This window comes from Phalacrocorax aristotelis, chromosome 4 (genome assembly GCF_949628215.1).
Source record: "Phalacrocorax aristotelis chromosome 4, bGulAri2.1, whole genome shotgun sequence".
NCBI lineage: Eukaryota > Metazoa > Chordata > Aves > Suliformes > Phalacrocoracidae > Phalacrocorax > Phalacrocorax aristotelis.
In genome coordinates this window covers 64,857,028-65,001,206 of record NC_134279.1, presented here as the reverse complement: position 1 = coordinate 65,001,206, position 144,179 = coordinate 64,857,028, and the positions used below count along the sequence as shown (strand labels likewise).

The window sequence follows — 144,179 nt, the reverse complement described above, 5'->3', positions numbered from 1 at the left end:
GAGGTGCTGGGCTTTTTGGTAAGGCAAGAAATAAAACATCAAAATTACTGAATTAATTGACTAAAGCAGCAACTTCTTCCTATGCCAAATTATCAATTAATTCCTTACTCCTTATTAAAACGTGTTGTGGAGCATATTACAAAAATACCCAACCAAGTAAAAACCATTGAATATTTGTTTAAAACACTTATCGACATGTCTAGTAACCTTTGTTAACATTTCCATGAACAACTGCGTTTTTCATTATTTCTAAATTTATAAATTGCTCTTTGGCCACAGAGTTTATGACTGACAGATGGTGGCTGTGCAATGTATTTTGGAACAAACGCAGCTGACAGACTGTAGGTGGGTAGTATGTATAGCTGGCCAATCTCAGTGTTCTGTCCACATATGAATAGCACAGTGTATAAGTAATTTTTTGTTTGTTTCCTATTATTGAAAAGACAATTAAGCACCCTGAGTGTGAGTCCAGAAATTTATAAAAAGGACCAGTTCTTCAGATGGTGCAAACGGTGTTCACTGGACTGATCAAAGATGGAGCTAATAGAAATCTGTTGGTTTACATCAGCTGAGGGTGTGACCACTAGTGCATATATCAGGAGTCACAGAAAGATATAAAGAAACAACACTGCAATTTGTGAAGGTTTAGAATTTTGTCTTCTCCATACAGAATGAAAAAGCTTCAGTATATTCTATTGGTTTTATCCATCAGCTAGTAAAATGGTATCTCAGACTCTGATTACACTCTGCAAGATACTCTCATAGCATGAATAAATAATCTATTTTATTACAAGGGCACCAGCAGGCCATCAGAAGGGTAAAAGTGTTGTACAGCATTTAAAGCTTTCCTGAAAAAAAAAAAAAATCGGCATGGAGACAAGGTGTTTGGGCATAATAGGTAGGAAAATCCTATTGATAAAATTTTAGAGTTAGGTAAGTTTTGCCTTATGAGATGCTTCAAATGGAGTGATTATAAGCACTGCACATCAGAGCCTACAGTTAGTATTGTGTGTACTACTCTTAGGAGTAGAAAGACTTGCTTAGTGAAGCTATGGGGCAAAATGTTTTCTCCTGCAACAAAAGTAGAGTTAAAAATGGCTCTGATGATTTTATTGCTCAGAACACCCAAAGGGATGCCCCTGAGAGAAATTATTTTTTGGAACTCTTCTGTTCTTTGAAAGGTCAAGTATAAATCTTGCAAGGTCTTAAAAACTTTGTGTCATGTTTAGTTCCAGGATGGTGACATTTCATTTTATTAAGGGAATTGCTTTTAAAAAAGTTTCAATTACTAGAAAACACAGCTTTCAGACTTTTAGCAAGACTTTCCTCTGCTTGTGCTCCTATTTAGTGAAAAAAAAACCACACCAAACATTTGCTAAGGAAATACTGGCAGAGCATCATGAAGAAAGCTGTGTTGCCTCTAGCACTCATGAAAATAATTAGGAGAATGAAGTGGTTTTCTGTCTACCTGCACAAAGCATAAACTTTTTAAATATTGACCCTGTTGCTTGGGGAAACATGAACTTAACAGCTCAAACCAGAGATACTCAGACTAATTATTTCCACATAAAAACTGCAAAGGGAGGTCTGTTACAAAACTTTATTTAATAATCACATTCTATTTTACCTAATTAATGCCTAAGTAGAAGCTCAGGGCCATTTTTGTTTATAGTTATTCATGTATTTTCTTCTTGGGTTGAACTGCTTGTACTGTTGTATTCAAGGATTTCTCAAGGTATACCCAACAGCATACAGGGTATTTAAACTAAGTCAGTCATTTGCTGTCCAAGCAAGTTGTCCAGTTTTAACTCTGCCCAAAATACTGCCAGCATGAACTGCCTTATAAGAAGATGAGCTCAAAATTAAGTCGCTGTTTAACCAGTTTATGTTAAATTTTGATTTTTTGTTTGTTTCTTTAAGAAAAGAAGTATGCAAGCCAGTGTCCTTAACACTCTCAGTTCACATGAGCATTGATGTTACTGGGAATATCTTTCCAAAAGGAAAAAGTTGTTGATCTTTTTTCAAACATACATTAGGGGATAAAAAAGTCCATGAATGCTTTTTCAGATGGCATTAAGCCAGATAGGAAAATAAAGGTCTGGTCCCAAGAAAAGTTGTAGTGTGTTGTCTTCTTCCCCAGTGTAAGTACAAGAACCACACTAACATATTAGCCTGGATGTTTTTCCCATAATGCACCCCATACTTATGGATCAATGCTCTCCAGCAATCCCTGGCTAGATCTCATTTCACTATCAATAGCGATGTCTACTGTTTGAGCTTAATGGCTGCTTGCAGCTACCCTCCTTCCATCACTAGTCAGTTTACAATGGATTACTGGAGTACTACACACAATATCTTGGTAAGGAATGGATTTTCCTAATGGCTAGCAGCAAGAAATATTCTGATCAAGAATGAAATAATATGTATTGACACTTAGGCAGATTTTTTTGAAGTTCCGAGAGTTTAGTAACAAAATCTACAGTTAAGAAAGGTTTGGTAAGACATCATAGTTCTGTTTTATTGCATTCTATTGCATGTTACAAAGGGTTATAATCAGGCTAGAATGAAACTCTCTTTCATGCATTTTCAGAATATACTGCATGTGCTTTGGGGGCATTATGAGTTATGTGCACATAAAGCATGCAGATATAGGAAAGGTGACTCAAAGCCAAGCTAAAATTTATATTAGCAATATGGTGTTTTAAATCTTAAGTTAGCTTGAAAAAAAATGACATATTCAGTTCAGCTTCTGAGCAGGAGCCAAAACCAAAACATTATCTCACATATCCCAACAGAAGGCTTCATTACTCAAAGATGGGTAAAGTTTTAGAGAAAACAGGGACAGAATTTAAAGGGATTCTAATTGATGCAAATTTTAATCCCTAAATACAACCATTAGAAATGTGCTTATTCTCTGATAATTCTCATCCTAATCAAATTCCAGTCTACCTGTCTGTAACAGGGTTTTCTGCCCGATAAGGTCCAATAGCTGTAGGTTTAATCAGCCCCATTCAGCTGCCCCATCTAACCAGTGCATGATTTAAGAGGAAGAGGTAGTCTGCTCCTATAAGAAACTGGGTGAAATAAGGGCTGGCAGACTACGATTTGAAGATGGAACTGAGCCAGTTGTGTTGAATGCACTGATCAAATGAGTTGTAACTTGCTGAAGAGATGGTTTTGGTCTTGACTTCTTACAATGGGTTTCGGTTTTTGGATGCTGAGGGGTCAGGGAAAGGCGGCAGCTATGAAGAGAAACTTTGTGAACAGGTGTTTAAGAAACAGAAGGAAAAGTGTTGTTTGGAAGCTGCAAGCAGGAAAAGGCTGCGAAGGGAAAGTGGTCACCAAGATAATATGCAAGAAAATGAGGCAAATTAATAAGAATAATGGCCAGGCAGGAACTTTCTGGAATGCAGAAGTCATAAAGCCGTTTGTAACATCAGTGTCTTCTGTGTTGGGAAAGTGCTAAAAGCAGCAGATGGAAGGGCAAAGGGCAGGAGAAACATATCTTTTCTAGCAGACAGAGCAGGGCAGGAATCTGAACTGGGAAGATGTCTGAGCACTTCTAAATCAGGACATAGAGAAAATGAAGCAAGGATGGAAGAGAAGGGTAACAAACTTTGTCTTTATTTAAGAATTTCATTTTGAAAGCAGACTATTGGGCAGTGTGACAGAAAATGCTTGACAACAAAGGAGGAAATATTAAAAAAATTTAAGTCAGGAATTGGCATGGAAAATGGGTTCTGAATTTGTAAAGATGCCTTTCATGGGTGCCAACTCATTTAACTACAGAAAGAACTTGAGAGGTGTGTTTTGTAATTAACAGGCATGAGGTGGAATTGGCTACCATAGATGAGAACTGAAGGGAGACCCAAAAATGAAGTGCTATCTGGAACCGGTCTTACTGTGCCAGGTGGGTACATTGATATGTGAATGTTTTTAAATTCTGCCTCTGGTTAGCTGATGTGTGAGATGAACTCTGAGAGACAGAGGCCAAATAAGGGAGCAGCTGAGGGGGCTGAAAACCAGCTGGCGAGGAATGAGGGAAGAAACATGCTTTGTATTACAGGACTCGGCCTGTTTTGAAAAAGACTTTAAGAGGGATGTGTATAATAACTAGATGGATTTTCTGTGGGTTGTGAGGTCTCAAGACTAGATGTTCAGTTAACTGTGCTACTTCACCACTGTGGTGAACTTAAGAGAGAGAAAACCAGGCAGTAAATGGCTTGTGGGTGGTTGGAGGAGGAGGATGAAAATCACTAGGCACATTTTGCATACAATCTGTCTGGAATTCATCATATGCCATGAGGTTCTGAGGTATACTACTGCCGTATGGTGTTCTGACAGACGTGGCTGCCCTACACAATGAAAAAACTGAAAAACACCCCCATTTGAAGCCATTTGTAGTGAACAATGCCTCAGTATGCGTATGTATAACCTGGAGTACTATCTAACAGCAGAAAGGAACGGTTACTGTGATGAAGATTAATGTCAACAATTTATCTTTTTCCTCTGATAATTCATTCCAGATAAAAACTTGTGATTCACTTCTCCTCTGGTACAAATAGATCAAGGCCATCATGTAATTGGCTGAGTTCATAAAGTTCACCACTTACATAAAACAAATTGGCATGATTTCTTCCTTCTTTCTGTCAAACACAAAATGTCCATGAAATATGGTTGAAAGCAATTACATTAATGGAAAAATATGTTTTACAATTGCCTAGTTGTTCTAATTTTGAAGGTAATTCAACATTTCTTAAAAAGTACTGAAGTTTTAAAAGATGAAATAATCCTTGGCAAATATCTCTTGACTTTTGACTCAACCACCTGCAATGACCTCAGCGTTTGAAAGAACCTTTGTGATGCAGCAGCAAAAGATCATGATTGATTCTTTCCTTTGGAGATTTATTGAATGGAAACTTTGGCCTAGAGAATAAGCAGGACACAGCTTGGTTTTGCATTGAGCTTAAACCTGAAATTGCCATGGCAGTTATCCGGTTTATGATGAAGATAGATACGTGAGAATTGCTATCTTTACAGATATGTGAGCATCTCTGTAAAGACGATCATGGATGTATCTGTCTCAATGAATTGGTGTTATTCAAATATTAAATATTTACAGTGATAGCTTATTTTTTCTCCAAATCGGATGCTGTTAGGAAGAGAAGAATTTTGAGCGGGGCATTGAATGAGAAGGCTGTTATAAGAAAGAATGCTTGCCTGATAGTTAATAAAGCTAAAAAGGGGAGAAAAGCCAGGGCTTTGCTGTGACATACATAAATAACGAGAGTGAATGGAAACCACAGGGGAGAAAAGCTACCTGCAAAAGGATAGGTGAGCAGAAACCGGAAGGAGAGGTTGGAAGTAATTACAAGCTCAGTGTTGAAGTTCTTTAAGAACTAATGGGGAAGGGATGCACACCTGCAGAACAGTAAACTACAATGTTGTGACTGTACCTGGGGAGAAGGTGACTGTGTCTAGTGAGGAGGACTCAGGTGGTTTTCCCCTTAAAGACATAACCTTTTTGGACAGTTATGCAAAGAAAGACAACAATCTTATTTGTTTTAACAATGTGTTTCTAAAAAAGTATGTGTTTGGGAAGAGCTTAATAGATGGCAATAGGTGAGCTGAATTGTTTGTGAGATTTCGTTAATAATGCTTCATGTTGAGAAGGGGAGAGGAAATACAAAGGTTTTGGAGCATATGAGCAAGTTATTAAACTTCACTTTTATCCTAAAGAAAAAAAGATTTAAAATATGTGTCTAAAATTAATGGCTTTTCAGAGCCATATCTCTAGCAGAGATCTAATGGTGGTTACACAGCTAGACATTAAAGGAAAGGGCTAGCATTTCACTGAAATATAGAGATGACCACTGGCATTTGAGGAGTGGTAATTATCCTGAGTTCTGCTGGATAAAGCAGCTGTGGAATGAACCTCTGCTAATGAGTATAAGTTACCCATTTTATCTGAATATGTCTTTTATTCAACTCTATCTTTATGCCTTGTTTAGAAGTCTGCCCCTTCCCTGTTACACCCTATATATAGTATTTGATTTGTAGTGCGGTACTTTGGAGTCATCAACGCTATCAGTGAATAAACAGCTAGCATTTGGAGTATGGTTGTTTATTTATTTTGACCAAATGATTTGTGTAAACACCATGTTCATTGTTGCTCTACGAATTCCAGCCCACATTTAAAGGTCAGCTGTCCTATAACTGCCGATCTGCAGACTCAGCCTGGGTTATGGCAATCACACTGTGACTTTTTTTCCCCTCCCTTCTTCCTTACCAGCTGACACAAAAAGGCTGCAATGCAAACTGATCTTATGAATACCTATGCCTGAGGATAACTTGAAAAGTATATCTGAAAAGTGTTTCAACAAAATTGATCATTATAAGAGATGTTACCCTCGATGTGCACTTTTTTGACTATAGAGGCTCCAATGGGAAAAATGGGTGTTTAAAATGTCAAAGAGGAAAATTGGCTGCACAAAGGGAAGAAGTCTGTTGGATACAGAAGTACTACTTTACAAAGTTCCATTCAGAATGAAGTTGAACACTAAAGAATGCAGGGAAGATTATATAGAACAGAAGGATTTGACACTTTAAATTGAATACTCACTAGACAACTTCTAAAGAAAAGTGACTTGACAGACAATTTTTAAAAAGAAGAGCCAATGCTTGCGTAAATAATATGCAGCATATTAGAATATTTTCTTTCCACTAGAAAACAAGTAGTGGTGCAGTTGAAAGAGATAACAGCTGGCATGGGAATCGGTAACATTTTTATAACTTACAAATGCATGAAATTGCAATAAGCATTTAACTAGAGTTCAGCTGGCTAATGGCTCCTCGTATAATGTGTGAATGAATATACCTAAAGGGTCATAAAATCCAGGAAATTGACCAAATACTGAATAGTGAGAGGGAAAATCACATCTATTTTTCAAGGAAACCTGTTTTGTTGTTGTTTCTTAATGTTACAGAAGTTCTGTCATACAGGCTGAGCAGCTTGGGCATGCTACTCCTGCTCCTGGTCCCACCAATTGGCTGAAGTTCACCACAGTCTAAAAAAGACTTCAAGGACAGGGATCCTTGTCCCTTAAATCTTTACAGCTGAATTCCGTTGTTGCATCCAATAAACAAAACGTAAAGATAACATGGTACTGATCATCAGAACAAGCAACAATGAGAATCATTACTAGTGCAACTTCACTACTTGTTTATCCAACTAAGTACAAGCAAAGATTGCTTGTCACTCACTTACTGTAATTAAATGAATGTAACCCATGTGGTATTTTTATAGTTACTGAATGTATCCAGATGTGGACACCTCCGCTTTTCTCGGCAGCCTGTGGGAAGTATTACTTCAATAAGAAGTACTGAAGAGGACTTTATGCTCTTGACAGTTATGTTACTGATCACCCGTTAACTGAAGTCTGTGGAAAGATTTCATTAACTTTATTTTTTGAACCAGCCCTGAGAGTATCCATGCCATCCCTTCACACGTTACTGACCTCTCAAACCAGGACACAAACAAGGCATTTGGACTGCAGGTACCAACATTTCATGAATGGTCATATCTGAAGTAAATGCCTCCAGCGTCACACAACTAAATAGTTAGCTTGATAATCATCTTCTGCTTTTCTTGCAGTTCATCTACATCGTATAGGTGTCCTGAGAACCTGGAAGAAACCTACCCTTATGCTGTACTTTGATGGGTAAAGAGCATGCACCTTATTGGCATACCTAGCAAGTGTCCAAGTCCTTTCTGTGCTTTATTCCTCCCTATTCATTAATATCCTTGCCTTAGACATCTCATTTGGGCTGCGGATTGAGCATTAAAGCTCAGTTCTAAAGTTGACACTGGTGCTTGACTGTAGACACTGCAAAGGCTAACTACTTCTGAGAATTATCCCAAGTGCATTACAGAATCACAGGTTGGAAGGGACCTCAGGGATCATCTAGCCCAACCTTTCTGGGAAGAGCACAGGCTAGACAAGATGGCCCCAGCACCCTGTTCAGCCAAATCTTGAAGGTGTCCAACGTGGCCGAGTCAACCACTTCCCTGGGGAGATTATTCCAAGGGTTGACTGTTCTCACTGTGAAAAATTTTCCTCTCATGTCCAGTCGGAATCTCCCCAAGAGCAACTTGTGTCCATTCCCCCTTGTCCTCTCCATGGGACTCCCTGTAAAAAGGGAGTCTCCATCTTCTTTGTAGCTACCCCATAAGTACTGGTACATGGTGATGAGATCCCCTCTGAGCTTCTTTTTCTCAAGGCTGAACAAACCCAGTTCTCCCAGCCTATCCTCATATGGCAGCTTCCCTGTCCTCTGATCATCTTGGTGGCCCTTCTCTGGACCCCTTCCAGCCTGTCCACATCCTTTTTGTAGAGCGGGGACCAGAACTGTACACAGTACTCCAGGTGTGGCCTGACAAGCGCTGAGTAGAGCGGGATGAAGACTCTTTAATCTCTGCTGGTGATGCCCTTTTTGACGCAACCCAGCATCCTGTTGGCTGCCTTGGCCGCAGCAGCACACTGTTCACTCCTGTTGAGCTTTCTGTCCACCATTAGACAGGAATTGATCATTGTAGAGTGACCAAACGGGAATACTGTGCTAGTACTGTAAATTGAGCAAGAGACTCCTGAATCTGAGTCTCAACTGAAAGAATTTTTTTGTTGATCCAGGGAACCTTCTGCCTTTGGACATATAACTGATGGCTTTATGATGTTTTTCACTTAATCAAAACCTGTCATCGGAGTTTTTTAATCACAAAGGTTAAAAGTTTTTCATATGCCTTCTATCATTATTGCAGGCTCTAACAATGCATGTATTATTGAATATGTGTAGCTTGCAGAATGAAATATGCACCAGAAAGAATATTTGACTTAATTCTTTGTTTATTTCTGAATAAAACAATAAATTGTAGATCTGTTATAGATCGAGTACGGAGGACCCCTGGTTTGGGATCTATGAAAACAAGAAGGTAACCTACCTTTTGGAAAATACACTGAAGATGGGATATAATGTATCACATACCTGAAATGTTATTTTTTATTGCTTTGTGTACCAACATGTTTATTGTATAATCTAGTAAAGCACAGTACTAACTTTCACACAGTAATGCAAATTTTGAAGCAGACTTGAGGGAGAGAATTGTTGAGTGTTAAAGGACAGGCTCTGTAATGTGTCAGCGATGATGAAGACCCATACCACTAAGTTGTGTACATCCACAATAGAGTTGTGGGTTTGGTTACCTTCATTCAGTGGGAGATGTTTCTCTTCTCTCTGCACCTGTAGAGGCTCACCTCACATAGGAAGCTGATGAGATGCATTACCCAGAGTTTCAGAAAAGCTTGATTAGCTTTGGGAACATTGAGAAATGCCTCCTCATACCACCCACTCTAGTTTTGCTCACTGCTGCAGGTTTTTCTTCATGTACTCACAGTTTCATTATTCAGAGCAGTGTATGTTCACTGTTCAAGAGGAGCAAATAGCTGCTTATCAGACCTGTGCCCCCATTTTCAATTGATTCATCAAGGAATGAAAGACACAGAGATTACTGTGGTACTCTAAAAACAGCAGGTATCTACCAATAGGATGGGAAATGCTGGATGACTAGATTCAGGGCTACTTTGGGTACCGGAGCTGCAAAATGGCATTTGGGTGAGAAAACACAGGTTGGAAGAGGCACCAGCATGCCTTGGAAACGCCTCCAGTGGTAGCTGCAGTGTCTTTGCTAAGAGGCCTTTCAATGAAGAGCAAAACGTACAGCCTCCTTTCATGTAATAACCTAACAGATGGCAGATCAAAGACCTCTGTGAAGGGGTAGATGGAGTTCTGGAGGGAAAAGGAAGGTCCCACAGCACAAGAGATGAGGGAATGAACTGGGATAAACCAGGCAAGCAGGCACGTGTCCTTACTGTTAATGGAAATCCAGATTTCAAAGTGAAGTGGAATAGCCAATTTGGTATAATCAACTGACTTTATGTGCTGGGAGGAGATTTTTTCAGGCACAAATGGAAGTTACTTTGGCAGAGCTGGTTGGTTGCTGAGGACCCTTCAACTCTTTTTGTGATAACTGTGTGCTCTGGGTTGTGTTTCCAAACATCGTTTTTACCTCTTTGACTATCTTTAGGTACTATGTTACCATAGACGTCTAATTGAGTGGGGGGAGAGAGAGAGAGGAATGCAAAAGTTTTCTGGGGTGTTACTTATGTTTGACCAAGAAGAAAATAACTTGCTCCTTTGGCAAGTGATTTTTCTGCAGAATTGCAAGATAAATACCAGATGGGTACTTACTTTTTTGGCTCATATTTTTTGTTTTGAAATGTGTTGAAACATTCTTCAGAGAGGGACATGGTGCCATCCAGAATTTCTGTCAGCCTTGCCTCATTGATTTGACTGGATATGTGCCTAGTTCAACATACCTTGGTTAGCTGTAGACTCATCCAGCACAATTTGTGGGTTTAAAAGCTATTTCTTTTTTTTTTTTTTTATTGAGAAAGTAAGGAAGAAAATTAATTTTTAGTGATCCAGGAAGGGCACTGAAAGTTAAGTAAATTAGCTGTTACATAAACTGGAGACTGAAGTGTTGCTTCTTGGTTTTGATGCCATCACTTTTCTGAAGGACGATGAAGATGGAAAAATGGAAAATTGATACATGAGACTCTTGTATGAATCTGAAAAGACCCTTGGGGCTGTTGATACTTGGGTTAACTTAGGCAATTCTGAGCTTCCTGCTATGTCTTTACTACCAGAAATTGTCTGAACCATTCCTGTTGTGTCTTGTTCCAGAAATTTTGATCAGGTGTATAGTATTCTTCCTATGTATTATCACAAATACTCAATATACGCCTCCCTCTGACTATCCAAATCCTAAATTAACACATAAAAATATGTGGGTAAGTGCAACCAAATTAAGCAACTCTGTTTCTGAGGTACAGTGTGTTCCAGGCAAACCTAGTGGGCCAGAAGGGCTGACTTCTGAGGTAATGATGATCACATGAGAATAGACAACTGTAATGCAAAGTCCTTATCAGTGGGCCTTTCTCAAAGTTGTAATAACTGTCCCTTCTCTTGAGTATCACTGCTGACCTTCCCAACACTGGACATGGTAAAGAAATTCTGTGGCTAGGCTCACTGGCATTTTCTTAAGAACTGAGTCAATTAAATGCACAGCTGAGAATACTCAGCTGTCATTTGCTTTATTTTACAGTCCACCGTGATCCCTCATCCAGTTTTTGCTTGTTTGCAGGTCTACTGACCTTCTTCACCTTCTTGTAAATCACTTGCATAGTTTTCTGGGTGTGGAGGAGTGGAGAAGATATTTTGGAGAAAAGTGGGAAAAGAGGTGTAGGAGTAAGAAACTTTCCATGTTGTTTCTGAATCCTTTTCTGTTCATTTAAGATTTCTTGGTATGTTTTGGTCTCTAGCACTGCTTTTTATTTCCGTGCTAATGGAGTTTGGTAATTTAAAAAATAAAATCAATTACAGCTTTGAGAAAGGCCCACTGATAAGGACTTTGCAATACAATCATCCATTCTTATGTAAGTTTCATTATATTAAAAAAAAACAAACCACCTTTCCTCCTTCACTGTAGCCTTTCTAGAAACACTTTAGAAACTGGCTGAAAGTAACAAATTGCTCCTTTTGATGAGCTATTGCTCTTTTAAGTAAAACAGTCTTAATTAAGTAGTGTACAGTCACTGTGCCCCATGTATCTCTCCCTTCCCAGGATAGTCTCAGCACCTTTGTCAATAAGACTTATGAAAATTAAGCATAGTGAAGGAATGATTTTGGTCATTACAGCAACAACAGATTTCTCTGTGCACAAAATCCTCTTCCAGAAAGCTTGCAACAAAAACAGGCAAACAACAACAGACTACTGCTCTACAGTCGGGCAGAAGATGGGCAGAAAAGGTAGACAACTCCAAGCTTCAAGGAGTAACTTAAAAAAATTTGTGGTAACTTCTGATGAATGGAACCTGAAATGTAAGCATGTCTCTGGCTCAGCTCGTCATTGGTTTTGGTAGAAATTTGCCTGCAAGGTTTTAGGAATAGTGTTTGCCTGGTCCTCGACTTTGCCACTTGTCCTTAGAGGGCTGGGAGCTGGGTACTCCAGCAAGAATGTGTTTGTCTCTTTCCCCTTCACATTTTAGCTCAGAACAGGACACCTGATATAACTTCACTTAAACTTTCAGAGATCCCATGTTCCTGAGCTAGAGTCCTGGGAGCAGTAGTTCCTCCAGGGTTTTGCTCCTAGCTTCACTTCCGGAAGCCCGTATGAGACGCTCCCTGTGACTTTCTCACAGATACTGATATTGCAAACAGTTTAACAAATTATACCTATTGTCCACTAATGCATAACTCTTGGTGGTGTTAGGCTCAAATAATAATCAGTTCCTTATGTCTCCTGCATCTTTCTTTTAGGAAGTTACATCTTTTGCTTTGCTTCATTGTATGTCTGTCTATCTATAGAGTATAAAATGATCTTTTAAAATATTTTTATTAATAATTTGATATAGCTGTAATGTGAGAGCACTGTAAATCTTCTTTTGTCCAAAAATATTGGAAAAATAATAGTTTTGCATCAGTTTATAATGACATATTCTGACCTTCTTAAGAGAAAATTATTAGTATTAAACTACTGGGGTTAAAGCAAATGTCAGCATCACAGCAAGTGAAAATTGCTTTTTTTTTGGCTTTTGTTTCTGCTACTTAATGTAAAAGAGAATTGCTGCTGTTATAAGAAAACTGACAAATCCTATTGCAAAACTTGCTTAAAGAATTTTAACGCCATATATCCTCTTATCTACCCTGTTCTCTTCTGGAAGTAGCAAGCTGGGAAATTAATAGGAAGCAGCTAGTGTCAAAACCAGCTTAAGCTGTGTCTCTGCTCTCTGAACCCTGTGTCTCTACCCTTACTGGCTCAAATCAATTACTTTTCCCAGATGACAGTCTCTATTAATGAAGTTTTTCCTCATGTGCAATGTATATGCTGAGCTAATTGCCTTCTAAAGAAGGAAAAATTCTTCTCTACTTCATAATAGCTAAAATAAGAAATTGTGATCCCAGCCTAAGCTGTGTACAGAGAGCTTAGTGAGAACTAAACTGAGGAGGGTAAAAGGGATACTCTTCAAGAACCGTTGTCTTCACTTATGGAAGTGTTTGACAGTGACAGGTATCACAGGAGGCAATTGAAAAAGCAGGGCTGCATAAAGCACTGATTGCAATATCTGTATGAATAAGTGAAGTGTTCCTCATGGGGTCTGCATGGACTCCAGGGGAAGCCTGAACTTTCTATCTGTTCAGAAAGCTCCATGGGGAGAAACCAGCATTGATCTGTGAATGAAGACATGATGCATATGCTTTGTAAGTAAATCACATGAGCCAAAGAAATACCAGATCCCTATCAGACTAATCTAGCTGATGGAAATAACCTGGTGAAGACCCATCTATCTGTTAGTTCTTAAGGGCTGAAAGGAACAAGCTCTGTCTTAATCTAGATGGCAAAAGCAAAAGCTTTACAAGTATAGAGAGAAACTATACCGTAAGGCAGAAATTACTTTAAATGGAATTAACATACTTAATTTCAAACATTCAGTTTGGGCATTTGGATATTTAAGCTTGGGGTACTTAAGCCCCAATCCAAACACAAACACACACTCTCACTCACACACATACTCTCTCTCTCCGACCCCCATATTAAAAAGAATTTGCTATAATCAAGACTTGCATCATCATACCTTAAATACCTATGTCACCGCATACAGCTTTGAGTTGACTTCATGTTATGCAGAAACTGAAACTGAATTGCTCACAGATTAATTAGTAGAAGTAATAAAATTTTCTTAAGTTATCTTCAAGGAACTAAGTTCAGTTTTGGAACTATATTATCAAATACTGCCTTTGTAGAAATGTTAAGAGAGACATGTTAAGCAGCAAGCAGGATTAATACTCATTTCTGCCTGGATGTTATCCATTTATAGCTAGCTTGCTTTAAATAAAATTTCTTGCTGTAGTGTATTCTGCTGGCACATCCACTACAAATTGCAAATAGAGGAGGAATAATGTAGCTTATGGTATCTTTAATAAGCTTTAATGGCTAACAAAAGATAATGTTGTAAAACAATCTCATCACTTTCCAACTGAAACTGATTTTCCCATCCGTGATCTCTAAATAGTATTTGGAATCCATAAAAATGATATAATGTTTAATCAGGTTCCAGTACAGAAATCTCTTGACTCTCCTTGGAGACTTTTTTAAATTACAGCATGTGCTCTGTTAATCAAGCTCCTTGTTGCTAAGAACAGAAATCATTGTCCTCTCAGTAATGGATTTCTGTGCCCATTTAATGCAGGAAGTGACAATGTACACTAATCTTACTATATAGGTAGAGAGCATGTGACTTACTTACTTAATGCTTTTACTATCTAGAGCTCAGATTTTCCACAAGAAATTGACTGTTATTCAGGCTTGTGGAATTCCTGTGAGAGAAATGCAACTAAAGCTGCATATCAACTCGATGGATGTCAAAAGCTCTAAAAGATACCTCAAAACCCTTTTCTCTTTCAGCCATGGTGAAAGTTTCTTTTTTCATATCAAGCTCGTTACATATAATTCAGAGCACCTCTTAAAGTACAGTAACAGTGAATGACATCTAAAAACACTATGAAGAAACTGTTTGAAAGAGCTGCCCAATTTAGACACAACAGAGTGTTCAGTTTTCCTTCTGATATTCCATAAAAGGTATTGAACAGGAAAGACACCTTCCCTAGCCCGGTTAGGACTGGCTGAGAATCACATAGACCCTAAAGCTGTCATTGCTTAATTAACACCAGCTGAAACATCTTTAGGCCCTGCCTCCTTATATCTTATTTCCTTCCCCCCCTCCTTAGAATACAGTGTCTGGCCACCAGCCTGTCAGCTTTGTGTGCTGATTGATTTATATATCCAGCTGGAGAAATGTAATTAAGAATAATGGGGGAAATACTACTTTTAATCTTTAGATGGAAAAAACAATAGAATTTAAACTGTAACAGGATAAAAAAATACTGAATAAAGGTTTTCTAATATTTCTCTTATTAGACCACATTATTAGTAACAATGGCTCATTCCTCTTCTAGGAAAATATAACAGTAGCAGGAAAGTGATGCTTTGTAGTAAGGATGAAGTCCCATTGCTGTCTGACAGCCAAATAACGTGTTTCTCTTCTGTGTAAGTGATTTTAAATTTATGAATTATATCTATGCTCTACCCTTACCGTATTGGTATTAACATCTAGCTGGAAACACCACTTACACAAATACTGGATACATTTCATCCTATATTAATAGATCACCACGTTTCAAAAGCAAATCTTAAGTCACGTTGTATGTGTTTGGAGCTGGGACAACAGTGTCAGCCAGCAGGAGAGAAAATTCTAATAAGTTTTGGAATTAAAACTGAAGCATACAATATAAATTCAGCATTCTATTCAAGAAAACATTAACATTTTATAGGTCTTTGGTCTTGTTCTCCATTTTCTCAATTTAGGCTCCAGGCGGATCAGGATGTTCAATTTATACCAATTACGTGTGATTGTCTTGTGTACTTTGTAATGCTTGGAACAATCAGGGGATGTAATCATCTCTGTTTCTGAAGCAATAATGGGTTTCATTTCAAATGTGTTCGTTATACAGCACGTACTTCAAAAGCCAGATAAATCTGATGACTTTTTTTGTTTACATCCAACTTACACACTAGGACATACCTTGCCTGTTAACACTCCAGTTGTGGATTCTTGGCAAGGTAAAAATCAAAGAAAATTAAAGCTCTGGTAGATTTTCCTTTTTAAACTAGCAGAGATATAATCCAGTCAATAAAAATTACTCCATTTATCTGTGAGAGGATTGTGTTCATCTAACAAAAATCCAACATTAACAATTCTATAAGAATGGGCTATGCACCAGGCTAATGCTGCTTCAATGCCTTCTCTTCAGTTCAACATGTTCCCATATTAACCAACAAAGAGGCCAATATTCTTTAGATAGGATATGTCTTTATTGTTAATCTTGATATAAATTAAGGATTTGTAATTTCCTGCCTTAACACCAGATCTGCTCTTCACTGGAGTTTCCTGAAACTCACTTTTTCTGCTCTGTGATAGGGAAAAGCAGGGGGTGTTTGAGCTGAATTAGGGAGACCAGATTGCTGTTGCTGGTTTCTGTGCTAGTCCTGTTCCCACATGGGGTCTCAGAGCTACCCCAGCTCAATCATATTTCTTAACCTATCTCCCCTTCTTCACGCTCCCTTCCCATGCACACACTTACCCCCACTTACTTTGTAAAAAAAATAAAAGAAAAAAACCACCTCCGCTCTGTCCTTCCTCTCACTAGTAAAGGCTGGTGCATGTGTTGGAAGATACGGACAAACAGGTGGCTAGGTGAGCCCTGTTCCTCCTCTGCACTGCAAAGCTTCTACAGACAGAGCCGATGATATTCACATCCATAAATTCAACACTACAGTGCTTGAACCTGAGCACCTGGCCCTTGTGAAGACTCTAGGGGAAGTGAAAGGCACCTTGAAATAAGATCCAAAACAGCCAGTTTCTAGAGCTTTCAAAACAGGTAACATGAACACAGCGATGGCTGAAATGCCTTCATTGCTCAGAACTGATGTGCTAGCTACAGGTGTCCCGCGGGAGACCTCTGTCCTTAGAAATAATTGCTCCTAAAAATAAGTGGATGCTTGCTTATCTCAAAAAACCTTTCTGGGACTGTATGGAGGCAAGGAAAGGACAGCAGAAGGGAGTGTTTTCTTCTTTTATTATTTCTTAATGTTTCTTAAGTGCTTTGCCTGATTAGGAGGCCCAGGTTAATTTTCCAGGTCTGCATGGGGGAAGCAGACTTTTGTCCTTCTCCTTGAACAGCGCTGGAAATAGCAGGCTTTGAGTGTGAGCCATTCTCCACCTCTCTGATGTCACTGTGCATTCCCACCCTGGCAGAGTGTGTCAGAATGTGCAAGATAAAGCACAGAGACCCTCCTCTTGCTGCTCAGAGCACGCTCATGGAGCACGGCTGAAGACACCAGCGAGGACTGTGTACGCACCTGACCTGTACAGAGGTCCTGGAAACAGTGATGCTAGCAGAACCCTGGCTGGCTCCTTCCTCGACCAGCATTGCAATTACAAATACTTTCTATTGTATTGCCTTCCCTCATGTATTTGCTCCTCTGCTCCGTTGTGCTTGGCTGATCATGGGTTCCTTTTTCATCAGCCATAGAGAGGAAGAAAGCTCTTCTCTCCCTGAGCACGGAAGCTTTCTTTTGCTAAGTGGTGTGGATTTGAACTCCTCAGCCTGAAAGCAGGGGCTGAGCTTCCTTATGCTCTGCTGTTACACAGAACATTGCTGCTTCTATCCCAAATATGTCCACCAATACTGTTTTCTGTGTATAACCTGTCCTCTGTAAATATTATGCATAGTCTGAGAACACACACTATTTGATACCCCAGCACAAAACCACCTACTCTCCGGATTTTAATCAGTCTTAGGTATGGACTGGTACAGCAGCAAGGCACTTAAGGAACTTTCAAGTAGTGCAATTTGTTATTGAATCAGTAGCTGAAGAGGATCAGAGAAGCAGAAGGAGGAGTGACACCTTACGTGTACCAAAACCCTTGGACATTACAAGGATGGACCATGGATTACAGAGTGGGGGGTGCTGATGAACTTAAGAGAGCAGATCAGCCACGTGGCAACCCCTTGACTCCTTAGTAACCTGAGGACTTGCTTTTGTGCAAGGCTTCCCAATAAACAATATCTCCTTTTATCGTGCTCTGAAGAACTCATATATTTTGTTCTCTTCACAAAATATCTGAAATGTCTTTCCCTTTTTTTTCCCCCAATGCATAGCTCCAGGTAGCCTGATTTGAAAATATTTTATTTTAACCTGGATTTTTTTTTCCCATATCAGAGGTATATGACCTTAGGGACACATCCGCCTGTATATGACTATGAAGTATACTCTCCACAGACACAAAGGTGTTCTGATCAGAATTAAATTTAAGAATTATTAATAGTGACTCACACTCTCTCATAATCTCAGAGAAAAGGAAATTGATTGACTTAATGAACACTCAGCATAAGGGCTTATAAGAGCAGGGCCCAGGATAGCAGTCTTCATCAGTTCATTTCCTTTTGGATAGTTACTTAGCAAAAGGTGCATTGAGACTCTGGTTTGTTTTTCAGAGATTAAGTTAATACCTTTGTGCAACTCATCAAGAGGAATTATCAAAGGTCAGTTGGTAGGCTGAAAAAAAAAAAAATCTAAATCTTTTTTCTGAGCAGAGAAATATTCCTGTCTGGCTAATCCATTAGTGGCTTAGATTCTGCCTTTTGTGTTCCACAGCACTTAGTCCAATTTTATTCAGTCTACGTTGCTCTTCTGGCCCCCTGAATCTCTCTAAATATGAAAACAAATGATATTTTTATGTAAAGGATGACTTAGTAATGTAGTCATTCACATTTACCAAAGTTTATAGGTTCATGGTTCATGACATTCTCCTTTCCCCTCTCATTCCCCTCTGTTCCCATAAACCTATTCAATTTTACTTGATTTAAATAATACCTACAATTTCATCTTAGTAATAATCAAGATTCCCAAAGACTAAATTATCCTCGTTGGAAATATTACAAGCAGGTTAACATCAAAATTTAGAACAGTTAAAATTCAAGTGTCCCAAGTTTTGCCTCAGGTGTTGGTGACTGAGTGTCACCAACTTTCTCATACTGCAGATTCAAAGCACCTGCTGCTTCTCTCTGCCTTTCCTTGGTATCAGCTTCAGGTTTCTTTGCCTTTTTTTTTTTTTAATCGATTTCCATTGGCCATTCTCTGTCTCTGTACTGACTGCACTGAAGGATTTGGCAATGGAAGGATACTTCGTACCTCCTGCAGGATTCATGTGTGGTGAGATGAATAGTGCTCTGTCACTGTTCCTCAACTATAACTGTGGCTAGTGAGGCTGGTCTGGTCCTCTCTGATTCCTCTGGACATGGCAGGATTTGTTTATTCCAATGTAAGTCAGGCTGTCAGACAGTTGCTGTGCTAAAATAGATGGCGGTTCTTAAAGGCTACTGAATGACATATGCTAAAGATGACTTCTTCACACATACCAAGAATTTATTGTGTAGGAGTCTGGTGAAAGTAATGAACAGAACGCACACTCATTCCAGATCTTTTTCTGTATTTTTGACATTATATTTTCTGCGTTTTTTCTGAAATTATCAGCTGGAGGCTGCAGACTTAATCATTACTCAGTGGTTCATCATCATGACAAGTCTCTGAATTCAACAAAATTGACTTAAGGAGAAGTGTTGAAGTGAGTTGCACAACAGAACTTGACTTAGAGACTGTCTATCTACAGCCTAAATTATGAGAAAGATATTTCAATACTGAAACATCCTTTTTGTGTAAAAGTGCATCCTGAAAATTTAAACTTGGAGAACTCTGCGTACTGAAATGGAGATTAGGAAAAGACATAAAAAAAGCACACTGATTTAAAGTCAACTTCCATGGAAACAAACCAGGAGAACTCTTGTGATCTGTTTTAGAGGCTCAGTGGAGGAGCGAGAGCACTCACTTGGTGCTGTCTGCGCTCTCTCCAGCGCTGCAGTTTCACATCTGCCAGCCCAGTGGAACATCTGCTTTGCTGTGTCACAGCCCAACTGCTTTGCCCAAAGTGGCAAAATTGTGGCTCCTTTCTCCCTCTCTCCACTTCTTGCCAATACATTAGCTGTGGTCATCTTTCCTCCTTTCCTGTGATTTCATGCGCATTTAAATTAGACAAAGGTGGGTGGTTCAAGTCTCACTGGATTGTGCAGAAGCATTTGCTGGCTTTTCACTCAGCTGATGTGACTTGATGTGTTTACACCACCTTCAACAGCACTTGTCCCCCAGTCAACATGTTGGTCTCACTGGATGTTTGCCAGTTCATAAAAAAACCAGTGTATGATACTACAGAGGTGTTGCTGTAATCCTGAAGATCAAATGGTTCTCTCAGCAGCAAAGCTTAAACATACTTCAGAGGCTTTGTGTCTCAGTGGACGTGTATCAGTCCGATTACAAAATGGAAGCTCTGAAGAGATTTTCAGGTTGTTGGGGCATTTCTAGATTTAGCTGGAGGGATAGTCCTCAGCACCTCAATGCAAAAACTTACCATCTCGTGAGATATTTATCCCTTCTTAAGGGGAGCTGAAACAGCCAAGAGTGTCAAAACATTTTTGGAAAGGAGAAACAGACAATGCAATTGTGTAAGACACGTTGCCCAAGAAACCAAGCTGAAGATACCTTTTGTTTGTTTTCTGTTGCTTTGTTTCAGGTCTGGCTTACCTATCAATGCAATTTCATTCTGAATTGAGGTCAGACTTATGTGAAAGGCTCACAAACATTTTCAGCAAGCCTAGGCTGAAGTCTTCAAATATATAACAATCAGAATTTCAGGAGCTTCTGCTCAAATTCTGTTTTGCTGTGAATGCCTTGCACAGCTCTATTCTCTCCCTTGATAATGCGTGCTGTTTGTTCCGGATATGCTTTTAAGTGTGGTCTGCAATTGTTTGCGTGCCACAAATCTGCTTCTACTGAACTGCAGCACTATTGCCTCAAAGCGTGTCAGCGTGTACTTCTAAAATTCAGTAGGCTTACTGAAACCCTGCCGTCAACCACTACGTCCATGTGGGAGGTTTCAAAGTCATTGTGCATCTGCTCGTTTTTCTTCTGAGTGTTTATCAGTTTGTCATCAGATTTTTTCTAATGGACAATAGTCTATGGATCACCTACCTTGCTGATCCAAGAACTTAAATGTCCTATTTTTAAAGTTATTTAAGAGTCTCACTATATCTAGAAAGTGATCGAGGAAGGTGAATTAAATGGATATAATGGAATATAACTTCTCTATATTTATAAGCCAGAACAAAATAAACTCAAAGATTTTTTATCTCTTATGGATTTGAGTCCTATGAATCAATTTTTTCTGTCCCCCAAGTGCCTACCATAAATAACATACAGTTTATTTTGCCTCTCTCTTTTGCATAAGGAGAATAAAAATAGACTCCAAAACTCACCAAAGCCAGTATCAACATGTCTCAGCCCTTTCCTCTGTCTCACCCCCTGCAGTTGTATGTTGGTGGCAATAATTCCTTTTTTTGATCACCCTGGGAAAGAGCGTAGTTCTAATCCATCCAACCGGCTGTTTATATATACCTAAGTATGAGAGTTAGAGTTATGATCTTTTGTTTATTTGCTTGTGTAAATGTGTATGGAAAAACAAGCAAGCAAAAATTAGTGTCATTGAGTTTAATGCACTGACCTCCTACTCGTCTATGTAAGCGTGATGCAAAAGGAATAATTGCTCGGTTGGCTTATATAATGGTGCAGGCTGCAAAGAGGAGATAATTAGTGCAACCTTAGGGAATTTTTGTCTGGCAAAATGTGTGGGTGTTTTGAATACAACTTGCCTGAGTATAAGACAAACATGTCCAGCAAGCACTTGTGTGTGAAAACCTGAAATTACCAGTGCAAGTCAAGAATGTTTCATACAGACTGAAATAGATGAAGGTAGATACTTATCTGAAAGTAATGTGCCCCAAATGGATCTTGTTCTGCTTTTCTAAAAAGAAGGAACGTTTATGATACAGAAAATTATAAGCGGCGTTTAACAGGGAGAAAGGATGAAGACAGACTTTCTTTACCCCTCTCGAGTGAAAAATTGCTTTGGATGCTTGCATGCGATTTCCCAGATATGAAGGCTCTCAGAACATCCACAGGTTATCTCCCTCACATTACTTCCACACCTCCAGCAAAGAATAGTGCTTCCCCTGATGGTACCTGCTTATTGCAAGTATCGCACTTAGTTAAATGTGTTATGTCTCTTGTCTGGGCTTGTCCTTTAACATGAAAGGGGGCAGGAAAGGGAGAGAGACAGAGACATTTTGCCATATCCTCAACTGAGGTTCAATGGTTCCACTGGTTGCAAATACACTTTTTATGCTTGCTGTGAGCCGGTAACCTCTCTGAACATACTACAGTTGATCCTTTACATGGAACAGTTTTAAAGTGCTTTATTAATTTGAGATAACTCGGAAAATTACCTAGAAATCTTAAAGCTGGTTTTGAAAGTCACCAACTCACTCTTTAATGTGAGTTAGTCTTGAAAAGTGCCTGCCTAACTCAGGTCACTGAAGTTAAAGGGTGAGGCGTTGAATGTGATATTGCTGCAGGGTAGGACACTGGTAATCGGGGCCAAACAGTGCTGTGTTGGCCCTCCTTGGTCTTGCTCGGAGGCAGAAAGTTGCCAACTGAAGCCCAGCATCACGCTGATGTAGCCCCGCTGTGTTGCAGTCCCCAGGTAGCATCTCTGAACAGTATGCCAGCACATATTATCCGATATACCACTGTGGCTGGAACTACCTTGGAAGGCTGACCACTATATCTCATTTCATGATGTGGATGTGCCCCATAAGCTTAACTCCTTGTGTCTCCTTCTTTAAAACGCTACTCCTTGAAGCAGCTGTATTCTGAGTCAAGTTCTAGTTGGCAGTACCCATTTTAAATGTTTACTGGGAACTTATGATCTACTTTTCTCTTTCATATCTTATCGCTTACAATCGCCACTATCATAAAAGTATGTTTTCATTTTGCAACATTGAAAAAAGAGTCTATAAAACCATTCAGTATTGCCATTTTTATTACCCTGTCCCATTTTATGAAAACAGTGCAATTCCAAATCTTTCCATTTATTTTCCAAACTTCTTCATGTTTCAGTAATTAAATGAAGAGAATATATATTTTCAGCTGGCTTTACAAGACAAAGCCAAGATTTTTATAGCAAAATAGTTAAAATCACATTTAGATTTGAGATCAGCCCCAAAATATTCTGCTTAAAGTACCAGTAAGTGTTAGCTCTGTGCATTTAGTCAGGTGCTTCATCATCAGCCTTACAGTGGTTTGAAGGGGTCATGATGATGACTTCCAGCAATACAAACCACATACCAAACTCTAACTTGATATGTTAATTAGTATGCAATTCACTCTTCTTTCTAAGGACACTGTTGGTTAACATTCCAGGGTTTGAAATGAATCTGCCTCTGTTCCTCCCAAGTTTTGAAACAAGGAAAAACTAAAATTGCCTGTAATGCAACTATTTTCTTTAATGGTCCTTGGAAATAAAGAAGTACTAATAACCCAGCTTACAAAAGTAAAGCTGTGGGACAGGAAAAGTAAAGGATCAGTGAGGAAAATATTCAATTCTCTGTTCTGGTGCTGCTTCCAGGGTGCTATTGGGCCATTGCAAGTTGATATGTAGTAGAGTGCTGTGCAACAGAAGCCAGCAGGAGGAAGATCCTTGCGGAACCAGTCAATAACCTCATGCAAGAAGTGTCAAATTTTGTGAGGATCTTCCTGCACAGACCACCAGTGAGCCAGGTCTGCCTCCTGCTGAGGACAGCTTGGGGAGCAAGGTGAGAGCATTGATGTCAAAGAAAAAGAAGGAATATCCTCCTGCTGCTACTCACACTGGTCTTGAGGAGAGAAAACATGATTTTTATGAGGTGGTGATATTAACTCTACAAAAGTACTGCTGAATTTCAGTAGAGGACAGTGGTAGTCAGTCTATTCCAGCAAGCAAGTCCCAGTCTCAGTCTGATGAGAAGGCTTCAGTGACTGCTCTCTACTGGGACAATATTATACTGAATTGGGCACTAGCTGCCTAGGGAGAGGCACCACAGTAACGTGCCCACTGCAACAGATGATAGGGAAAATCTCTGAAGGTGTATCTGGTTCTGTATCGGTCTGCTGAGCCATGTCGTGAAACGGACAGCCTGTTGCCATGTGGCTTACAGAAAACGAAGAGGGGTTTAGAGTCGTAACTTGCCAGTGAACTTGTCTGTGATGAGTTCTAAGAGCTCCTTCCTCAAATAGAATGAGCATGATATTAATTTGTTTGGAGAATTGTCTAAGCATTAGCATAGATGCAAAATGCTCGTTAATTTTTTTTATTATTATTATTGCAGTGCAATGAGGTACAAATTCATATTCAAGGAATTTCATGCTACTTTTTACATTTGTAATGCAAACCATTACCACTCTGACTTCCACAAGACAAAGTAAAGCTACAGCAGCTTTAATGAATGAATCTATCACAGTTTCTTTCAAAACAATTTTTATAATGGTGATAAATCCTAGAATTGCCAATGTTGTTCCTAAGAAAATTAAAATAAACAGGAAATTATAATGAAAACACCAGTTCTGTGAAGAAACCAACAAATTTGAGGCAAAGTTTTGGAAATAGTGAGTTAACTGTTGCTGTTTCACATTAATTCATGTATTCTCTGACTTAGTATTGTGGTTTAGCTTGCTCATTGCCAGATCTTTTCTTGGAGCAATTCGAGACAATCACAGCATGAGATCAAATATTTGTCTTCTTGGGCATGGGTTGGACATGAGAGAAAATTCAGTTTTGCCGAAGTGAATTAAGTTTCTCTCCTTATTGACACTTTTGCTTCGGCAAGATTGGAATTTTGTTAATTGCTTACAGATGAGAGATATAAAAAGATTTTAATTAACAAAGAATCTGGTTTTGGATGGAACTTATGCATTCTCTCATCAAGATTAATCTGAGGCTTTACAGTATTTTTAAGGATTAGTGCTGACTTGGGAGAAGGAACTCCTCTTTATACCACGCTACAGTGGTGGAAAGACAAGCTAAGTAAGTGACTCTGGGGCGAGCAGAGCTCCCCTTGCCACAGAGGTTACCTGCGAGTTACACAAAGAATCACTGACTGTATTTTTTGCAGTAAGGCCGTGGGGGGCAAAATAAAGAACTGTACTTTAGGAAATATTTGCATACTGGCTGCAGATTCCTCTGGCTCAGCCGCCTGCAATATATCACACCTGAAAGGATTTTACACTGCAGTATAGAAAATAAGTACGTTGTCGTATAGCCTTCAGAGCCATCTTCCAGGGAAAAAAAATGGACATTTGCCAATGCAGTAAATTATATTTCTTAAAAAGTAAAAAACAGCAGCAGCAAATAAAACCATGATGACATCTTAAAAAAATTAAAAACACAAGAATGCAAGATGGGATTTTACAGTGTGCATTTTGAGTCAGAAGAAAAAAATCTCTGTGATCTCTGTGAAAGTAATTTATTAGTTCCTAAATCACCTGGGATCTTCTGAAAATATCCATAAGAAATTGTACATTCTTTAATTAACTACCAGGGGATATTTGGAAGATGGTGAAGCTGATACTTTTTATACACCCACCCACAAACACACACAACCCCTGTTTTGACTTGCAACAACTCCTAAGAAATTACCAAAATATCTAGAGCAAGCAGAATTATCCAGAGAATTTGGGTTCAGTTCTGATACCAACATAGGTTTTGTTAGACTGGACCCAATTTTCTGGTCTTTGGTCTTAACCTAAACAAAGCCTGGTTTGGCAAACAAGAAAACCAGCAAACATTTCCTTGATATTGGCGGCTGTTTTAAGTTTTGCTCCTAGCTCTGTGTTTCCTTGCTTATTTTCTGTCTTAAGTTTTGGTGTCTTCTAAGCAGAGCTGAGTAAGCTTTCACCACTACTGTCGGACCTGGGGAACCACGGGAGCCCATCACATGTGCAAGTTTGTCATGATTCACCTAAGAAATGGCTTCAATCTGCATTAGGAGAGGTTTAGATTGGATATCAGGAAAAATTTCTTCGCCGAAAGAGTGGTCAGGCATCGGAACAGGCTGCCCAGAGAGGTGGTGGAGTCACCATCCCTGGAGGTATTTAAAAGACGCGTAGATGTGGCACTTCAGGGCATGGTTTAGGAGGCATGGTGGTGTTGGGCTGACAGTTGGACTTGATGATCCTAGACATCTCTTGCAACCTTCATGATTCTGTGATTCTCTGGGTGTGGTGAACATATACGTAACTTGCATTCATAAGTAAATATTGCAAAATTGCTATGTGATGTTATTCATGTAATGAATATTTGAAACTTTTTTTCATGCTTTAGGCAACTTAATATCCATTGATAATACATTTCTTGTATCTTGTGTTGCGTTAATAGATGAAGAAATTTGGCAGAAAATAAACCCCCTTGCAATCCAGCTGGTCCTCGGATGTCAGAGGGGCTGGGGGCGGCTGGGCTTAGATTCTGAGTGATACCCAATTCAGCACTCTCAGTCCGCGAGGGATTCGCTAACAGTACGATCGCTATTAGTCTAGTCGTGCCCAATAGCGCTTCATGGCCAGATTCACTAATAGTGCAGTTTATTGAAGCAGCAGAAATACAAGTTCTTATTGGTTTGCTAGTGACAAATACACTGTCTGCAAAGCACGTGCAAGCATAAAGTGCTAAAGCACAAAACACAAAACAACAAGCTTGTTCTTTAAATTTCCCTGGGAATCACTCGGTATAACCAAGTGTTTGAGTCTTACCGAATAAGTACCCGTATGGGGGTGAAGAGAGGTTCAGCCCATCGACTGATCCCAGTAGTCTGCGGTGGTATCTTCCCTAATGTCCCTCTCTTGGGGTCATTTTATACTATCTTATGTTTAGGTGATGCCTGAGTGACTCTAGTCATACATACTTTCATTACGGATTGCTGTAGAAATTCCTTACTTCAATTTTAAGGTATAGACTAAGAGAAATTCAGAGCACATGCTCAGTGAGGGGTGGTTGTACCCTGGAGGTGGGTAACTTTGAGATGGAGGTGTGTATTTTAGTATTGTAATGGGGTTGTAATGAGCAAAGCTCACCCCCAGTGCATGATGTCTGGGCATGGTTCCATGGTTCCATCCAGCCCCCATATCTACAGTGATATATGGATGAGTTTGGCAGTGAAGCCTTTGCTTCACTCCCTCCTCCAGTTATCTCCCTTAGATTAGGACACTGAGCTCCCTCGGTGTTCCCAACATCTAAGAGTGCAGGTGGTGTTGCTTAGGGGACAATCACTGAACCAATTTCCAGCATGCCAACCACATTCCACTCTGGAAACCGAACTTTTATAAAATGTGGTTATAACTTTAGCCTCAATAATCTTACCCCAGTAATCATTCCACATCTTGATAGAGAAAGAATTTTATGTGGTAAAAATTGCAATAATTGCTCGACTGCATAGGTTTAGATACAGCATTACTTGGTTTAACTAGGACTTTCATCAACAAATAATCCCATGAAAATTGGCAGGACAACTCAGGACCTACTAGATTACTAAACAGAATTTAAAATTGCCTCTTCTAGTTCATGCAAGATGTATGCATGTAGGTTAAATCCCACTGGTTTCCTGGTATTGTCTATGGAAAGTTTTGATTTCCTGGTGTTTCTTAGTACTTTCATGACCGTTTCTCTACCATTTTACACAGAGTCTTGATGAATGCTACACTTATGTAAAAATGACCATGAAAAGTCCAGAAGACAAAATTTGTTATGGCAAGGATATATGGCAAGGGTTTTGGTATTGGTGCAGCCACATATTTCTCTTCTGAGATTGATAGCTATTTCAGTTCTGTACGCTTTCAGGAGTGTTGGGTTGCACTGAGATGAGCATATTCCTGCCCCTAGCTTTGAAACTATTTCAGAATCTGTAAGCATTATTATGTTATAGTTAATAACAGAAAAGATGTCTTTCACCTTCAAAAGCAATTTACAGCTTATGACACACTGGCACATAAAGTCTTCAGGAGGATCACTATGTGCATTAACTTCTACTGCACCTTACAAATATATCTAGCCATGAGTCAAAATGCTGTGCTGAGTGGACATTAGAGCCTGCTGTTCTTTGATTATACTTGTCATGTAATATAATGTTAGAACAGCTCCCTAATAGAGAAGCAGTGTACCAAACCCAGAAGTTAGACACGCTGTGATTTTTAGTGAAAGCTTTGATTTTTGTTACTATCTGATAATGCAAGAATAGGGTGGGAGAGGTAATTCTGCATTTTGCTTGTATTAACGTTGGAACGAAACTTTAACACTAAGGCCAGCAGTTGCCTGTTTTCCTACAGCTCTAACGTCAGTGTTTTTGTACATGTTTAGGGAATGCTGTTCTTTATTGATTGTGAATCACCTTAATTTATTTAATTCTCTGGCTTAATTCTTAACACATAAGATGCACACACACAAGAGCCAGATGTCACATACCATAAATCAGTTTCCTTAACGCAATGATTATATTGGCCAGGCCTGCGCAAGCAAGGTTGTTTTCTGCATCTGGGTTTCATAACTAGACATTTTAAGTATTTGGAGTTTGTTGTTCACTGACTTCATAGGCGATCAATGAAAGCATCAGAGTAATTTAATAGATTACCTACAAAATAATACTATTTTGTAAAACTTTTTGTAATATTTTGTAATAATTTTTGTAATAATATTTTGTAAATAATTATTGCTTTGGGAATACATGTACATTGTTGCTCTAATAGGATTTCTATAAGAACATAAAAGCAAAGACTTTGGGGTTTTGAGCAGGGAACATTGGTTTTTTCGGAGCCTTTTTTTCCCTTCTGTTGCATCAGGTTCAGAATAGGTGTTCAGGGTTGGTAGTGCAGGATTTTGAAGAGCTAATAGCAATATAAGGATCAGAAAACAATTACATCTTTCTAACGCACATTAGAAAAAGTAAAAACAATAGAAGTATTTAGTTATGAATGCAGCATTACCTGCTAGTTTTCTGCTTTTGCTGTTTCTTATCACAGCTGCACTGTGCTCTTTTACCTGCCACCACTGTAACTGAAGTAGGCTCCCATTTCTGGAGGCAATCTTGAGCGTGCTCTCATTTGGGAACTTCTTCCATTTTAATGTGACTGCAGGCAACTTTGAAAGTCTGCTTGTGGTGGGCTGACACCAGGTGCCCACCAAAACCGCTCTATCACTCCCCTCCTCAGCTGGACAGGGGAGAGAAAGTATAATGAAAGGCTTGTGGGTCAAGATAAGGACAGGGAGAAATCACTGAGCAGTTACCATCATGGGCAAAACAGACTTGACTTGGGGAAATTAGTTTAATTTATTACCAATCAAATCAGAGTAGGGTAATGAGAAATAAAAACTAAATCTTAAAACACCTTCCCCCCACCCCTCCCTTCTTCCCAGGCTCAACTTCACTCCCGATTTCTCTATCTCCTACCCCTGAGCAGCACAGGGGGACGGGGAATAGGGGTTGCGGTCAGCTCGTCACACATTGTCTCTGCCGCTCCTTCCTCCTCAGGGGAGGGCTCCTCACACTCTTCCCCTGCTCCAGCGTGGGGCCCCTCTCACAGGAGACAGTTCTCCATGAACTTCTCCAACATGAGTCCTTCCCCCAGGCTGCAGTTCTTCACAAACTGGTCCAGTGTGGGTCCCTTCCATGGGTTTCACTCCTTCAGGAACAGACTGCTCCAGTGTGGGTCCCCCACGGGGTCACAAATCCTGCCAGCAAACCTGCTCCAGCATGGGCTCCTCTCTCCATGGGGCCACAGGTCCTGCGAGGAGCCTGCTCCAGGGTGGGCTTCCCATGGGGTCACAGCCTTCTTTGGGCATCCACCTGCTCTGGTGTGGGGTCCTCCACGGGCTGCAGGTGGATATCTGCTCCACCGCTAACCTCCATGGGCTGCAGGGGCAGAGCCTGCCTCACCATGGTCTTCACCACGGGCTGCAGGGGAATCTCTGCTCTTTCACCTGGAGCACCTCCTCCCCCTCCTTCTTCACCGACCCTGGTGTCTGCAGAGTTGTTCCTCTCACATAGTCTCGCACCTTTCTCTGGCTGCAGTTGCACATGGTTTTTTTCCCCTCTTCTTAATTATGTTATCACAGAGGCACTGCCACCTTCACTGATGGTCTCGGCCTTGGCCAGTGGCGGGTCCATCTTGGAGCTGGTTGGTATTGGCTCTATCGGACATGTGGGAAGCTTCTAGCAGCTTCTCGCAGAATCCACCCCTGCAGCCCCCCCACTACCAAAACCTTGCCACACAAACCCAATACAGCGCTCCTTACTGAAATCCATGGCAACACTCTCTCTGTGGCTGAAACCATCTATTGTGACGGGCTTGCACCGCCTCCTCACCATTCTGCTCTTACATTATTACTTCACATCATTATTATGCCTCCTCCGTATGTTTGCAATGACATGTGTTTGTGATGAGTTCCTATTCCTTTATTTTGCCCAACACTGGTACAAGTAGCATGTCACTAGCTGCACTACAATATATTTATACTTCTGTTTTAATGATTTTTCTCCTCTATTCCTCCTTCTCAGATCGTCCTGAACTCCATTCAGGCCCTTGAAGTTGTTTCTGCAGTCATAGCCTGTTCGGAGGCGTGGGAGCATTGGGAGGCAGAAACAGCAGCAGGCTGTGGTCAGGCCTATTGGCACTGACCAGCCCTCACAGCTCCAGTTCAGCTAGCCTGGCCTAAAGGTAAAATCTTTCTATAAACTGCCTTTTCTTTCACATTTCTTTCTTCTTTACCATTTCCATTTTCCCTTCATCTATTTTTTTGATGTTCCTTTGCTTCCTGTTGGCTTTCGTATTAATAAGTGGGGCACAGTTCTAGGGAATTTTGTCCCCCCCCATCAAAAAGATTTGGTTGTAAAGCCACTGAAAAAGTACGCTTTATTTAATTCTGAACAAAGGAAATGTCACAAATCTTGTAACTTGAAACACACAACATTAATTTTGTCTTTGAAGTGAAGAAGGGAATATTTGCATGATTAAAAGCTGGGATTTTTTAACAGCAAGGCTGCACACAGAGAACTAAACATTTTCCCAGTACTCTGGGTTGCATGCTTTGCTCTTCAAAAGTAGTATATCTAGAATATCAGCCCTCCTGCCTTCCTGTATGTTTTAGTTGCCCTCCTAGGTCAGACTAGCTGTTGCCATTCAAAGTCCATAGAAATTTGTGGAAAAAGTCAGTGTTGCTGCCTTCTTCCTCGCCGGGGTGTGGGCAGTTCTCTTTCTTTGCATGCAGCCACTGAAGCTCACACTTCTGGAGGAAAGTAGGAGAGTTGAAACAGATGGACTCTGCATCTTACGCTCACAGTGTAAAAACACGGATCGATGATTTTGTTATTAATACCCAATTTCTCTAAGTAGTTTGGTTGATAAGTTCTTTTTACATATGCTTATTGCCCACAGGTCAAATAGTTTCAAATGAAGTCTGTCTTTAACCCCTCCGTGGGCTGAGAGCTGCCAGGGGACATGCTACAGCAACAGCTCTCCAAGGGAGAGCTTTTCCAGGGTGAAAACCAGGCTTGTTACTCGCAACTGTTGTAAGTGTAACTGTTGGTGAGGGCGGTCAGTTGTGCAGGTTAGGTTTTGGAAAGGATTGTGCGTTTTCCTCCTGCTGAATTTTTATGTAGTATGGTATTCTGGCTGAGCAATGACTTACAGTTAGCAGGTAGCTCGGACTGCCAAGGCTGGGTTTGGTCATGGCTAGCGTGAGGGCATTGATTCACTGAGATTCTACGTCTGCGGAAATGAGGAGTTGGGGCCTCATTATCACAAGGCACATGGTAGCAGCAGCTCCCTTCCAAATGCCTGCCTGACAGCACCCCGGCTTTGATTTTGTCTGTACAGAGCATGCAATGGAGATGGCAGAGCACAGGGGACAACATGTAAGGATTAATAGGCATTCACTATAGCTTTGTCACTCTGGACACTTATTCTGTAATAAATTGAAAAACTTGTCTTAATGTAAAAAATACATCCTCACCTCACAATAACCTGGACAGTTTGAAAAGAAAGACTAATTTCCTTAAGGAGGTTTGTATGTGTCTTTTTTTTTTAATAGCGCTATATTAAATAGCCCTTGTACATTGGCAAGTAGGCATAAATTTAGAAACTGTCTTATGCTTTCAGAAATAAAAGGGTCGGGCTTTTTATTTTCTTAAGTGTTCTCCTGTGCATTAAGAACGATGACTTTAGTATTCTCTTGAGACGACAAGGCTAAGGTGATACTTGTCGAGAAGCAGAAACCCTAAGGAAATTAACAAGAATAATGTAGCAGCTCTTCGAAATCTCCAGGCAATCTTTTGCATTTCTGATCCAGACTAATAATGATATCATGCTACCATAGGGCCCATCTCCTTTACATAGGTGAACAGTTGTTGTCTCACAAAAGAAATGCCGTGGCCTTGCAGAAATTTGCTCTATTTTAATTTCAATAATGCCGAATAAAACTTTTAAAAATGCCTTCTGGTTCAATAAGGCCACACTGCAGCAAAAGCACGTATTCCTGGGGGGAAGGGGAAAGGTGTGCAGGGGACTTGGGCTGGGCTTTTTTGGGGTTTTGCTCATTATGGTACACATCCTTAGAAGAAAAATTATTTTGGGAAATGAGAAAATTAGATGGATCCTGTTAGGAGAAGAAAGACACTTGATATATGTGTTGGACAAGCTGAGCTACCAACTTGCTGAGTTAACAGCTGTTACCTGTTATCTTCATGGGAGGGAGGGGAGAAAAAAAAAACCAAACAGCTGCCCATTTAAGTCAAGTATAATCTGTTCAACAGCAGGGAGGAAATAACTTTACTCCAGTCCTAGGACTGTAGTAATTACACTGTTCTAAAACAAGATGTTTTGGGAACAGAGATCACCCCTTGGATAACTTTGGCCATTAATTGCTGTGGTATTTCTAGCATGTAACCTCCCTTGAAGTAATTTTTTAGTGACACTCCTGGGTCTACCTGCCTGTTTTCAGACAAAAGCTTCAAAAATAGGCCGGTAGGGGCTGAATTAGCACCATCAGAGCTCAGCAATCAAACTCCAGCATTATCACCACGTCTAGACACTGGGCACTCTAAGGGCACCTCAGTGCGAGGAGCAGCTTCATCTTTGCCAAAGCGAACACATTTTTGCCTGCTAAGCAGCACTAAGATTTCACTCTCGGACCTTTTGGGATCCACATCAGAAATCTGTTTGGTTTCCTGTCCTGGAAGGCTTTTTGGTTGTTTGCCAGCTTGGGGCTTTTTTGTTGGTTTTGGTTTTGTTTTTGGGGTTTTTTGGGGTTTTTTTTTGCATTGGGTTAAAACTCCTCCACTCTCCTGTGTCAGAAAAATTGGACGGGATTAGGAAATTCTCCTCCGATTCCTCAAGTTTTCCTTTATCCATGAGGTTACTTAGGAGTTCATTACAAAACTAATGAACAAGACATAAGCTGTCTTTAGTGGTTCCTGGATAGAGGCAATATGAGGTGGCAAATGTAACACACCCTGGGAAATTGCCCTGATTTAGCTGCTGTCTTTAATGAATGAAACAGCTGGGCAGCTCAGTGTTGAAAAATTTGATAAGAGCAACTTACATAAAAGACAAAAAAGCCCTCAAAATAGAAAACACTTGTCAAAAAAATGGAAACAACAGGCTTCACTTCTCTGTCGGCCACTGGAGGTGACGGGAAAGCCATTGAGCCATGTACTGGAGAGCAGATCTGATACTAATTACTCCACGTGCAGTTCTCCTTCGTACCTTTGTTTTAGATGGAAAGATGCAGTTCTCTGAAATGTTAACATAAAACTGTTCTAACTCTATACACTTATACATAGGCATTTTTAAAGCTCCTTTGCACTGTCCATAAGGTTCAGAGAAAACTTCAGCTATCGGATAAGCAGATAGCCTTACTGCACAGGACAGGACAATGTAAGTCATTTTCAGGGATGTCTTGATATACGGGTGATGGCTCCCACATCCAGATTATCTTTAATTGGAGAAGTACTGCTCTACTGTGTACGTCACTCCAGCATGTTAACATTTTAGGGCAATTGGCTGCGTTGTTCATTATCCGCAAGTAGAAGGAACAAGGTACTGGTGATTGCCTCCATTTTTGTTTATCAAAGCTTAAGACTATAATGGCCTGAGAATCAGTATTTTTACATCTACAGCCATATTTAGTAAAGATGACATTTTAACTGTCCTTTTCTGTTTCACTTCAAACTCTTTTCCCCTGCAAACACCATCTGCCCTGTAGTTATCAACCTACGATTAAACCCAAGTACAGTTTTCCTTGAAAATGTGTAAGAGTAGTACATCTTCAGCCCGCCCGAGCAGAAGATTAAGCTGCGGTCTGATCCGGTGAAGTGCTTTGGCAGTCTGGATGGGGGCCTGTCACTAGTGGCGCTCCCCAGGGGTCTGTGCTGGGTCCAGCCCTGTTCAATATATTCATCAGTGACCTGGACAAAGGGATAGAGTGTAACCTCAGCAAGTTCGCTGATGATACCGAGCTGGGAGGAGCGGCTGATACACCAGAAGGCTGTGCTGCCATCCAACGAGACCTGGGCAGGCTGGAGAGCTGGGCCGAGGGGAACCTCATGAAATTCAACAAAAGCAAGTGCAAGGCCCTGCACCCGGGGAGGAACAACCCCAGGCACCAGTACAGGCTGGGGGCTGAACTACTGTAAAGCGGCTCTGTTGAGAAGGACCTGGGACTGCTGGTGGACAACAAGCTGACCCTGAGCCAGCAACGTGCCCTTGTGGCCAAGAAGGCCAACGGTATCCTGGGCTGCATAAAAAGGAGTGTGGCCGGCAGGTCGAGGGAGGTTATCCTCCCCCTCTGCTCTGCCCTAGTGAGACCACATTTGGAGTGCTGTGTTCAGTTCTGGGCCCCCAGTTTAAAAAGGACAGGGAACTGCTTAAGCAAGTCCAGCAGAGAGCTACCAAGATGATCAGGGGACTGGAGCGTCTCCCTTAGGAGGAAAGGCTGAGAGACCTGGGTTTGTTCAGCCTGGAGAAGACTGATGGGGGATTTCATCAATAGCTATAAATAGCTAAAGGATGGGTGTCAGGATGATGGGACTGGGCTCTTTTCAGTGGTGCCCAATGACAGGCCAAGGGGCAATGGCCATGAGTTGGAACACAGGAAGTTCCAGCCTAAACACGAGAAGAAACATCTTTCCTGTGCGGGTGCCAGAGCAGTGGAGTCTCCTTCCCTGGAGACATTCCTGTGCCCCCTGCTCTGGGTGTCCCTGCTCAAGCAGGGGGGTTGGACAAAATGATCTCCAGAGGTCCCTTCCAACCCCTGCCATTCTGTGATTCTGTATTACAGCTCCTGTGAGAGACTAGAAGTTGCATGTCTAGTACCTTTAGAGATTAAGCTAGTTAATAATTTTAAGTTAATAAACAGTTTTCAGAAGTCTTCCCTATGAAACAGATTTTTCATCTGTAGTCAGGGATACCACTGCTTCATTTCCTCCTCCATCTCCCCAAATGTCCATAGCCAACCAATCTTGAAACCAGAGAAGGCATAAACCTAATTTAAACTAACACCAAACCCCCATAACACAGCAGGTCCCTCTGGTTTTGAAAGCAGGGGTTAAAAATTCACAGGGTGTCTGTTTACATCAGAAGCTTTCTTCGTTTTGTATGTTAATCTTGAACTATAAAGGCAGGAGCATTTCTCACCAATGTCTATGCTATTAACTTCTCTAAAATCTAGAAACTGTGACCAAAAAAACCAAACAAAACTGATCCTTCAGTTTGCCCAGGGATGTGAAAAAGCAGCAATACAGTCCGTAAGACAACGCGCTTCAGCCAGCAGCAGTGTTAACGCAGAACTGGTCAAACTGGAATGAAGTCACAACGAAAGCCTCCTGAAAAGTAATTGTTTCTTCCCAACACCTGAAGTATTTCTTAATCTACAGAAGTTTAAAATTAGCATTTAAGGTGCTTTGGTAACACGTTACCTATGAGCAAACAGCAATGCAGGGAGCTCCTCATTCAGTACAAGGGGAAATACTTGCACCTGCTTGTCTCAAGCACACATTCAAGCAATGACTGTTTGCACGTGTGAATTTTGTACGCAGACGTTCACCAAAAAAGTCCCTTTTGAAAATTTATCTTTTTGGTTATGAAAGACACTTTCTTCGCAAGATATCTAATCAAAAGTTACCCTTTTTTGTCTACACTTTTTTTAATCCATTCCCTGAGATTACAGTTAATGGCACTGATGCAATGCCTTTCTGCCACCCTACTCGTGCTGGCATCACTTATACGCCCTGAGAGTGTCACAGCTGGTGGAGATACTTCCCTCACCTGTTCCACTATAAATGCCTGGTATAGCTCTCACCACTTGAGAATTGTCAGCCTGGCTGCAAAACTCTGTCATGCATACCTTTCAGTCAACTCCTTTTTCTTACTAACACTTAGCTTTTTTTCCACCCAACCCCTACCCTTGGTATCACCACCAAAACTTTTTTTGCCAAAAAAACAGGCTGTATTTATACCCCCCGTCTTCCAAACCTGTGATGCTTGCTTTTCAAAGTCTGCTTTTGTCACTGTATTAGGAATGGACAAGTACACTGACTTTTACCACAGTGGCGACCAGCACTAACTACCACTATTTCTAATCCCCACCATTTTCTAGTAGAAAGCAAAGTTGGCTCAAAAAAAGGCTGTCCTCTCACCACTTTGTGTTATCTACTCCCCTTCATAGACCTGATTAACGATTGTAGATACTTTCTCATTGTCCCACTTAAACAGGCAAAAATGAGTTTTTAGTGTGGTTTTTTTTCTGTTGGAGTGATTTAGGTGGGTTTTCACACAAAGTTTAACTACAACTCTGAAAATACACTTACTTTACGCTATTATGAATGAGCATAGAAAAAGGATTGAAGATTTTGTTTCCCATTTCCTTATAAGGTACTATATTTCACTTCTTCAGAGTCTAATAACCTGCCTTCCACCTTTTAGTTACATAAATCCTTTCATTCAAGATTCTTCACGAGAAACACAGGAGATGAATGTATTTGTCAGACTATATCTGAGAATAAAGTCTTCAGTTTGTCATCACCTAAGCAAAAGCGCTTGTTCGATTAAAAGCCAATGCAGCTACATACATAGCTGGAAGTGGAGTTAGCGTGTTTATTAGTGTGATGATATAAGAAATATTTTTACATTAAACCCCCTAAGTGTACCAAGGCTATTCATAATTTATTAAGTACTTAGCAAAGAGGTTTTTTAGTCTCATCAAAACTTAAGGCAAACGATAAGCTATGTAGAAGTATTACACACAGAATTAACTTTAAAGGCATTTTAAAGATTGGCTTCAAGAAAGACTAACAGATGTTCAATTCCAAACCAGTGAAAAAGGTGTCAAGTGCTAAAAGCGCAGGGCAAGCAGATTCTAAAGGAAAACTGATCTTACGCTAAACCCCTATCATTATAACTTTTTCAATAATAAGAAATCATCTACGGACTGTTTTGAATTTTTACGTATATTATATGGATATTTTTTAAGAGCTATAATTTCAAAGAAAAAGTAGATGAATTATTCGCATTAGGACATATATTTGTTACTATAAAAATAAGCACAGTATGTGTTCCTGATGAAATAGAATCTAAAAGTATCTGGTTTGGGGCTACAAACTACGTATGAAGGAATGCCAGGGATTACATTGCTGCTAGTTGTGCAACACACAGATTCAGCTCAGAGATGAGCGCTTCTCTTAGCACATGCCCTTACACTTAACTGCCGCAATTCAGTTTTCATTCCACCAGTACTACACCAAGAGAGACAGACCTGAAGCATTTGGAACGGAATAGCATCAAGTCACGAGTTTTGACTTCTAGGTCCCAAATGTATTTTTGGTACCAAGAGGAACAACCCCTACATCAAATACTTACAGCTTCCCCCCCCCCCCCCCCCCCCCCCAAACTACAAAGCAGTGACTTGTCTAAGAAGCTTAAGTATCTTGTCACATATCTTAAAAATGTAAATATTTTACATCATTTATTTAGACATTTGGTCTAACTTTTCTCTCATAATACCCATAAATTTCTTTTTTTATGTGGCTATCCATACGGTAGCTAAGGTCGGTTACAAGCTAAAAGCTACCTCTCTTGAATCCAGTAAATTAAAATAGCAAAGCTGAGTCACACACTTGTCAAAATGTTGCTTTAACAATTCTTGAATGGCAACGACTCACAAGCAGCAAAAACAGCACCCAAATCCTAACAAGACTGTCCTACTGGGGAGGTTTGTACGGTGCCTCCAAGGTTAGTTCAGACTATGAAATCAATTAGCAGAGGGTGTAGTAAACCTGGCAAGTAATAATTAAATATACCTGAATGAGTCCTCACATGATAAATTATTTAACATAATATATGAGTACTGAGGATGTTAGACTTGTATCTGTATTCAGGTAGACTTAACTGTAAAATACCCAGCAGTGACAAGATTGAATTAGGTAACCAAGTAGCCAAGTATATACAATCCAATTTAATTTGTTGCTTAAAACTTGAGTTGTGGTATCAGCACTAGATCACACAGAACCACTTTTTGCTATTTAATACCCATTGGTTTCACCAAAATGGGTATCAGTTACTGGAAACAGGTGAAGCTCCAAGCATTACTGTGCAACTACAACCTCAAATTTGTCACAGCAGCAGGATGACACAAAACACGACCCTGTTTACACTGAGGCGACAACAATCAAAGTATAGAAAACTACACTAATATTTGACAAATAATCTATTCTATATTTCATTTTACATAAAATATATTTTGACCGTAATTTTTGTAATTATACTGCAATTGAATTTAGAGTTTAACTACAGCTTTTATTTTTCAAGATTTACATTACTGTAAAAGATTGCATGTTTTAGCTATTTCTACTGCAGGAATTTACATGCTTTATAGAACTGACTACCTTACTTATCTAGCCCTTCAATTAAAACTTTTTTTAAAAAAACAAACACAGATGCTGTGTAGGATTGGAGATTATTCTGCAAACGGTCACATATAGGGGAGTAGAAGTGAACCTGCAACTCAAAACACACTCTCTTGAGTCAGCTTGTACAGTGACACTGAACTGGAAGACCCTGATTTTGCATACTGATCACACGCTTAACAGATTATCCCATTAGTACCTATCAAAACACCTGCACTATCATCCTTCCACACTATTACACCCAAAATACTTTTCACAGATATGCACTGACGACCTTTGCAAATTAGCACCTATTGTCAGTGAACATTCATAACCTTCTCAACTACAAATGATTAAAACAAATTTTTTAAAAAAATTGATACCATTCAAGTAATTATGAGGGCAAAATAGAGTACTATCCAAAAACATCACCACGTAAACTAAAACTCGGTACAAGTTAAAATAAGCCACAGCCATCTGAAAATATAACTAACTTATTGAGCAAGTACAAGACAATGATTTTGGAATAAACAAGTTGCCTGTATACTAAAAATCTCTTAAATGTAGCTTCTTCATTCCAAACAAATTCTTCGTCTCGTGCAATAATTGAGCTATTTGCATTGTCTATTTCAGGGACGAAATATTTTCTTTAGTGACTGAAACTCCTAATTTTCAGATCCTGAAGTATTGAAATCAAGATGACATTCAGTACAATAATCTTTTTAAAAAAACCCAACAAATAAATGCAACATTGGGCTGCTGGGGAAAATACTATTTATTACACATTTAAATACAAATTTGAAATGTGTTGTGGACACATCTGCAGGGTTACAGGTAAAAAATAAAAGTGTACAAAGTTATGTTCTGCATCTCTCAAGACTGACGCTTCAAAAAAATTTTCACAAAATACCAAAAGTTCATCTTGTAAGAACAGCAAAGATAATGCATACAATCTTTTGCTTGGCAGATTATCACTGTTCCCTCCCTGCATCACGTACCTAGAGTTTGTAAACAGTCTTCAAAAGCGTTAATAGCTTTAAGGAATGTGTAATCACAGTTCATATGGATTTGTCCCGCAACGAATTATAATGCTACACAGTAGTTTCGTGTTTCCACAACCCAGTTCTAATATTACCAGTACTGTCTGCAGTGAGCAAGGGCCCATCCTGTCCACTGCTTTTAAGTGGTCCGTTCTGAATGGCTAAATTTAAGCCGTAAGATTTTTGTTGGTTTTCAAGTTCAACCGCTATTGGTTTCCTTAGAATATCTTTTTTGTTGTTGGTAGTTATTGTTTTTTCAGTATTTCTGCTACCTTTCGGAAGCGTACTGCAGGCATCACTGCTATCCTGTTGGGATTGGTTATACTGACGTTCTCTATATGCCAGATAGGCTCTTCGGCTCCTTGAATGCCCTTCGCTATTGCTTTGTCGACTTTTAGGTAAGCCATTTTGCACGCTTCCTTCCACGCTTGTGGGAACATCGTACGCATATTCCCTCAATACTGCAAGCCTGCTGGCACGATGTCCCTTGCTTCTATTTTTATGATGCCGATTTGGGTGTCCGTTTGTCCGAAACTGTACCTCTAAGGGAGCTACATGCATTTTGATGTCATTATCCACTGAGTGTTCAGTGAGACTGTTATCAAGCTGAGGACCCGTGTTCAATGGCAGAGAAGTAGGGTGGCACTGAGCTGCTGCAGCTTGTAAGTTAGTTAGTTTGCAACCTTGAGAAGAATTTTTTAGGCTTGATGCACTTTTATTTGTGCATGAAGATTCTGCGCTACTGTTGGTGCACTTAGGGGCCTCTCCGTTGGTTCCACTGGAACTGGAGGGCTGCACATTTACTTGCACTGAATACGTACTCCTTCCAGGGCAGCAAGTCGTTATCCAAGCATGCCTGACATCCTCCCTGTTAATGCAGTGGTGCACCATAAGAAAGGCACTGAGGCTTAAACATGTTGCCCCGAAAAAACAGCTGAAGATCAGGTCCATGGGATAATACAGGGAAACAGACAGAGCTCCAAAGATCCACAGAGCGACATACAAAAGCAAAGTAAGGCCCACTCCCAGCAGCTGCGCTTGAAAACTGTGCTCGTTCTCCAAAGCAGATGTAGAAACTAGTGACACTGACAATGAATCTTGATGAGCCAGTTCCCCGTGTTCATTGGTGGCCAGACGCTGCTGTTCCTCAACAGGTTCCTTAAGTTCATATTTACGATCAGGGTGACGCTTTAGTTGTATGAATATGCTGAGAAAATACATACAGTTTATGAAAATTATAAAGCTAGCTGGTCCATAAAATGCTCCTAAGCTAGGTTCCCAAGTCATCCAGCAACTGGAAAAGAAACGAACCAAAGAATCAAAATTAACATCTTCTCACAAGTCACTTATGCTTTATCAGTTCATAATGGTGCTTTGAAATGATCTTGGCTGTGTTATATTTTCTGGAAGAACCAGAATTAATTGCAAAGAGTACTTAGAAAAGCAAACCCATGAAATCTTATGACAAGGCTCTCAGTTTATGGTACTTACTACGGAGCATTAGGTCTGCTGCCATAATTTCGGATGTTTGCTGCCGCTGTTATTCCACAAACTATGATAGGGATCCCTCCGCCAATAAGGTAGAACCTAAAAAGTAAAGCCATTACATTAGTGGGTGCTTAGTGGCAATGGATTTTATTCAGTCACCACAGAGGAAAGGAGAGCTTTCCAGGATTCTGGAAATATGCAGGTTTTTTAAGAAAATAATTGGGGTGAATTGGGTTTGGGCTTATGCAATATCCATTTTTTTTAAGTCTTCCTCACTACAATTCTTCTTTCTCCTGTTGTAAACCACGTCTCTCTCACAGCTGCTCACCTCCCTCTGAGGCACTGAAGGAAGGAATACACAGCTAGAAGGAAGAATCAAAAGCTGGTAGTCAAAAGTTGTAAACTGCTGGAAGAGAATACAGAAACTTTGAGGGAAAATACTAAGTGATATGTCCCGTATTCCAGAGGTGAACTTGCCTAATATTATGGACACTGTGTTCAGGTGATCAACCATAAGAACTCTTGTTGCTTGAGTTTTTTGTGTGTGGAGGGGTTTGGGGAGTAGTGTTGGGAGTTGTTTTTATTTATTTTAAGGGACTCTATAATCTCATAGTATACACCTCCTGCTTTCCTGTGGCGGTGTTAATAAAAACTGTATGCCACAAGGACAAGGGTGTATGTTGTTGGAGTATCTAACTTTTCATTCCAGTTTCTGTGAATTCATATTGAGTTCATTAGTGGCAGATCAATAATTACTGACAATCATTCAAATTAATGGCACGCTGTCCTGCATCTTACGTTAATCCAGTCCAAATTCAGATCAGAAGACGCAGTGAAAGCTACTACTGTGACATACAGATGGATAGTTTGTTTTGTCAACAAGCGACATCTATTCCGATGGTCCTGGACCTTTCCACTGCATTTCAGATTATTCGCCAGAAGTTACTGCTGTCTGACTTGAGACACAAACCAGCCTAAAATAAGTTAAGCCTTTCTTGGAAGTCTAGGTACACAAAAGGTATTATGTAGTTGCTGAATCTGACAAAGATCAAATTCTATCATTTGATCACTCCATATCTTGATGCAGCAATCAGGAGCTGGACAGATGAAACAGATCTTTGTGGCAATTTTGCTCTACTTATCTTTCACTAGAAATTACTAAATGCACCACCTACTCTCACATGAACAGCTAGGTGAAGCTGGTTCTGCACAAGGCAAATTCTTACTGGTGGGAGTATGAAGCAGTAGGGATTGTTCGTAGGCATAGCTGTTTGCTGCACTGAAGGAACATGTTCACAATCAGCCTTGAACCATACCAGGATACCAAGTACCAACATAAAAAAAAAAGGAGGAAAAAACCACCCTAAACTACTTGTATGTTGGCGTGTCTAAGTCTTCAGTAATTCCCAAGAGCCCAAATTACAAACCAAAACTATCATGCAGCAAGGAACTGTACAAACAGAATAGTGACTTAAGAAACATATACAAAGTATGCTAGAGGAGATGCAGTAATATTAAGATTTTGGGGCAGAATACTGTACAGACTAAAACACTTTTCCTTAAGTTAGACCAAAGAGAAAAACAAACCTAATGACATGGGTACACAAGAGGTGTTACAATCGTAACAGGAAAAAAACCCAAACCCATAAGTAGTGAAATGCTGTTTCCAAGAACATCATTCACCCAGTATTTGTGTTATAGTAATACAAGTATTTGTATTAATTTTAAATAAAACTAAAAAATACAAATATTTGTACTTTTATTTCATGCTTTACATGAAGTATCCCCTTCAGCGAGGTTCTTTGTAAAGTAGTACTTTTAGCTAAAAAATTCGAAATGGTTTTCTTTTGTCTTGGTTGGAGCCTGCTGAACAAAATTCCATTTCTGCATGACAAACTCCATTTCCCTCTTGTGACTGGCAGCTGAAGACCTCAGTTATTTTTATACCCTCTTGCCTGGCACAGCAATGCAATATACTTGGCATCAAGTTTTTCCACAGTTAAGAAACCCAACCAGTGCCAAGCGTTCCACTGTCTTCTCAACACGGCTGATGTGAGCCACAGCAAATCTCTTTTCTACTGCCTATAGTGGCTTCTGCAGAACTCCAAATCCATTTCAAAGTCTTTTTCCACCTTGTTCATGACCTGTGACAAAGTCCCATTAACACTGAATGAATAACAAAATTGTCTTACATGCAGTGAATTTCCCAAAATAAAGAATAAAGCTTATCTGTGCAAGAGGGGAAGGAAGCTTAACAGGTATCAAGTCCACTCTCAGGAAATACCTCCAGGAACTGAAGATCAGCATAAACATCATGCCTACCTATCATCCGCAAGGTGGACTTCTTTCAACCCAAGAACACAAAGCAGAATTATTTACATATGGCAAATAAGGATAAAAATGCGTACCTACATATATTTGGTTTTGGTTTTTTTTTCTGTTCCAAAAGACCCTTTGTAATTCTGAAAAGGCATACAGAGGAGAAATAGAAACAGTGTGGAGACAAACAGAGAATCTGTTGTTTTGTCTCTTTAAATTCGAGAGGCTGGGCAGCCTAATAACAGTACGTAACCAGTTCCAAACAAGCAGGAAACTCTTACACAAAACTCTGCCCCATGCCATGATGGGTAGTTTTGTTTTGAACATGAGTTTAAAAGACAACTGAATAAAAAAAAAAAAACCCTTCTATGGCTGTTCCATACAAAAACATCACAGAGGTATCTGACTGAGGAAATCCCTCATCTGCAAAACCTGGATGTTGAGAAAAACTGAAAAATATTAAGCATGTTTGTTCTGTTCTGCTATTTGTCTCCAGGGTTAGTGATACTGTCACAGATGAGGTGAAATGGTACGTATGTGTTTATGTCTATGCAGAGCTGAGCCTGTGAGGCTGGTAAATTTATTCTAACATTTTTCAAAGCAAGAACACCATGACAAAAAAAAGGGATGGTGGCGGGGCGGGGGGACGGGGTGGATCACAACAGACGTTGAAAAGGCTACTCAGTACCCTGCTGGAAGGCACACAGTTGGTGATGGGCATGATATCCTACAGTGAATAAAAAATATTTACTTTCTCTTAAAACTAATAAAAGTTAAGGAGAGCAAAGACAGCACTTAAGTGGTATAAATATTAACCTTAAATTAACTATTAAATTTTATATTTAATTTAAATAACTTAAATATTTATTAAATATGTAATATTCTATAAATGAAATATTTCTATATGCTTGTATATAGTAGTGCAAGTTTTAGTTGACATTCAGAAAAGCATTTCTGATTTTCTGCAGCCTGTACTTCAAAATCAAGCTTTAAGTTTTTGCCTATAACTAATCAAAGTTAATCAGCTTCTGCCACCTTGTGGAGAATTTCAGCTTAGCGGTTTTTAATTACTATCTAGAGGCTCAGTAAGCTATAGGAACAAAGTTATGTTAATGTTTTCTGTTAAAAATATTTCACATTGGGTGAATTTCACAGATAATTTGTCCAATTTCATTGATTTCAGAAATAAAAATTCTAAGAGGAATGCTTCACAAAGAACACTATTTCCATTTGATAAAGACTGATACCAATTTTTCAAACTATTTGTAGGCAAACTTTGGAAAACACATTCAAGTATTTACTTAAGTTGCAGTCTCTGTTAGTTGTGTGATAACAGTTCTCCACATTCTTTCTTCTAGGATAATTTAATGGGAAGTGTTGCTATATACAGCCCTAATCAAAGCCCTAGTGGTGATGCTGAAATACTACCTATTTCTTAATTTACAAATCAGGAACACAACATTGCAACAGTAATATGCTAAGACCAATCGTCCTTCACCTCATTCTCCTTAACATAATGATGAGGAACAGGAAAATCTGGAAAGGACTTTGCAGACCTGTGAAGAATATCTTCTAGAGAAGGCACTTGCAAAAAACCAGTAGTGACCCGTTATGTTTTCTGGTCAGAATATGAGCATAGCAACTTGGGAAATAAGGAGTTGCAGACACAAATATCCAGCTCACCTCAGCATTGGTCTGGGTGGAGGTGGCGGCTCATCAGGATCTTGACATCTTTTTGCTTTTTTGGTTACTTGCTTGTAAATATTACGAGATGTCACTCCCAGCCACAGTACTGTCGCAAGAGTGGAATAATGAAGAATTATCCCAACCTTAAAAAAAAAGAAAATAAAAATGAACCCCCAAACATTTCCTTTTTACCAAGTTAAAAAATTAATCACTTAACATGCAACTTGCATATCTCATGCAAACCATCTTCTGTTGGTTGAATCTGGAAAGGTTACATAGCTGCAGTTGCCTCTAGTGGAAGGAAAACTTAATAATGCAGGAAAAACTTTGCTGGCCAGCACTTTTAATATTACATATCAATCATACACTTTAGGAAACTCTGTATTTCATGAAACACCTTAAAATGTCTGTGTTACAGATATTCAAACTGAAACAAGCAAGGGAACAGCAAGCGAATGATACTGTGGTAACTATGTAGCATGCAGCAAAATATAGACAGCTAACAAACTTATCAGCAAGTTTAACATAATGCAAAAATAAATCACCAAGAAAACTGTCATAGTTTAAATATATAACCAGCCCAAACATAAACGCAAAGTCATCCTCACAGACTGACTGAGCACTACTGTTAAGAAAACAGTTGGCTCTCAGATCCTTTTGCATCTGCAGTATTTTACAAACTGAACATGGTTTTCTTAAAAAAAGTTCCAGGAATTCCCAAGTCCCTGGATTTTTGTTAAGAAAGGCACAATCTGGTTATCCTGTATTTCCTTACTTATAAGCCAACGCTGACATGAAGTGACTGCAAGAAGTAGGTTTCATATATCCCTTAAATGACAGCACACATGCATAGAAGAGGTGATGACACTTCAGTTTCTGTTAAGATGACCCGAAGTGGTTTTTTTCCCAAGTTTCAATCACCAGTAAAACCACAACTCTTAACCCATATCACAGAATTTCTCTTGGAAGATTACTGTCTCCAAGTGGGCAAGAAAAACAGGTTACAGTTTGTCAAACTATTTCATCATCTCCGTATATATGCGTGTGCGCACGCATGCACACATGCATGCACACAGACTAGCATTCTCTTTATATCTGTAGGAGAAAGCAGGGACCTACTTTATTACAACACTTTGAACTGTCAACCTAATAACTACTGTAAATTCAAACAAAAAGCCTTATGGAATATTATGGTGAGGGATTAGAAACTTCTATGAGTGACTGGATAGAAAAAAGAAAACATTAAAAAAAATTCACTGATATCATTCCAAAGTGGCAACTGTTCCTATACTGAAACACTGCAACCGAATTAGACCTGGCCAAATCTCAGAAGAAAAAAATCATTATAAAAGAGGAGTCTCAATAAAGCTAGTGATGTTTGTTTAGAGAAAGCGTGAGTCTGATTTGAAACACTTCTCTCTCCCTCTAGGCTTTGCTGAGCAAATGGAAATAAATATTTTAATACTTGTGGAAATCAGTTTTCACATGGTCTGTAAAGGCCACATACAGGTCTATAAAACAATTTCATAAGAAGTAAGTCTCAAAAATAAAACACGTAGAACTTTTTCTTGTTATAGCATTTTGGGCAAAGAAAAATTCCGTTGGCATTTCTGAAAGACTTCTCCACTTTTCAAGTAACAAACTAGTCTTATCTTCACGGCTAGATGAAAACAAGAGAAATCTTTAAAGTAAAAAAAATTTGATTTTTTTTGTCTAAATTCTACATTCTGATGAAATGTCTGTACAGTACTACTGTTCCACAGGAGGCAAAGGGGAGGCGTATTCATATATACGAGTATGAAACCGGTAAATAATTTTTTCAAGTGTGTGCATGTTTACTTACCGCTTGGCAAATGCTGGCATTCCTGGTCTGAGTTATCCCTCCAATAAACATCACACATGTCAGGAAAATATGAAAGCTCAGGTTAACTAGCATATGCCAGCTTTTTACACTGATCCTGATCACACTGTTAAAAGAAACGAATTAGACAACATAAAACACAGCTGCATTATTGTTTTTCAGAAACTAGCAAGATAGACTAGCGGTAAATGAGATATAATTACTGTTAATGATTGTTTGAATACCATGTACTTTGTAATCAAATATAATCTCTGGTCTTCATCACAAGAAATTAAAACACCCTCCTATTAACTAGCTTTATACAACTATTTGGGGCCTGATTCAAAAATTTTAGGCTTCAAGCTTTCACATCAACAGAAATGTAAAAGGCTGAACAGTTTGTTAAATTCTAGCATCGTTCTTGAGTGGTCTCTTCTTTAATTCTTAGCTTTTGCTTCACGATGAAAGAGATACATGGTTATGACAGCTAAATTGTCGTATGCAAGAACAGATGAAATAGCTACTTGCTTAACTGTTCGTTTGCAGCAACAAATTTTATAGGGGGGAAAAAAGCCACAAATGCAGATTACCATATTGTCATCTTATGAAAAAGAAAAAGCAGTCCTAAGCACTATAAAACTAATTTTTTTTAGTGTAGTAATTTTGATTCATACCTGTGATGGTATATGTAACTGACTATGATCATCAACAGGCACATTAGCAAAACCATGGCAGTGGCATAAATTACTGGATGCAAGAGATCAGCTGGCTGTGTATATAATTCAGCTCCTGTCAAGTCCTGACAACAAAAACAAAATTAACATTAGTCCACCTTACCTCTTCATTTTTTTTTGGGGGGGTGGGGTGGTGTAGGAAGAATGGCAGAAGAAAAACAAAGTAAAGTAGTAACAGGAACCTTCCAGATTAAATCCACCCCCCTCACCCCCAACCCTCCAATTATTTATTATTTTGATGTTCCTGGCTTTCTTCCACAATTACCTGCTAATCTGGCTGACCTTTATAAATGCAGTCACACATCTTGGAGAACTCAAACTTCATATATGATTGAATACACAGAGAAGTTCGCAGCTTATAGACACACACCATTTTCTTCTTCTTACATGTAGTGCATGTAGAACTGTGTGATTCAGTTATGATTATTTCTTCTGCAACAACCCAAAGAACATTACAGACAGTGCCCTCAACAAGTCTGTAGATGACGCTATAGACTGGGGAGACTGATCAATAGATCGGAGTCTATTCAGAGGGATGTTGGTGAGCCAGAGTAACATGCCTATAAAACATCATGAAATTTAGCCAAGTTAAACATGAAAAGGTGTACACCTGGGATGGTGCATGCATGCAACAATACAGGCTAGGCACTGGACTAAATAGAAAGCAATTAAAGAACCATTTGAGGATTCTGGTAGACAGAAGTTGACCACAAGTCAGCAGTGTAGCCTGCAGCCCGAGGCCACACTTCACTGTACTAGCAAAACCTCAGCAAGCAGGTGAATTGATTATTCCTGTCTGTTCAGCACCAAGACCACCTCTGCAGAACTGTCTTCAATGTAAAGCTCCCCAGTACAAGAAAGGGACTGATACTGGATGGAGCAAGTCCAACAGATCACAGGGATGACTAGCAGGCAGAAGCATGTAATGTCTGAGGCGGAAAAAACTGGGTTTGTTAATCTTTAAGAAAAGCAAGATTGGAGAAATCTCATTATACTGAACTACCTACTGGGATGGCATAAAGAAGACTGAGTCAAACTCTTCTTGGAGATGAACCATGAAATGATGAGAGGCAATAGACATTATCAGCAGCATGGAAAATCTGATTAGCTACATGAAAAAAATTTTGATGAAAACGGTCACATACTGCCCAGACAGACTGTGTAATCTCTGTCCTTGGAGATAGGCATTATGACCTAGAGCAGTATGATCTGACTTTGAAGCTGATCAAACTTTGAGCAGGTAATTGGACAAAATGACACCCAGATGTTCCTACCAGACTGTTATTCTAGGATTACTGCTTGACCAGAATAGATAGTTGATAACTTAAATAGAATTCAACAGCTCTTCAGCATTTTTCAATTTTTCTGAATCTGCCCATCAAAATATTACTCAAGGAGTAAGCATGAACTAGAACCTTGGACTGTTAAAGCATGGCGGTATTTCAAATAACATCTGAGATCTTCATTTACTAACAAGAATAGCAAGAAAAAATAATTCTGTTTGGATGCAGCTGCAGTTTACTACAGTTCCGTTTCCATAATGGTAATAAACACAAAAAATACCCAAATGAAACCCCAAAACCAAAAAAGAACTTCAGTCCCTTCCAGCACTAAAAAACATCAAATTTGCTTAAATAAGATTGGTGGAAAAATATATTAAAAAGATTTTTTCAGAACAGACAGGAAACAAAATTCTCACCCCTATAACTCTTGAGTGAGTCATTCTTAAACTTCTAGAGTTGGCAGTACTCAAAAGTGTGTTGCGGGAACAGAGAGCAAATTTGACACTCACAAAGAATAGTAGAACATTAGGAGGAAGCTTCAGTTTGTTTTGAGAAAAATCACAGTGATATACAATCTGTTTTTAAGGTTAAGACAGCTAATCTGACTTCATGAACAGAAGAAGAGTTCTTGAACTGAGGCTTACAATCATATTAGTCAGCAGTCTCTTCACCACTCCTTCAATTGTTCTTTCATCAGAATATAAATTTGTTATTCCTAACTAATGCACCAACCTCATTTCAAATTAATTTAATCAGATTGTCAGTTTTATTTTTATGTATTTGGTTCTCTTTGGCAAGATATTATGCCTCAGGCAGGCAGTGTCATCTGATTTCAACACTACCCATGGCCTGGTTGATCTCCAACTAGAGATCCCTAGGAACTCACTGCTGTTACAAGCATGAGCGAATGTCCTGTCACACATAGCCGGTGAGTATCAGAGGACAGAATCTGCAGAATTCCTGTTTTTGCTTTCAGATTGGTGACAGGTAACAAGATGCCACGCGTGTATTGGTGTGAACTTAGAGAACAAGAGCTACAAAGTCACAAGATCTACAATAATCTTCTAAGATATCTGAGAAAACTTAGTATGCCTAGCCTAGCTAGCAAAGGCCTTGACCCAATACCTACTAAGTCAATGGAATTCTTACCGACTGCACTGACATTTTTAATCAGACCTACTAAAAGGAGTGCGGGGAGCTAACAATGTTATTTCTGAGCTAAACTAATCCTAAAAATAATTTAATAAAAAAGAATGACAGTAAAATTACAGCAGAGATGACATTAAGAACAACATTGGGGCATTTATATCCAACTAGCAGAACTCTGTTTCTTCTCAACTACCATTGCTAGTTTTTTCCCTCTGCCATAGGCCTACGTATAACAATATTTCAGCTGAGCCTCCTAGTTACCTCTTCTATTATTAAACAGTGGTTAAAATGATTTCCAAATAAATACAAGATTTTGTAACTGTATCTTCCTAATGCACTAGATTAGAGAACTAAGCACTCATTTACAGGTTTCCTTATCAGAAAGAACTTCACATTACGTTCTGAAATGTATAGAGACAGGTCAGTACATAGAACCTGCTTTCTTCTACATACATATGTATTAAAGTAGAGTATAAAAAAAAGTGAAATAACTCCGATTAATTCATTTGCCATCCAGCCAGGATGGTGGAATATTGCGTTCAGGTCCCTCCTGCCACTACTGTTCATGTATTTGATGTTAATGACAACTGCTGAATTAAAAGCCAAACTTCTAGAACTGAATCCAGAACTATGAGCCTGGGACTAGAACCCGGATTTTCACAACACTAAATCTACAAATGAAATGGGGTAATATGGCTTTTTTTAGTTAATATATGCATAGCCTATTATGGCTTTTGTAGTCAATATAGGGATAGGCATTAGGAAAACCTCCTTCAGCAGCTAGACATCCAGAGCTCTTGCAGCGTACTAACTGTGTGCAAGGAACATCTAACATGAGCATTATTCTCTCTCCTCCTCCACCTACCCCTTCCTCTCCAGTCCCTATCACCTAACATTTTTGGGAAGTAGCTAAATATTTATGAAATACCAGTTTTGAGCAAGCATAGCATGAGAGCCACTGGCAGAAAAGTTGCCTCTTTCCCTAACTTTTTTGATTTCAGATTGTCAACAGTTCTCTATATAACTCAAAATAAGATACTGATATAATCTTACCATGTATTAATTTAAAAATAGTCATTTACACCAGCAGATTGAGTATGCTCTTCATTTTCCTTCCTCCAGATGGCAGAAATGTGACCAATTTAAAGCATCATCTCTCTTTACATGCACTCTACACATACAAATGAAGTTTAATTCCATTTTAAAGAACACTTATGTTTTAGGAAAGGATTATATATTTTAAAAATATCAGAGAATGAAACTATAGGATTAGAACGGTTTGAAGTAATTTAAAACAGTACCTTCAGAGGTAAAGTGAAAAGTTGGTCTCTGAGCTCTTTTAAAAACCTTGGCATGTGGATCTTATTTATGTTTAGCTTTTTGGTATTGTACTATTTAGTTCTCTTAAGATGAAGGTTTTTGAAAATTTGAGTTGCGAAACAAAAACATCAACTTCTCATGCACTGATCATGACAAAGGAATCCTCTTTCTTTCATGTACAATTAAATAAAAATATTTAATTCCACACAGAGCACATTAACTACAACAAAACCCATACCAAATTTACACTTAACAGTATTTCCTAAACATCTTACTAGCCTACCATTTTTATGTACCATATTTTATCATTTGATGATATATCACTGACTTTTAATGATATGGCTTTAACTTTATTTGGTGAAGTATGACATGACTGGTAAGCAGGGTAGCAGTCGCCATCTCTAAAAAAGGGGAGCTTCCCAGGCCGGATTCTGAAATGGAGAGCTCTGGGAACAAAGTAGTAGTACTTTATAACTTAAGAGCACTAAAAGAAAGTGTGTCACTCCCTTCTTCAACTATCACTAAATTTTAGAACTGGTTAACCATTTTATTGACATCAATATGTTAAGACTAGAGTTCAGATACTGTATTTTAAAAATATTTTTGATAGTAACTAAATATTTCAACTTTTTTTCCTTCTTCAGTCAATGTCTTCTGGTAACAGATCTACATGCTAGTGAATTAATACCTAATTTGCAGTGACATAGCTATCTCTGGTTATGGGTTATAGCAAGAATAAATATACCCGGGAAAACATTCCTGTCAATAAGCAAAGCTAACAAATTTAATGTACCACAGATAGATTTTTTTTTTTTTACTGTTACCTTTCCTTATTTTAAAATGTTATTATCAGACTAAAACTCATAAAAGCCCATTTGATTCAGTAGCTCATTAAAATGGCTTCCTACAATACAGTACTTTTCATATGAAAATTCTTTTGTGTCTAGTATATTCATTAATTAACTTCAGTTTGACAGATTTCCACTTGAACCTCATCTTACATCAACATTTACATCAAAACAAGCAGAAAAAGATTTGTTTCTTATGCCTAGGTTTTCTGTGAAATGGAATGTGGGGAATACACCTTTAATGCAAGAAAAAAACCCACAGAATTGCATTTTAAATATTTTTAAGTTCCAGAAAGAGACGTGTAATTCTAAGTGTCATACCATTAAAACTGCATAGTTGCTGAGGGAGTAGCACTGAATGGTAGTAATATTTTCATCGGACAGAAGAATGCGACAACCATCCGATTTCCATCCCCCTTGTCCGTTCAGCAGATCAAAGTCCCACTGAGCCGCAACAGCATCTGCTCCATGCGCAATGCGCCGCAGTGTCACATTTATAGGAACATGGTGACTGGCTAGGTTTAAACCATCTGTTACAGAAGAAATGAGTTTGCACATAAATTTCTCGACAGGTAACACGTTAGATACTAAAAACCTTTTACTAGATATATACTAGTCAAAACAAAGGAGTCAAAAATGTTTCTTATTTTCGAAGATCATAAAAAAAGTAATAAAAACAAACCTATCTTGGTAAGAATAACTGGTGTTACAACTGTACGACGTTTTCCATCATCAGCCAGATTTGTTGAATTTCCTGTTGCTGGAAAAAGCTTTCCATTACGAAATGCAATAAGCTGAAGCTTGTAGACAGATTCATCTGCTGGTCTGACATCTCTTTTTTGCTTTTGAGTGAAAAGGGAAGCTGGCAACTGGATAGAAGCCTCTACAATTGTGTTCTAGAAATAAACAGTTTTTTAAAGAGAAAATTAAATTCCTTTCAGAGACTAAATTAGCAACTCCTCCAACCGAACAGTGTCAGAGATGAATGCGTTTAGCAGACTATGCATTGGGACAAACTTATCTGACAGTGTTTCCAAGTAATCTACGATAACACGGTTGCATCAGGTTATTAAAGTCTTAACACATTTTTAAAAAGGAAAAAAAAAGTTAAGATTCTGTACTTGCCTTACTTGTTATAGAGAGTAAAGCTGAAGTTAATATCAGTAAAGTATTACAAAAGTTTTCCATATTAGACTATTGGCCACTAAAAGAAGCAACGAAGGCTGTAATTTTGTGCATTAGTAGCATTCAAAATGAAACACTGTATACAAACAGGTTTTGGTAACTTGTACATAAATTATACTTGGGTAGGGAAGCATGCGTGTCATTTCATCAAAATACATAAACATAATTTCAAATACACAGCCTGCAGTGAGTGACATCCAAGCTCATGAAGTGATAAAAAGCAAACTGGTACGCTGGGGAACGTAACTGAAAAAGCACTTTAACAGAATATGAGGAAGTGTTTGGTGTGTGGGTGTGTGTGCGTACACACAAAAACCTTCCAGGTCCATTTTCTACTTCATGCTTAATTACATTATCACTCTGAGGAGAGTATTTCAGACTGGTAATAGGAGACTGGTAATATCTGATTTCTTACATAATGAAGGTATATTAATATGTAATGAAGGTAATACAGCAAAATAATGCTAAGTATTATTATGAACTAGGGAGCATCTCAATTTCTATACTTCTGAAAAGGTCTGAAAGCATCTTTCAACTTAAGATGTTTAATAAAGAAAACCACATCTACTTGTTAAAAATTGTGCCCATTAAAAAATTATTCTATAACCAAACTTTATTATCATTTGCCACTTTTAATATCTCTTGTCACAGTCATTCTGGATTATGTGAAAATGCTACTTTAACATTAGAAATTATGAATATAAGCTTGCTTTTCAAATGCTTCATATGTAAGATATTATTACAAAGTCAGTAGGGAAACAATGAGTATCCAACCTTTAAAGCCAGACTTGACAGTGTATTTGAAATGTTGCACTTAAAGCTTAATTGTTTATCTAGATTTCCATCTGGATCTCTTCTCCCATAATCACTGAGTCCGGTACGGTCTGATGTAGCCACTTTCTGAAACACGGTGCATGTCATCCCGGTGAAACCAGCAGCCTTTATTACATAAGCCTCAAGAGCAATATTTGGCGAATACTGTGACGACAAAATTCAAATATTAAATGATTTTACACACCCACAGGAAGAATAAATAACTTAAAGGGATTCTTCACCATAAAAAAAACCACCCAGAAAACTGTTTCTGTTTATCTGGCAGGGATAAATCTGTCCAGAGTATTTCTCTTCTCCCTACAGAAATAGTAGGCATTTCAGATAATGCCAACATCTACTAAGAAAAATAAAAAGCTATTGAAACTCAAAAGCCAGAAAAATGTCTTCTAAATAAATAAATTTATACTTACAGTAGAATAAACTTGAGCTCCATTTGCAAGCCGATACATAGCAATTTTCTGTAGACACTGTACAATTCTAGTGCAAGCCTTGGCTTCTCTTTGTGCCATCCACAGAACACGTTCATCAGCTAACATAATGTTACTTGCTATGTCCACCATCACGTCACCAAGCTAACAGGGAAGAGAAATAGGACTATTTTATATCATTGAAAGCGTTCATCAAGTAGGATCATTATCAGGCAATACAAAGAGACTTGTCAGCACAAAAAGCAAAATGAAATAGGTTGTTCCTATTTCAGTCAACACTTGTCAAGCTGAGATACTGAAACACTGACTCAGGCATTTACCTCCATCCAACAAAAGTGTTATGCCAATGTAATTTCTGTTTACATTATACTTAGAAAGCAAAAACATGAGAAATACAGATATTTTATTAAAAGCAAAGGGGATAATACTCCACGTTCTAATGTACTAATTATTCAAAAAGACTATTTGTAATCAACTTTAAACCTAAAATAAATAAACTATAAATCAACAATACAAAGATAAGAGTAATAAAGGCAAAAATTAGCACACAACGTTTCTGCTCCTCTTCCTTTTGCTATGTCTGCTTTTTCTTTGATTCCTTCCTTACTTGCCTTCAATCTTGCAAGAACTGTTTTAGGTTGCAGGTTATACGTGAGAGACAGCAAACACCCATAGGTACCAGAGCTACTTTCAAACCACCAATTACATTGTTGTAAGTTTATGCTGACACTCCCTTACCCCGTCTTCTGTACGACAGGCTGATACAAAATTAATTCCCTTTATAGTTTTTTAGGCCACAATTCTGCCAAAACTAATGAGCACCTACATTGACAACATTGACCTATGTTGGATTTTCACAACATTTAAGAAGCAGTGACAAATACTGCACCAAAGGTGAAGATGCATCTATTTTCTAGTTGAATTGACTAAAATGCAATTCACTGTGCCTAAATTTAGGAACTGGAATTTTCTGCATAAAGAGAGACAGGGTGGGGTGCAAAAGCCACCTCCTTCACCATCCAGGCTTCCCAATTTCTTTTCAGAATATTACTAATAAGGAGAGAACACAGGAGTTTGTCCTTATTTTTTCAAATCTTTAAAAATAAAGGCAAGAACAGGAATATAAAAATATTTACTATTTTAAGAACTGTCTCTTTTAGGGACAGAAGCTACGATCAGTGAACATTCTCAATAGCTAACACAGAGCCTCAAGCAGCATTTGCAGGCCATAGCCTTTTTCATTAAATTCTCAAGAACAAAGTTAGATTAATTTAAGATGTTTATTATGAGTTAGTACTACTTGAAAACTGGTAATGTTTAACACATCAACAAATGCTGAGTTTACAATAAGTTATCAGTATTAAGGTCTTGAAGTCACAGGACTCAAGTTGTTTCATGTTTCATACTTTAAAAAAAATATTACACATAATATTCTTTCCCCTGCTTATCAGGGTATCCATAGGATTTTCCAACTGCATTTTAACTTAAGACAATCTGCTAAGAACTGTCTGAACATTTGTCTTCGGTTTGTTTCTTCTTCTGAAAAAGCTATTAAATGAAGCTTTTTATAATTCACAGTATTTATCTTTCAGAATAGCCACTGCAATACAAAGAACTGACAATAAGATGTATGAGTGAATACAGCGTCAAGAAAGTTTGTAAATACCCTAATAAGAAACAACTCTTCTTAATAGCTACTGAAAATTATTAAATGAAATTGCACTCACATTCATAGAATATATCAGCAAATCAATGGCTGACTTCAAATCAAACAAATTAAGATTAAAAAAGAAAATCCATCATCTAAGACCAAAACTAGCTATGAATTTAACTGAGATCTTTTCATATCATCTGCTACCTTCAAACATGGCAAAGTAATACCAGATTGTGCCACTCTACATGCAATAAGTCACAGCTGAGAAAAGAATATCCTTATGATGTTCACAAATAATGCAGCAGTCTAAACCATGTTTCTATTTTCCACTGGGGACAAAACCAGCCATTTAATGAACTGCTTGTATAATTCCAAAATACACACTCAAAAAAAAAAATCCAAGTTATGATTGTAAAAAGGAGATTTAGCCTGAAAATTCTCCAAGGAGTTCTGTAAAGAATTTACAACTAGCATTTATGGTTTGCTGAGGGTGGACGGGGAAATTTGGCTTTTTTTCCTGGCACAAGTTTAAAATTGAGACACTGTGGTCTCCAACTTCCCAACATGGACTGTATAGTGAGATAAATATAACCTCTGTTCAGCAGTGAAACAGAGAGTTCCTACCCACTGGTGGGACTATTCAACCACTCGCTTTTTCTCCCCAACAATGAGCGTTCTCTAAGTTTTTATTTTTAATGTCTTGTCTTATATCCTGCAAGATATAGGAATATCGAAAACCTTAGAGATACAGCTCAATACTGAATAAAGACAGCCTACCATGGTAGGAGGGGAGAAGATAAGTCTTGTTTTATTCATTATTGAGAGGATCTCTGAGGCTTTCATTATTTGTGTTTTTAGATAAGAACATACCAATGAAAACCTGTGTGACCCACTCCATATTAAATAAAAACAGACTTACTGTACCTATCTCCCTGCTCCAGTGCTGATCAGAGGTGTTACTCACATTACAGGCCCAGTGAATGCTGGATCATCTCAGCGCGAATGCAAAGTCTGTGACCATGGGTCAGCAACTTCAGGGACCTACTAAACAAACAAAAACATGGAATAGAATCTGATAATCCACTAACTCAGTGCCTGCATCTAATGTTGATAAGGTTTCACTGCTCAGAATACTTAAGGACAAACACTTTGATTATCTTTAAAATGATGGCAAATTATCCAGTTACCTCTTTATATTTTTCAGCAAATCTTCCAAATTTCTCTATCATTTCAGCCACAAAAATAACATCCATCTTATCAGAAAAATTTGCTGCTTCAACAGTGTAAGCCAAGAGCTGTCTTGCTGTTGCCACTGCATTAGTAAGGTTGAGCGGCATCTACGTAGAGAACAAACATAAGCATTTTGAAGAAATGAAAATTAAGTACAAGATAAAGGCAATACTTAAGCAATTAATAAGTAATCATTTCCCAAACAGGATAGCAATTCCCACAGGGATCACAGTGTTTTAAGTATCCAGGGACTACCACCTTCTCTGTTAGGAGAAACATTTCCTAGAAGCCAGAGAACCAGCATTTGCACCTGCAGCCAGAAACTGAGTTTTATCCTATTGCCTCCTATTGAGAGAGGTGTTGCACCAACAAAAGAAGGAAAAAAAAAAAAAAAAACACAGTACTGTCAAATGCTTATTTTCCTTTTCACCAGAGCCTAGACATGACAACGCTAAGCTCCAAAAATATGGCATTTTATAGCAAGAGAAGCCAAAAGAAAAAAAATCAAACACGTGACTGCTTTAGCATTCACTCGATTCTGTAATTACAGAGAACATTTGGAATGGAACACACCCAAAAAAAAAAAGAACCAAAACCAAACTAAAACACATACCCAAAAAAACCCCACAAGACAGATTCCCTATATGACAAAGCTAATGATTTTGTTCCTGAAGCAAGCACCATGCTAGAAAATTCTTCACTAAACAGTATGCAACACCAACATGCCTGAGCTAGCAGGGACCAAAAATGGGAAATTTCATGTAGTACAGTAGAAAGCTGTGCAAATGTTATCAGCTCATGTTCAGATGCTGTTTATCCATGATAATCCAAACTAGAGATGCCCTGTCTCTCTGTTTCTTGGTGTACAGCTATCTAGCCTGCCTTAGTGAATTTGCAATGTGCCACATAAACACAACTAAATATATATATATATCTGCTGGTCTTAGCAACTGTACATAAATTTGAATGCAATTAATGGAAGATTATTTTTTTCCAAAACACTAGAAGTCATGCATTTAAAGTGTAAATAAATTTCAAAGTTAGCACACACACTGAACAAAGTCAACTTTCAAATTCAGATATTCTGAATAATTTCTTTGAACTTTTTCTTCAAACATTAATTTCTTTTCACCTAAAACCATACCTGTATGATACAAATAAGAATAATGACACATAAATTTTCTTGTATAAACATTAAAGGTTTTACTCAATTTTAAATTTAGACCTCTACTTGATTTAAATTGCTTGTCAGACTTCTAGTGTTCAAAATGGCTCAACTATCTTTGTGTTCAAAGGCTTTAAAGATACTTATGTTATTACATGTAATATTAGTCTCAAAGATACAATAAATTTCTGTGCCCAAAACTGCTAAAAATTCCAGACTTACTACGCATAAAAGGAGGAAGACTCTAATGAGTAAGGACACCTCCTAAAACCAAAACATGCTGCTACTTCCTTTTAAAAAACAAAATCCAAAAGCTCTATTTCAGTGTAGCATACCTGTGTGCGTGTATTTTTAAGCAGATATCTTCCTATTATCTACTTCACACATGGAAATTATACTTCTGCTTTATGAAGATACTAATCTGACCCTCTGTGCTGGTTTTGGCTGGGATAGAGTTAATTTTCTCCTTAGTAGATAGCATGGGGCTGTGGTTTGGATTTGTGCTGCAAACAGCATCCATTATACAGGGATGTGTTAGTTACTGCTGAGCAGGGATTATACAGAGCCAAGGCTTTTTCTGCTTCTCACCCCACCAGCGAGTGGGCTGGGGGGGCACAAGGAGCTGGGAGGGGACACAGCTGGGACAGCTGACCCCAACTGACCCAAGGGATACTCCACACCATATGGCATCATGCTCAGCACACAGAGCTGGGGGAATGTTGGGGGGGCGGTGGGGGCACTGCTCAGAGGCTGGCTGGGCATTGGTTGGTTGCTGGTGAGTAATTATCTTCATTTGCATCACTTGTCTTTCTTGGTTTCATTTCTCTCTGTCATTTTCCTTTTCATTACAATTTATTATCATCATTATTATTATTTTATTTCAATTATTAAAATCTTCTCATCTCAACCCTTTCTTGCTTTTACCCTTCCAATTCTCTTCCCCTCTATGCTGCTGGGGAGTGAGTGAGCAGCTGTGTGGTGCTCAGTTGCTGGCCACAACACCCTCACATTTACACTTCCTAACACAAAGTTGGCAACATTATTCTGCAATCTGATTAATGCTGGCTAACCAAAAGCAGTTACAATAGGCTGAAGTAAGAGTTGCAACTGTTCAAGAGCCTAGATTAAGTTGGACTACAGTACGCAGGCAGGAGTAGCATTGAGCTGTTACAGGCCTTGTAGGAAAATGAATTCCCAGGTGAGGAAAAAGCAAAGCAAGAGCATCAAAGCTCTCAGTAAGCAAACACTCAACCTTGCTGTGTCCCACAAAAGGACAAAGGATGCCCAGCATCATCTCCTACCTGCTAGCCAGTCATTAAGCACCACCACCTCCCATTTCAGCCCTCAAACATGTTTCCTGTGACCAAGCCATGGCATGCACCTCTAGTGCTAGGAATATAAAGCACAAATAGTTAAGTCAACCCCTAAGTCTATCTTGGGCCAGAACAGGCAGTCCTTTCCCTTTCTCTGCCTTTCCATCTTTCTTATACCAGTGCTCACTGGTCCTCAGGGAAACAGAGCAGGAAGATCAAAAGCTACGTCCGCATTAGTAAGTAAATGAACACAGAGGGAACAAGTCAGCAATAACCCATCTACACAACATGCGGTTCAATGCTTTTGCCTCAAACTAGGTTTAGCCCAAGCCACTGGACGTCAAGCCTTCATTACGTGTATAAATCAGAGACATCCGAAGGGCAAGTATCAGTTTAGATCCTGATTGTCCCAGTTAGGGGCTGTGGTGCTTCTGATACACAGCGTGAAGTTTTCTCCAAAGAAACGTGAGCTCAGGCACTGAAACACTCTGAACACATGCAACACACAGCAATCCTATCCTGAGGTCAGGCATGCACCACGGCCCATGTTAAACGTAAGAGACACTACTAACATCAACTCAAGTGTCATGCTGTATTATTACAAAACAAACAGAAAAAACCCCACCACACCGAGAAACATTCTCACATCTCCATATTTTCACCTGTTGCATTGATGTTAGTGATCTGACAGCACGCACTGGAAAACATCAAGCTTAAACCAGAGGTTCAAAGCTTCATGGAGTATTTTACAATACAGCACCTATGCATACAAGGTTGGGTATATCACTGCAGAACAGTGTTTGTGAAAGTGCATTAATTAACTCCTCAAAAGGAGAGTCGAGGTGAAAAATTGTTTCATAGCTACATTTAAACTCCAAAACGCTCTCTTGTATCCTTGTGAGTCCTATCAGATTAGAGAAGCCTAGTTAAAACTCAGTACTTTCACTAGTTAACTCTCATCAACCACACCAAGTCTATTAAGAGCTTGACTACTCTCTCATTTAATGAGAATAGCTGTTCTACATTATAACTTCAGCTTGCCTTGTTTCTGTATAGCATGTGGGCAGGACAGGGCATCCAGCTGACAAAACAATCATGGCAAGTACCATTCTCTCATGCTTTACACAAGTACAACAAAGAATAAAAATTCCCTTGCACTTTCAATCTGGCAGCACTCAAAATAGATATTAAACCAAACTCTTAACATAAACCTAAAGTTCTAGTGTTGTACTCAGAGGTACGTGTTCAATATAATTCATCTGGAGCACCAGTGTTAAGGGTTTAAAAAAAATAATGGAGAAACAGACTTCTGAGTTTTTATTTTCATTATAGAATTTGATTTTCTAGAAATGCACAAATTACCTGATTGAACATATAGAGAACTCGAGTCACATCATTTGCATATTGGCACCTGGAGTAGTCCTCTTCTGCCCAGTACCCTCCCCTGTCACATCTGCGCCAGGCTCTTCTCTCATCTTGTGAGTTGCCAGGATATATCCCACTGCCAGCAGAGTAACGCGTACACAGCAGGTATGCTGTGATGCCTGCCAATGTTCTAGGCCACCTGGGGAGTCAAAAGCAAAAAAAAAAAAAAGAGACAAATTTACATGACAAGTAAATAGAAGGATTAAGCACTACAACATGGAATAAAGAGACACTCAAAACTACGCATCTCTAAACTATTTAAAGGGCCAACCTTGGCTTGCCTTCAGTATTTTCAAGCTGTTCATATTTGTGTGCTATTAACAAAATGAGTTCTAAGGCTAGCATACCTTTTTTGAATTCTTTCATGAGGTTGCAGGTAGATTGAAAAAAGGTGCTTATGAAATTATTAAAAATAGTTTATAATTTTTTAATACAAAAACCTTCCCTACTTCATGAAAAATTCTGTATTAGCACTATAAAACCAGTTAAATACATAGCAGAAAGCCCTGCAAGCTTTTTACTTGTTCTGTTCACATGCATCAATGTAACTTTCAAATGACTGCATTCATATCAGTGCTAAACTGCAGATATGAACAGAAGGCTACGCTTACAGTAATTAAGAAACAGTAGCAGCAGTACAACCACTTTGACCGATTTTGCAACCAAACATAATACCAAATAGAAAGTAATGGGAAAAGATAGTGTTTGTAATGTTAAGAAAGTAGAAAAGAATTCTTTTCACTCGAGGTATGTGGAACTAAGCACTTTAAGAACACTTCTAACATTCTCTCAACTTTCTCCTCTGTGATTTTACTGCATGTTTTATCTGTATAAACCTACACAGAGGTAAAAATGGAATAAAGGATAAATACAGAAAATTAAATCTCAATACACCTTCAGCACACTGATCATTGATTAGTTCAGAACTGATTCAAAGGAAGCAGAAGAACAGAAGTAAACCATGCCTGAATTAAGCTGCAATATTGAGAAGAGAGGATGGGGACAAGGAATGCCAGCCAGTTTGCCTGCCCCTCTCCCCCTGTTAAGATATGCATAAGCAGTAGTTTATTATTGAGAACACTAATACTTGAAGTTTAAAGCAAAAAGCATACATACCTAAATTGCAGAATGCTAGAGTACCTTAAACCAACAACCCAATATATAAAGTTTAGCTAAAACTGAGAGGAAGAGAGCGCTTCATTTGATCATCCCAGGCTTCCTGTACCATAATTAAGTCAAGCTCCTTGAACAGCCTTAAAAGCTAAAATACTTTTTGTCATTTTTAAGTATTTCAAAGGGCCTTGCACAAAGCAGTTGTCCCCAAAAATTGAAATGAGCGAACAAAAATTCTGTTTACACTGGGATTTAAAGTTTGCTTTCATATCTGGACTGCAAATGGCCATTTAGTCACTACTATCATCTAAATTAAGAGATGCTCAGAACATGTCTGTATCTGGAAAAAAATTATTTCTGTGTTTGCAGGAGAATGGAGTAAACACCTTGAAGAATGTTCCATTTCAGGAAATTAAAAATTTAAGTAATACTGCCAAAGCAGAGAAACTGAACAAGTCAGCTCCATCAGTTAAGTAACTTCTTTTACTGAAGATGCTGGAATTTATCACAGTTCTTTCGCAAAGAGAGTAATAACTCCAGGGATGGACCAAGGCAAAAGACTACACTTTTCAATTACATTAAACGATGCAACTGATTAACCTTTCAGGGTATACTGAAAGCCTTTTCTATCTCAAATTCCTATTTATTCCTATTCAGCTCCAACAGAACAATTTCAGCATGTTCAATTATGGAAGAAGGACACTTACTTCAGGCCATTTTGGCAAAGATTACTTAGGTTTGGACAACAAACAACTTGAAGATAGGTGCTGGTGGCATCCTTAAAATGCATAGGTCATGGCAGCAACCACAAAAGAATTCAAAGTCAGTAAGGAATCTAATGGAAAAGACTAGACAATAATTACAACAAACCAAAATAGAAAAAAGGCTTAAATTTTACTACCTTTTAGAACAGCTTTGGCATTACAAATCAGTTCTCCATATTGTAGCGACATCATTTAGTTAAGAAATGGAGACTTATTATTATGACCATCACCATAGTATCTGAATACTAGAAGAGACAGAAGATTACTGGGGTATCATAGCAGAGATTCATCCAGCCTAGCAAATATGCATACACTTATATTCAGAGCAACAGCAGCCACTCCAAGAAAATAACAGAAGTGTCACCATTCAACCTTTATCATAAAGGAAAACTTACAGCAGAATTGGTGGCAATGGACGTGGCAAAAGGAAAGAAGAAAAAAATAAAAAATGAGCAGAGTTTTTAAATGCCAGGAATTATACACAGGTATTCTAGAGAATGTAAATTTATTCAAGGAACAGGTATAGATTCTGCAAAGGTAACATAAATTATTTACCATCTTTTCTCCAATATAGAAGAAAAGCCAGCAGAAATGCCAAAAGTCTTCCTTCAAAAAATCACAACAGCCTTTGTGAATTGCTGCAATCCCAGTAGTGAACTTAGTGCAACATTACATGCCCCCTAGCAAGCTAACAAAAGCATCACTTTGGATCATGTCTGGCCAACTCTGATCAGACAGAGCAAGTTACGGATCTTCTGGGAAGGGAGGAAGGGATAAGGGAATTCAATAGATGTCAACTTATTTAAGTCCTTGAAATTTCTGTATGGACAAATTAAAATAAAGTCCAATCAACACAGACTGGGGAAAAACAAGTACAAAGAGGAGCTACGTCTATGTTCCCACTTCTATGGATACCTAATGAGCCTTCAGAGAATGAAGCCAAAAAGAAAACAGGCAGATGAGGACAACTAATATATCAGCTGGCACAGCTGTTCGGAGACAGGCAGGCCCACAAATACCTTGCATAATACACCAAACCTCAGCTTCCAGCATGCAAAGAGTCAGGCTTCCAGAAACTCTTGACACTGGAGTGCCAAAACCCCAACTGTTCCTTTCCAAAACAATTTTATCAACACTGAATTTTTTGTATTCCATTTCCACATCAAAGATACCACTTTGAAAGGGATATCTGTGTCTGCCTTTATAGACAGTATTTCCAAAGCATTTTAAATTAAAATCTGGTCAGCTCAGTTTTGACTGAATATATCACATTAGAGACCGAGTGCCACATGGCCTTAGGATAATTTAAACTCTGTAGCTCTGACAGCAGATGTTGTATGACACAACCTTTAAGACAAGTATTTTCACTGAAAAATGGGATGTGCCATTCCTTTCCTCACTATTCACTCTTGGTGCTAAAGAATGAGAGAACGAGAAACGAGTGTAACACTAGGACTCAAATGAAAAACAAGTTTTTCAGGAGAGCTTTACTACATTTTTAAACAAGTATAATTTCTAAGCACTATATATCTCTTTTCTGGCACTCCTTAGCCATCAAATGGAAAAAGTGATAGTTTCAGTGTTTAACGCTACTTCAAAATTTATTAGATTATCACAAGACTATTTGCCTTCTCTCCACCTCCCCTATTTTTTCATCCACCTCTTTCCCTTTTGTTACTGTCCCTATATTCCTACTGCATTTACTTTTAATTCATCTCCCTACATAGCACTTTACCATCTTTTACCATGATCTTCTCAAAATACTAGCAATGCCAGACAGTCGTATAGACTGTGCTACCTTTATAACAAATATAGGTATCCACAGAAACATTTTACTAATAAAACTAATATATTATTCATCTACTGATTTAGAAAGCTTTCTACCAAACCAGACATAAAAGGTGGGCAGTTTAAAACTCCCGGCTTCCTGCAGGATTTCACATACACAATAACAACACAAATGTGCAGTGTCACTAAGAGAAGCGCTCTTTGGGGAACAGTGTCCCTTATCTTATTTCTTCTCCCATTCACTATACCCCTTGTGCAGGTGCAAGTTTCTTTACAACCCAGCAGTGAATGAGAAAGGGGAACTGATTCCAGCTGTAATTATGCCTCCTTTATTCCCTATTTTTGCTAAGTGAATGTTAACCTGGACCATTCTGAGCCATGAACTATTTCTTCCCAGTACCTATAATGAGATGAGCTGATGAGGCACTCTCCACTTCCCATGAAACTAGAGAGGACATCCCTCCAGCAGGCTCAAAAGGTGACTAATGGAATGGAATTCTCATCATGCAAACAAAGGCTACATAAGTTTGGCTGCATTCTTAACTTCTTGTGAGCCTAAGCATGAATACCTTTCAGGTTACCCAACTGCTACCAGAAGTGCAAATTTGGACTGTATGAACACTTATTTCACTGTTTACAATTAGGTGCTCAAAATTTATCACATATACATGAGAGTAGACAGCTGGGGGGGAAAGATGGTTCATCTACATTTAAGTACTGTAATTTCATTTCAGGAAAAAAAAAGGCAGACCATGAGATTATAAAAGAATCCTTCCCTTCATGCATATTAATTCTTTTTTGATAGCATTTTTTCCTTTAAACCAGCAATAACTTCCATTTACAGTGAGTTTTTATATCATGACTTCATTATCTTACAGGTAGTCTAATATTTTTCTTATTACTTCTTAGAAATTCTCTAAATTCAGTATGACAATTAGTTTTAAGATTAATTACACCCAGTGAGTAACAGTTTTCAAAAGGGTAATTCTTATATTTAAGAAAGAATTCTATCAACTACCAGCATAAAATTATTCTAAACACAACAGTTGAAGGATTTACTGAAGCAGAAGCTTTAAGATACATTTTAACATGCCAACTGTATTTTCAACTTAATCATGGATTGTTACATATAAAGGGATATTATCTGAGTAAGACTTAAAAGAATATCTAAATAAAAAAATAGATTCCATGATGATGACTGGTTTTGTCTAATTTTTATAAACTCATGCTGAACTACAATTATTGAGCCAAAGACACTAAAGACAAACTTCCTCCTTTGATACACTTCACTATCCTATCTCTCAAGGGATAAAAACCTAGATGCTAGTTTTGAAACAGCTTCCAAGCTAAAATGACTAACCAGTTTCAACTAAAAAAAAAAAAACACCTATAAAATCAAATTCACCTAGGATCATTTACAGCCATCTGCTCAGAACCATTTTCTCACTAGTCAAAGCCTTATTTCCATATGGTCTCAAAGGTGAAAAATTACTCTTTATTATTACTCTACCTAAACTACAAATGGAAGTCTGCTATAGTAAACCCAGACACAGTGAACTTTTTGATAAGCTGAACATTTCCTGAAATCTTATTTCTTCCTACTGAATTCCAGAGGGGGTAAATCCTATTACACTGAACAGTCACTGAACAGCACAGGTTAATTTAATGGAAAACACTTTGAAATAAGCCTTTACCATCTGTTTGCACCTCTAATAGCAAATCAAAGAAGAACAATTCACACTTGTGTCATTAAAAAAATTGCGTAAGTGATTTAAATAGATGTGTTCTTTGATGAATACAGCATGCATCTGTTTGACTTTCTTCACCTATTATCTTGAGCAGGAAGTTCTCATTTTCTATTGTAATGCTCACCCCGCAGTTGAAACCACCACAGTGTAAAAAGAGGATATGCACCAAGTTTCTTAGATAAGTAACTCCTTACAATGTGAAAGCGAAGCTCTTTAGTAGTTCCAAATTGCCTCTGTGCAGCAAGTGATCTTAACACTACTTCCCTTACTACCAGTTCCTCACGCTTGGACACCAGCTACCCTTCTTCTCAAGTTGTCCAACTGATAAAGATGATGAACTTGGAACAAATGCTCTCAGCCAGGACTTCCCCTGAACTTTTGTTACAACTGTAGAAGGCCTTCTGCACTTGAAAGCTTGTCTTCTCTCCCCCCAAAAACTATGTTCCAGCAACATGCTTTAACTTACTTTTCATCTCTTAAAATAAGATTTATGGTCTTAGATTAGCTGTATAGAAAGAAGACAATTTTAAAGAACTCTAATGTACACAAGGAAAGGAAGAAAAGTTTATGAACGTAAACAAAAGATCAAGCAGAAGATAGCCACGCATAGCTAAGCAGCATAAGAAAAGTGAAAATAAATGAGCTGGTAAGAGCAGTTATTACAACATTAGAAACCCTACAAACCATAGTGAAAACATATGCTATGACATACACTAATTCTCAGTAGGAGTTACTGCAGGGAGATACAACACAGAGTAGTTATAAAGGGAATTACCTTACACATAGAGAATCTATACAGAAGCTATCTGTTACAGCTGGCACCTCCAGGAGTAACGTGTTGTAAGAGTGACCAGCAGCAGAAAGATCAGAAAAGGGAAAACAGGTGAAGAGGTAAGAACAAAAGGTAAAATACTCTGCAATACCCAACACAATGGAACATCAGAGATACCACTATAGTCCCAACAATCATTAAAGGAAGCACCATTCCTATTATTTACTGTAATACTCACAAGGGGGAAAAAAACCCCAAACCAACTATACAACATGTTTCTTATATAGCAATTTCGTCGTCTGGGAGCAGGAGGGTTTCAAAAACAGAACCATGACCTGGTGGAAACGCCCCCCATCAGTATGTGGTCCAACTCTAACTTACAGATCATCTCAAAAGTTTTATTCTATCCTAATAATTTCATTTATATATTTCAAATATCATAGCTTACTTTCCATCTCTTCCAAAGATGTGAGGTAACAGGCCCAAAGTTTAACATTTCATGTTATAGCTGCGTGTGCTTCTTACAACACATAATAATTTAGAGCCGTTAATTTATTACACGCCATTTACAAGTGAATAACCATGTAGGTGCCTTTAAAGCATAACAACTTAAGTTAAAAACAAAATGAAATGGACTCTTTTCTCTGAAACAAAAGAAAAATTGAGGTTACCAACCTGAAGTCCCCTTTGTTGTTCACAACCCTCTCTGGAGGGCAGTACTGTGCAGAACTTTCTAGCACCACAATGTCTACTGTCCTTGTGTTATTCCCACGTCTGGTTTGTACATGGCAACCCCAGTTTCCTGTGGAGCCAGCCTGAATGTTTGAGATGGTCAGTGCACTGGGAAGATAAAAAAACAAACAAATAAAACCCAACAGTCTTGCAATAAAATTTATATAAGCTTTTAGCAAACTATGAATAAAGTACAGAAAACCAATGGAAGTAACAACCAATTACGTACAACTGAGTGATCTTACAAAACCAGAGCTATCTACGAATCAATGTACTGTAATTGACCGAAAAATATTTAGTGTTCTTCTAGCTCTTATTTGCCAAGGTAGAAAAGAAAAAGAATGGCCATGGCCATGGGAAAAAGTTCCCTGACTTCAGAACGAGATGAGAAGTCCAAATTCCTCAAGTGTTACTATTCAACGAAAAATTTTTATAGTTGTTCCGAAAAGGCCAAACTAAAATAGCTTCCCAAATGTATAAGTTGTGATAAAGTTAGAAGCCCTAATTTACTCATACAATTACAGGATATATGAATGAGTCAAAAATCTGCTGCAGGCAGAATAAATTATACTTATATACTTATATTATTATGCTATACTTGAGAGATCTCTGCTGGAGAACTTCAACATTACCAACTGTGGTGCGCTCAAAAGGAAGAGGAAAGAATCCATGAGTAGCTCACTTAAATGCCTTGTTTTCATAACTTTGAAGTTCCCAGAGAACAAATGTACCCTACCACAAATGTATTTTACATGAACTGCATTGGGTAACCCTTGGAGATAATTAAAACCCACTGCAACATTCCTGGGCGCCCTGCCCTAGCTAACCCTGTTTTAAGCAGGTAGGTTTGACTAACCAAGTCTCTAGACTTCCCTCCTCAAACTTGATAGTTAGCAACAGTGACCAAACCCAGGTAATTTAAGAGATGTGTGAAGTTACAGACTACTTCCCTGCTTGGGAAACCTCTGTCTACATATGCTCACTCAGCAATGATATGAGGGGGCCTTACTGGCTATGGAAATAGTTACTAAATCAAAACAGAAAATAGGGAGCAAGGAATACATTTTCTCTTTAGGGATTCACCTTGCGATCAGTGAGCAGTTATGAATCATGTTTTTTTCAACAAAAATACCCTGGGACTCATCAGTTTCCACTATCTTTCCATCCTGATACCACAAGACTTGCATGTCTTGATCAATATACGAAGCCATACATTGGAAGGGTAGACTATCTCCTTCAAAGACAACTTGACGGTGAGATGGAGTCATATAGAAAGATGGTAGTTCAAGTGGCGGTTCTAGAATTAAAGAAATAAAAGCACAATTAATGGCAAGAATCTGTTCTATATCTAATTTTCAAAAAAGGAGAAAAATATGCTAAGTATCAATTATTGATATAACCTCTTTGTAAGCTGCATCTTCCAAGACTTATGATGCATCTGATATTGAAAAATATAAATTCTCATGATCTTTTTTGAAATGTGTACTCCTTTAATGTAATACATTTCGAAACGCTTTTGCTAGCCCACATCCAAAAGACTGAAAAATATAAACTTGAATTAATGTATTAATGCATTTCGTTTCTTCACAATTTCTCACTATTAATACTTCAAAATCACAAATACCTGTTCCATTATTTTGACAGACAGAGTAACTCTAATACAACAAAAGTTAAGCAAGTTGATCATGGTTTCATCACAACAAGAAGGCTTATCAACAACTGAATCACCACATAGGAAAGTCAGTCATAAAATGAAGACCTTTTAACTTTGGAAATTTGGGTTTGGAATAAGTTATGCATCTGAAGTCAGATAGCTAGACTTTGGAAAAAAATTATCAATTTCTGATTCTTCTTGTAAAGTTTAGGTTAAAATCCCTGAAAAGCATGTATTAGCTGGAAAAAGCAGTTCATCTCCAGAGTGCGCTACTCGTCCTTAGTTTCTACAGACTAACATCCACTATCACCAATTTATTTTTTACTTCCAAAACAAACAACACTGAATCATGACTAAAGATCAGCCTTTGAAAAAGAATCACTATTACCACTATCATAAAACTGCTGAATTTCAGGGGAACAAAACAAAGCAAGAAAAGTCTGTTCACTAACATTAACAGAATACAGAAGGTGTTAGAAAATAAGTGCCAGTTGTCAGGAGTGCTTACCACAAGTCAGAAGCTCCTGCTTAACACCAGTCACCGTCTGCGACTGAAGTGACTTGGGATAGGCACATTTAGTTTCACGTACAGTTATATTTCTTTCTTTTAACCACTGATGCATCCACAGGATGTTGCAATCACAAAGAAGATAATCAGTCTGAAATTCTCTGCAACACAAAATAGGCATTCACAGTGACAAAATACATCACTCAGATCTGAAAGCTTGACATCAACAGCTGTACAATGCCTCTCATCATCACAGACAGACAACAAAGCAGTCAAACCCCAGAATACGGCGGAGTTGCCAACCACCAATACTTAGAGTATCAGAAGACACTCTAATTCTCTTCAAGCTGAGGTCTAAGAACAAAAGTACACACTCCCTGAGAAAAGGAATCCTCTTCGTAAATATGAGGAATATCTAATACCTGTGCATGAAAAAATTTCTAGCAATTTCTTCCATGGAGGGAGTTTACATTATTTAAGTAAGCAATAACAAGGAATTGCTTGAATATGTCTCACCATAACTTAGCAATACACTTCATTGCTTCACTTTAGCAATCAAATGCTTTAACAGTAAAACCAACAGAAATATAAAAATAGCCTCTCACACATCTCTCTTTTCAGAACCACTATTCACACAATTTTATTGATAGTTTTATTGTGCTTCATAAAAGGGTTTTCATTGATTCGTAAAGTCTTCTCTGTATAATTTAATACTTTCTACTAACAAGACATACAAAATCCCCCCCCGGTACCTGTTGTAGTCAGCTAAATTAAAAGAGAACTTAAATATTTTATCTGTTTAGAAATAGTTAAAAAGGTATCGAAGCATATAGCTGTGTCTACACTGTTTTTTACATCTAGTGAAAACATAATCTATTTTTCTTTTCACAAAGGTCTAGAGGGTAACACAGCATCGCAGGCAGAACACTTCAAACACTAAATCAACCTTCCTGTGAAACTCCATTTGGTCTTTGTTCACAGGGATTCCTCCAGACACACACATTTTTAATAGCAACGGTTACATCCAGGTCCTCTTGTCAGACCCATGATGTTCTTGGACAGCAACCGTTATGTACACAATTAAAATACCAGGAATAACAACTTATGAACAATTAAAAAAAGCTGGAAGAGGGAAAGAAACATTTCCCTTTATAAACAAGAAATTAACTCTGTCTCAAATCCAGAAGTCAGAGCTTTTGACAAAGTCCCAGTACAGTGAGCCAACTGTCATCACTACCAGGGAAAAATGCAAGGTAATCATCAGCATTGATAATATTTTTCATTCGTTTTCTTCCTTACACAGGATTACAACTCTCATGAAATTAAAGGAGAGGAAAGTAACATGAGGTTGAGATGTACCCACCATCACGGGTAACAAAACTATATTGTTCTTCAAGGACTAAGATCTTCCTTAAAAGTATTTGCTCCCTTTGTTTAAAAACCAACGATGCATGCAGAACAAAACTTCCAGAAGCCCAGATGCCAGTATAGCTTTGTTCTCTCAGAACCATGTAACACATACTGAGCATCTTTTGAAGGAAATATTATAAACACCCAAATATCTGTACATACATTTCCCATGCACTTAGTCAGATAAAGAAACCACAGTTATGAAGTTTAAAAGGAAAAATGCAAAACTGTAGTACAAAGTACATATAAAATGGTGTTTGTTAAGAACACAAATAATCATGCAAATTAAGATTAGATGCAATAAGTACTTACAGAGACTTTAGTGAACCAAGATGATCAAATGTTCCCTGTGTAAGCGTAGAAAACAGGTTTCCAGAAAGATTCCTAAAAAATAACAGTATCATGATTTGAATTCATACTCAAGCACCTGACATTTAAAATAAAATAAAAAAATCCCTCTTCGAGATAACATTATTTCAAAACATACAAGATACTATTATGACAAACACACATAGTTCGAAAGACTAAAAATAATAATCAGGTCTGACAGCCTAGCAAAAATCCCAAAATAAACTGTTCCCCAATACTTCTTTTTTAACTGAAGAATTTTAAGATTGGGAACAAGGACTGAAAGCAAATACTTTATTTAAAGCAACTACTAGCTCATAGTGAGCATACAATTCAGGAAATTTAGAATTAACTTCATTGTTCATAGAGAATTGATGTGTTGCTATTAACATGCCATGAGAAGGATGTTTGAGCTAGCAGAATATTTTTTTTAAATAGTATACATCCCACTTTCTCTGTAGGTGAAAGCACTGCATAAGAAGCAAACAACCTGGGCAAAGAAACATTGAATAATCTTACACATTATTTTCTTTAAGTAAATGAAGAACTGCAACACATGCAAGAAACCATACTGATGGCATGGCAGAAATTAAAAGATTCTATAACCCTGAAATATTTTCCCAGGGAAAATATTTTGTAGTCTGCTACTCTCCCTGCCTCCCACCCTCCTGCTATACCTTCTAAGAAACCGGGAAACGGTTGCAAAGCAGACAGAGCACCAAGTAGTATGGTTTTGGTTGCCCCCTCCGCTGCCCATTTTTTAAGCTTGCTACTGAGTAACAAGCCACAATCATAACCACACCGCATCTCTTTCCAGTGACACTTAAAACAAACTACTCCCATTGAAACAAAGAATGTTAGCTTACATAAGACTAAAACTTAAGACATTAAATTATATACAACAAAATTATACTTACAATCTAATAAGATTTACAAGTCCTCTAAATATATCTGCATTCAGGCAGCCTATTCTGTTATTAGTTAAGTCTCTATAAACAGGAAAAAGCAAAAATCAGAATAAACTGGTTTATTTCCAAGCGACATACAGTCTGCAAACACAAGTATTTCAACTAAAATTCAGGAGTAACAGATTGCACCATATATACATTTAGTCTTTTTCAGCAACCCCCCAAAGGTACTGCTATATGGGCGTACACACATGCACCGAGTCCTTATTCCATTTCTAAAGTAATAATGGCTTGTCCATATACAATTAAATGAGCCTAGCCTTATCAGTAAATCCCCTTAGAACAGGCTTGGCTTAAATCACTACAAAGTAAATTTTCGTACTTGTACAGTATACTCATTACACATGTTACACCTGCTAGAGACACCTATACTAGTGCATTTACTGTACATAAATAGGACTGCTTCTATATTTATAACTACATAAGTATTTAAATATTGTATATTTGACAATGTAGGTCTTTAAATAGAATTGCCAAAAACTCTTAAAGGAATAAAAATTCAGCTTGCAAGTAGTAATGGTCCTGAATTGGTCCTTGGGCTTTATTTTTAAGGTTTTCAAAAGTGCAATTACCAACAAAATTTCCTTTTAAGTGAGACAGATCACCTGATCAGTGACAAATGAACATATGTACCACAAAAATTTAAGAAGGGAAGTTGCATGCTGACTAAAGACTGGGATGGGGGTGCAGCAAAATCAACTAAGACTTAAAAGCTGCCCCAGATATTCCGAAATCTACGGGGTTTTTTTTGTTTTTAAAAAGAAATAAGAAAAAAAAAGAAAAGAGGCCATCACGCTGAGGTCTTGTTTTTCAAGTTTCATCTGGGACAGAATTTTTACAGCCAAGGTATAAATCCCCAAAATATGTGTTAATGGGAACGCTGGCACAACCTTCAATAAAGCAGCATTAACAGTGCTGTAACTTCAGTGTAGTATTAATAGCAAGGGACTGTGTTCCATTATGACCTTTGGAAAAAGAAAATCACGAGGAGTTTAACATTTAACAAAGGAAGACTTGATGGCATCAAAGCTCTGAATACAAGTCCACCCAGTGATGTTTCAAGTCACCAAAGTACAAAAAGGGAGGAATAATACAACAGACTGTCAGTGAGAACAAGTGAGCCTGCCAAGCCACAAGCAGTGGATGTTCTTCAGTCATAAGACTGAAAGCAGACTTTGTTTTATACAAACATATATGTGCATGTGTATAAACTTAGACAGCATATACATATTCAACTTTTAATATATAATAGTTTTGCTGTCTAAATTTCCAGAATCCAAGACTTAATTTACTCTCAGGGTGTTTTCTGGTTGTTTTGTTTAAACTGACTAGCTAGATATACTACTTACAGTCTTTTCAGAGATGAAAGCCCCAAAAAAGCTCCTGGATTTATAGTACTGATAAGGTTGTTCTTAAGGTCCCTGTGGAGAAAAATTAAGACATTACATTTATCACAAGCTACCCTTTAAAACAGATAAACAAGCATGAAGATACACTTAATTTGTCTCAGCTTGTTTGAAAACTGCCCCAAAACCCCATACTACACATTTCTACTTTCTCTAACATAGTCACTTTCAAAATTTAAAAATCTGTGTTTTTACTAGAAAGAGAAACATAAACAGCCTGAGTATTCCTTTAAATATTCTATCAGTTCCTATAGCATGAAAAGAAAAGGTATAGAGTCAAAGCTATTTTGTCACAGTGTATGAATAGATACAGCTGCGCAGGGTGTAGCATTTGCTCGGTACACAGTGCAATATTGTTTAGCGCAGTGTCGTCTTCTTCAGCCTACCCAATTTTAAATACATCAGTAGTTCCCAACATCTACAAAAAGAAGCAAAACAAGATCCTAAAAACACACTATAGACACAACATTGAAAGTTTCCACCAACATTACTGGCACAAAAGCAAAGCTCTAGCCAAGAATCCCAAATAAAGCTGATGAAAAAACTCAGAGCACAGATTTTTAAATCTTAAGTTTCCAGAATAGGAGATTTTAAGGAGAAACGCAAAGTAACTATGTGATTGAACTGGTTTATTAATTTTACAAATAATATAGGAGTTAACTCCTAACTTGAGATATTTTGCAGATACAGCTTCATCTGAAAGGTCACAGAAAGCATCTGCCAGCCTCTATACAGTTTTGAACAAACTTTATTACTGCATGAATACTAAAATTATTTTTACCTCCTTATTCATCCAAGATTTTTACTACACTACTACCTGAAACTTCACAGGCACTTATTACTACATGAAAAATTGTTCATCCCCGGGTAATATGTGATTGTTCTGCATTTGAAAAAAACTTAGTAATTTCAATTAAAAGCAATGTTTTAGTAAGCAAGCACATAAAAAACACCTCCTAAATCTACCAGAAAATAATTCTGCCCAAAAGAGAACACTACAAGAGCATTATGTCTACCATCGCACAGATATGCATGACCAAAAATATAGATTCATCCCAAGATTTCACAGTAGCCTTTCATGCAGCCAGATCAGCAAATCATGGTACAACAGACAATGTCATGGCACATGGATCACGCTTGAACACCGTACCTAACAACATTTTTAATTACTTAAAATATTTCAAATTTATCTGGCACTACAGTAAATTAATTGTCAATAAACTATGATATATGCACACTTCTCTTATCTCAACTTTATTTTCTTGCCCTGCACAGTGGCAGTGACTGCCAACTACTTCCAAAGCAGTATCAGGAGCCAGAAGAACCATAATATTTTTAAGTGTCTTTCAGCAGGCTCATAAACCCAGCACTGAGACAGCAACAAATCTGAGAATACAAAATGTTAATCACCACTTATTGATTGGGACGGGGAAGAAAAATGATACTTACTGTTCACATTTTAGATTTCAGTTTAAAAATGATATAACTCCCACTTAAACTTAAAATCCACTGTGGAAAACAATCAGGGAGAAAAAGCTTGACAACATGCTTTGGAAATCCAATAATCTAGATTATCAGTGATCTTTCATTTCATTACTTAAATTCAAAGTGTATTACTCCCTGATACACCTCCTTCTTAAACCCATTGCTTCAGTGGAAAAAAAAACCAGTAGTTTTAAAATTAAAAGCAAGAGTTTTACTACTTCTACAACCTGCAGTTACATTTTGGCAGATTAGTTGATAAAAACTGACTAGTCTATTCTTTATGTAATAGTTTTTGCTTTTTCTCTCCCTTTCTAGGTCTTAAAACCAGTTCAAGAAGAATGAATACACTATAATTAATGAATTCTTTTTAAGGAGAAATGCCATCAATTCTCATGTTTTCATAAAACTCAATGTATATTCCGTATTTTTTACATAAGATAGCAAAGCATTCATGAACCACCATACTACAGCAGTTTTTTAAAAACACTCCGAATGCCCAAAGTGTTAGCATTTTCTCAACCTGCAACTACAACAGCTGGGGAGTCTCTATTTGGGGGTTTCTCCCCCCCTCCCAGTGGCAGTCATTAGTAAGCACTAGCTATGTATTAATTTATCAAAAAATAGGAGCAGATTAAAACTTAGAAACACAAGAGATATTTAAAGATCTCAAAATCAGCACAGTGCTGGCAAGTCTGGCAGCTCTTCAGAAACAGTAGAAGACGTTGATACACAGGCTGGTGCAACTGCCAGGACTCCAGTAACTAGGACAGTTTCTAAATGAAAAAATGGCAGTTGCGGTTAAACCAAGAGACTGATAGGATTCTCACATCGAAAGGGAGGTGGGGAAGAAAGTTGTGTTTGGCTTTAACACTTTTGTTGGTTTTAACTCGTATAAATACATATCTCAGCTGCTAATTTTAACCATTTTTCTTTGGCAAAGCTCAACCAACAGGATATGGTTCCAGATATTTATTTGTCCAAATAAAAGAAAACCTGTCCAAAAGAAATCCATTAGAAGAGGGCTTCAGTTGGGTAATATTACAACTTCCCCATGTAGTCCAACTTCTAATGTTATCTTCTTAAGGTAGAATAATATCGTAATGAAAGAACACTTAAATATAACTACAGTTTGCCATGTAAAAAACCAAAACCCTGCCCTTTCATTAGAGTTTATAATGAAATGTTTCAGGGGCCAGTTGTCTATGACTTAAAAGAGCACTTATACATACTCAAAAATTACTTATGCATTAATACAGGTTACTTATAATCTACTGTTTGTCTCAGCACAATGAAGATTGTCGTAATTATTACTAAAGCATCCTGCAGGCACAAACGATGCACAGGTATACATCCTGACATGTATACATTATTTGGCTCTCTTGCCTACAATTGCATAAGCTATCTTTCCTTCCTGAACAGAACTTTAAAATGTTGGACAAGAAACACAGTAGCTACCAGGGCCTCTTACTATATGAAAAGTAAATGGGGGAAGAGGACAAAAGAAATTACAAAAATAGGTTAAACATTACATAAAGTCAGTCTATCCCTCCCACAGCTCTATGGGGTGTATGTAGACTTTATGCTGGCGGATCCAATAAACACTTAGGACAGATTAAACAACTTTTATACAGTGAATGATGAGGAAACATATGATTTAAATTCTACCCTACACATACATAGGCTTTCTCCCTAAAATATAGTAGGCTAGATTTATTTTGAGTTTTCACCACCAGTGTACCAAATATTTAGGGTACCACCAAAACTGTTGATAACTGAAAGTCCAATACTATATTGCATGTGGGTCTCAGACATAGAATTCTGCTTTCAGGTCACCATATTCAAATTGTATGTGAGGATTAAGTGCTGCTAGAGCTGTTTCACCAGGTTCAAGTAACTCTCTAGGAACAGGAAACTGTTCAAATCTATCACCGATTTTGATAATAGAATAATACAATAGAAAGCAACTGGAGTGTCCAGGTTCATAAGGAACCATGAAAGAGGAGACAACAGACAGTACTGAGACTTGGATATTTTCCAAATGGAAATTAAAAAGCTGTTACTAAAAATCATCTCTTGACTTTTTGAAAAGTTCTTACATAGGCATTTGACATCCCCTTGCATCAAAAGAAATCGACAGCAACGTGAATCACTGTGTTTTGCTATTTTGCTTACCTCATATCACCTGTGACATGCATACAATAGTCAAAATTTCTTGAAGTTGTAATATAAAAAAAGTAAAAAAAGAAAAAAGCTTGAGTACCACACCTCTGCAAACTAAACAAAAGCTAGAACCTAGACCAGAAAAGCTTTTTGCTTCCCTCAAGTCATTTCTATACTTCCAACAGTTCAGAATACTCCAAAGCATTCAATTTCACAGCACAGATTTTTCCAACAGAAGCTAGACACACATTTCTCCTCCTTCACCACTCACCTTTCAGAAATTATCTAAGAAGCAGGTGAGGATGGGGAAAATAAATATTTTGTTAGCCTAGCACTCTTGAGTCTTCTCCTGAAGGAGTCACACCTAACAAAGGGATGGAGCTTCCAGAACCGAAATCAGAACTAAAGTTAGAGCAGAAGACAAGTTCCTGAATGTTCATAAAACCATTTCTCCACTCAGTATCATTCAAACAAGAAATACTGACACTTTCCAATCACTTTTAAAGACTTCCCCAAAAAAAAGTTCAGGTCCACTACTAGGAGAGCTCGGGCCCATCTTTTCACATGCTCTGCTGTACTACCACAAGAAATAAAATCAGAAATTGTTACTGTGAAAAAGTATTAGATGCTCCTATTTTTATTTAAGCTATCAATATATGTGTATATTGGTGCCATTAAAACAGGAGAGAAAAAAAAGACTGTCTACAAATAACACTCCCTTCACAGTGTGAATTTCCCTTTCCAAAGCTCTATTAGTGTATCCTAAAAATACATATCAAACCCTTGTCATTATTTACAGTTCAATAAATATCAAACCCTTCTTTTGCTATCTAAATATCTTACTGAATTCCATGACTATCTCTTCCTCCTCTCACGTACAATGAAAAATAGTACTTTATAAATGCATAAAGTCACCTCCTTTATCCTCACAAAAATCAACAGACAGCATTAGCTAGCTTCCAGATGGAAAACAGCAGTTTGCTTCTAATTGGCTGGACTTTGAATAGTGCTATATAAAGTCAAGTATCTGCTAGATGAAAAATTATCTGTCACAAATTAGTTGTGCAAGAAGTTACTTCAACATTTAAACTGCAGGAAATTCATAGCAAAATACAGCATTAACAAAGTCACTGGAGATTAAAATATTTAACGTCTTTTTGAACAGACACTTCAATTACTATTTATGGCAGTAAAAATCTTTGACCTGCTTACTGTTATTCAGTTATTATTTGCATGATTTTTTTCCTGTAAGAGTAGATGCAGACATAGCACAGTCATTTTCCACTATAATTAACGAACATTTCACCCTCCAGTGAAACAACTCTTTCTTTGGTAATCTTATCACCTTGTTTACAAAATAATGCATTACTAAAGTCGACATTTTCATTAATTAACATACATGCACAAAATTATTAACAAACATATTTGAAACTCCTACTTGGGGCAAGCATTTTTAATGTACTTCCCCCATAGTTTTGAGGCATACAAGAACAAATAAAAATCTCTCCCCTTCAACAGTAACAGTGAATAATTGACAGATTGGGATGAAGTCAAGAGATAACATGTTTGAGCAAAATGATGACCTAAGAGGCAACAATTTGTCTCCTGAAGATACCATATGCCTAAGTTTATCTGAAGAACTGAAAAAAAACAACCCCAAACATTTAAAAATATGTAAATTTTCATTAAGATGTCCAAGAACTAAACAGGAGAAAACCAGTTTAGTGTGTTAACAGATGAATTATGAAGTTGTGAACCTATTTCAGGATTCAAAATATTTTTTAAAATGCAATTAAAAAAATACTATGCAGTTAAGTGTTCCTAACAATTTAGTTTATTTTTTTAAAAGGCTTTGGTTAACTATATCTATACATCTAAACTCTATCCAAAAACCATTAAGGAGAAATGGCAAGAGTATTTGCTATGAAGTGCAACATTACCAGGAATGAACAAAGAAGCATTAAATGCATACAGAATCTCTCCCTGGTAAGCACTAATGTTAAGTGACAATGCTACTGTCTGAATTGACTATTTAAACATTAACTGAATTTTTCTTTACCTGTTTCATGTCCTAAATTAAAAGTGAGGGAAAGAGCATATCTACAAGGAAAGAAAACACTCATAAGGAAATAAGGGGGAATATGAACAGTAAGAAAAAAAAAAAACTAAGACGACACCCTCAGATAAGTGCAATTTTAAAGGCATGCAAGTTATCACAGTGAACATTATGGAATATAACTTAGAACTGCTAAACATAATGTTACTGTTTAAAATAGTTACTGTGGCTTTGCTTTTTTTTTCCTCTTACTCTTGACTATTCTTTTAAGCTTGAAAATTATTTTAATTACAGAAGTACTTTCTGTCCACGGTCACAAGAGCATTTAAAGCAGAAAAGTTTACTTTTACTGTGGTTAAATAGTTGGGTTTTTTTAAAAAAGTCTTGCACACACAAAAAAAGATGGTCATTAATGACTAGTGTATCATGCTAGTCACCCTTCCTTTATGAAGGCACCTGACCATTAACAATCATTTGCTGATGTATTAACCCCTACACCAGAGCACATAAAGTGTGTTACCTCATTCAGATGAGACCACTATACCATCTAAAATACTGCTGTCCCAGATCACTTTAAATGCTCAAAACATGATGCCTTAATGATTTTCTTTTTCATGAAAGATATCAAAATAACCTTAAAAAAAAAAAAATCAATCTTTACAAAATGACAGGAGTTGAATGGAAGAAAGTTTGGTTCTTATAATTTTAAAGAAAAATAAGATTTGGATTCATAGAGCAAATGTAAATGATCATCTCTAAACTAATTAGTTTCAAGTTTTTCCTGTCTGAAAATTTCAACAAGTTACAACAAATAATAACTGTCAGCAGATGCCTTTATTACCTAAAGCAAGGATGCCAAAATAAAGTGTAAAGATCTAGAATGCCATCACTGCTGATAACCTTGCTTCTTCGGCACAATGGCTTATTTCTACAATAAAGCTCATCTGCCAGTGGAGAAGACAAATCTTTCTTCTGGCATGGGGGGATGGAACTGTGGAAGTGTTTGAATTTATTTAGGCCAGGTAACCAGAATTGCAGCCTTCAAGTTTTAGGGGAAGAATAAAATACTTTTAATCCCCTGAAGCCAAAAGGCCTTTGGAAGTCCTCCTAGATGTTGTGAGATGATTACGAAACTGGCTGCTTTCCCAGTCAAATGGCCTAGAAAAATCCTTATCTCTAAAGTTTCTGCTTGCTCCCAGGTAGATCAACCTGCCAATCCTGACCTTCTACCAGCTGGAAAAAAGCTGACTGTAACAGAAGCTACAACGCTGCTTCTTATCCCATAGGTGATATATCATCTGAAAGGGAAAGTGAAAACAGGAAGCAAAAGGTGTCAAAGAAGTTACTCTCATCAGACTCACTCCCATTTCCCTCCCCCCCATACATTCACTATGTACCAAAGTTGTAAAGTAAGCAGCAAAACTGTTAAAATAAATGTCAACAATAAACTTAAAATGCATCTAGCCTCTTTTAGAGGCTTTAATACATCCACTTCCCCTACAAATATACTTCACAGTTGTTTGATAAAGGGCTTGACAATTGACAAGATATCAAAGAAATAATTTTCTTTACATCAGTTTTCATACTACAAGACGAACAAAGCAAATGCAGTCATCACAGCATTCCAGCGAGCTTCCACTGAAACTGCCCTAATCTCACCTTTATGCTGTTACAACAGTCATATTCATGAAGAACACTTAACAATGTTAACTCTTCAATCACAAAAAAATACATCAAAATAAAGTAAGAACACATCTCTAATAATTCTGAGAGCAAAATGTCTTATTTATGAAACAAACAGTATATCACTTAATTTTTAGAGTTAAAATAACTTTTTAAGAAGTGCTTACAATCTTTCAAGAAGGTTTAATCCAGAGAAGGAACCATTCTTCAACTCTGTTATTTTATTGTTACTCAGAATCCTGTAAAGAAAAATGGCCAAGAACAATATGTTATAAATTTGGTAACAAAAATATTTGCTGCAGCTTACACTTCTGGTGCAAATCTTTTTGTTTAACAGCCTTTATATCAAACTACAATGCCTAGCTCATTGTCTGAGGTGTATATAAAACAACACATAGCATTTGTAACAAATAGTATGAAGGAAAAAAAAAGGCAGGGTTTTCTATGCTATGTGCCCCAAGTACCATGCCAGCTTACATAATTAACATATGAAAGAAAGTACACCCATATAGGATTATCATAATAAAACACCAGCATGAGATAATAAAAAAATAAAGTATTAAACAACCAATCTACAAGTTCAACATTCCGTTCTTCCACACCCATTTTGGTTTTCAAAAGCACGCAGCATATCACCTGTTTCTCATTTCCCCTGCTGCCACCCTCGGCCAATTGCACACACTCACTTCCTCCGTGCCGTGCCACCTTTCCCAGCCCTCCTTCACACATTCATCCTTCCTCTCAATGCAATCGCTTTAAGACATCTGCAAATAAGCTCAGCAAGCACTCCTTTACTTCTATCCTTTCTTCTCTTGAAGGACAAAACAACCACAAGTTCTCTCTTCCACACGAATAACTGGATCAGGCCCATCTAGCCAAGTACCCTATTCTCCTAATACAGTTGTCTGCAGATGCAAATTATCCTGACATTCAGAAATCCCTTGTATAGCGCTGGACGCTTCCTTACTTAGAAGGACCTGCTTTCTCTGAAGCCATTTATTTCTCTCTGAGAAAAATGCCTATTCTCCTTTTGAATCATGTAAAATTTTAGCACCCACAACACTCCTTGCGAAAGGTTTCGCAGTACAAAGCTCCGTTCCATAAGGAACACCTCATCTCATTCATTCTGAACACAGCTCCGGCTAGCTTCGTTTGATGCTCCCCACCTCTTAACACTGCAACAAGGGTAATCAATCCCTACTTACTCTATTTTTACCACATGTAATTATGTAGAAACCTAGATGGTCTCTTGCCAGATGGAAGATTCATCTTTTACTTAATTGCTCTTCACACGGAAGTAATTTTGTGCCACCTTAATAATTTTTGAACTCTTTCCAGCTTTATTACCCTGAAAAAATTCTGAGATAAGACCGCCAGAATTGAAATAGTATTCAACATGCAGACAAGTCACAAATCTACACAGAGGGATTAGGAAGTTCTTGTTTTGTTTCCTACTGTTTCCCTAGCAATTCCTAAGATGTGGTCTGCCTTTACCACTTGTACTAAGAGTCAGCTCAGTGCCCATCATCCTGTATATGAAGACAGATTTGTTGTCACCCCCAACACAATTTTCATTTTTCTACAATGTGTGTTTCTGCCATTTTATTGCCCAATTATTATTTTCACAAACTCTTCCAAAATTCTCTACTTTACTTTCACCCTTATTACACCAAGAAGCTCAAACTGTCAACCCCCTACTCACACTGTTACAGGTCATTAAGAAATATGTTGTGCATCACAGGTGTCTAAGACTCCACTCCACTGAGAAGGCTAACCATTTACTTCCATATCCCCTTATTATCCTTCAGCAAGTCAGTTGTTCATACAATGATTTTCCATTTTAGCCTGACATACTATTTTCATCAAATGTCTTCGGAGCGGGTCTGATAGATGCCTTTCGGATAAGCATCTGTGTCTCATTTTATCAACTGGATCATCCTTGTAAATATTTTGCTGATGCTGAAGGTTTGTGGGGAAGAGCTTTCTATTACAGGAGATGTAAACTTTCTAAAGTACATCTCTCTCTCTCTCTTTATCCAGGTATCCAGTATATTTATTATAAATTCTACTGATCAGTTCAACACAAACATCACACTTGGAACCATGTAGTTCCCCTAAATTCCCGATGCACTTAAAATTTTTTTTAAAAATCAGCATTTGCCATCCCTCCAGTTCTCAAAAATCGACTTCATCCTAAGCAAGACTTCAGACATTCAGCATTTGACTTTTTCATCCCCAAGTTCTAAAATCTCCCCAACACACACCATCTTGTCCTGGAAATTTATTCACTCTGTCAGTTTGTTCCACAACTTCTGCTAGGGTCACTTCAATTTCAGACAGGTCCTCTATCAAATGCATCCTGGAGATCCAACATGTCTGTGCACTTCTTTACTTACACCAATCACATCTTCAGGTGGATAACTACTTCCACACTTAAAACTGCCACTTGGAGATTTCTTTCCAGTCTACTACATCTTTCAGATATCCTCTACAATAGCCATGAGCCAAACACACATACATCCCCCCCCTCTTTCCTCCAATGTGTAAAATTTATTATCTAATGACAAGGATTAGTACTTCAAAACACATCATGAAATACCAATCTATGAAAACAGCATCATTTTGACACAACCATATATTACGCTAAGTAGTTTTCTGCTCCAGGTTTCTCAGACTGCCTTAAGCCTCTGTGGTTTAGACAGACACAGGGCAGGCTCTCGCTTTGAGTCAATCTCTCTCTCCCAATCTCACATACACAGAATCAAGACAGCTGAGCACATTATTTGAAAGTCCTTCTATTTCCAGTCTGACAGACGAAAGGGTTGCAAATTACTGAAGTTAAGATTAAATCATTCAACCAAGGTAACAGTTCTGATGTTAAAAGGAGGAAATCCCATTCCTTCTCCTCCCCTTACAGTCATATCATGTATTTCTGCAGCTCATCTCAAGTCATCCCTGGTGCCCACTGCTCCACAAGCAATGAATGTTAAACTACACATTTACCCAAGGCATCTTCCAAGAGATTAATTAATATGTCAACCGCAAAAGCGTGATCAACATAGTGGGCTACAGTCAGCTATTCCCCAAGTGAAGGCTTATCACAGGAATGGCAGAAAGGATGAGAAAAAAAACCCTTCAAAGTGTACTGAGAATTTGCTGTTGTATGTGCCTATACTACCTGTAACATCTACTAGAGTGTCAGCTAAGAAAATCTGCTCTTGTGAAAATACAGTTCTAGAGTCAGATACATTAAGCCACCTTACAGTAAGGAAAGAAGGAAAAACGCCCCTTGGCTGCAGCTGTGATAACCTAGATGACTAAACAAATGAAACAGTATTTTTTAAAACAGATGTACAAATCAAGGAATCTTTGCATCAATGAATGCCCAACAGAAAACCAGAATACACATTTGCAAGACTGCAAGTTTGGTAAATAGAATAATAACCATCATCTACAACTTGGAATGCCTGCAAAACTAGTAAAATTTCGCTGAAGCATTATATTTACTACTTTCACTTCTACTCAAAGATAAAAAGGTTTCAACCTAAGCAGTAAGATTTATTTGTAGAAATGGCAAGTACAGGATTCATTCTATAAACCAAATCTATTCAGAGCAAAGTATACCTTTATTTCAACATTCTTCCTGGCTTCAGAAATGTATGCAGGAAGAAAAATTATTATATATAAAGAAATGAATGAAGGAGCTTATATAAAACCTCATTAATAGTTAATGCAAACTGAACATAAGGCCTAATAGCAGCAGCAAGAAAAAACACAGACCAGTTTCAGACTTATGGATAAAATAAAAAGAAAAAACATGCAGTTCAGAAAACGTCCAAGTCAACACAAGCAAGGCAAGCAAACTATCACCTTTGGTAGCACAGAAATAATTTGTATTTTAGTTATAATTGACTTCATCTTAAGATTTATTGATTTTACCTGTACTTCTTCCAGAAAAAGAAGCTGTTTAAAATGGAGCAGAAACCTCTTCAAAAGTAACTGTAACTGACTGAACTAAATTTAAACTAAATAAAAATCACAGTTCTGTAGAAAAAAAATATTATTTTTCTGACACTGCCTATAAAATAATAGGCCTAAAGTAGAAGCCTTTGAATATCTGTGCGCTAGGTAAATTTCTCTCTGGGGTGTGATATACAAATTATAGTCAGCTTGATTTAGTATTTTCTCTGCAGAGGCTGTTAGTTGCTCAACCATAATATTTTAGTACAATAAATGATAAATTTTACAACACTCCATATAATCTATGACATTTCACCACACTTAATGTTATAAGTGTAATCTTTAAAAAAATGCAGTTTAAAACTTGCTATTAATATATTTAGCCTATACATTATTTGAAGTCATAAGGATTGTGGCATAAGAACACAAAACACGATAAAGCATTCACCTCAAAGCAGACGCTTCATAGTCACTTTTGCAATTTCTGTGCATTAATGTACACTGAAATGATGGACCATCATGTACCACTTAGATACAGAAAATTATTTGTGATCAATAATATTTTTAAGTTACTAGTTTAAGACCATAATTTTTCTTAAGAGGCAAGTAATTCTGAAAATATGTGAACTTTAAGAATCACACAGAATCACAGGTTGGAAGTTTAAAGAGAAAATGGTAGAGAGTACAGATCTCCACTCATCCCTGTCTTGTTCAACCCTTCTTTAACAAGTGACTTCACAACATAAACGATGCACCTGGAGATTTCATGAAGGGGTTTCCATAGCCCAACATCATTGTTGCTCCATGTGTCTTACAAGCTCCAGCTCAAATTTTTTTTTTCTTCTTCTTTTAAATGATACCTGCTTGGAACAAATGTATTTTGCTTGTCTGACCCTAACATAACAGAAAATAAAATGTGGAACTACTGCATGCCAGCACACTCACAACCACAGGAATTAACACAAAAAATCTGGAAGAAAAGGCAGCTGAAAAGTAGGTCTTAGGAAGCATTATGGACAGTGTCTCCAGTCACCTTAAAGCAACACATTTCCCTGTCCTTTGAGCAGAATTGGTTGTAGAGACAAAGGGGTAATCCAAAACAATGAACCTCAAGAGAAAAACTACCAACATCCTCCCCCTTCAAAAAACTCCCCAGCTTTTCAGCCATTCCAGGAACATTGCTGAAATGTTCCTTTGTTGAATACAGTTTGGATCTGAAGCCCCTGTTTCCATTTTGCTCCATAAAGTGACAAGAATTTGGCAAAACTCTGCAGAGAAACTCTACTCTGACTCTAACTTACTGGTGAGACCTTTAGCAATAGACACCCAGTTGCTAGCATGCAAAACATAAATATGCAGTCAAACCCAAAGCATGTCCTTTGTACTACAAAAAGTTTTAGCAACAGATACTAAAAGTGATGTGATCATCCTTTTCTTTTTGATAGAGCACGGGAAAAAAATATCAAGGCTTGATTTGTTTTTATCATTAGAATAAGGTGATAAGCACTGAATGAAAAAAGTTTTATGAAACAATTTTGGCTTGTCAGCTATAAAACAACCGTCACTAAGACAGCAGTCAACTAGACAGGAGTTTAGAGTGCATCTCCAGAATTCACAAATTAATCCTTTCACAGGATACTATTAAAATACACACACATCCATTAACACTATTACAAAACAGTCAAAATGGCCTCCAAGCAGCCTGTACGAACACTGGGAGACAGTGTAACTTTTAGTTTAGTTTAATGCTGAAGTAGCTTCCAGAACACCTTTTAAGAGACTCAAACAGAGAGCCAGGAAATAGAAAATAGATCATTTCATGATGATGGCTGTATACTCTAAGGACTGGGAAAGTGACCTGCCAGCAAAAATTGGACTAAAATAACCATCTGTACCACCAAGAAGAGTGCTTTCTGATGAAAGCTGTGAACATGCAAAAAGAAATAAATTTTTCTAAGTTTATCTTGTAGAAGCTGTGATTTAACAAGGATATAAACCCAGTATTTTTTCAACAGTTAGTACTTTGCCTTCTGGTAAGTTACTGGTGTCAAAGGGAAAGAAGTGTAAGTACTGGGCAGAGCAGAACATGAACAGTACTTGCCTAAAAGTAATCCTGAAATTAAAACACTCCACAAGCTATATACAGAGAAAGAATTACTAATCTTTCCAAAACCTCTAACAAAAGGAAACAGTATTTTCCAATGTAACAAAAATATTATAACTGAGGAAGCTTAGCAATGAAACATTTGCAAAATAGAAGTTTGCAACAGATAAAATATTTCCTGTGCTATTTCATTATTATGCTCATTAAACAATATTAAGACTGTAAACTAAAACACTAAGAAGTAATGAAAATACAACATTAAAACTATGTCTATTTATTCCGCTCCATTTTTAACTGGGAACGTGCTAACTTTGCATCATGTAGTGATGGACTTTCTCCTACACAATCCCTGCATTATTCAAGCAATGATACTCACTTTGTGCACTGCTGTTCAAGGTGGGGTTTCTCCTTGATATTCTGTATGTGGCCACATGCTTTATTTATTGCCTTTCTTTGAGGACAAACTGTTCTTTAAGGACAGAAATTCTTCATTTCTAGTGAAATACAGTGCAAATACTGGAGTATCTCAGTTAATCTTCTATGTGAAAGTACTAAATAAAAATCATCTTAGAAAAAGGAGAGAATTACGGGGCAAAACAGAATGCAAGAAAACATAACACAGTCTCACATGTATTTACATTTCCTATCAGGTATATGTGGTGTCTAGAAAGTGCTTTGTCTAGACATGTGAACAAGCATTTCCTGTCAACTGCTGCCTCACAAAGATATATTTTCCTAAAAATTTATATTATAATCCTACAGAAGTCAACAGTTTTTCGACAGTTCAGCTCCCTGAACCAACTAGGCATGGAGCCAGACAAATGCTAGTACAGCAGCAAGGGAGGGGAACGAAAGAAAAAAACAATCCCACCACACCAAACCACCCACACAGCAGAGACTGGGAGGTGAAGGTACAGACACACCAGCTCCTGTTCCGGCTATGGTTTTATAGGTAGCTGGATGTGGATGTAACTTTCTGCACTGAGAGGGGGAGATCTCCTTTGCCCTGCTCTTGCTCCTGATTATCTCTGTGTCAGAAGCAGGAAGAGAGAGCGGAAGGAGACCTCTCTTCTCTGGCAGAAAGCTGTAAGGTCAGCTCACTGCAACCGACGGAAACTTTAATGAGCCCATCGACACACAATTTTTAGAATTGGTTTAAATTGCTGTTAACACCAGAGGTTGTTATCCTAGAACAACAGTCCAAGGTATTAGAATCAATTGTTTGGGATATCTTACTGGATGCTTTTAGAAATTTGACCATAACTTGCAAATTCTGCCTGATGCTAAGTTTCAAGATAAAACCTATTCTGTAATGACATGGGCTAACTAATGACAAGTTCTTGTATCTGGCAGGAATAAGCCTTTATGTTCCTCTCTTCAGATGGAAATAGCACATCACGTGAACAACACCAGAGAGTATTCCCAGACCACATTACACCACTACCATTTCCTTATATGATCCATCTTCTCCTGCTGGCATTCGGTCACTAATCCTGCCTTTACTGATTTTGTGGGCAGCTGCTGAATTTCCAAGAATTCTTGCCCATCTCTCGCTAAGTCAGTTACACTCACTTTTCAGTACCTTATCTGCTCTGCCTTCATTCCCTCTAAGTCCTTCTGATTTCCCATCTCCATAACCAACACATACATTCAAAGAACCCCTCCCCCCATCACAACTCCTCCCCAACTCCCAGTAGTAGTTTCTGCTTTTTAATCCAACCTCCCTGCCTTTCTTCACTCGGCAGCTAGACTCTAACTTCCCTCCCTCTACCTCAAACCATCTTTCTTCCCCTAGATTAAACTGACCTAGCAGAGGACACAGACTGTACTCTTAGGCAAAGCACCTGAAGACAGTGCAGCCCACAGCCACCTAGAGCTGTAATTCTGGAGACTTGCCTGGATGTATCCTAGAACACACTCACACTGTCCTGCGCAGGCAGAATTGTGGAATTAAGCTGCCTCTTTCTCAAACATCTTTAATCAATCTGCATTTATTGTTTGGTTTGTTTGGTGTTTCACACACACCCCCCCGCCACCCCCAAAAAAAAAAGCAGCTCTTAGTTGGTCTGCCTTGCCAAAAAGGTCAAGTTCCTACTCCAAAAGCAACAACACCGCAGCCCTGCCAAAACTGGCTGACTAGCTTGGGGCACACACACCAAAGCCACTGCGCTACTCTGGGACCTAGCAGCTCTGCACTGCAGCGCACTGGCATCCCATTCACTCTAAGGCAGCCTGGAGATCTGCAGGACAGGGCTGTACTGCACCACTGGACATGCCCTGTGTCATTACCGAAGGAGTCAAAACACAGTAATGCCCATAAACAGTAATTAATGGGTACGATCTGTCCCACTGTAGCACTCTAAGGACAGCAAGACATCGCAGTTTTCACTGCTAAACAGCCCAACTGTGAAATCCAAAGGTGAAAATAAAATTCTCATCTGTTTACTGTGTTAAAAGACTGAAGATATTTAACAGACTATTTAAGACTTTGCAAATCAATACTTAAAATTTATCATCTCATTGCAGAAAGCAAAGCTCATGAAAACATACTTTCATTACTTTCTCTGAAGTTCTTAAATTTAAAACGATTTATTATTATTAATGAAAAGAAGTGCTCAACTGTTTTTAATCTTCTTGGAGTAATTACTGGCACAAAGAAAGCATTTAAAGTGTATAGATTAAAAAACTACAGAGACTATTATGGTGAAGATAAAGACTAAATAAAGCAGTAATCACAAATCCATAAACCTGCAACATATCTGACCCATGCAAAGTACATATGGGAACCATTAAATTCTAAAAAATCTAATCTTGCAGCTCCATACTTGTTTGCAATTACAAAAATAACCTCTGAAACATGAGCAAACTGCAAGCAAAAAGCAATGAGACACATGTAGTTATTCATTCTTCATCACTGCTGCACAAAATTCTAGTTCTCCAACTCCTAGCATTAACCTAAATTTTAATATTTTTGCATTTTTGCTAAACTGAAACAAAAACAGGAGCACTCCTGACCAATAAAAGACAACAATAAAAGAAAAAAAGTAGTCCTGAAGATGGAAATCTCTCTTCCTGAGGCTAGATACAGCATAAGGCATTGAACATTCAACACTCACTGAAGGGCTGATGAACACATAACGGGCGTTGCTTATGTGGATGTCCTCATGGGACTAAAGGTATTAGGCAATTTTACATTAAGACTGTGGCTCACAGAATTAAAAAAAATTATTTTTCCTCATTACAAAAATTTAAATTTGCTCTCCAGAATTTTGCTGAACTTATCTGTTCTCCTCTCTTATTTTTAACTCAGCAGGAATCAATACATAGCCCTCACTCAAAAATTGAGCCCCAGGCTTGTAACAACTGCCTACAGCTATATCTATGGTACAGAAGCCATGTTTCTAATTACCTCACCTATTTAATCAAAAGTACAATAATCTAATTGTGAAAGGCACCTACAACAATTGAAAACACTTATACAGAAGAATAATTTTTTTAAAAATCAGTGTGCATTGATACAATCATTATTGCATGATGACTATTACCAATTACAACCTATTCACACTAGATTGGGTGTCCCAGTGGATATGTACTAACAATGTAACATGATGTCTTCTGAAGCTGAATAGTTATTTAGGTAAAACAAAATATTGTAACTTAGAAGAAAACGCTGTTCTAATTCTGACCTCAGAATTTTACTGCAACACTCAAATATACACAAAAGCGTACACAATCATAATTGAATACTGTATGTATTCAATACCCTATAGTAATAACCCCACAATAATTAATCAGTGTTGGAATAAGGCATACAGCAAAGCATGAATCTGGGTTTGAACATGGACTGCTATCTTCTCAACAAGGTAAGAGACACATGCAAAATCTGGTAGATGTATACGGAATAGGTCTACTAGAATACAAGTATACCAGAAAATGAAACATCACTAATGATCTTTAGTAATCGGATGCCACTGGCAAAAGGGCATGCACAAGTACTTGCAAATTACTTAATTGTGGATACGAGAATTTTCAAGTACTGTCTCTGTACTGCCATGTGTTCATGAGAAAAATGTATTTTGCATAGTCTATGTATCCACTGACCAAAGAAAATTTTAAGATAAGTTTTAATAGGAGTTATTAGCCCTTTGCGTCTTCAAAAAAATGTTATCACTGCCCAAGTTATTAGTGCTGAGCACTTACAACAGTCTAAAATAGACTATTCTAACAAAAAAGGGATTAGCTGTCAAGAGTACCTTTGAGTTAATAATGGAATTGTACTTTAGAAGAAGAGACAAACTTCCACAGAAGACATTTACTATGCCTATACTTTCTGTTTGTCAACATTTTGGTACAGGACACTTTTCAAAACACATAATAGAGAAAGGCCCAACTAGGTAAAACGAAGGAAACAAAAACAGTTTAGCAAAGCATCAGCTCATGCCTCAAAAAGAAAAGAATATTAAAAATCATAAATATAAGTCACTACTTGATATCTATTTGCTTTATTTTTAAAACCTGAAGAGTCCTTTTTCTGTAAGAAGGAAAAAATTACTCATGTAATCACATGTAATTCATGTAATTACAATGTAATCACACACTGACTCCTTGCATTATCAGTGAGCTTTTGCTTTGAAACTTTTGGAATTTAGTAATTTGTATTACAAATGGAAAGGTTGCGCAGGTCCAAATAAATATACCTTTCAGCTGCTTAATGGATGTAGTTTGACATGATTGTAATTAGGAGCTGGACAAAAACTGTGACATTTTAAGATGCTTCTCAACAACAACCCAGTCAAACATATCTTTGAACAGTTCTGAACACAAATCCACACTAATGCTCTGCCTTGTAAATTCTAACACTCGTAAGTGCAAACACTGATACTCATATGTTCCTATCAGGGTATGTGGGTAGGCAAAGTTGTTTGCAGACCAGAAAGGCTCCTGATGCTGAAACACAATTCTTTACTGAATATATATGCTTTCCCATTGTTTATTTAGATTCCTATTCCTCTAGAATGACTTGTGCGCATCAGGCAACTAAAATTATGAACAGATAACAAGGACTGCAACTTCATGGGCTTGCCTTGAGTGGGATTACTCATTCTCTTCCAAAGAGCAAAAGTAATGTCTAATATCCAGTGGGTTATGACATCATCATTTGAGCTTGCATCAAAGAAACAACAGCAATGGGTATCTTATCTCAGACTTCTATTACAAGAGTACAGTGCATTCCTTACTTAAATGTGAATCATGGCAACGGCTTCCGTATCTACTGAAACAGCATGTCAGACAAAGCACGGAACTACATTCACCCAGTTACGTTATCTTCACACCAAAAGCATCTCATCTGTCTGGTTAAACTACAAAGGTCAAAGCCATCTATGGTGTTCACGTAGATACACCCTCCATTTGCACATCCCAATCAGCTCATATTATATAAGGCTATGAAAAAGTCCCTTTCTTAGCTATAACTAAACTTGAATTCACCTTGGAATTTGACCTAACTGCTCAGTAAAGCACCAGCTAATTATACCTCGATTCTAAAGAAATCTCAGTTTACAGTACTGCCAGAAATCCTAAATGTTACTTGTTCTCCCATGGACATCTCTCTCTACTTTAATACTCTTCCAGTGTTTGCTTTCCTTCCTCAATCCTGAAATAAACTTAGTCTCTTATCAACTGAAATCAAGTTAGTGTATTTTTTTTCTGAATTGTAACTAAAGATTCTAAATACTGACCTAAATTAATAGGACAATAAAATGTTTTGTGGCAAACAAAGGCCAAGGCTTTTGTAAATTAAGTGACCTTGCCCACCTTATCAATATCATTGTTACCCACTGACTACAATGGTGTGCAAGAATGAAAGAACGTGGCCAGCATCCTCAGATGCTACACATTTATCCTAATTCCCACAATTTCTCTTATTTCCTCACTTTTTAGAGACTTTGTCCTCAAAAATATTTCACTGGGGAAAAAAACATAAATGCTAAATGCGCAGCAACTGATCTGACAGTTTAAGAGTTTGATGAGTGATAAGGATGGAATCAGGATTTCTAAAATGAATATAATCACTTCATCTGAGTCATTCCTAGCTCACTAAAAACCAATAAGTTATATAAAACTATGTAGGTCCTCATATTTAAAAGCAGTTTGTACAAAATAAGAGTCAACATAAAAGAAAATTAACTGAATTAAAATGCAGCTGATCTACTTCCAGCTACTTATCTCTTCAGTGATCCAATAATCCAAAAAGCTATAATAGAACTAGTACTTATCTTAATAGAAGAATCCCACAAGATTCTAGATAACTCAGGGCAGTTTGACTCTAATCAGACAACCTTCCACTATACACCCCATGCTGCAATTCTAAGAATCAGCTTGGGGAATAAAAGTAATTTTTGGCAAAAGATTAGATAACAATTAACCCAGCCACTACTAGTCAACGTGTTAGTGAAATGGCACTTAGCAACACACCCCATAAATGACCAAAACTTTCTAACCTGGTTAACATGGATTCAGTAAAAAGCAAAACCTCTCTCAGGTATGGAAAGCCATGCCTCAACAGTCAACAAACTTGAAAGATCCTGAACCACAACAGTTATTGTGTCGACTCTCTTAGAAAAAGCAGGAGCATTGGGTTTAATAATCTTTGCCTTATATTTAACTAAAATTTCAAAATGTGTGCCATATTAATCGTAACAACAGAGTTACAATACTTACTACAAGTAACAATGAAAAAATCAGTTTCTTGTAATTTCTGTTAAAAAGTTTAAAAGTGAAAAATAAATGTTTCAGAAGTTATCATGAACTTCAAAGGCCAGTTAAAACTGAAAGCAACTAATTAGTGTATGTAGATATATGCTCTAGATACACTCTAGATAATGAAGGAGTATGAAAATCAAGATAAAAGATGAATCATTCTTCCAAATTCTTCTTTCACCGTAATTATGAACAAAGGTCCATTCACAGTAAGGCTGCTGCGTTTGATATCTGCTTGTCTTTCACAGCAATCAGAACGGTAACTCCAAGTTTTTTGAACCAAACAACCCCACAGCCAACTTCAGCATACCAACCATACTAACATCTACTTTCATCAAGATTTTAATGGATAATACTGTATTTTTAACAGTTAATCAGCTGCAAAGCATTGGAGGCTAACAAAGATTAAAATCGATTTGTTGATCAAACAGCCACCACCTTCTACTTTTGGCTTTCTTTTCTACTTCAGAAACTTGACATATCAATACTTCTGGTCACTTCTCACAGGTCATTTAGAAATATCCTCTGAACCACTGCAGATTGCCAAGCAAGAACAACTACTTCAGCCTTGATCACCTCCCTTTTTTTGGCTTTCCCTTTTCTCACAGGTCCAGATCCATGCATTTTCCACTGATCAGGTCCACACCTCACTAAGACTTCCTGAAGGAAGCACTTCCATAGTGTTTCAGTGCTGTCAAAGTCCACAAAAGCAGCAGACTGTTGTTCTTGTGACAGAACTATATACATTCTGTGCTTATTAAACTTGGATTATTGGTGGACCTTTCAAACCTATGATTTCCAGTTATGTAGATAAATATGTTAAGCTAGACCCCATAATTCAGTTTCTTCTCATCCATTTTCTTGCATACTACTTGGTTGCACTTAAGTCTTCCCACAGCAGCACAGGTACTTTGAGGGTCTCTAAAGAAGGCACAGGGTTCCACTTTCAGGACCACCCACCAATGAAATCCAGTGCTACTGATGTCCCTGCTCTTGGCTGGGAGACCGGACTTGATGACCTTTAAAAGTCCATTCCAACCCAAACCATTCTATGATTATATGAACTTCTCTGTAACCTATTTTTCTTCCTGATACATTAACTGGTCACTCTATCAAATCCTTTCTTTACATGTGCACACTCATGTCTAAGAAAATTTCTTTCTTTGGAATAAGTTGCACATCCTGTTTGAAACTTGCTATTCAAATGGATGAGCTAGGATTGTTTCCACATAGAAAGAGTACGCCTACTACCATGTAGAAGTAAACTGACCTTTTTTCCAAAGAAGAAATAAAATAAGCCCCTTTGGCTGGTTTTATCAGGAGCTGTTTGCTACCGCAAAATTTCAGGCCCACCTAGCCTACCGCACACTGAGCGGCTCATGCTCTCTATTAGCGCTCGGTTGTTAAAACTACCTCAAAGCACGGTACTCCGAAGCCGGGTTTCTCCTGAGATAAAAAAAAATAAATTCAGGGAAGTTTACCAAAACAAAAAAAAATGTTGAATTTCTTTTAATAAAGTAACACCTAAGCTTTCTGATCAGCCTGACCCCTCCGATGGAGTGCAGCCCCAAGAGGGAAGGGGGAGCAAGGCGAGGGGTGTGGGGATGCTGCTCCGTGGGGCGGGCGGCGCGGTCCCCGCCAGTAACAGGACGCTCCCCCCTCCCCAGAAATCAACATCCCGGGAAAGCTATGAGAAAATGTGAAAAGCACATTTTAAAAAAATCTCCGCTCCTGGGGCTTTCCCCGGCAGCAGATGGGGTCGAGCGCCCCTCAACCCCGCGCTGACCCCATTTTACCTCAGGCCGGCGCCCCCTCCCCCCGCGACGGTCGCACCAAGGTCCCCCCCCTGGAACGGTACTCACAGGGTGACCGTCCGGTTAGGCAGCGCCTCGGCAGGCAGGACCTGAGCAAGCTCCAGGTTGCTGCAAACTACCTTCACCTCCAGCGGGCCGCCGGCCGCCACCACTTTGCCGACGTTCTTGGGGCGCCCGTCGTACTTACAGCCCGGGGGCAGCGCGGCGCCGCCGCCCCCCAGCGCCGTCAGGAGCAGGAGCGCGGGCAGGAGCCCCGCCGGGCGGCGGCGGCGGCGGCGCGGCGGGCGGCAGAGAGCGCGGCGGCCCGGGGACAGCATGGCGGGGCCGTGCAGGGCCCCGCTCTGCTCCTCCCGCAGGCGGCGGGGATGGACGGGGTCGGCCGGGCCGGGCGGGAGAGGAACGGGCGGGAAGGGGAGGGGAGGGGAGGGGAGAGCGGCCGCGCTTCGCCCTGGCCTAGCTCCGCGGGGACGGCGCCAGGCGCGGCCGCAGCGCTGCCGCCATGCGGTGCCGCAGGGACGGTGGGCTGCGGGCGGCAGGCGGGAGCCGCGGCCGCCACAGCCGCCCTCGTCTTTGTGTCGGGGCCGGGCGGGCACCGCGCAACGGCGGCAGCAGCGCCGCCTTCCGCCGGTGCCGGGAGCCCCGCGGCGGCCGCCGCACCCGCCGGGCCTCGGCCCCTCTGCGCAAGCGCCGGGGTGGCGGCGGCCGCCACTGCGCCTGCGCGCGACCGGTGAGGGGCTGGGCAGAGGGTACCGCTCCCCGGCTGGAGGGGGACGAGGGCTCCTGGGGTGGAGAAGCGCCCCTCCGGGGGGGAGTCCCGGCACTGGCCCTCCGCCGCAGCTCCCTGGGCAGGGTCGTCGGCAGCGCTGGGCCTGCCCTTGGTCGCGCCGCTCCCCTGCGAGCTGTCGGGCCTTCCTGCCCCGGCCTCCTCCAGCGAGAGCTCTTTAACCGGGGCGTTGCCTGTGCCCCGATGGCGGGTGTCTTTGGGCCCCGCAGCGTTCTGTGGAGCTGAGGGTCGCTTTGACGCCTCGTGGGCCCTGTCCCCTTCGCAGGAACCGGGCGGAGCCGTTTGGTTTCCTTCTCAACTTCCATGCCTTTCCTCTTGCCCATAGCCCCGAACCCTTGCTCTTGCGGGAGGGACTGCTGCCGCCGTGCTTCATGGAGAAAGGATAATCCCCTGCCAAGGTGGTGAATGGCTTTCAGTACTCTCAGCACCAAGTGTCTTGTGCTTGTTACGTATTTGTCCTCAAATTATCCCTGTAAAGTGAGGTAGCCCTGTTATTCCCACTTGACAGCCAAAAAGCCAAAGGATGGAAAAAGTTATCTCAAATATAAAAAAACGAAACAAAAAAACACCAAACCCACACCTACCTACAACATGTCTTGTCATTGCACGCTTGGGACTGCTTTTCTGGGTGTAGTTAGGGTGATGCTCTCACATTTATCTGCAGCCACGACAGCCAGGCACAAATGCCTCTGTGCCAATGACAGCTGAAATTCTCAATACGTTCTTTGCCTCCGGTAGGTGTGAGGATAATAAACTAACTTGCAATCAAATTACAAGAACTGGCAGCACCTACTGTAAAAATTTTAAGAGACACTTTGCAGAACCCATACGAAGTTCTGGTCCCTAACCAAGAGCTCACAATGACCCATCCTTACAGAAGAGCACTGGCAAATAACACCCTGCAAAATACCTGTTATTACACAGAAATGCAACTTCAGGCATTGGCAATAACAGCTGCCAAAATGAGTCTTACGAAATCTTTAACCTAAGATTCCCTTGAAAAATGCTGAGCACTCAGGTTGTGACCCAGTTTTAAATATAACTTAATGAAAGATGCAGGCGCAAAATAGGAATTGTGGATTGCAGCAAGTGGCATAAAGTTACAGGAATAACACCACAATTACCTGGGCATGCTGTAGATACCCTTTACGAACCATCATGTTTTCTCTCCTTGATTGTATGGCCTCTTACAAATGAAGATGGAACCTGTCCCATGTACTGACATTGTTGACCTGAATGCCAAGAGGACACAGGTCCTTGAACTTTAATAATAGGTTGCGTGCCACGGAGTCACTCAGCAGGACCAACCTGACCTGGGTGGGATGCAAGGCCACTATTACACTTGAACTAAATTAGGTCAGGACACAAAACACAAAGTTGGCAATGCCTTTGTACTTGTATGCTGCTGTTGTGCCAACTGTAAGAGAAGACACATCTAATTAACATACCAGTGTAAAGCTAATTCCGCCATTTTGGGCTTTGTTTTAAACACATTCAAACTGCAGATTGAATTTGTATTGGATCAGTGCTTTGTGTAATGGAGCCCCATCATTTTTATTCAGGCACCAGGAGTTTTAAAGCTGGATTGACTATATGAAACCATGTCCCAACATACTTTTTCCCTCAGATGCAGTGTTGGGTTAAACAGTTCTTCCCCTTTGCAACTTTCTTCCCATAACCTTCAGCCAAATCAATAACATGATCCGATTCACTGCACAGTTACATAAGAAGTTTGTGCTGGGTTAAGGATCAATGTGGAGATAAGACATACAGCTGCCTCTTCTGGCAGTGGGACCAGTTTATGCCAGTTTAAACCTTCTAGATCCCACTAGAATTTTTGCTTGGTGTCACCACAGTTTCAGCACAGCTAATCGAGATTGCACTTCAGTGCTACTGAAGGGAACATTCCCATGTTTTTCTGAAGCCTCTTGCTCCTCTCCCTTGTCTTGCATTTGTGGTGATGCATATGTTGTAACCCCATCAGTCTCCAGTTGTATCAGTGAGATGATCCCCATGGTCACATAATCTAAAAAAGATGATGGAAGTGGCCAGCTGTTGCTTCTTGTGGCTGTGATCATAGACTCTGAATTTTCCAATAATCCTGGAGAGACAAATTTCTTGCACTCCTTTTCATCTTAATGTCACGTCCAATTCCTTTCCTTCTAGTTTATAGGTTCAAGTGTGCTACTTGCCCTTGATGTTTCTGAACTATCTACTCTGTTCTTTCCACTCCACTGAGACTACTCATACTAAGATCTCTAACTATGGATCCCAGTTGCAAAGCTCCTACAATTTTAAATGGTGCATCTCTTTAAACTGCTAGTATTGAAACCTTGAAGTGTTGTTCTATGTTGATTTAAATTCTCTTAGTTTGTCTGCTTCTGCAGTGAATCTAATTCCAGGTCATATTGTTCCTCACCTGTTTTCAAAAAGCTTGAAGCCTTCAAGCAAAAGGCTCTTCTTGAAGGCCTATGCTTTTACCCTCATCTTTCCTCTTTCATGCAAATTACTGCAACTTCAATTCTGTGCCAAAGTTTTGAAAATGTATTTTCTTACGTTGACTCAGGAAAGCTCTTAATCCAAAACATATATACCACAGGGGTCACTTAACGAATTTCATGTGTGGTTGTTTTTTTTTTCGAACTGCGATATACCTTTGCCAAGTTTATTCGATCACTACCTTTATGGTAGTGGTCTAAGGATATAAGGATAAAGTTACATTGTAAGTCTGCTTCAAAAACCAGGAAGTCCTGTTCCTCCTAGCTTTCCAGCAACCCCTCTACCTTTAGGTTATATGTCCTCGCTCTTGCTCCACCTATGGTAGTCATCTGATTGTTCAATAAACTGATTCAGCTCAACAACTAAGCTAACCTTTTTTCGAGTTTAGTTTTCTGCCAGGTTATTGGGTTGAATCAATTCAGGGAAGGGCTAAAAGAGTGCCAGAGCTGGAGGAAGTGCACTAGGAAGGGAGTGGAAGGCGGCAAAGTAAGCTGCTTCAAGAAAGACAACATTTGTAGAGGGAGGTAATAATCATAGTAGCTGATATAGCTGCAAAAAAGGAAGCAAGCTGTCCCCAAAACTTCCTGGCTATAGCTGAGGTAGCAGCAACTCTAAAATATTACCTCTTTCTGCAATTTTTGCTTCTTTTTCTGAATTGAAAAAAGCCACATTTTCTTTCCCTCAGTCTCCACCAGTGTTGGTAATCTTGTTGGTGCTGGTAATGCTTTACTTGAGGTGAGGCATGTAACTTGAACTTTTTTGAATGTACTTTGCTTCCAGATTGCAAACAAATGTACTTTGTCCTTTTCTCTTGTTACCCTTCCCTTCATAAAAGTTGCCACCCATACATTCAGTTTTAAAAACTAATTTTTCCTGTTTTCTTTCTAGTCTACTAATTACTAACGTCTTGTATCCAAGACATTAAGAAGAAGGGTGTGGGAAAGAGGGGAAGGCAAAGAAATTCTTATCAAACTTTATGTGTAAACAAGGTAGCTTTGGCAGCACTTCAAATCACAGAATCACAGAATCACATGTCCTCAGGACACAGAGATAAATAGGAGCTTTTAAGTGATTTTTGTCTGTCTTTCATTCTGATTCTTTTATTTGCTTACTCCTGTCCTTTGCTTTTACCAGTTCAGATTTCACATCCCTGTACATTTTTCTGGGCTATCATCACCTTCACTGAAATGATTGCTTCCTAATTCTTCTCTCAAGGGACTCCCATGCTGCCACTACCTTCATATCATCTCTTTTTTTTTTTTTTCTCACTGCCACAGAGTCTTCTGCCTACCACATTTCATCTCTTCCTTTAATGGATTGGGACATCATCAGTTATGTTTTCTTTGCTACAGCATTGTCAAGGATGAGGAAGCATTTGGTTGCCCTCAGCTATGTCTGCAACACTGTGGTTATTTGCTCTTCCAAGTACAAGGAGGTGATGATAACTGCTGGCACATGCTGGCTTGCTGTTGGTAACCACTAAATCCAAGCAGGCTCAGAGTCACCTTTCTACAACATCTACTTCTTACACAGCTGAAGGCTGTAGCATTATATCCCTGCCTCAGTCAGACAGTTCACTGAGTTACCCCAAGCTCTGCTATTGCTCGTGACAAACACAGGTATTCCCAGATGCTTGGCTGACGTTTGTCATGTTGGACATCCTCCATTTGTTCTCAGACACAGAGGTGTTCTCTGCAAGCCCCTCTCCGCAGTCTACTGCAGTCAAGGGTCAGAGATCTTCAGTGTCAGTACTATAACTGGGGAAAATACAGTTTTTAGATTCAGTTGGGAGTCTGAGGAGAAATGCTATTTCCCTTTACCTGGTTGTTCCTTTCAGTAGACATATTTCAAGAATGCTTTGGCAGAATACCAAACATTAGTTGGCTTATTGTGTATACCTCTTATGGAAAACTTTTTGGAAATGCTTAAAAGGACAATCGTCTCAAAGCTGTTTATTTAGAAGCCTCTGGATTTGGTTATCAATTAATCCGAAATTAAGCCAGAATTAGACGCTGAAATTTTGTATATTAAAATTTGAAATATCACCAGATGCACTTCTGCGGAAAGAACAGTCAGGCCTGGAAGATTTTCATGCTTGATTTTCATTATTTTCTTTGCCTTGAGTGAAGATAAAAATAACCCCTAATGTGTGGGTTCAGCAGACTCATACAGGGATCTCAGTCCTCTTCTGCTGTTCTCGTCTATAACTGTAGAGAGAACACTGACTTTGAAATACTGTCCCATCGCTAAATTTTAGAAAGCAATGTACGCAGCTCAAAAATATGTAAAATATGTTGTGTGAGGTTTCTTTTTATCATGCAATTCCATACCCACTTTTTCAGTGTTTGGCCTCCAAGTAAATTTTTAATATAATTTTGAAAAGTCTTGGCTTTCTATATATCTGATGTGAATTTTCAATAAGATAAAAATAAAGCTATAGAAATATATATTTAGATGGAAGAGGAAGAGATAAATATAGTTTTCATACAACCTTCCATTAAGAATTTTGCTAAAATGTGTAACTGTCATTTCAGATCCTTTTCAAAAGATTGCCATCAGTTAGGCACATTACTCAGTATTAATGAGCTTACAGGCTTCCAAGCAATAATGCGCTAATAGAAATTGAAATAAAATAGTTTTCCTTCTACTCCTTGTTATATTTTGTTAAATAATAGATGTTATCATGTAAGTAGGATCCAAACACACAGAGTTGTGGGGGGAAACCAGTAGGGAAAAGAAAAACTTAACTACTTCATTACTAACACATCAGTGCTTATGGCTGAAAAGAAGGCGATGGTTTTCCAAGATGGTAGTGATTATGTCTAACTAGATAGATGGGGATTTGCACTGTTGTGTGAACAATGCATATGAAAGAAAAGCTGTCTGATGCTTAAGCAATTCAAATGGTTCAGAAGTTAAACTTCCTTAACATGAATACTTTGAAGAATTTCCTTCACTCCCAAATCTTATCACCTCAGATTTTACAGAACATTAACTCTAGAAAAGTCCCGATTTTATTGGCTGCGTAATGGCGCCTGAAGCAAGACATTCTCTTTCTCTTCCCTGCACAGTACCTCGAACTCAGGCAGAAAATTCCCAGGGAAAAACAAAAGGGAAAAGGCTAATATGATAGTTAAAGAAAATAAAAAAGTCTACACTGGCCAGAGGCAAGCAGCAGCTGAGTCCCACACTGGCATGGGACGGTAGCTCAGACAATATCCTACAGGACTGAGCCGGGCCTGGGTGGTAGTCAAAAAAGCAAAAGGGGCAGATGATAAGAAGCACATCTGGGCTCAGAGGTGTACCCACAGCCAATGGAGCAGGAGTTACAGACATGTTGATGACAACAAGTAACACGTTGCCCTTGAGACAGAGGCTGGGGTCCTTGCTGTCAAGTAACCTATTTGGCATAAACACACATGACAGAGCCGGTACCATGCAAAGACACAAAGAAAGCAGTAAATGGATAGGAGAAGCAATGTGTCTTACCGCGGTTCTCCTTCTGAATTCAAACCCATACCTTTCAGCAGGTGGAGCCACAGCAGTAGGTTATAGCATGCCTGTCTGGTTGCAGAGCTAACACTCCTGTCATTAAAGAAGTGATTTTTGTGGCAGCCTCAATTACTCAATAAAAACATGGTCCAAACAACCTGCAGTAAGACTTGTACTGGTCTTCTCTCCCAAGTACATTTTATCCATAGGATTACTTTTAGTTCTGGTAAGCAACCACAAGCCATAAAAAATGAAGCAGTAGGAAGCATAATAATAAATAGCAATTAATACATCATTATAGATTTGCTTCTCAAGGCAGAAGAAAATGGGGAAAACAATGCATTTTGATGTCAACATCAGCAAATTTTCTGGATCCTGCTTTTTGGGTACTTAATCATCTAGGCACTTTCATGGGAGTTTCGGCAGTGAAACTACTATCCAGGGAAAACTTTTTGTTCAAGCAGGCCCCACAGACTACTCACTTTTTTTGTTGTTTTCAAAACAACGTGATTTTATCTTGATAAGCACAGCATGGTAAAAATGTTCCACATTGTGTTTTGTACTTCACAGATATTTTTTCAATTGAGGTTTAAGTATTTAATTTAGACTTCATTAAGTAGTTATTATATACTAAACAAATAGCAACTACATTCTAAAATATATTTGCAGAGTATTATGGCTATGCAATAGGTCCATATCAATTTCACAGTTATGAATCTATTACATAACTTTTAATCCTTAGTGAATGTTTAATAATCAGTATTCATACATTAACTCTCCTATTAAATCTAAATTAATTGTGGCTCAGGGAACATTAATTTAAAAGGTTACCTATTTTCCCAGCAGATCTGATCTTTGTTTCATATTTTTCCACTAAAATTAGTGTTAAAGACAGGGTAAATTTGTTTCATTTAGAATATAGTTACTAGCTGCTCTGAATATCTGTGAATCGCATTCTGCCAAGCTTCTCTGCCAATAGCGATATTAAAGATTCTCTCCCATTTTCTTCCAGTGTAATTAACATTACCTGGAGATAATAAAGTATCACATATTTGTTTAGGAAAAGTAAGCTCTGTTGACTGAATAAACTGACATTCAGCAGTTCATTAAAATCCATGAGTCAAAATATGGCTGTGGGATTTGCATATTTTGAGTTTACAAAATGACCAACTCTCAGGAAGTGATGTAAGACTGAAAATTTTAAAAATACTTTTCTTCTTTAAATGAATCAGGATCACCACAGAATTGATCTAAAAGTGACTATACCCCTTGCAGTCCTCTGCATAACAAATGTCAAAAGCTGCAATAATCCTGGATTTAGACTTTGGCTTCTGTTATTTCATGAAGACTGCACAGCCGTGAGCAATAACCGGCATCAGTGTTTTGATCTGGGAACGGAGATGTTTCAGTGGAGAAAGGGACAAGGTTCCTTGAAATTAGTGCCAGAAGAAACTGTTGAACCATATAGTCTGACATATACTATAAGAAGCCATCAAATGCCTGTATTGACCCTAGTAAATTGTATCTGATTCAAGCTCTCTAGAAAGATATTTCTGAGAACATCCAGAGCTAGTGAATTCATTGCTTCTTTTAGTAATCTATTCCCAATGACTGTTCACCTTCAGTTCTAAAAATAAACATACCAATTTGAACTTTTCTTCCTTCAGTTATGCTATTTTTAAAAGCTAGTATAAAGGCATTATTCAGCACCCTGTATCTAATTCTCATGACTGTATCTATACACCCTAATCATACGGCACAATGAACCACACCTGAAGTATTTTTACACAAATGCGCACAGCATGAGGAACAAGCAAGAGGAGCTAGAAGCCTTGGCCCAGTCCCAGAGATGACATCATTGGCATAAGTGAAACTTGGTGGGATGAGTCCTGCAACTGGTGTGTCATGATGGATGGTTACAGGCTCAGGAGGGATAGGCAGGGCAGGCGAGGCAGCGGGGTGGCATTGTACATAGTAGGGGAGCTGGAATGCGTGGAGCTTGCAGTTGGCAATGGCACAGTTGAGAGCCTCTGGTTAAGGATTAAGGTAAGGGACAGACAAATAAAGCAGATGTTGTCGTGGAGTGTACTGTAGGCCACCCAGCCAAGAGGATGACACTGATGAGTTATTCTTTAAGGAAATAAGGGATGCCTATAAGTCATCCACACTTGTCCTTATGGGGGACTTCAACTTGATAGATGTCAACTGGGAATACCACACAGCTGGGACAAACAGGTCCAGAAGGTTCCTAAATCATCTGGACGATAACTTCTTGGTACAGGTACTAAGGGAACCAGCCAGGAAAGGTGCCTTCCTTGATTTGTTGCTTATTAACAGAGAGGCCTCATGGGTGAAGTGGCGATTGGTGGCTGCCTTGGCCACAGTGACCACAAAGCAGTCAAGTTTAAAATCTATGGTGACAGGAGGTAAGCTGCCAGCAAGACCTCAACTCTGGATATGAGGAGAGCAGAATTCAGGTTGCTCAGGGAAGAGTTTAATAAGCTCCCCTGGGAAAAAGCTTTCAAAGGTAGCAGGGTCCATCAGTGCTGATCACTTTTTAAGTACCACCTCCTAAGAGTGCAGGAGCAGGCAATTCCAAAGTGTAGGAAGTCAGGCAGGTGAGGCAGAAGGCCGGCTTGACTTACTAGGGGTCTTCCAGAAATAAGGAGAAAAAAGGAAGTATATGGCCAGAAGCAAGGTCAGGTTACATGGGAGGACTAGAGGGATGCTGTTCACCACTGCAGGGAGGAAATATGTGCAGCCAAAGGTCAATTAGAGTTGAAGCTGGCCAGTACTGTGAAGGACAGTAAGAAGGGCTTTTTAAAATACGTTAATGGCAAAAGGCAGGCCAGAAATAACATTGGCCCATTGCTTCATTAGAATGGTCACCTCACAAACAGGGACATAGACAAGGCAGAGACATTTAATGCTTTCTTTGCCTCGGTCTTCAACACCAATTGTAGGCTAGAGAACTGTAACTGGGAAATGACAAACTCCCAACCAACCCCAAACAGATGTGGGACTTGCTGCTTCAGCTAGATCCCTGTAAGTCAATGGGGCTAATGGGATTCATCCGCGGGTACTTAAAGAGCTGGCTGATGTCATAGTGAGACCTCTCTTGATGATTTTTCAACACTCTTGGGAATCTGGAGAGGTCCCAGTTGACTGGGAGCTGGCAAACATTCTCGCAGTCTTCAAGAAGAGCGATGACCCCAGTAACTACAGGCCAGTCAGCCTCACTTCTGTGCCTGGCAATATTATGGAGAAGATTATTCTGGGAGTTATTGAAAAACACCTGAAAGACAGTGCAGTCATTGGTCCCAGCCGGCATGGGTTCATGAGGGGAGAGTCCTGCCTAACAAATTTAGTTTCTTTCTATGGCAAGGTTCCCCATCTAGCTGACCAAGGGAAGCCAATTGATGTGATCTTTTTGGATTTCAGTAAAGCTTTCAATACTGTCTCTCACTGATCCTCCTGGACAAAATGTCCAGCACACAGATGGATAAACACATAATGCAGTGGGTGAGCAACTGGCTGATGGGTCGGGCTCAAAGGGTCATAGTAAATGGGGTTACATCAGGCTGGCGGCCAGTCACTAGTGGGGTTCTGCAGGGATCCATTTTAGGGTCAGTACTGTTTAATGTCTTCAGGAATTACTTGGATGCAGGACTTGAAGGAATACTAATTAAGTTTGCTGATGACACAAAATTGGGAGGAGCTGTTGACACTCTCAAGGGCAGAGAGGCCCTGCAGAGAGATCTGGACAGACTGGAGAGCTGGGCAATCACCAACCGTATGAAGCTGAACGAGATCAAGTGCTGGATTTTGCACCTGGGGCATGGCAACCCTGGATGTACATACAGACTGGGGAACGAGAGGCTGGAGAGCGGCCCAGCAGAGAGGGACCTGGGGGTTCTAGTCGACGGCAAGTTGAACATGAGCCAACAGTGTGCCCTGGCAGCCAAGAGGGCGAACCGAGTCCTGGGGTGCATCAAGCGCTGCATTGCAGTCAGTCAAGGGAGGTGATTGTCCTGCTTTACTCTGTGCTTGTGCGGCCTCACCTCGAGTGCTGTGTGCAGTTTTGGGCACCATAGTACATTAAGGATATAGACACAGTATATGAAGGATATAAAGCTACTAGAGAGTGTCCAGAGGAAGGCTACAAAGTTCATGAAGGGTTTAGAGGGGAAACCATACATGGAGCGGCTAAAGTCACTTGGTTTGTTCAAGCCTGGAGTAGAGGAGACTGAGGGGAGACCTCATCGTGGTCTGCAGCTTCCTCACAAGGGGAGGAAGAGGGGAAGGTGCTGATCTCTTCTCTCTGGTGACCAATGAGAGGACCCAAGGGAATGGCAGGAAGATGTGCCAGGGGAGGTGTAGGTTGGGTATTGGGGAAAGGTTCTTCACCCAGTGGGTGGTGGAGCCCTGGAACAGGCTCCCCAGGGAAGCAGTCACGGCACCAAGCCTGATGATACTCAAGAAGCACTTGGACAATGCCCTCAGACACATGGTGTGAATTTTGGGCTTGTCCTGTGCAGGGACAGGAGTTGGACTTGATGATCCATGTGGGTCTCTTCCAGCTCAGGTCATTCTATGATTCTGTGATATCACCTCTCAGTCTTTTTAAAGCCAAAAAATCACTGTCATATAGAAGTCTTCCCAGCCCTTCTGTGAATCTTTACTTCACTTGCTCTGGTTTTTCAACACCCCTAAAAACATATTCACCAAAACTGTATACAGTATTCCAGTACTAGTCCCATTAATGTGATATAACTTCTTTGTTCCTACTTATTATTATTTCCAATGACTGTGTTTTGTTTTTCTGCCACTGTGCCTTGAGAATCAGCGTTCAGGAGCCCACTGAACAGTCTGCTGTTTTGTAGATCTGCCTTGAGTTCTTTGTCCTATCTAGATACCATGCCTAGATATATCTGTGTATGTGGCAATATAAAGATTAACGTAAATTTTTTAATACAGACAGTACAGCAGGCTGCTCTATGTATTGCATGTTAGTTCTGTTAGTTAGTGCATGTTAGAAAGGCTCCATCTTTCTGAAATGAAACTTTTGATGTTCTGCTGAGAGACCCTATTGATGGTATAGTAATATCTAACATCCAAACCACAAGCACAGCAGAACAGCGTTCTGGCTCTTCTGCCCAAAACCATTCCCACTGAAACATGCAATTTTCAAATTAGAATCATAGTGTATTTTAGATTGGAAGGGACCTCTTTGCATAATCTGTTTCTGCTCCAGCTCTGAGCAGGGTCAACTTATATGTTAGATCAGGTTGCCCTGGGCCTTACCAAGTTCTCTAGAAGTTCTTATCCGAGTTCCATGGAAGTTACCTTGCTACAGTCCTAAGGGATCAGTATTATTACCCCATACATAGTATCCATCACTGTCATGTGGCATTATTTATTTCCAGAATTGCAATTAAAATGCTGGATAGTACCAGAACCTAGTCTCTCATGAGACATACTAGAAACATCTCAGTGAAAGGAACCTTTAAATGTATATTGAAAGCTTAACCTGAAGAACAGGTACCCTATTGTTAACATATAGCACCGATTTCTTTTGAACTAGAATGCCGTTTGGTATGGTGTTGCAGCAGTCAGAGAAATCATATCCATGAAGTTACCTCAATCATTCAAACTTTGTGTCAAGAACGAATGAGCTCAAATATATTTAACAGATACACTTAAAAAAAAAAAGGCCGATGTTAGTTTATTTTTCCCTGTTGATCAGTTCAATCCTGTGTTGACATTTGCTATTCTTTTCCAGATTAAAAGTTCACATAGGTCATTATGCTTTGAGTACTAGCATAATGGTAATATTGCTTCTGTTCTCAGGAATTCATTCAGCTTTGCAAGACACATTAAATTGAACATCTCTGGGTAAGAGAGATGCTTAGCAAACTCTCCTTGGAGTCTTAGCCACAAGGTAACTGAGCGCTGAAAAAAAAATATCCTCTATAGATGTTGTATGACATTCTCCATGGCCACAGCAAGAGACAAAAATCAAATGTGTTATGTTTACAAGAACATAAGACTTCCAAATATGAAATATGTAGTTTTCAACTGTATTTTCTCCACTCCTGTGCAGACCTGTTAAGCTTGTCCAGTAGTTCCTATTCTGGAGCATCTGACAGCCAGGCTGTGTTCTAGTAAGTTTCCAATGCCATGTTGTATTTTTACCTCCCACTCCATACATAGCACTGCATGCTAGATGTGTCAACTATCTACCTGTCGCTAGCAAGCAAAGTCACAGAACACAATGGAGGCTGGCATGATATGCCGCATCAGGTAAGCACTCAAAGGATCACTTTTAAAAACCACATTCCTGAAGTGCAGGCTAGTATTGAGCCTCTCTGGCAGGCTTCACAGTTGTTGCATAGAATCTTATTAGAATTTGAGTCTGCATTTGCTGCATAGATAAAATAGTGTTCGTGAGGACTCTTCCACAGCTCCTTCTAGGGTCCCAAACATCAAGTTCTCCCATGAACACTGAATATTGAGGGTGCTGATGGCAGTCACTGCCATTAAAGAGTGAAAGCCTCATAATCTTGTCTAGTCTGAGAAAATAAGGAGTGTCTAAAAAAAGTTAAATTGTGTTAGCTAAAGAAACAGTATAGACAGATTTATTACCCCTTACATTGTTTAGCTGTGTGTGGCTGACCGCTGAGTTTAAGGCCAAGATCCAAACTAATTATGAGATTTAAATAATAAATGTCTTTGTGGATAAGTTCTCAGCTACTTAAGACCCAGATATTTTATGTTTCTCTGCACTTTTCAAACAGTGTCCGTCTTCTTAGTCTTGATAGGACTAAATTTTTGTTCCTCGTATAAAGCCAGAGATTACATCATTTCTGGCTCTTGCCATCTATTTCTTACTGTATTTCCATAACACTGATGTTGGTAGCCCTAGCTCTAGTTTGGCTGGAGCAGTGATCTTTAATCTCAGCTGATTCATGATCTCAAAATACTAAGCAAATAAGAGTGCCAACGTTTTACTTTACTGTCACTCTCACCCTGAAGAAACACACACTTATGGAAACAAGAAGTACAGGCAACAAAAGAGGGTATGGTGTTGTGAGCCAAAGATGGAGCCACTTCTCTCATCCAGATTAAGCAGAACTTTCTCCTTTGGCCACTAAAGTAATTTGTTGATCAAACTAGATGTTACTCATCAAGTGTTACTGTTTACTCCTTAGTTTAATATCCATCTCCATTTCATTGCCTCTGGAAACCAAGGGAAGGCTAAAATTATATTACAGTTTAAAAGAAGAGAATAAGTGAGGGTTGAGGAAAGATGAAGAATTATAGGCCACTAAATTTAACTTCAATACCTGACAAATAACTAGAACAATTAGTAAAGCAAGAGCAATCAGTATGTAAACAGCTTGAAGAAAATGCAGTGATAAATCAGTAACACATTTGTAAAAATCACAAATCAAGTGGAACCAAACTAATTGGTTTCTTTGATGGAATAATGAATGCATAACGAAAAAATGGTAGACACAGAGGTTCATAATATCAGTAAGACTCTGATACTGGTTGCACACGGCACTCTCAGAAAGATGCTAAATAAGGTTGAATTAGATGGAACCAGCATCCAGGTAAATAAATACACAGGTAAATAAATCAAACACTGAGAAACTTTATGAATGGTTGAGCTGAAAGTTGGAAGGAGATCAAAACCATTTTAGATGGTAAAACATCTTACATAGCTGAATTTAGAAGGGAGTTTGTTTGCTTTTTTAAAAAGGCAAAAAAAACCAACCCATAAAACAGCATCTAGTGTAAGAAACACCTAAATAAAGAAACTGAGCAGACCAGCAAAAATTACAGCCATTTTGGTTCTATGCCAGCACCAGAATAGCTTACATCAGCATCATTTTTCTGCTACACAGCTGAGTTTCTTTATTTAGACGTATTAAATACTCCAAAGCATATCTAAATAGAGCTTTGATTACTGCAGGATTATCTCAAATTTATTTATTGATGTTGCTTTTGTTGACTGATATTTCTGTCCATTCATCTAAAAATCACACGATTCATGAAATGTTTATGCCTTTTTGTTGTGACTGAGTGAGAAGAGGTGTCTAGTGGCATCACATGTTTCTGGGAACTTTTGCTGTTTTCCTTACAAAAGCTAATAAAGATTCTTAGAGTTACTGATTTGTATTTACCACAGCAAACAGGCATGCTATTGGCAGTTATAGGGACCTATGCATTTTGACACCTACAGAAGAAAAACTTGTTCTTGTCCCAAAAGTTGATGCGACAAGAGGCAACGGCTGATAGAGACACGAGGGCCCAAGATATCAGTCAGAGGTTTTTTGTAAGCCTTATAGACAGCAATTGTAGCAAGAACATCAGCTGCCTCATAACTGTCAAGGTTTTTCATAACTGTTAGAGGAAAGAAACATTTTTTTGAGTCTTAAAGGAGGATTATCAGGTTAGTTTTTGCAGATTCTTACGAGGCAACCCTCCCAAGTAAGAAGGGTGGCGCACATCTGGACAGAGAGTGAGCTAATCAAATCTGACAATAAAACTCAACAAATGTATTTTAGATATTAGCATAAAAATAGAGTGTTGAAAGGAGACATCAGTTGTAGAAAAAAATTGTAATGCAGAGCACAGAGAACAAGCAGATGCAATTAACAAAGTGTTTTACACAAGAAAAAGCAAATATCATTAATTGTTAAACAGTTGGTTTTGTCTGCCCATACAGACTGCAGTAGTGTTTATTCTAAAGTATAATGTATAGAGCCAGTAAGATATAGGTGGCAAATAGGATCCTAGTCAGTAAAACTTTTGCGACAGACATTTCTGTACCCTTAATATAGTCCAAATTGCATTAAAGTTGAAATAAATGCAAAATTGCTTCTGACTTCACCAGGAATGGCTTTTCACTCATAAGTAGCGTGCCTTCTAATTTTGGAAAAGTAACACATGACTTGAGTAATTAATTTTAAAAAGGGCAAGGATAAAATATCATTAAATACAAAATTGGGAGTTTATATTTAAAATAATAGAAAAATATTGCATTGAGTTTTTTCAGTGGAAGTATCACATGTAAAGATGCAAAGAATAAGGTAACTCTGTCCTCCATAGTGAATGTTACCTCAAACATACAATCACAATTGTGTATTGTGTACAATCACTATATTATCTTAAGATAAATTTAAGAGTTCAAAGCATATAATGAAAATTAATAGATTTAGCTTTTCCCCCTTAAAACTCAGTTTCTAGGTAGGCAAGTTCACTTTATAGAAAAAAATAAAGCAGTGTTTAATAGCCTACAAATACAAATATGTATTAGATGGAAAATACTGCTTGCTGAGAGCAAAGTAAAGAATGCAGGAAAATTACAAAGCGGAAATGTTGTTTACCATGAGCGGGGTAGACAGTAAATAATAGTGATTCTGGAGCTGCTGTTACTGGAGACCTGTATGGCTCGAGTTGATGCTGCAGGGTCAAAACAGAGGACATGAGAGGTGTTACATTAGTCTCACCAGGCGGTAAGGGCAGTGTCATACTTCAACTTCCACTTCAGAGGCTACCACAATTTTTGAATACTCTGCCACTTAGGAGGCCCACATGCACCAGTACCTCTTTCTGAGGAAGTGATGTGGCAGGCACTTTTTACAAAAGTTGCTAGGAAGGGTTCGCCCCATCTGATGTCCCAGTTTTTACATTCCAGGTAATTGGCAGCCTGTTTGAGACATTGGTGTTTTGAAGCCACTAGCACAGTGAAGGATACAGAGGGTTACGTGGGTTCTAAAGCTAACCATTCTTCCTTGTAAGTTATAAAGGATTTAAATACTTAATGTTCTACTCTAGAACTAAACCCATTCATTGTAGCATACCTAAGCAGATGTATTCATAAGTAACAATACTTTCCCTTAAAATAACTCTGAAGTATCTGATTTAGGGAGGTCTGGTCAGAGATTCTAGTTCAAAATATATTTTAAGGAATCTTTCCTAGAAGATGTAGAAGGGTACTTTTTTCCCGTTTTAATCGAGAAGCTCAAGTATAAGCATGTATGTACAAACACACACAGATAAAGAGTTCTCTAAGAGTTTTAAAGTGTTTTTCAGATCTACCCTATAGAAGCGCATATGGGCACATGAACATAAGTAAGAATGTAAAGCAAGATAACAAATGTTAAGGTAATTATATCTATGTCCTTTCTGAATGCCTTCTGCAAAAAAAAAACCACCCAACTGCATAAGGTGATGGGGGTTGTGTGATACCCTGAAGTTGAAGAAGTTTGAATTACAGCAGTATATGAAATTTCAGGCTAAAATGCTTATTGCTCATAATTACTAATCTCCAAGTGTCAGTCTACAATGAGAAACAGAAAGGCCAAAACTTGGAAAATTTTTAAGTGAACTATCAGCATAATTTATTTTCAGATATACCTCCCACAGATCTCTACCAGCAATTTTCCCACCAAAGAGGTACAGCTTCTTCTGAGGTGTAGCAAAGAGTGCCAGACAGTGGTCTGCTACACAATGGTGTAAACCAAGAATCAAAGACAATATCTGAGTAAGACTAGGTGGCAGGAACAGGAAGATTTTAAACAGGCAGAATGTATTACTGGATGACGTCTAACCAAGGGAAATAGTACAATACATATTATCACAGTTTCATTGAGTTTAGTCAGTCTAATTGCCATTTACAGTCTGGAAGAAAGCAGTTCTAACATACCCATGATTCAATCCTCTTGTGGGATGTATATCCAAGACATTCAAGAATCTCAAAACATCTATGCTGCACTCAAAAACAACCACTGGAAAACAAGCTCTCGTAGATAGTAGCTGTAGCAGAGGCAACCTACAACACAGCTGTGGACAGCTGTATGGCCATGACAGCACCAACACAAGTGCAGGCTTGCCATCCAAATATTTATGTGAATCTTTAGCAGGATGCTAAGCACAATTGCTAGCACTATAACACCGCTAGCAGCACTTAAACTAGTTAGCTGAAACTCTAACCTCTGTAAATGCACAGAGCTTATCACAACCTTCATTGTAGCTTAAATTTACTGCCAAAAGGAAAGGCATCACTCCTGACTGGCTGTTGAGATTCCCTGTTTCCTTGAAGTGCTTCTTGTTCAGTTACTGGCTTTGCCTAATTTTGCATAGAGTGAACAGACTTAATTATGTGCAATTTTCAGCTTTGGTCCACAAGGCCAACCATTGGTTTAGACCGAGGGGAAGTTCATTGGCACACTGTGGGTTTGTATGCCTTCTTCCAAAGCATCTTGTGCTGATCACTGTCGCACACAGAATGCTCACATGGGTGGATGCACTGAATCCAATCCAGTATGTCACCCCTTATGATCTTAGCTCATAAATAGGTTCCAGTGAAAAAGTAATAGTAGGGAAAATCCTAAGAGAAATGGGAAATTGGGATGACCTTCTCAGGCCATGACAGCAGGCATAGGGAGGCAAAGCTGAATGAATCAAAATTAATTTATTAATGACACATGAAAAAAATAGTACTGAAGGTGCCTAAAAAGATTTCAGCTTATAAAAACTTAAATTGTCTAATATTATTATGATAGGATCTAGATATATGTTTTAACATAGCATTACCTTGTTTGTAAAAATACTAGCAGTGCAGTAACATAGGTACGCTCATCTGAATTTCACTCAGGCTTCCAGCTACAATAACATAATTGTAAATCAATGGTCTAATTTTACCAGGCTTCCCCACTTTTTCCACTAGAAAAAGCCCTTTCTAATCTACTATGGAATGATGACCATGGCCCTCAATTTTTGTAATATAAAGGTCGTTCCTCCACACGATTTTCGCAGGCTTGAGAAAGCTGGGTTCACATAATGCCCCTCCCCATGTTTTCTCCACATCTTACCCCACCAATCTGAGATGCAGTCAGATTTTACCTGACTCTCACCAGACAGGAAACTTTGTGTTCATATCATTTTGTTTTAACTAAGAGCATAACCATATCTAATCCACTTCACATTGAATGATCTAATCCTTTGTGATTTTGGAGCCGGGTAAAAGAGCTGCAAGTATTAGCAAGGTTATATTTCTGGCTTAAAATGCCTGGGGTGCTTGAGCTGACACTCTGTACATCTGCCTTGCTTAGGTAGCGTTTGTCAGTGAAAGACCCTCATCCTCAGCATTTGTGCCCCACATAGTCTGGCAAGTAATTTTGTGCATATCTTCAGAGTATGCTTCAGTTCTCCTAAGCTCTTTTCTGAATAGGGTATGTACTGTCAGGAGAACAATTCTTTCTTCATAAACAATGCTCATGTTGATGACTGTATTGTTTATAAAACTCACCTGGTTTATAGTCAAGCAGTATATTATATAAATGTGAAAATAAAATGCTTATTTTAGGGTCTTAAAGATGCAAAACTGAAGACCTCCTTCCTCCCCTAAATGCAAATGCTATTAGAATCACTTTTTCAGCAATTAAAGAGCATTAGGTAGACTCTCAGTTAAGATAAATTTACCTCAAAAATGTATTCATCACTCTCTTCAAAAGTAAAGCCCCAAAGCAAAATGCACATAGTTGCCAGCAGCTTTAGTTAAAGCTAAAATTAGCCATGCTGATTAAGTGGATTTTGCATAACCTTAACTATTAATCCTTCATATTGGTCTTCTTTTCTTTGAAAAATTTTGAAGTACCAATAACCTAAAGGTTTATAGAGTCACTTTTTAATACTACTTATTTAAGATTTAATCCTTTGTATAATAGTTAACATTGGCACCATCTTTTAATAGCCCAAGATTTCTAACATGCACTTGCTGAACAAAACAGACATTTTAAATTCCAGGGAAATTATGACAACACACATAAAGCAGAACAACTTTGATTTAAAGAATTTAGAAATGTACTTACAAGAGATAAAATGGATCTAACAGTAAATTAATCTCTCAGTTTTCACCCTTTCTTTAAATAGTGTTCTTTTCATGCTTAATTCTCTCCCCTTCCATTTTATTTAACTCGGGTCCTTATTTTCGAGCAGCTAGATTGCCTCCCATCTTACCTGGCTAAGCAAGGCGTAAATTACATTTCCAGTGAGACCAATACGGAATTCGACTCCAAGTCCCTTTTTGAAAGCAACCACTGTTTTATAAATTCTTCCCCTGAAAAGGCAAGAGACTACTGAGCCTTGGATCTTTCTGTTGCTGTCAGAGGGAAATTAAATTGCCACCTTTAATAGTTGAAATTTTTCCTATTCTCAGATCAGGACAAGGAGGAATTAGGTAGGTTGTTCCTCATGAAGTAGTGCGTCATTGCAAACTTGGCTCTTGTTTTGGGCTGATCCTACTAACAGAGGGTGCTCTCCCTCAAGATTTATCTGACATGTTTTACTTCAGATTTGCTTGAGGCTAAGAGTGCAAATATTGTTACTTACCCAAGCTCAGCCGACACCTGGAAGCTCATTAGTTTACCATAATTCCTTTGTGTGCCCCAGCCCTGCCTCAGCGTTTCACAGCATTTGCTCATCTGCCTCTTTTTTTGACAAAAAGTAATCAAACTTCACATTTTGTAATAATTGGCATTGTCTGATATTTATTTTTTTAGGACCAATAATTTGAAGAGAGTTTGGTGACCTCAGCAATTCTGCTTACTTCACTTTAGAAATAATTAACAGAAATCCAAAAAATGAGCTGTTATAGGTAGCCGGTAATTATACTTCACACTGCTGTTTTGCCAGTCAAACAATTAAAAAAATCAGTTATAATGCAAATATTAATTAATTGAGCACTAAACATTTTTAGTCTTTTATATCAGGCTTTTTTTTTCTGTGTTCAAGCATTAATTCATTAATTGTTTTAAACATCACTTCATCAGCAGTAAACTCAGAGCAGCTGACAGTTGTGTTTTGTTTATATATTTGATCAATACAACCAACTGAAAACTTTCAGATCATTGATCATGTCATGTTCTGCTGAGTAATTGGCCTGTAAAACTGGATATTTGGAAACTGATGACTTAGTGGTTCAAGGGTCAGTCCAGTAAGAAACTGAAGCTGGCTAAAACAGACTTGCTTTTCCTCTTTGTCTTTTTCTACAGTAGGTGGTCTTCTGGATGATCCATGGTCTCATCTGCAGTCTTCATGATGGTTTTCCTCTTTATTAATGACAGATTGTTGTTCCATAGATCACCTTACTCTGCTGTCTGTACTGCACTATAAAAGTACTAGCAATGGTATTCCAGATGGAGAGCATAGTGACATTTACAGTTTTCTTAATGTTTTCTTTCTGTCCTTTTCAGTTATTTATGACTTCGTCAAGCTTTCACCTTCATAGCTGAAATTTCTCAGGTGTGATCATTGACCAAAGGTCAATTGTATCCTAGGTCACTTATTAAGTTGTAGGGAAAAAAATAAAACATTTCATCCAGCTGGTGATCTTAAGTCACATAACAGTTTGCTTTTTCTTACATGAAGGGTTGTAGTTTTTTTCTTACAGAGCCATTGAGCCACAGTCGTATCTGAAGGCTTGAAATTTAGCTCAGAGAACACTTAGTATAGACATGTTCTTTTCAGTCCTTTGTTATCAGTCTATTTCTATTTGGTAGAGTTATACAGATTATCCAACCTATGTTTCTTTTTCAGTGGTATGGGCCATGTGTGGAAAGAAATAGAACTTTAAGAAACAAATGAGATTATGAGGTTTCCAATGTTCGGAAACTTGAATTATTTCCTGTCCTCTTGATGAGGTCCCTGTCTCAGAATCAGTGCACACAAACTTTTATCTCACTAGATGCAGTAGGAAACTAGCACCTAGGAGAGCCTCCTCCACAATGGTCAAAGAATCATAACGACACATAGCGCCTGAAGAAGTGAGCAGGGTGAGTGAACTTTGGGAGGTTACAGGTATCAGATGCTGTGAGTGGGATAATGGCAATACTCCATCGATTTCCCTGAATCAGGCTCAAATAGCCAAACAGGTTTTTGGCTATTTCCAGCTTTCAGAGAAACTCTCCTTCATTATCGTAGTGATGAATACCTACGCTATATATACACAAACATAGCTTGAGAAAAGTTTATATTCAAGTTTTAATGATTGTTAAGAGGATAAATTTTGAAGTGCTAGGTGGGCAATGACAGAGATAAACCACAATGGAAAAGCATAGCAGTTTTTTGATGCTGTCCAATGAAAAAGCTATTGTTTGCCGAGAGATTTGCCACATCTGTTAAAATTCTAGTCCTACAGTCAAATACTTATCCATCCTCTTAGTAGATTGTGATCACAACTCACTTCAAAAGCAGTTATAATTATGTCTTTTATAAAATCACCTCTTTCCCTTACAGATTCACAGGACAAATTTGAATGATAAAAAGGTAATTTCTAATGTCATTACAGTATTCGTGTTTGAATTGGTTGTATATTGAACACAAACTTTTAAGATTTCCTTCTCCACAGGAGCTGAGATTCTGTAGCATTGACTTTAATAGGCAGTCATTCAACTTTTAAACTTTTAAAATACAAAGTAAATTTAGTACAGGAAACTTGCTATTGCAGAGTTATGGATTAGAAGATATATTTCAGCATCCACTCAGCAGTACATAGAGGTTACTGCATACAAAATGTTCAGAAGGGCAGAGCTGGGATATGTGCTTTCGAGTTTCAGGTCTTCTTTCTGACGTTTTAACATTTGAGTTATAAAGCTCTATTAATGCCAGTTTTTGAAGGAATGTACAAAGTTTCATATTCTGTTGAGCATTTCTACAGAATGCTTTCCAGAACAAAGCAGCACTGTAAACTTGCTTTTGGTATGTTCATAAATATAAAAGATTATTAAAGCTAACAGAAAAGCTTCTAGCTTTCCATTTTTATAATTGTATATTGCAAAGCAAAACATCTATCTGCACGTTTTCCTAACTCTTCAGAAGTGTGCTCAGTGCCAGGTAATGCTGCAGTAGATGTGAGAAGGTACAGATAAGTGTTGTACCCTGAAATGGACATTTGCCTGATGAAAGATCTAAATGTTTTCCTAGCCCTGATACTGATTTTCTGTATGGCTTTTGAAAAAACATTTCTCTTTTCTCTAGGGGCTCTGTCCCGTATGGTGTCTTTTCAGGGACAGAGTGCATACGGCACTGGAATCTTTTTGCACTGAAATGCTTACTGTTTTGTGTCAGGAGACAACTGGTAGCAGTTGATGTTTTAAGGATGTTTTGTCTTTTGACAGTGTTATTCCCTTCTTACTGTGTTCTCTTTCCATTGTTCTATCTGTGAACTCTTCTCATTTGAAAAATCAGCACATTCAAGTGAAAAAACAATTTTTTACAAAGTTCAAAAAATTAATATCACCTTTTTTAAAAAAAAATAGGGGAGAGAATAAACCAATGCCTAGAGAAATTAATGGCTGCGAAGTATTCCATGCAAATAACCAGATATTGCCAGAAACAAAAGTTATGCTAACCACAAGATCTTCTCTTAAGAAAGTATTCCCAGCTTGCTTTGTCATGCTGACATTCTCATCCAGCTTTCCTAGGAGAACAAAGGTTTTGTTTTGTTTAAACCTTCTCCTTGAATGGTAAAGGTATGCTCAAGGCACTAATCCAGCTGTATCACAATTGCAAGCTTTATAACCAGTAACACATGACAGAGCACGCTGAGAGATACGCATCTTGGGTCTGTTCTAGGCATCAATCCAAGACCCTATGCTGTAACTGCAAGAGAAATACAGAACCTGTACAGAACCTGCAGTCTTTAGAAAACCCTTAGAAATGTTAGATATAGCATATGTTAATGAGGAGTTGACTAATCTTGACTGGGAGAGGGAGAGTGAAAGAAAAAAAATCCCGATCCCTTTTGCAATACCCATTTAACGTTCCATTGCCATAGTGGAATTTCAGCCACATTGAAAGACTGAGCAAATAGCTTTTAAAATATCAGTTGCAGTTATATGAAAAAAGACATTTTGCTGGAGGAAAAAATTTGGGTACCATTCCTGTGTTATATTTTATTCTTTTATTCAGATTGATTAAATGGTTTATTTTGGTGAAAGCTGAGACCTGATCCAACTTCCAATGACTTTAATGGAAAGGTTGTGTTGATTTTGTTCATAGAGGCTGTGTCCATGTATAGTTCAAAATACGGATCTTTTTGTATTCTACTTGTCAGAAGTGTGATAGAATTTGCATTGTCCACTGCACTCTGAGGAATTCCACACTAATACATTTTAAAGGCAGAATACAGTGAATACGGAAAGATGGCGATTAAAAAAACAGATATTATTATGACTTTAAAATTTTTTTTATGGTTGAAAACTGACATCTGCCTGAACCAAGGTATTTTCTCAGAATGCAGCATTGTGATACGCATTTTATCAATAAGATATCCAGAATACCAAAGAAAGGGAGAAAGATTTATAAGTTCAGTGCAGGGTAGCCAATATTTGCTGCTTAGGACACTCGTCTGGTTAGTGAGAAATGCACATTCTAACCTGACTCAGGCAATGTAACAACTGAACTCTTTTCTTGCAAATGCTTCAGCCAACACCTCTAATAACTATTGCATCTGTTCCTCATTGTTTTGGATGATGAGTCTGACTGCCTTTTTCTTTTCAGGCTTGAATTTGTCCTGGTATGGATCAGAGGTGTCTAAAACATGAGACTTTTTTCAGGATCTTTAGCATCTCCAGACACTGAAGGAGTAAATCAAAATTGGGGCACCAATGATACAAGCTTGTCAGCATACCTCTTTTGCTGTATCTGTTAAGATTCATTAAAATTTGGACCCAATATAAGCCTTGGAAGAAATATGCTTTAATTAAGCTCAGTGGAGGACTTGTTAAGAGTTTGGTTGTGTAATCCGCCAAAGATTCAGCCCACTTTAAGAATGCTTCAAGCCCCTCAGCTTCTTTGCATTGACTGGATTGGGCTGTTCCTGCAGAGATTGCGCAGGCTCCATGCTAGAGTTTAGAGGCCAAACAAAACTTTCCCTGCCATTTTCTTACTGCCGCCAAAGATCGTTTTAAAAAAACCCAGACACCAAGATCAGGAATGCAGGCCAGAAGCAGAGTATAAAAATAATTTATAATCAGTAGAGCACACTCCACTGCAGAACTTGGAACTCAACATAAAGTTACTCAATCTTTGGCAAGGAAACAAATAACTGAAACCAATGACAAACTGTAGTAATAGTCCACATAAAAGGTAATGGTTTTCTGTTGCTACAACTTCTTGCCTTGGCTCAGACTGAGAGGAAAGTGATGTGAGTAGCAGCACCACCAGCAGACAGTTTTTAAATACATTTAATAAACTGCCATATGTATGCTGTTAAAATAACGGTAATTTACAAAATCTACTTTTCAAAGGCTAGAAAATAAAATGTTGCCTTTGTGTCCCCCATCCCAATCTATGACATAGATCATCATGTAGTCTTTTAATTACATAAACACCCACTATTTTTCTACAGACCACGGGAGTGTAAGGAACCAGAAACATTTCTGAGAGCTCTGTATGTATGTTCACCCAGCCTCCACAGCCTCACATCTTTAGCTGTTGCCTCCTGCTGGATATTGATCACTCAACAGCCAAAAGCTTTAATACAACCATTACTAGGTCTATTTGCCAGTCTAGTTTGAAAGAGGCAGTTAAGTGAGAGAGATACAAAGAAGCTGGATACAAAAATAGACTTGCTTACATAAACTTCATGTTTTTGCGTGTGTGCTTTTAAAATTCTTTAGTATTTCATCAGAAGGGAAAAATGTTTATGATTTCATCTACACTGTGCAACTGTTCAGTTTTCTCTGTGCTGAGGTAAAACACGAAGAAAGATCTAAAGAGCTTGAATTGAATGAGATACTGTATTCATCCGTGTGACTTCTTTGTTAAGTAGGCAACCTCTGTGATGATAAAAAGGTCAGTGCTGCACCATTATACCTACCGTATCCTTTAATCTTTTTTTTATTTAGGTGTCTAAATCAAGCAACAGAGAGCTATGTTAAACAGTTGTATTGATTTTTGTCTTTTGATTCTATTAGTTTAGCTTCAGGGTCAGGTACATGTTTTGTGATATTCCCAGAATAACATAATCCTGAGACATCACTGCACATCTGTAATACTGTTTAGAAGACCAAATATATATATATATATACACACACACACATATATAAAAAGCACAAGTTGTCTGAAAAATAACCTGTATTTACTGAATTCCAAATAGGTATTTGGATTACTTTGTCAAATTAAAATACTGCTGTACTATTTATCTCCCTTTCCAGGTAAAAGTAGTAGTGGTCACTAATATTTTGCAGGATAAAAATGAAGAGTACAATGGATAATATTTCTTGCAAAAGGAAAAAATATTTTCAGGCATACTGGCATAATACAAATATTTTGAAAAGCAATATCAACTACTGTCTCTCATAGTGTGCTGCTGCTTAATAGCAGGTAATTCCATATTGCTGATATAGGGAAGTGAATTTTACGTAAATGCACCAACATAATGGGATTTCTTAATCTTGACTGGTGGAAGAAGCTTTTCAAGCATATTTGCTAAAGTCATAGTCAATGTCATTAGTCATAGTCAGTGACATTAGAAACAGCATTTCTGTAAGAAAAGAAAATGAAAGATACAGTTTCACTGCTATAAAAACTAGTTGCACTATTCCTAGCCAATTCTTAAAACAAAATATGGGACTTACCAGGGCTTAATACATAACATAAATGTTGAAATAATTTGGTTTAGTTAATATATCCCCAGTATAAAATTGGTCTGAGCAGACTCTTTTCCTATTTTATTCTATGTATGTGTTAAATAATTAAAAAAAAGAACTTGAAAAAACAGTAAAACGTATTAAGAATTTTTCTAGGTTATTAGTGTTTTGGTGAAAAAACCTACATAGAATTTAAAAAAAAAAACTTCTACGATCATTCAGTTTTAAATCTAGGTTTATCTGAGGGTTTTAATTTTTGCTTTTTTGTGATTTTATGCATCTTGCTTTAAGCATTTCCCACAGTATTGGCATCTGTACTGTGTCTCCTCTGAGTGTATTCTCTGGTGTCTAACATTATAGTTGTACCTGCTTTTCAGGCTTTCCATCAGTTGCAACACCAGTATCAGTCTATCCATTCATTCAGCCACGTATTCTCACAAAGGTTAGTTTTCTGTCAAATGCGGTTGGCGCTGGCTGGTGATTTCCGCCGATATCAGTGGAGGGTTGATGGACTGAGGACAAAGCTTCATTGTCCCTGTAAGTATTCAAACTTCTCAGCAACGTTTTTACCCACTGTGTGATGTGACGGGAGCACACAGTTCTGCCTCCTGGGAATGCAACAGCAGCAGGGGCTGTGGGTGGATGTGTACACGGGGTGGAGGCTGCAGTCTCCACAAACTCTGCCCTGCTTTGGTTTCTTGTTCATGCCAGGTTGGGTCAGAAGCAAGCAAAAAAAATCAGTGCTGTGCTGGTAAATGTGTAAGTTGTGAGTGTTAGAGTGGGAGAACAATACAGACATCATATGTATAATCTCCCAGGAATAAAACTCAAGTGATATGACAGGTTTCTAAGGGTAAATATGATTTAGCTCTTAGCAAGGGAGAAGTTTCAAAAGCATTAAAACAACCAGATACTGGGCCCACATTTTCAAAAGAGTCCAATTTGGCCTCTAGATTTGTATTCACATGGGGACCTAAATGATGCTCCAGAGTGAGGTAACCCTTGGGATATCGAAGTGTACATACTGTACAAAAATGGGGCATACTGGTTTTAAAGCAGAACTTGGTATGGGCAGCAAAGATTATATGTACGTGATTTTGAAAATTCAACTGAGTAGTTAAACAGCCTACAGAGTCATGACATAAAAAGGAAAACTATACTGCTTTCACACACACATAATACTTCTTTGCCTTCTATTTAAAAAATGTTAACATGTTTAGTTTAAAATCATTCAGACATGTTGCAGCCAATTTGATTAGGTACAGCAGATGTTTTCCTGGCAAAATCATATCAAGCAAGTTTGCCAGTAGGTAGTTTCTACAAATGTCTCGAAACTCTCAATTTCTGGAAAATGTAGGCAGCTCTTCCTGAAACATCAGAGAAGGAGTACTGTCTCAGCAAATAAGTTGCATTCACAAGGCACCAGGGGGTCTGTCTGTGCTTCTGGGATTTTTTATGTTGGTTTTCATATATATCTCCTCCCTTTTTTATCCTGACATTTTTGCATGATGGCTCATTGTTTTTAAGCTTGTTCCCTTAGAAGGTGAACAATTCAGAAGCGTGGAACAGCAGGACATGCCGAGATATAAATGAATAGAGCATGGCTTTACATGAAAGGGCTTTTGCCAGGTTTCCTACTGAAGTGTGCAAATTTAAAGCTGTGGATCAACGCCCTGCTCTCTGCACACTCAGTGTTGGGTCACAACGTAGTGACAGTGACAAACTCCTGAGCGGCCAAGCCCACTTAAAAATACTGTATGGAGGCGCTCAGCAATAAAGGACGATGCCTTCAACAGCCAAGAGCTACCAAGGACTTTTGAAGACTGATGACCAATATGGAATATCACTTTACATACACACTATACATCCTAATGCTATGCTGAGCAGAATTGCCTAAACTGTTACTGGGTTTGATGTAACGTTAGTTTGGTGCTCTGCTATAGCTTGTGTACAGTTATCCCCAGCAAGATTAATTTGTGTGAGCTCTTCAGCTGGAATTAACTTGCTCACAACTGGCTTTAGCTACCCAAGATATTGTGCACATATATCTGGTATTGGAAAGCTCAAAGCAGCTGGCTTTGCATTGGCAGTTTCCTCAGCAATATCAAAAAATTCAAGCTGCATGATGCAATTACCAGAAGCAGTGGGAGAATATTTTATTTCTTCAGTTTCATGCTCTTTTATGGTCTTTTACCCAGTGGCTCACTGTTATGTCATTCGTTTCATGAAGGACAACACTCTGTTTGTTAAATGGATGGCTTACTTTTAAGTTTTCTTCCAGGAAAAAATTCCATAGCTGCAAAATCTCTAACCATGTGACTGATAGTCTGTTTTTCCAGTGCCCAGACTAAATGCAGAAGAGAGCTGCTTTAAGATGTGTCACTACTTCTTTGCTTATTCTTTAATAGTTTTGCCCAAATTTCACTGTTTTTCCCTGCTGCTCAGTTACAGACTCTTGCCTAATTTTCCTGATGTTCTTAATTTTAAATCTGTTCCAGCATTACAACTCTCCAGATTTTTACCTGTTACCATCCGTTGATTTTTTTACCCAAATACTATTCTTCTGTTTTCTAAACTGAATCTCACTGCAATATTCTGCCTGTGGTTCTAATCTTCCTGTGACCCCTTGTATTATTTCTCCATTTTCAGCAGTGTGTTCAGCTCCTCCTAGTTTAATAGATCTGCAGATTTCATTAATGTACCATTTACTCCCTCTTCTAGCTCATTATTGAAGCTATTAAATGAGATCAGAAGTAATACTAATCTTTGTGTACTGCACTAAATGCCTCCCTTCAAAGTTATTGTTTATCATTACCCTTCATTGTTTGTCATCACCCTTCATTTCAGTCAACATGATAGTTCATTTCCAATTTGATTTAAGTTTGGGAACAGAATTTTGACACATTGGAGATGGGACAAGAAAGGCTAATCAACAATCCAGCAGAGGCTTCTAATTAAGGCTCAATTTAGAGGATCAAAGTCAGGAGTCCTCTAGTGCAGCCACAGTGTAAGGTGGAAACTGTCTCCATAACTTAATTGAGAACGCCTTAAGCTCAGTGCTAAAATATCCTTAAGAAAACAGTAAACTGCTAAAATTCAGACACGTGACAGTATAGCTTCTGCTCTCTATTCATTAATTTTGTATTACTATTAAAAAATCAAGTTTGTCTGGCAGACTTCAAAGTGCTTTAGTAAATTTGTTTTCTCAATAGCTGTTCCATTATGTTGCCAGGGAGGGAAGCTAAATTTATGAGTAGCAATTTCAAAGACAACTCACAGAATATGTGAACTTCTGTCTTTGGCTGTTTCAGAGACATACAGTCTTGCTTCCAAAACAGTTATATCCTTCTTCTGTTCCTGCACAGTGTAAAATTTCAGAAAAGATATTTTAATTTTCACAACCCCTTCAAAGTTTAATTTCTAAATTCCAATAGTAAATACTATTAAACATATTTAGAATATGTCATGAAGAAACATCAGTTCAGTCAGGAAAAACTCATTTTGACAGGATGCAATTTCTCTGATAATAATTAATCCCACATGACTCAAGGACCCAACACCAAAGCTTGTTCATCCTTCACCTTAATATAGTACCTAGCATTTTATAAAATTAGGTTGGCAACCCTTAGCATCAGGGCTAGTTACTCTTGGTCTTTATTGACTTGCCAAAAATATCTTTATCCAAATACATTTAGATATCCAAGAACTGCTCGATTTTTCCTAGGAATACTTGGCTTGAGCTCATTTAGTTATGTATAGTCTGTGTCAGTGCAAATGTAAAACTGCTAAACCTACTCTGAAAAAAAAATGCCTCTAGGTAGAAGTGGGACCACTTATAGTTTTGTAATTACATGTTTTGGACAAAACAATGGGTCAGTGAAATACTGAAATTCGGGCTGGGGTCAGGTTATTTGTTAGATGTAGGGAAAATTATCAGAGTAAGAAGGCAAGTGCATCCTAAGGGCCATGACATGCAGTGGGTCTGATGGAAATATAATTACAAGTCCTGCTACTGCAACAAGGAGTGAGTTCATGATTCCAGAAATACAACCAGAAGTGGGGTCACAAATCTAGAAATTGGGTTGCCAGAAGTGTTTGAGATTAGCTGCTATAAACTCAGCTTCTCTGAATTTTGAAGCTCTGCATCTTTCAATATCTGCCTATTTATCTGACATAGCCTGCTATCTCATTACTGTGAATCTGCCTTAACCTCTGAGGCAAATTTTGTTCACTCTTCCCCAGACTGCTTATGGAATATTTTCCTCCCACTCAGACTCTCCTAAAACCCATCTCTGTCTCTGTTGATTCCTGCTAGGGAATCAGCAGTGACACTTTTTAGTCTTGTTTTTATGGTTAAGCATTTTTATAAAACTTTTTATTGGGTTTTTATTGCTACTATCTCCTGTCTGCCCCTCTCCCCCTATTATTGAGTTACATATTTATTATGTCTCTTGTGAAATTGAATTGTATGATTTTCTGGAAAAGATTCCATGTCACTTATATTTTCAAAGGCACCTACCAATAACATATACTGATGTAAAAATTTGCATATTAATTTGGTTCATTAATACCTATTAATCGTTATTTAAGGTGTCCCTGATGAGTTTTACTGTTAACATGCCCAATTCTTACCTTCTTACAAATGAAAGCTTGAGGAGGCTGCTTCAACCAGAGAACATTAACTAGTTCATTGTATCAGTTTTTGGTCATCTGTACAAAACACGTAAAGGATATGTATGTTTGCCTAGGCCATGTGTTTTGGGAACAAGTTGGTGTGTTGTGCCTCATTTCCCCCTTTGTTCCTTTGTATTCAAGGGGCTTTTACCTTTCCTTTGAAAGACACTTGAGGAAATGCATACCTGCTGTGAGAGCCTGATTTATTTTGCATTGCATCTGCACTGTCTGGTTCTGCAATGTGCACTTTGGAATTAAATCAGCATCTCTGCGTCTCTACAAAGGATTTTTTTCTTCTAAGAAGTTGACTCTTTCATTGTGTGCATTTCTGGCAAAGTATGTACATTAACTGCGTTGGCTTTTTCTGTATATGTTAAGGTTTGCCTTATTTTTATTATAAAATATCACTTAGGTGTATAATGCTTTGCAGGAGTAGGTCCTCACCCAGAAAGGTTTCAAAATCAAAAAAAGTGCAAGAAAAGTAAACAAGAATAAAAGATTGAAATGATCAATGTTATTGCCTAGCAGTCCAATAAGTGCAGATACTGACCTTGGCAAAATCAGTGTGAATACAGTATTATAGTAAATGGGGGAAAAAACCCAAAAACCGCAGTAGTGCCATCTAGTGTGCCAGGTGTTGTAGTTTTCTGGGAAGGGACAGTAAACTACTCTCAGCCCATCCCACTTGTTACAGTCATACCCTGACTCGTCCTCCTGCTGCTACTCCCTTCTCAGCCTGCTGACAGGCGAGCAGTAACAGCATTGACAGAAGGTAGAGGAAGAGACCTGAGGGCTGTTTTGCAGATGCTGGTTCTGGCACACATGCCATAAGGTTGTCATTGCTGCTCTAGAAAAAATGAGCATCCATGGGATTTTAAAGAAGGAGGAAGATAGCTGTTCTGTCTGTACTCCCGTAGGAATCTTCCTCTTCTACTCATTGGTTTCCACTGCTAAACATATAATGTCTAAAACAACCTTTCTCACCTACTGCAGGCTGGTTGTTTTGGTGCGGGGAGAGAGAAATATAAATTTGGTGCCAGAAAAGAAGAGGTGCTGCTGGTTTTTGAAGCTTACTGAAAGGGGTGGAAATGACTTTTTGCCTGGTGGCTGAAGGATTTACGTTGAGTAGAAGGCCCACAAAGTCCTTCGGCAGGGAGGTGGGGGGTGAGAGGGAAGTGAAGGGGAACAGGGATCTGTTCTGTGTACTGATGCCCTTTTACCATGACCACCCTAGGATTTCCGCTGCTGCCTTTCCACTTTCACTGTTAGCTGACGGAACCTCTCTGCTTTAATCCTGAGATATGCAAAGTGCATGGCTTGCCTTCCAGTGTGTGAAGCTGCACAGGGTTTATTTTTGTCTTCAGTATAGAATCTGCTTGTAACAAGTGGAAGAGTGATCGAGCCAGAAACTTATGTCTTCAGATGAAGCCCACATCTCCATAGCATCGCATAATGCTGTGTATTCGCCTGTCCTCTGCAGCCGGTGCCAGAGGATATTGCTTTTCCAGTTGGATTTGCTTGGGGTGCAGCTACAGCGGCATATCAAATTGAAGGTGTCAATTTTTAGCTGCCAAAGTGTTAAGGAAGTTTTAAGTAAATGAAAAGTCTGGATCCAGGAAGGAGAGTGTTTGATCTTTGCCTCATTACATAAATGCTACATCTGATGCAAATCCATGTAGCACTTCTGTTTAAACACTTCTCACCCAAGCAGAAAGAAGGGGGTTGAAGGTGTTTCAAATTGCAGAAATATGGCTAGGTAATGGAAATAGAGGAGGAACCTTTCACTAGCTATTGGGGGGGGTGGGGGTGGAAAGCAGAAATAAGTAATTTTCCTACTAGTTCTTGAGTATTTCCTTTCTCTAGAGCTAATTTAAGCACATTACTATTGACTATTCCAAAACTTGATGGGAGAATTACCTCATCAGACATTGATACTCACAGGGAGTCCTCAGTGAGGAGTTAATCTCCAGACAGTATGAAAAGCAGTGAACTGAAAGGTTAACAGCTGGACTTGTGGAAGACCTCCCCCAGGCGCATGTGTCATGTTCCCAACTGAATGGAAGCACTGATAAAGTGCTTTGCCCAGCATGATATGAAAATATGTGGCAGAGTAGGGAATACAAACCCATAAGGTACAGGGACACCTATAGCCATAACCCCTGCAACTTTATCCCTTCATAAATGTGTGTTTAGAGACCTTTAAAATACATATAGATCTGATTTTCTCATATTATACCCTGCAGCATACAGGCACTTAAATCCCATTGATTTCAGTACCTAAATGGGAGTTGTAGATCTAAAATTGTCTTTGAGGATGTAGCCTTTAGTTCTTGGTTACTGCTGAAAGTGAGGGTACTTGCCCATGCTTGCTACCTTTTAACGAGCTCAGTTAGCTTCACCTAATAGACTGAACAGCTCACTGTTCCCGGGGAATCAATATTCTGGGCCAGCTTCTAACTTGAGTCCTGCAATGCACATAGCTCTACTAACTAATTTTTAAAATGTGAATTGTGTGTGCATATAGAATGACATTATAATTTCCTGCCTTTTGAGTGGCTAGATGTGCAACTTTAATGTTCTCTTAATCTATTTTTAATGAAATTTCCTAAGGCTTCTGAGTGGGAGAAATGTAAAAAAAAAAAATCTATAATGTGGTCTAGACACTACTCAAATGACCCTTTTCCCACAGAAGTAAGAAACTCAACAGGGAATTCCTCCTCCTGAAAGCTTTGGAAGCTGTGCGCTTCCGATTTAGAGGCAGCATGATTGAAGCAATAGTTCTTGTAGAGTCCAAACTCAGTCGCTGCACATATCACAAGATACACAGTGGATGAGGCAAGGGCTGACAGCCTGCTTTATTTTTTACTGTCAGCTATGTATTTATGCACAGTGCAACCTTCTCCACTCTGTATATTTCAAAGTGCTAAAAAATCATACCAATTGTACTCTGCATGCTCAAAGTGCAGATTTCAAAGGTTCATGACTCAGTCAAATCAAAATCAATTTGCACCAGAACACTCAAAAGCACTTCTTCTTACTGAGGCCCATTTCTATGCTAAATCTCAACTCTCCGCTTGATTTTTTTTTTTTTTTTTTTTTTGAGAGAGAGAAGGAAAAGTTGCAAAAAATTCTCATAAAGGTAAAACTAGCTGGCTTTCTTCCCTTCTTTCATATGCCAAATAGTTGAACTCCATTAATTCAAACAAAATTTCACCTTTTGGGCAGAGATCAGGCCAAGAAAATTTTGCTCTGAAAGGTGAAAGCACAATTGAATTCGAAAAAAAGCTAACTTGGCTAACTTGGAAAAGTACATGAAAACTTAAATACTCTGATCAGTAATATTCCTGCATCACTAGCTTCAGTTAAAAGGGAAAACATTCTATCTTACTCCATTGTAAAAATTGCAGAGAATGGGAACATGCATCACGTTTCACGATAGTTTATATTGATCATTTGATGACTTGTTATGTAATGTTATATATGACATATACAATATATATGATTTGAAATGTAAAACCAGTTCCCCATCAGTATTCCTTCCTGGCCCTGAAGGTCGTTAAAACTCAGGGTATGTCTACACTGTGAACTGCTGTGTAGCGTGGAGGTTTCTGAGCAAGCTTAGAGGTGCAAGCTCAGTTCGTTGAAGCAGAGCAGAGCTCCGTGCAGACTAATTGTGGCTCAGCAGGATACATCAGTGTATGTAGAGCTTTCTGTTGCCTTGGTTAGATTGCTTCCTATACTTTATTTAGCTAGCTCAGATATTCTGCACTGTACAGAGAGGCTCTTCGAACAACATGAGGAATGCGTGAAAGTGGGTCTGTTTGCCACAGCCCGTCAGGGCTTCATAGTGGCTAATGACCACTGGAGTAGTACTGTCATACTCTTGAAAATCAAATGCTTCTTCCCCTTCCTCCCAACTTCTTTACTGGAGAAGAAAGAAATCATTCAGCATCTGCTCTAGCTGCTGATTCTTAAGTGAAGGTGTGTTAGCTGCCCATTATGGCAGCTTTTGACCTCCCTTCGCTCCCACCATAGTAAAAGAGGAGCTATATCATATCGCTGTGGTGCAGGAGCCTGCTTTTAAAGGCTTCTAAATTCTAGGTACCACCAAAGAATTACTGTTATTTGTTATTTCTTGCACTTCTCTAAAATGACAATTTATTTCAGCACCCATATTTGAAATAAGAAGCAGGATATAGAAGACTTTTAGTACTACGTTTTTCCAAGGTTTGTACAGACAGAGCTCAAAGTCTGTGATAAAATCTGAGCTTAAGAAACTCAAACTGTCTGGATCTAAAATTTGACCTACTTTGAAGGTTGTCCCATATAACAGTTTAATTTACTGACCAACCAAATGTAGATGTATAAGTGTTCATGTGCTGCAATAAAATTCTGTAAAGAACATGAAATGTGACAATGAGCTTTGAAAAGCTAGGTTACAGAAGTGATATTACAAATTTTAGTAATGTTTTAAATTAAGTGTCTTCAATATGCTTAACCTTGCATTAAACTTAGATTTAATAAGACAGATGTGTATTAAGTACTGAATATACTTAAGGGAGCAATTTTGTGTTGGCAGGGGATGGACTCAATGACCTCCTAATAGTTCTCCTCCATCTCTAATTTCTATGATACTAATTGATTATTAAAACACTTTTATTGAGGATTGATATGTAGCTATTATAGAGTTATCAATCTTACAACCCAACTGATATTTAATTTATACATGATTTTAACACACAATGTCATTTTAGTTTTTAAAGAGTAACCCTGGAACAGTGCATTTACTGGGGCTCTGCAACACCTTGCTGGTAAATGAGGTTGGCCATTTTGGTTTATTTGGAATTTTGTGATAAAATTACACTTTGCAGGGGTATAAGTTTACAAAGCTCGTCACATTAAAAATGAAATGTTTGCCCCAGTTACAGCATTTCTCTGGAAAGACAAAGAAGCTTGTCATGAAGAAAGGTGCATTCATTTGGTTTAAATACTATGTAATATTAGTACTGTTCAATCTCAAAAAACAGTTAAATTCTGAATATTTTAGAGGTAATCTGTCTATCTCAATTTTGGATTGCAAAGAAATTTCCCAAAATGATGGAAGTGAAGAAAATGGTGCAGGGATTTTGAGCATTCAAAATTCATTTCTGTGAACGTTTGGCTAAGCAAAAGGCAGTTTTGCAGAGCTGTGTTATTAATTCAGCTTGTATATGCCTAGGGCCATGGCTCATAATGGCATTCCTTTCTTTTTAACAGACTGTCAGGATTTTCAAAGGACATCCAGAAAGCCATAACTGCCTATTTGTTGAATGTATTTCTCATACCCTAAAGGCTTTCTTTGATATGGACTGATCTTTTACATTTATGGATGGAAGCTGCATTAGAAAATGCCCTTTGTGAAAACCTGTAATATCTCAAGAGTTGCAAACATCTGATTTTTGTCTGAGGAAGTATGAAGAGTGTCAGAACTCCGAATGCTTTTTAAATCAGGATTTTCAAATAATTAGTAGCAAGCAAAGATATGAATACATGCAAAACCTAATGCAAATATATAGTAATGCCTGAAAGTTCATAGTTACTTTAAATTATATAATGAGGCAGGAGGAAATACTGCTCATTTTGCTCATAGGATTTTGAGGGGTTCGTGCCTACTTTGTGATAAATATTTACATTCAACATATGTCTTTTGATGTCAAAAGTAAAATGGCCAAGTTTTGTTTTTCAAGCAGAAGGCTGGAATGCAGATGGAAAGGGCCCTAATGTCTGGGACACATTCACCCATCAGGGAGGAGATCAAGTTTTCAAGAACCAGACTGGTGATGTAGCTTGTGGCAGCTACACTCTGTGGGAGGAAGATTTGAAATGTATCAAACAGCTTGGATTGACTCATTATCGCTTTTCTCTTTCCTGGTCACGTCTGTTACCTGATGGGACGACAGGTTTCATCAACCAGAAAGGCAATTGTTTCTTAAAAATAGAAGGTTGCAGCTTTAATTCAAGGTTATTGCTGCAGTCTGGCATAATTAATCCAGTATGCTATTCTGCAGTGTAGCTTCGAAATTGCAACTTTTTTCAGAGTAATTATGGGATGATTTTTTATAGGTTTGCAACAACTTACTAATTAATATTCTAGATCCCCTTGGATAGCACAATCTTTTGGGATAGGATTAGTATTATGTTTCCTATGTATCTTTTTGCTTACTCCAGTTATTTTAATTGTAACTCTAAATCATTTTGCTTCATCAGAATGTTTATACTTACAGGCATCCTAGCCACGAGGATATTTTTGGATGGCTTACGATAGACAAGTATTTGGCAAATGCATTTAGATAGTTTATCAGTATACTCTGACGTACTGAACTTCACGTCAACTATTTTACTCTAAGAGGGACATAGCTTTCCCAGATATTTTCTTTAGCAAATTAGAGAGGATTCTTCAGAGTCAGCTTAGTTCTCTGACAAACAAAAGACAGTCCCCACTCTGAAGAGAAGGGTTTTCACAATTTCAGCAGACAGTGTAGAAGTGAAAACGGATGCAGCACATAAACACATAAACACATAAACAAGCTGGCCAGATTGCTGGAAGTAATAAAATTTTCTAGATTGCTAGAAGGTATAAAATTTGTTACACTTCTGATTTGTTTATTTTAATTCCATTGGTATGGACTGGGGGAAAGGTGAAGGTGACTTATGAGGAAAAGATAGGAAATGGCAGCTTTGCCTGCAGAACACAGGGAACGGAAGAAAGAAGAAATAAAGAGAATTGTAAAGAACAAAAGCAACTGAAGCTGAACCAGAAAGGATGGGAGAATCAAAGTAGTTGGCTGAGGTCTCTCATATGCTGGGAGGATAATGTTCCAAGGAGAAAAAGGCAAAGTAGATTTGGATGAACCTCTGAATCTCAATTCTGTCTGCTACTCTTCTGAATCTCAGTTGTACTGAGAAGATATATATCTTTGTTCTTCTGGGGCAGTGTTTGCCTTGGCAACTGTTTTCTTCCACTGGTTTGAAGATTGTAAAGACGGAAGGCTACAAAAGGAAAGGATTTCTTAGAAAATGCTCTTCAGGTTATCCTGATCTGTATGAGGAAGATACCAGCAGAAGCAATATTTTTCTGCAGAATTTTGGTCATGTAGAGTTTGGCTGTTCAATAGGCAGCAGCCTGTCCTCTGCATTCTGCAGATTACGGTTTTCACCAGAGAGCAGAGGAGCCTTTGTTTCAAGAATTCAGAAAGGGGGTGGGGGGGGTGGGGGCTGGTGAATCTGCTTTAAACAGACCAACCAGCCATTTTCCCCTGCAGAGCATGACTGCAAAAACCATGCCAGCATCCTGGAGAGGCTTGAATGGAGCCTTTCCTTTGCCACCAAAATTTACAATATGCGGCCCACTTTCACTGGCACAGCTTGCCCTTCCCTAGGAATGCTTTTTGTGGAGTGTTGAATTTAAAATTGGCTCCGTCCTGGTGGTTTCTTTCCTGTGCTGATATTCCTTCAGCTGGGGCTGCAGGCGCTGTACAACCCCACAGAGCTGCCTTCTGAACGGACTTTGTTATTTAGACATCAGAGTGGGAGATAGCAAGCAGTCATTTTGAATACTCTTGGTAAGGAAAGCTAACATTTTCACAAAACCCAGCTGTAATTTCAGAAAATGTTCACTTGATCCCCAGTATAAGCAGTTGTCTGATTAATATTATGAACTTTACATTTAGCAAAAGGGCATTGGAGGAACTCCAAGTAGGCCAGCTTTCATTAGGCAGGAGTTCACTTCTCTTGTGCAGTGATCTGTTGAAGCAATTGTAACTGCATAGCATGGAAAGGCCATCATCTTCTATATAAACATTTTTACAAAGAGCATGTGAAGAATTAGAAAGCTTAGAGCAATGTCCTTTCAAATAAAATCATTCACACCAACTGATTCACTACCAATTTCACACCTAAGACGTAGGACATTTGAAAACCTTTAAAACCATTCTGTTTCTAATTCAGTGGGGGTAGGGTCTTTTAAAGCGGGGATGTTGTAGGCGTATTGTTCCTGAGACATGTCAGGTTTTAGGTTAAAACTTACACCAAATTTGTTTTTAAAATATTTTTGCATAATTATTGTTACCCTAGAGGGTGCCCTGAGGAGAACAAGTTAGCTGCTAAACACTAGGTGTCAGCATGGAGGGAGGCTGAAGTAGTAGACATGGGGGTAGTGAGTCTGGGAGAGTTTGATGTTATGCATCACTTCAGCATGAAGGTAGGGAATCAGAATGGGGAGAGAAGATAACAGAAAGGAGAAAAGAACAATCCTCCAGTTTCCAGTGACAAAATGCTCCTTAATGTCTGTAATCCCAAAACTTTAGAGTGTCTCCACAAAACCATTATATACACACGTTCTGAGAAGAGCATTTTCTTCTGCATTTCTGCTTCTAGCTGTCCCACAGATACAGCCATAGAAGCTAAATCAGGCAGCTCTGGAAGGTATGAGACAAGCTGGAAATTTGACTTGACATTTACTTTTTTTCAGGGATGCAGTTCTATTTCTCTTAATTTCCTAACACAAAGCATAGATCTTTTCCAGTATTGGTGTTTAATTGAGATGTAAAAAATGAATGATAGCTAGTTGCACTTAAATGTTATATATTGTACTAAGTAATTTATAATCTAAAAATTACAATGCGAAATGCTATTGTCTTCTAGGCAAGCATTACTCCCAGCGTAGTAGCAGCACAGGATCCTGTACCAGCAAAGGATTTCTTTTTTCCCATTTTAAGCTTTTGTGGTAAACCTTTGAGTCCCACCAGCAAACAGTTAGCACACACCCAGTCCCACTGAAGTAAAATAGGTCCCTGTTCAAAAGTAACAGTAACAAACCATATTTGCTCCTAATTGCGCTTGGAAATTGCAAGAATTTTCTTTTCAGAATTGGCAATTCTTGTATATTCCTTCCTCTTTTACATGGGTACATTCTCAGGCACAAGCACATATCTCCTCAGAATTTCATATGTTTTTCTGGTGCTGCGTTCGGAAGGAAAAGCAAACTATCTGTGAGATTTATTGTGAATTACTTTGTAAACAAACTTATTGAGTCTTGCTGTGCTAAAGGATGTGTGTACACCTGTTTGTTTACAAGAAGGCACTATCTAAATCTGGGGTTCGTAATTGATTGCAGCAGTAAATGTTGTCTTAAAAAAGCCATTCAACAGAAACCCTTACGATCAGTCATTTGAAGTTAGGATAATTTGAAGTCTAATACTGTCCTTTCAAGAAGGTTGTATGGGGTTCTGTACTGGCGTTTTTAAATATCAATACACAGCAAGCTGAACTTGAAAATACCAGGGAAGTTTTAGTACAATATAGTACAGACATACTTACTATTGAAGAAATTTCCTGTTTTGGTTTAAACAATATCTCTGGTTCAGAAACTGTTAATAATAATAATCTAAACCATGCATAACCACCTAAGCATACATTTTGTTAACCTTTGCAACTTAGTCTTCCTCCTCATCCTTTCTGCTGCATTCTCAACTTCTTTAGACCTTTCTCAGTTCTGGGTTTCAATACAGCAAGGCCTTGGGATAGACATTTCATAAGCACCTATGTCTTATTAGGGTATGTATGTATGTAAAATTCATATTTATATGAATTTTAGGTTTCTAAGGTTCTTAACTTTGGTATGTTTAGCCCAAGTGTCTGAAGCAAAGGCTGCCTGATTTCTACATTCCACCAGCATGATGGAGACCTGTTCCTGGCTGGAGCCTCTTAGCTTAACAAGTAATAATTCAAGGCCACTGTTGGCCTTTTCCAATTACCACACTAAACCAGATAGTTCAAGTAAAAGAGTGAACTAATTGATACTCTTTGAACCAGAGCTTGTGATGTGTTTTTCAATATCTAATGCTTTTAGAAGGCTTAAAAGCAGCATAGTTGTGTTTGGATGTAAGCAAAATTAAAAATTCCTATATAAGAGCTTAAGGTATCCTGATATTTAAACTTATAGTGACCTCTCAGCAGCATAAAAATAGTCCTTTAGGAAACATATTCATGTCAGCCACTGCTAAATCTGAACAGAAGGTGAATTCATTTTAAGCTTCTAGAAATACATCCCCAGTACTGGCCAGCTTTAACAACACATCCAGGAAATTAAAGTTGATCTCTGCCTTATCAAGGGGGAGTGAGAAAGGTTGGAAGTCATGAGCTTTTAGAAAGGTGAGCTAATTCGTCCTTGCAGTTAGAGGGACCGAGCAGTCTGCAGCAGTGGCAGCGTAAAAGGAAGACAGTTTCTTGGATAAACTATTGCCAAGCCGTTCAAGTTGGTGGCTGAAGAGACCAGTGCCCTGAACTCCATCTAAAATCTATTAGAGTCCAATGAAAAGCCTTAAATGTCATATAGATCTGGTAAGACACCCCAGCTAATGAGAGAGCCATTGAATTCACACCATTGCAAAATATTGATTGCATCGACAGTATCTTCTTTGCCTTGATGCTGGCACAGAGAGTGATGGAGAATGGAACACTAGAGAAAACATCTCACCCGGCTAACTAAGTTCAAATCATGAAAGAACAGCTTAGTTACGTTGCTGAGTGGGGCACTAAACTTTTCAAAAGACACAGTTCTCAAGGGGATAAATGCTTTCATTAGGACATATCTGCCTGCCAGGCTCTCAAGTGTCAGGATTTTTCAACAAGATTTCGTCTTGTACATGCAGCCAGGCTGCCATTCAGTCATTTAAATGAAGGGATTATATTTTCACGTGACTAGCACCCATCAGAATTATGTTTCTCCTGGGGACTTGCTGTCCACTGATCTATTTTGAAAATTTGCATCCTCATTTCATTTTATGTGCCTGGTTGGAAGATTTTGTGTGCTGAGCATTTTTGCCAACTCTGGGGTCTTGTAACAGTAGTCAGCATGCAGTTGAGAGGAAATATTTGCATCTCTTAACAGAGAAAATGTGCAGTAAGGTTTCTTCATGTGTTAAAAGGTAATGAAGTTATTGTTAACCCTTTTTTGTTTCTTTTAATATTTTCAGGAGTCAATTATTATAGCAAAATCATTAATAACCTGGGAAATGGCATCCTGCTCACTGTATCAATTTGGCTTACCTCAGTTCTTAGAAGATGAAGGTGGCTGGAGATCTGAAAGGATCATTGAGACCTTTGATATTAATGCAAAGTATTACTTCAGAACATTTGGAGACTGAGTGATCACTATTAATAAGCCTTATGTTGTTGCTATAGGTGGTTGTGAAAAAAGTATAGCGTTGGTACCAGAGCTTACAAGGTGGCTTATAATGTGATAAAAGCTCATGCTAAAGCCTGACATAGTTGCAATAACGTATTTGGAGAAAATAACATAGACTTCTGTCTATAGCTCTGAACTCAGATTGGTAGAACCTCTCTGAATTCTGTAGCAGATCAAAAAGCAGCTAAAGGGTACCTGTTTATTACCTTAGATGGGTTTGTCAGGACAGTATTTGCTGATGGTGAATATCCAGCCATCATGAAGTCCTGGATTTCTGCAATGCATTCAAAGCAGGGTTACTTATCATCAAGGCTTCTGGAACTCACTGAAGAGGAAAAAAATTATGATCATGGGTATTGCTGACTTCTTTGCCCTGAACTGTTAAATTTAAGATGAAGAAAATACAGACAAGAGGCTAAGTGTTTCAATGGACTGTGAAGCTGAGCAAATAATGGATCCTTCTTGGCCTGTTGCAACTGGGAGTTTACGCCTGCCTGTAGTACTGTGGGGTTTGCATTGAATTCTGCATTATATCAAGGAATGACCCAAGGCTCACAGGACCATTTTACCACTATTAGCTGGCCAATGAGGGGATCTGAGAATCCAAATTTTTTTCAGAGCCCATCTGGATGGCATAAGACATTGTACAATATATAAATAAACAAGCCACCTTGGGATTCGTAATTTAATTTTTGCATGCTGGCTATAAAGAGTAGAAGCTTTAGTATTTTCCTATTGTATTTGTACTTGATAGCTATTTTACAGTTTGAAATGATACACCAGTGTTATATCATCTTTTGAACTCCAGGAATGATCTTTCTGATGCCAGCAGTAAGACTTTCCTGGCATGCATCTACTCCTGGCAATGGGATGTGTGGTGACTGCCAGTACCAAGGGGTTAAAGAGCAGTGACAATAAGCAGATGCTAATGCAGGAAAGATATTTTAGTCTTCTCATTAAAATAAGTCATTTCACTGTCTTCATGGATATTTGCACAGTTTTGCTTTTCCATTGTTAGTCATAAAAGGTCAGCTCATGGAAAATTAAGTTAATAGGGTCAGTGCAATTTGATGAAAACTAGTTTTAGTTTGTAGCTTGGAAAAGATAGAGGGTAATGCATCTGATTTTATGGGCTTTCTTACATCTGTTCTGAATAAAACTTCTGCTCTCTTCTTCTAGGATACATATAATAACCCTATAATTTACATCACTGAGAAGGGGTTTTCCCAAAATGACCTTGCTCTACTTGATGACAGTCAACGATGGGAGTATTTCAGGCTGATTTTACAGGAAATTTTAAAAGGTACCATTTAAAATGATGAAAGATCAATTGTGCAAACTTAATATAATTTTACTTTGTGCTTATTTGCATTCAGCAATGACCAATGATTCTTGAAGCTAAAACTCATGTAAATTGGCATAAAGTAATACGATTAGGAAAAAAAATGTTTAGCTGAAAGTAAAGCAAGTAGCTTTAATCCAGCTCCCCCCCATCCTGGGGTGGAAACAGATGAAAAGGTGCTCCATCCATACATTATTTCTAAACTCAGTTTTGTAGGCCCGTAGCTCTTAGTTGAGCAAAGCAACCACATTGATCTTCAAAAGTGGTCATCGTTCATATTTCTCATTGCGAAGGTTGTAAAGTTGAGTTCACCTGAAAACCTGACCATTACATCTTATAATATCCTTACAGAATACAACCCCCCATGCACAGTGAAGTCGGTGTAATAATTAATTCCCGTGAAATGGCCATTAAGCCATTATAGATCAGCTCCTGCCTTTATGTCAGGATGGCCAAAGGTGTTCAGCACCAGTGAAGCTGTTTTTTTCAGAAGATGCTTTACCATTAGTTATGATAGAAACAAAGTTGGTCCAATTTCCAATCTACCAGAAATTCATTCCCTACCTTACTTCTGTTGGTACTATTCGCTGAGGTAATTTACAGGGAGTAGATCTTCTTGTTACGTATCAAAGGAACTGTATTTTAAAACGCCAGTTCATTTAGATAATAGCTAGTGTCCCTGTTATATCTGTCCAAAGTTATCGCAATCATGAATGTCATATCATAGTTTGATAGTTTTTTGTAGCCATTCTTCCATCTGTGTGCTTCTTTTTTACTTGTGCTGTGTTTATATTCTTTATTTTATCCTTACTTTCATTAAAATATTCACTTAAAAGCTACCTTTCTCTCTACTTCCTTTTCATTTAAAGTTGCAATTTAGACTTGTCAACCATTCCCATTAATATTTTTTCTTCAAGTAGAAGGTGCAAAAGACCATTTTCTGGCACTGAAACCAACCATTAGGGCCTCCTTCTATCTGAAGCAGGCAGACTACCTTCTAGCTGTCTTTGGAGAGCACTTCCTGGGCTGTGCCATATCTGGCCCCAAGCCATGTTTGGAGAGTAAGAGTTGGCATCAGGCAGAAGTTTTGTCAAGGAGTAAAAATTAAGGTCCATGGACTATTGAGGGATGGTGTCTGAGTCAGGGCATTGACCCTGTTTCGTTTACTTAGAAGTCCGTAGACAGGATATCTGGAATTGACTTTCACTGAAGATGTAAAGAAATGAATAAACATTCAATTCTCACTGTTTAATGAAATGGGATTAATTTACCAAATCCAGTTGTTTTACAGTGTGCAATGGCTTATCCTGAAGTAAACATTTAGAGTAGGTCTGATGAATCACACCTTAGCGCATTCATGTACACACTTCTCTTCATGCATAGTAAGTAAATGAAAGGGACTAGTTCTGAGGTAGATGCCTATATGGGATACATCAAAAGTTGAGTAAAATGAGTCTTTGCCGTTGTTCAGTCCAACAAAGCTTTTAGCTTTGTTCTGACTGTCATCAGTGCAGCCTTACACAGGTTTAGTTAAATATGCAGTTTGACATTAAGTTGTGTTGACGTTTATCATTTTATCCAGTAAAAAGCATGGTGAAACACTGGTTGAAACAGGTCTCTGTATGCAAAGATAATATAAATATTAAATCCATCACCTGTAAGGCACTTTATGAAGAAATGCCAGTAACATCATCCCCAAGTAACTTCTCTCCTGCTACTCTGAGTAAACAGTTTAAGATGACTCCTGATGTACTGACCCACGAATAAGCAACCCATTTCAAGTTTTCAGCTCAGATATGTGGCAAAGCAGGATAATCAAAGATGTTCACTTTATTCAACACTTAAATGCTTAACCATTTATTAAGTGTTATGTGAAGCAGAACAGTTTAATTGCTCTGCTTACAGTGTCTACTCTTTAATAATTCCATATCTTTTGAGCTAACTTTTGAAATTATTAGTACAGGCTCATTCATGCAATGATCTCTGGGTCATGGCAGGGGCCTGTGTGGATTTTGCTGTGGGATTTGGGCATGCCTAGTTAATTTTTTGTCTAACCAAGAAACAAATATGCTTGACTGCAAAGGATAGTGTATCTACAGCCTGTTACTGCACTTGTTAATAGAAATAGTTTAATATGTTATAATTGGATTGATAGTATCCTCATTTTATCTTTTTGCATTAAAAACCCTCCTAGCCTTTAGAATACATGTTTGCACTAATTATGTTAATTTTGCCAGCCAAAATTTTCAAAATAATGAGGAGCTTTCCTTTACAAGACCTTGTGTTTTATAAAGTGCTATGCTCTACTACTATGAAAATTAGATACTTCAATGCCTCTCAAGCTAGGTAGCAAGAATGCTGCTGTCCAAAATTACTAAAATTTTTACTATCATCAGGGCAATTTTAATTGCAAGATTTTGGAGAGCAGGAGCAGTCTTGAGTTGATACAGCAACCTTCACCCACTGAGACTGTGATCACACAGTATGGGTGAGTAACAAAACCACTGTATGTTACCCCTATGCTTTAGTTTTAGAAGAATTTTTTGATGCTGTCAGAGAAAACTTGAGATTTTTATTTTTTTGACAGTCTTAGTTAATAAGACCGGAAAAAGCAACGTAAATATGAACGAGGAAATAGAGAGTGAACAGCATGCAGCTACTGTAAATAGATCACAGTATGTCTGTTATAGATGGAAAATAGTTTTTAAATGGATACAACTGCTGCCATGTTGCCTCTGCACTATATGAATAGATAAAAGCATCAATATTTTAATAAATGTGGATATACATATTTAGCATCTCTACAGAGCCATAAGCATGCATGGTGCTTTACAGATAAATGAAAATGATGCCTCCTTACCCCAAGGAACTGAAAATCTAATTTAGATACAATGCATGAAGAGATGATGAACAGAAGGCTGGATGAGAAGTAAAAAAAGAACATGGATCAGGGTAGTGAAATGCTTTCTACTGCGGTTGCTCTTCCTTAATTTTATGTAATGTATGTTAAGGATGACATCTAGACTAAAGATCAAGGCTGCCATTAGAAAGGTAATTGAAACGACTTCATTTTGAAAAGTGGAACCTTCTAAAAGAGATAATAGAGATTCATAAAGTCTATGGAGGTGAGCAGTGCAAATAGTGGGTAAACTATTGCCAGAGGTGGATGAAGAGAAGAGAAATGAAGTTATTCCTTAATGTGGCTTGTAGAAGATTATTAATAATGTTGATGGGGAGGAAAGAATGAATTAAATGAATTTTAAGTTGCAGAGGGCTGCAAGAAATAGGCACCAGAAAGAGAGTTGAAGTTAGTACAAATAGAAAGTAAAGAAGTTGAGGATGATGTGATGTGATATGGGCAGAGGCAAATAAGAGGGAGATGAGCAAGAATAAATATGAACAAGCAGGACTAGATCTGGGAGTAAATAGAAAACATATGAACATTTAATTTGGAGTCAACTTGAAGGTCAACAGTAAAAAATGCAGGGCAAATAGGAGAAATTATTGCAAGGAGGAAGGGCTGGGTAAAGCTTAAGATTCAGGTGGTGTTAATTTTCTCCTTAAATATGCTTGAATGAAGCAGAAAAGAAAATGAGATGCAGAGAATGCTGACTGCAATGGGAAGTGCAGAGCAGAACTAAAACTGACAGTAAGCAAGGTGGTGCAGTTAAGAGGATTGAA

General features: G+C 38.5%; 2 protein-coding genes across 2 annotated transcripts; one reads left to right on the top strand and one right to left on the bottom strand.

Annotated features, from left to right (window-relative positions):
• Positions 1–39,397: 39,397 nt before the first annotated feature.
• ADGRA3 (adhesion G protein-coupled receptor A3) lies at positions 39,398–97,488 on the bottom strand. Its single transcript, XM_075091757.1, has 19 exons — positions 96,862–97,488; positions 82,344–82,415; positions 74,736–74,807; positions 73,336–73,407; positions 72,383–72,454; positions 70,661–70,821; positions 69,582–69,795; positions 68,442–68,606; positions 61,519–61,720; positions 57,636–57,785; positions 54,777–54,938; positions 54,307–54,510; positions 53,030–53,243; positions 52,669–52,877; positions 47,688–47,812; positions 47,017–47,140; positions 45,171–45,316; positions 41,172–41,267; positions 39,398–40,974 (listed from the first exon to the last, which is right to left on the bottom strand). The coding sequence occupies exons 1-19, from the start codon at positions 97,128–97,130 to the stop codon at positions 39,732–39,734; spliced, it is 3,972 nt and encodes a 1,323-aa protein (XP_074947858.1). The 5' UTR covers positions 97,131–97,488; the 3' UTR covers positions 39,398–39,731.
• Positions 97,489–105,496: 8,008 nt separating this feature from the next.
• On the top strand, positions 105,497–140,470 carry LOC142056987 (cytosolic beta-glucosidase-like). Its single transcript, XM_075092487.1, is given in 9 exon segments — positions 105,497–105,634; positions 129,410–129,482; positions 133,659–133,886; positions 138,945–138,990; positions 138,992–139,167; positions 139,368–139,492; positions 139,494–139,536; positions 139,986–140,053; positions 140,336–140,470. Coding segments are annotated over 9 exon segments (1,032 nt in total).
• Positions 140,471–144,179: the final 3,709 nt, after the last annotated feature.

Bases quoted from the DNA above. Each gene is read 5' to 3' on its own strand.
- ADGRA3 (XM_075091757.1), bottom strand. From the start codon at position 97,130: ATGCTGTCCCCGGGCCGCCGCGCTCTCTGCCGCCCGCCGCGCCGCCGC. The intron at 74,808-82,343 runs GTAAGCACTTCT...TTTTCTCCACAG, and splicing joins TTAAACCTTCTTGAAAGATT to GGACCTTAAGAACAACCTTA. The intron at 54,511-54,776 runs GTAAGTATAAAT...TTGTCGTCACAG, and splicing joins GAGCTCAAGTTTATTCTACT to TATTCGCCAAATATTGCTCT.